This window comes from Argiope bruennichi, chromosome 9 (genome assembly GCF_947563725.1).
Source record: "Argiope bruennichi chromosome 9, qqArgBrue1.1, whole genome shotgun sequence".
Classification (NCBI taxonomy): domain Eukaryota; kingdom Metazoa; phylum Arthropoda; class Arachnida; order Araneae; family Araneidae; genus Argiope; species Argiope bruennichi.
In genome coordinates, this window is record NC_079159.1 from 87668218 (window position 1) to 87773706 (window position 105489).

The following is a 105489-nucleotide window of genomic DNA, read 5'->3' on the forward strand; positions in this document are numbered from 1 at the left end:
TAAAAAGTGAATTCATACCATTCCATTATTTATCTGTAGGAAATATTACTTTTTGTAATATGTCATTTGATAGAATTCCCTTGAAGAATAGACTCAAATGGCTTTTTTAAAGTGCTCCTATATAGATTTGATTTGTGAGCAAGTGATAGACTTATTATTACTTTTCTTTGAAATGTCTTAAAACCATCAAGAATAAGATATATATATATATATAGGAAAATGTATGCCGTACAATTAACTGGAACATAACATAGCAATAAATATTAATTTTTTTATAGAATTCTATTTTTACACTTAACCACTTTAAGGCATTTTAACAGTAGAGGAATTTATATGTTTTATTTTATTTGTATTTATAGGAATTTATATAATTTGTAGTGTGAGCAAAAGATAATTTTATTCTTTAAAATTTATTATTGTAAACTTGGCTCCTTGTATTGGTCCCTTTTATATATATATATATATAATTATGTTGCAAAATAAAATACACCTAAATATGTAAAAAATGGAAACATAACTCTTGGAAAAATAGTGAAGAATACTAGATCCTAGTAATCTTCACTTCACTAATCCTAGATGAAGATAAGTGTTTTTGTTTGTTTTTTAATGTGAGAATTGGCATGCAGCAATAATTATAATTTTAAAAAATCCTCATCTAATAATTGATTAAATTGTGTTAATTAGAAAAAAAAATGTTCATAAAGAAAAATTAGAATCTACAGCAGAATGTTGAGAGCAAAAATATCATTATTTGAAATTCGATATCATTTCGAATACTACTATATGAACTTTGAAGGTATCCAAAAGAGATTCAAGGAGAAAAATTTTTAAAAATGCTATCTCAGCTTTTCCTTTCCCAAGTCATTGCAAAATAAAATGTTATCCTTAACAGCTACCAATTTTCCTTTTCGTACACCAAACTATAACCCATGTTAAGCATTAGGACACAAGGATGAAATTATTAACAGCAAGATCAGAGCTGCTTACTGATTGGTTTACTAGGGATATATAACTCTAATGCTATCACTCATAAGACATTTTAAACATCCCACAGAAAGAGGAAAACCATTATCTTTACAGCTGACAGTAATCTAATACAATCTGTAAGCAAATGAAGCTGAATAAGTTTGGAAATCTCTAAGAAATAGAATAGAACAATAAGGGGCTTTCAGGAACAGCCATCATGGAAATATTTTTTCTGTTCCTCGGTCATATTGAATTTAACAAGTTTATCTAAATGTTAAAACTGCATTTTTTTTATTTATCTGAATTTAATTGGTCATTTAAACTGTTAACAATTTTCCACTATTATTCAAAGAATATTTTTTCATAAATATTGAAATTATTACTTATAATTACTTAACTATTTAATTTTTCTACTTAGATGAAATTTTCTGTTTTGAATATAATTTGTCTTTTTTTATTCATCTAAGATTTAAGTGTGAATATGAAATTTAATATATTCCATTTAACTTTTATATTGAATTATAAAATATAAATTAATGTTAATCAATTCATTTAAAATGCAATAATTTATTCATGTTTGACATAATGATAAGTCAAATGAATTTGTAAACAGTCAGATTCAAATTATATATGGTAGCCATATATAATTTAAGAAGACATAAGAATTTCAATAACTAAAAGATATGATAACCATATTTTTTTAGTTACTGAAAATTAATAAACAAACCTTCATTATTGGTACACTTTGATTTGATGAGTTCAGGTTAAGTCAAATAAGTTGTATATTTTCATATTTAAAGAATAGAAGAAATACAGGGTGTTTATTTAGTCCCGGACCCATTTTGATGCTTAATAACTCATAAAATAATAAAGACAGATTAAAATTAATAACATAAATGGTTAAATAGACTCAAAAAGTTTCATGACCCTTGTCAATGAACTTTCACGTGTGCCCCCTTCGTCGCACGGAGAATATCAAGTCGATAGTCAATTTCACGCCAGGTAGCGGCAAGCATGTCGGCATTAGGGATTGCAATACCGGGATACCGAATACCGGTATTTTGAGTCATTTGTACAATTTCGTAATACCGGTATTCACAAGTTTAAATACCGGTTTTTCGGTATTTACTAGAAATTTTTAAAATTGTCTGCACTGTATGTTCAGGGATCACGAACATAGCAAAATAGTATACGTTTTTGCTTTTATGTCTCCATAACGGACTAAATTAATTAGCTAATGAATGGCTTAATTAATTGCTTAAATCTAAATTAGCGAAACATGGATTATCCCCGAAAGAAGATATTGTACCCATAACAACTGATGGAGCAACAATTATGAAAAAAGTTGGAAAGTTGATTGGTGCAAATCAGCAGTTGTGCTATGCACATAGAATTCAATTAGGAGTATTATACCAAAAAAAAAAAAGGACAGAACAATCCAAATACTGTGGATATAGAAATTTCGGATTCCAACTTTGAAAAGAGTAAGAGTGAGAGTGATATTGACAATGAAGATAATGACAATGTAATTGTTGAAGAAGATATTGCTAATGAGGATGAAATATTAACCTATCAAGAAGTGCTTCCTATAATTTATAAAGTTCGAAAAACTGTTAAGATATTTAAACGTTCCCCTATAAAAAGGATATATTACTAAAATATATACTAACTGAAAATGAAACAGAATATATGTTAATATTAGATTCTAAAACACGTTGGAACAGTTTACTCCTAATGATGGAACGATTTTTGAAACTGGGAAATCCAATAAAAAAAGCAATAATCGACTTAAACCTGTAAATTTTTTCAGATAGTGAATTCGGCTTAATATCCAGAGCTATGTCAGCTCTACTTCCAAGAAAACTGACTATTGAGGCATTATGTCGGAGAGATTTTAATTTATTAACAGCTAAGGCTTAATGCAACAATAAATTTCATGTTGCAGTCACTGAAAGAACAGCACACATCACTATCTGAAGAATTATATATTACATTGAAAAATCTCACAGAAGAAAGGCTTACCGAAATAGAAAATGTCTTATGGTATTTACATAATTCTAATGATTTTAAAAATGAAAATGAAGAAAAGAAAATAACCAATTCAAATCTGATTAAGTTTAGAGTAAATTTTCTTAAAATTTTTTTATCCACAAACCTATCCACATTCAGAAGAATTCGGTTCAATTATCGAAGATTATGATGTCACTACTGTCGATAGTGAAAAGGATTGTCTCTTGAACAAAAATTAGAATTAGCGATAAATAAAATTTCAACGAACCAAAAATACAATACAGAAATCAGTTACATCCAAAACCATCCAACGGGAAATCGCTTTATTTGAAGATGAGGGATTTAGAGGTAAATACTTGGAAAAAGTATATCGAGCATTGCTAACAGTACCACCAACAACCGTAGATGCCGAAAGAGCGTTTTCAACAGCTGGTAATTTTTACACAAAATTACTTTTCAGGCTTAATGACAGTACAATTGATGCATTATGTTTTTTAAGATCACGTTTCAAAAAATTGTAATAGTACCACAGACTGAATAGTGATGTTTATACTTTTTTTGTGATTTAAATAAATAAGATGTTTCTTTACTTTTTTGTGATTATATACTGTTATAATTTATAAGTTACAAATTATTTTTGTGATACTTACACTCTCTAACAAAACTGGCAAATAAAACAAAGAAACACCTGTGTTTTCTTTCTTTTTCTAAAATTTCTAATACCGGTATTAAATACCGGTATTAAAACCGGTATCCCGGTATTAAGATTTAAAAAATACCGAATACCGGTATTGAAATTTTGGTCCGGTATTGCAATCCCTAGTCGGCATCCACAGAGCCTATTGCGGTTGTAATTCTGGCTTTTAGGTCATCAATGTCCGACACTCTCCTCCTGAAAACATTGGAGGATCTTTTTGGTAAATTCTGAAATTTCTCTGTGTTTGCACTATCGATTTCGTTTCTATGAACCACCATAAAATCTGTGCTTTCTCTTGTGGTGTATGCATTTTCATTAATATCCGCTCGAATAAAACATCACATACAAAAGTACTGCATAGAACAAACACATCAAAAGTAAACATAACATAGCAATAGTTGCCAAAAACAAAAGAGAGAAAAATGCAATTAATAAGCAGACGATATTTAGGAAAGTACAGATATTTAGACTGGAAAATGAAATTATCTGAAATTAACCACACGCGCAGACGATATTTACAAAAGTAAAAATATTCAAACCTGAAAAGGAAAATATATGAGTTATTCCATCGATAAATGCCATAAGTTTGTTTATATCTTCATTATTTTATGAGTTATTAAACATCAAAATGGGTACGAGACTTTATAAACACCCTGTACAATATTTAATTATGTAGAGTAGGTATACATTTAATTTGACAGAATTGTTTGCCATTGATGATCTAAAAATTAATTTATTTTAAGTGGAAATATGTTTCTTTAAATGTTTAGAGATGGTTTTAAACCCTTCATATGATATGTAAAGTAAATTGGAGACAGGTATTTTAGAGTTGCACAACATATATGCTCATCAGCAAACAAATCATAGGAAAAGCTTGATGGCAATGGGCCCATGATTTCTATCGACTTGGAAAGAGACCTACCTTCTCTTTCTAACATCTGTATATATTATGGATCTAGGAAAGTAATTTTATCCCCCGTAATAAAAGTGCAGACATAAAATTTTGAAAAGACTGGGATGAAGCCATATATAGATATCTATTATTATTAGGTGATAAATTGCCTATCTATTCATATTGTAACTGTGGCATAATAGTTTTTCACATGTTTATCAAATACCTGTACTTTAATGCTCAGTGTCTGTATCACTTCAAAACTATAAGAATGACTTCTAATGTTGCTTGGTTAAGACCTACATGCTAACCTTTTCCTTTTCTGTGGGATTTGATACTTTAATCTGAACAAACTTTGTTGGACTTCTTTTATTGTGCCTACTTGTTTTTCATTACCATTTTACTAATAATTACTTTGTATCATTTTATGTGAAACTGTTTTTCCCCCTTTCTTCCTCCATTCAGCTTTGGATTAGAAGTTGGGGGAGGGGGGGGGCTTGTTGCAGTATAACCGTGCAGTCAAGCCATCTTGTAAAATTGCCTCATCAAATCCAATATATTTTTTGCTTTTGTAAATCTTATAAAAAATATTTTCCTTGGGCATAAACTTAAAAGCAGATCTTTGCTTTTAATTGATACATACTGTTTAATAAGCACACTCCAATATTATACATCTTAACGCTACTTTTTAAAACTGTAAATTTCGTGCATTGTTTTACTTCAATAGTGAATTTTATTCCTCATTTTAATGTATAATTTGGACGCATTCCTTTTAGTATACTGAACATTTTTTCCATGATTTACGTTTTCAGATCGACATAATTGAGATCTAAGATTATTTTATTTCATAAGATTTATTGATTTTCGTTTCATTGCTGAATTATTTTTTAATACTTGTTCCAGTCTTAATATGATCTCCATTTAACAAAATTTTCTGTTTAAGGAAATTTTTTAATAGAATCTTGATTTTGAACGACTTTTAAATTCTCCATATTACGAAAAATAATTTCTATGCAACAAAAGTTTTCCCGCCATTTTATGCAACCATTTGTATCTTTTTTATTTCACGGAATTCGAACAAAATAATCGGCTGCTGTGAAAAATGACACCATTTTAAAGACATGGGAGCAATAAAAGAAAGTAAAAACGCTTCTCTCTCTCTCTCTCCCCCCCCCCTTTTTTTTTACGTTTAAGAAGAAATTGTAATTGTTGTTGAATATCCTAGTAGTCGACAGATTCGCTACGAAATATGACACTTCAGTGAGTGATTGATGATGATGATATTGAAAAGATTATTATAAAACAACAAAAGACATGCTAATAGTACTTGATAGGAAATGAAGGGAATTATAGTTTTAAAAAAATGTTATACAAAAATGTGCAAAGTAATATTATAGATTTTTTTTTTGCAATTTAAGATATCCGCTATAGTTGACGAAATGGATTAGTAAATTTCTGTCTTTCTTTGAAACCGTAATTATAAATTTCTATTCAACAGAATTTCTTTATAGTTAAAGTTCTAAAGTAATATGATAGGAAACATCGTTCAACACAAGACTCAAACTACCTTACTAAATGTGTCAACGGACTCTTATTTTCAATATAATAAATTGAAAAATATATATTTTTTTTAGTATTCTTTATCTATTGCAGGTGAAGCCACAATGAAATCTGATATACTCTAAATTAAAGTAGGATATATATATATATATATATTCATCTCGTATCTTATTGGAATTAAATTTTTAAAAAACCCGAAAAAATAAAGTTTTAAATTTTGCAGACGACTTTTATAAAATGAAACCAAGAAAAATCTAGAGGATGACTAATTTATATTTACAACTAGGTTACACAATTAAATCACTTTTTTTTTTATATGCTATAACTTGGGTTCATCGAATGGAGACTAGGATGCCTTTTTTGAATAATAACTTTTCAATTAAGCCACTAACATCTATTGAAAAATATTACTTAGCAAATTTTAAAGCAACCTAAAATTACAATTATCCCCCTTTATTTTATTTTATTTATTAATTTTGGTTGTGCGGGGTTTTAGTGTTCTCTTTTTCCAGTTTGGTTAGCAAAAAGGTTTGTTTTCAAATCCTTTTTATTTTATCATTCGTCTTGATCATCATGTTTGTAAAAATGGAAAAATAACTACAAATTCAGAAATAACTTATGCTTACATATCTTTGAGCTGCAAGTTTTTCAAATATTTTATTAAATAAAGTGTAAATAAGTCTTCATTTCCCTCCCTTCAAAAATATAGAAAAACCAAATAAAATAAAAGCATTTTTGCCATCATTATGAAAAAAATACCACGAATGAGTATTCAAGGTGGGCGGCTAACAGCGTGAAGCTCGTTTACTGAGTCAATTTTGCAATCGACTTCATTTCTCGAAGAACATTTTTTCCTGTTTATGTCGAATGCTTTGCCTTTGCTACACTCGAAAACAGTCGGTTTTCCATCCTCGCATTTAATGAATTTTTCGCATTCATCTGGATGTGCGTAAACCCCGTTACGTTCTTCACATACGGATGCTATAAAAAAATGAGAAAATATTTAGAAAATATATATGGCATTAGTGGAGAGATTTTTTGTTAAAATAACTGCTAAGAAATGAGGAAAGGGAAGTATTTGAATATAATTTTGTTTTTTAAGGAAAATATTTGGATCTAGTTAGAATAAATAAAATTTGTGTATACTGGAAATATTTTCAAGGAAAAGCATTATATAGATAAGTCGATTTAAGCACAATAAGTGTGTAATTTGCTTGAATAATTTCTGATTATTCTCTGAAAGGTAGCTGTTGTTTAACGGCAATCAATAATCCTTTTTTAAAAGAGGATTTTTTTATTTTATTTATTTATTTTTGCATAAAGTATACAAAAAAGTATTGTATTCACCAAAAAAAAAATTGGATTTTAAGATTTTGACGAGTACTATCATTTTTAGATCATCTTCAGTCATTTTTTTAAATTATTTTTTATTTCTAATTTTTTTTTTTCTTTTACAAAAAAAGTATTGTATTCGACAAAAAAAATTGGGTTTCAAGATTTTGAGGAATGCTGTCATTTTTAGATAACCCTGAGTCAATTTTTAATTGTTTTTTTTTATTCGTAATGTAAACAAAAAAAGTATTGTATTCGACAAAAAAAAAAAAAAAAATGGATTTCAAGATTTTGACGAATGCTGTCATTTTAAATCACCCCGATTCAGATTTTTTTTTTTTTTCTTCTTCTTCTTTTCTCCTTTTTTTGTAAAGTATACAAAAAGAGTATTGTATTCGAGAAAAAAAGAAAAAAAAACCCTTCCAAGAATTTTACGATTGCTCTTATTTTAGATCATCCTGAGTCATTTTTTTAATTATTATATTTTTATATAGATAATACAAAAACACAGCAAACAAAGTGGATAAAAATTGATACACTATTGATCTCGTATGTTTAAATGTAATTAATTCATTTGGATAAAACTCAAATTCAAGCACCAACAATCCGTATTCAGTTTAATGAAACCGTGTATTTAAACTGAAAGTTATTAAATGCCGCGGAACTTTTTCTCTACATCCAAAATAAGGAACGGAATAAAGAAAGAAAAATAGTTAGCTATCAGGCAGTATCACTTTCTTTCTCTTTCACTCCACAACTACCAAAACCAAATGTTTCTATCTCCTTACAAGGAGCTTTTAGGTAACAAATATTATGCAAATTGAAATAATAATATATTTCCGTTTAGATATCATCTTCCAGATAGTTAGTTTCGGTATAAATGTTATGATAACAAATATGTAGAGTCTTGAAAGAAATGGCTGTCATTGGAAAAAAGTCATAACTCGAGTCTACTGTGAACTTAAATGATTCATTCATTTATTCAGTGAGTGGATGATTCATTCATTCTCAACCCTGAACTTGAGTGATTAAAGAGGAAACTTAAATGTGGCTTTCGATATCATTGCTGGCGAGTCTTATCCGAGATCATTGGAGAGAAATGCGGCTCGGCACCACAGCTAAAAATTTGAATAAAGGGGGGGGGCGAAAAAGCAAATTTGTAGCCTTTTAACATCTCAGAGAGAGTTTCACTGGGACTGAAACCTGGTAGCTGTTTAAGACAGTTAAAGTTACCGTTATTATATCCCCAGAGGAGTGGAAATCCCTTGCAATCAACAACTTTTTTTAATGTTTGAATTTAAGTGTGTAGAAAGTAATTTTATGGAACGCAGTCAAAATAAAATATTACACACATACATATATATGTAAGCATATTTTAATAGTGCGTGGCCGTAAAGATGGAACTTTTAGAATTTTAACTTTGATTTATTTCACCATGGTAGTTGTAATTTGTACTGAGAAAAAAACGATAAGCGTTGCAGTCTACATCGCGATACAAGAGCAAAGTGACAGAAATTTTTTCCTTCATTGACTTCGCTATAAGATTATGATAGGGATTTCTTTGCCACGTGTCGATGTAGGCAAGGGAATCTTAGGTATCTTTGAAAAGTATGTGTGAATGCAAGGGATTTTTATCGGTTTGTTCCTGATGTGGGAATTAAGGAAGCAGCAGTTTTACTATGTGCGTGTTAGAATTAATTAAGTAAAAAAGTGGGAATTGGATCAGTAAATAAGAGAACATTTCAGAATAAAGTTAACATGCGCTGAATTAAGATAAAATTTAGGAAATTAATTAGTGTATATATATATTTATATATATAATTTTAATTTATTAACATTTTGAAAACAATTATTTTCTAATCACGCGAAATCAGACTTCATTTTAACTTCTGAGTTGGGCGGGCTTTTATTTAAAACGAGGAGCAAACATCGAAATTTTGAAGAAGTCCAATCGATTGGCGATTAGGATACTTCCTCTTTCTATTCTTCTCATAAGAGAAAAACTAAAAATGATAAGAAACACTTAATGAGATTATTATATGGTATCTAGTACTTCAAAATAATCGGAGACATACTTTGACATTTGTGTATATTGATAAGTGAAGTTTTCTGTCGAACTGATAAGAGATCCTGCTGTGATATTTAATCGAATTTTAGCAGAATCGTGTTTTTCACGTTTCTAGACATAACAAATCGATGCAGCAAAAATAGCATAAACAACTGATGGACTTATGAATTGGCATAATAACAATCTGGATTTCTAAAGAATAAAACATTAAATTTTTCATCACTGTTTGTGGCTTTGCGACAAAAAGAATCCATATTCTAGGCCAGTTCCCCTCTTCCAAGCTGATATGGATTATAAAAGAAACCAGCGAGGTTGGTCTCACCAAAACTTTCTCGCATATAATCTAATAAAGATGAGAACGTTTTGCATAGCACTAAAGTACAATAGTTACGAAATATTAACTTTTGACTTGAATTTAGCATTTTTCTGGAAAGTATCGTGTCATCCTTAACGATTAATCCCTAACATGCGGTTAATAGTATCTAAAAATTGAATTTTCGTTTTAGATGTCTTTTCCCAACCGATTGAAATAAAAATCTGACACAAAACTGCAAGTGTAGTCACAAACTCCCTTACCAAATTCTATACATTTAAGTCATTGCACCTTTGAGTTATCTCGTTTGTATGCTTCTGGAAGTGCAGACCGACATACGATAAACCCCTCATTGATAGATGTCTGCACTAAAGACATGAAATATGTGTACCGAATTTCATCTATTTAGCTCTCTTCGTTTTGCAGTTACAGTGCTGCTAACTTATATTCGAATAGCCGGACAGACAAACTTCCTGTGAATGGATTTTGCTCAATATTTGATCGAATCTACGAATTGGGTGCAAAACCCATACACCAAATTTCATCTGTCTAGCTCAAAACGTTTTTAAAGTTATCTTTGACAGACAGACTGATTTTTTTTAAATGTGTTTCTCGAACTGAGGGAGGTCTAAAACGGAAAAGGGGGGGGGGCTCTTGTTTTTATCGTAGAGCCAACTTGGGCCAAGAGTACGACTTGACTACTCCCGCATCACTCATTCGCTTGCACAACCCCTTTTTACAGGATGCCACATTCACACATCTCACAGATAGAACAGGAAGAACAACCATACCCAAACTGGGACTCGAACCCTGGACGCCCAGATCACGGGGAAGATGCGCTACCCCTATGCCAGGACGCTAGCATTTATTGATTCATTGCGGTCAAATAAGGGGGAGGGAATTTCTTATTATTTTCGTCTTTCAGGTCCTTTAATATTTTTAATAAAAATTATTAAGTTAACTGACTTAACCCTTTCTAGGGCCGTGGGAAGTATGCTTCCCACCAAATTTATTAATATTTGTATGAAATTGCATAAGTTGGAAATTGGCAAAAGTTGAAATTGGCATTGGAAATTGTTGGCATAAGTTCTGACAAATTTTTTTTACAAAGAAGATGCTTCAGTTCTTTATCTTACAGAAAATGATGTGTCTTGATTTGTTAATTATTAATTAACCAAATTAATGAATGAATCAAATTAAATTTATCTAATAAGCTAAATGAATCCCTTTTCTTATTCTAATTTCAAGCCTAAAAATATTTTAACATAATATGACTAGAAAAAAATGACCCTTTAAAGGGTTAAATCAGGAGTTCCCAAACTGCGGGTTTCGATCCACCAGTGGGTATCCAATCAGTATTTGGCGGGGATGACAAAAATTTTAAACTATAAATATATCTCTGCAGTTTCAAAAGTATGATGTTCCCTTAGTATCTTAAAGACGCTCATATTTTTTTTTTGAAAAGTTATAATTAATAATAAATGTCGCCCCCCTCTTTTGCTCTAAAATATCTTTAGGAAAGAATATGTGCTTTGGAACAATTCACTGCACTTAGGATGAAATAGATCCATTGGGCTACATTTCCTTTTGTTGGTGTATCGCAGAAGCTAGGAGAGGAGGATGCCAGTTCAGGCATCACCTTCTTTGTCTGATCACGTCTGTGTTGGAAACTTCTGGTTTATGTTATTCCGATAAAATTTGATTGAATAAATAATTTTCATTTTATTGTTTTTCATTTATTATTCATTAAAATCGAGATTTTGTATTTGTTTTAAAATTTTGGGCTCATGGTAAAACGAAATCTTAGTAATTCATAATTATTCAAATTAATTAATTAATAATTATTCCTACTTACCACATGTCGGCCACCCGCATTCACAAGCTATTAAAAAAGAAAAAGAGAAAAAAATGTTATTTTTTACTAATCTATAAATTTGGTTAAATTTTTTAAATCATTTTTTATTATTTCAGAAGTTTTATTAAAAGAAATAAAAATATAAATGTTGTTTAGTACCTTTTGGAAATACTCTGCTAGTCAAGATTTCTTTATCCTATTAGATACAACCAAAAAGAAATAAGAATATAAAAAAGTTCTATTTAAACGAAGAAACAGGTAGTAAAATAGGAATGCAAAGAAGCTCCAACTAAATGAAGAAACAAGTGAACAAAAAGTAGTCAAATAGGAATGCAAAGAGGCTCTAACTAAAAGAAGAAACAAGTGAACAGAAAGTAATAAAAGAGAAATGCAATTATATTCCTTATGTACCGTCACCCAATAGATTCAAGGCCACAGTAAGACCTCGTCTTGAGAACAAGAACCGCCATGTATATGGGCATGCTAGATCCATTGGGCTAAATGTCCTTTTGTTGGTGTATCGCAGAAGCTAGGAGAGGAGGATGCCGGTTCAGGCATCACCCTCTTTGTCTGATCACGTATCAAAATTGCAAACATTCAGCATTTAGAGAAGAGCCAGATTCTACCATAAATGCAAAACATGAGTAAGGGTCTTTATACGTAACAGACAATGGCTGCCGAAATAACACCGGTTGAAAAACGATATTGAGTTATAGAAATAGACAGTATGTAAGATGTTTGGAATCTAACTACTTCCATAGCAGAATACAATCGATGGTGATGATTAATATTTCAATATTCCCTTCTATTTCTAAGTGCGCCTTGTGCCAGGAATTGGATTCCATGGGATTATTCAGTGTCTTATGTCCACGATATTATTTGGTAACAGCGGGTCAAAAACAGAATAGATCCCACAGAACATTGACTTTGGACTCATCTGTGAGTCACTAATTATACGCAGTATGCTCAGATGAATCATCCTCTACTTGTACTCCATAATATCTGTTCTGATGTCAGCAGTTAGAGAGGTTATATCATCTTGATTGTACCCAAAAGCCAATGCGGCCAGGAACAAAGGAGCAGTGACCAGAAGGAAATAGGTAGAGGAGGGGCATATAGATGCCAGTCTAGGGGGTGCCGTAGAGACAAAACTTCAGCGCTTATTTGTCACTTTTGAAAGAAAAATATCTCTATGATTTGTTGGATATCTCTGTGAAAAAAAAAGAATAAAGAATAATATCATACACCGGTGCAGTTTACACTTGCAAATCCACTTCTTCTTGTGTACAGCCGACCAATCAGCCACCAATGAACGAGGCAGTAGCTTACAAAACAACTGATGGCGAGTTGGAACGAAAAAAAAAATCATATTATACTCTGGACACTTCCGCTATGCCACTGACTTGGAAATGGCTGTTTATTATTCTAGTTACGTATTTCGAGAATAGCCTATTCATCGCTGATGCAAGTAAACAATGGAAGAAAACTTTGTACAGTATTCTCATCCTGTATAGCAAAGTTGTTCTAAATGCAGATTTTCTGCGAGAAAAAGTCTTTATCAGCAAACTTGTCTAGTAAGATGACAATCGTATCGTATATTACACCAAATAGATTTAACACACAAACAGAATCTAAAGTTAAAATCCCACACATCACCTAGCCTATTTATTCAGGTTGACCTTAATGGTGCTGATAATGCAATTTAATGATTTTAATGTTGAGATAACAAAATTCTGAATTAAGCTAAGGCTTAAGGATGTCTCTTTTAAGAATGTGATAGGGAAGTTGAGAGACAATAATGGAAACAAGATATACTTTCGGCCTGTTGCCCAAAGTGGACTCAAAAATATATTATAAGAAATTTTTATCTGAACTATTCATTAACAATGGAAGTTTTTCTGTCTATTGAAAAAGTTCATTTTTTTTTCTCAAAAAGATGATGATTACCATTATGGACTTGATAAGAATACAGTTACTCACTATATCTATGAATATAGCTTGTTCAAAGATATATGAATTAAATATTTTACGACGAATTATGGTACCTTTGGAGTTATGGATCTAGTTGGATATATTATAGCAAGATAGTACTAATTATTATAGTTAAGGAACAGCAGAAATTTCACTAGAAAATAATGTCCACAGGGAGGATATTATTCTGATATTATGTAAATACATTCTAAATTTTGTATTATTATATATCTTATATCTATTTGATTTTGTAATGATTTATTGCTAGCATATAAAATTTTAGTAAGTATTAAACAGTACTGAATCACTACTTATATTAAAATAGCTGACTATGTAATTACTTATTGATAGTATATGAATTATTAATGAATATTTAACTGAATTTCAAATGAATTTATTTTATATATAAATGCTTGTGAGATTATAGATATTGTATTAGTACGGATATATTTTAGATTGTGCATATTATTTGTAATATTTTATATTTATTATATTAAAGTGCGTTGTATTATTAGCTTTCAGTTGATAATTATCTATATTTGTATTATTATTTCTATCACTTTTTTAGTATTGACAGAAACTTGTTAATAATTGTAAAATAATAGTTGTAAATTGTAAAATAATAGTTGTAAATTGTAAAATTTTATGTCTTTTGGTCACGGTGGAAATAGAGCGCTTAAAGGAATTGAGTTTTCAAAGCCTGATTTGTGGTGTTTTCCATGGTCGATTTGGCAGTCAATATGTGTATATTTGATGGACCTTTCGTGTCACAAGTGCATGGCCCAGTATTCTGTATCAATTGACGTTAGTGTATTTTTCTTCCACCCAAGCTTTGAGGGTCAGAGTTACTTTTGATGTAACTCTGATGAATGTTTAATTGGCAGGAGAATTGGTCTTAATGCATAGATAAAATTTGGGACAGTTTAGACTATGATGTTTAGAGAAGTGCTGCAAGCCGTAATCACTAGGAGAATGCACGTCCTGGAAGAATGGATAAGAAAACGTTGTTGATGTTATTTGTCTTTTTGTTGGTAGTTTAGCATGAATAATCCAAGTGGAGCTTGGGGTTTATTGAGAAGTCATATCACTGACTCTCCGACTCGCCCGAAGAACCCGGATAAAATTACTGAATGACCGGACCACCTCAACAGCAACAATGACGGGAAATGTGGTTGAGTCCTAAGGGACATCACCGACCACGGTACAACCCTTCCCTAAGGAAGTAGGCCCGTCATCGATTGGAGGAGCCAGACCCCATCCTAATCTCCGGGGTGGCGAGAACCAACCACCATGCTGGAAGCTTCTCACCCTCATTTCGAGGTCCCCCCCCCCCCTCAGGGAGGATGGGTATAATGAGAAAGATGGGCTTTGAAGTTTATTGGGGAGGATGTTTTTTTTAATTTGATGTTCATCTTTTGGATTATTTAATGTTGTGTGTGTGTGATACAATTACTTAATGGTACCGAAAATTTGGCTTGTAAACAGGCGATATTTGTTTCATGTCGTCATGTTTGTGCTGTAATGTTTCTTGCTACATTGTTTTAGTTTGTTCACCTTTTAAATATCTGTAAAATTATTATTTGTCTTTACAGAAGTATATTATTTGAAACTCATTACTTGTTAAAATCTGTTTTGTATGCTTTTTAAAGCCAAATATTTCCTCATATTGTATTATATTCGTGTTCATATCACCTATTATAGAAAACAGAATCATTCTAAAATGTTCACTTGTTTTGGCATCATTCGTCCTTCTTATTTAATTGTAATCTACATTGTACAGAAATGCAAGTGTAGGAGGCTAGAAAGCCAACAAGTTTGATAACGAATAACGATTCTTTATTCCACGAGAAAATAAGAAACATAGTCAAAGCATTCGCAACGAACTTCGTTTCGTTTTTCTTGACCTAAGTAGAAACGGATTTTTAAAAAAAGAAAAATCTTTTTTTAATATTACTTGTTATTTTTCATATTGGTACGATGAAATTTTATTTTTCAATGAATTTTCAGTTGAATATTTCCATTAATAACGAGAAACGGTGAACGTTTAATCAGGTTCATTATCTATAAACAGTGACCGAGACACTGTATGTCTCTGTAACCATTTTTAAATCTGCATTTTGCTTGTTATAACGTTGAAACAGCCGCGTCTTAGTTCCATTTTTCATTTTCTTTTACTCACCCAACTTTTGATCACATTGGGCGTCACAGGGTTTCTCGCACTGGCCTGTCTCGTTTCTGAAATGCAAACCTTCTGGGCACGGCACCACATACTTCAAGTGGTGCGAGCATTTGATGAAACTGTCACAGCTGCGAGGATTCGGAGATACGCCATCTTCGCCACATTTGAATATCGGCAGTGTGGGCTCGTCTGAGGTGGGAAGAGAGACGAAGATTTAGTACGCTGCTGGAAAATGTGGTTTTCAATCAGGTATGAGATAGATTAGAGTTATAAATCCTCCTCCCATCTGGGCACCAAATTTCCACTCTCATCTTTAGAAAAATCCAAGTGTTTTAGAGTGACACGGAAGATAACAGAGAGAATAAAGAGAATCCAAATGGGTACTGATAAAACTTAATACTCGGTTCGTACTAGAGTTACAACTTCATGCTCATTAAACAGTCAGAGAAAGTTAACTCTCTCAAGTGTGGAATTCCAACTAAACTTTCAAGAGAAACAAGATTTTCCCGAGTATAATGTTTTAAATAAAATAGGATTTTTTTTTTTTGCAAATAAATATTAAATTTAAAATAAAATGGTCTGTTTCAATTATAAAATGATATAACAGTATTCATTTCTTAAAGCATTTTTTTTATAGAAAATCGAATATGTATTGTGAAACAAAAATCTTAGATCTCATAACCACAAATGGGTTAGCAACCTCATTCTCCTAAAAAAAAAAAAATCTGAATAAAATCCTCCAAAATCAGCATAATTGACGAGGATAGATTCAATAGCAACAAAGAACTTATTTTTATTTTAGTATACTAAAAAAAATTAAAAAATTCCGTGTAGCTTAAAAAAGCATAAAAAATATATGATGTTTTTCATTATAAATAGCATCCTTTAAATATGTGGTGACGCTTTATAAGCCAGATAACAGCTACGAGACATGAGAAATTTCTTTTGTCCAGTGGTCTTGTTACTCGGCTACGAACCCAAAGGTTGCGAGTTCGATCCTCGCTTATCGCCAATAGCAACATTGGTGACCCGATGACGTGATACGCAAAAAACCTTCATACAACTGTTGTAGCGCCCTCTACCAGAAATAAATAAAATCAAAGCTGATAAATAATCAGCCAATAAAAAAAAATGAAGCTGATAAACAATCGGCCAATAAATAAATAAAACTGATAAATAATCAGCCAAAAAAAAAAAAGGATAAGACGCTACAGCCAATATATCACCACGAATAACAGCAAAAACAGGACAAAAAATCGTTCGTCTCACCTCCGACGCACTGAAGGGGGAGTAATGTGGTGACGCTTTATAAGCCAGATAACAGCTACGAGACATGAGAAATTTCTTTTGTCTAGTGGTCTTGTTACTCGGCTACGAACCCAAAGGTTGCGAGTTCGATCCTCGCCTATCGCCAATAGCAACAAATATATACTATCAGATGCAAAAATCAAGAAAAATATGTTTAAGATGTATAAGATTTCAGACAGCTTGCAATGAATCTTAGGAATGTATACTGAAATTTGGAAACCGACAAGTTCTGAGAAAATGGTAATTAATTATACGGGTTCCAGTTAATTATATTTAAAAAATCAGTTCATGAATTTTCATTTTTTTTAAACTTGTCCATGTTATACATCTTTGTAATTAGTGCAATGGCTTCTATTTCATAAAACTGTAACTGAGAAATCGATTTTTTGCAAATTTAAATCGTCCTACAGTCGATCACACCACACTATTTATTCCCCCCCCCCTCCTCCCATCGATTTAAACTGATCATTTAAGAGTATTCCATGCCAGCCAGATGAGCCTTAAAAGTACCACTGGCACCGGGCACCCGCAAGCAAGGTGCTTTTAAGATTCATTAGGCCATTCCTTATTATTTTTACATGTGTGAGAAAGTAGTGGATAGGATTTTATATATTATCTCAAAGAATGTGTGCTTTTGAGTAATGAACGTGAAAAGTGGTCTTCGGACTGGAGATGGAACTGAAAATTTTTTTGAAGTTCCAACTTACAAAGAATTCTCTCCTTCCTGATTGTTGAGAAACTGTTGATAAAAGAATTGGACAATAATTATAGGCATTATTATTTTTCTCTATCACCATATTTATTCTTTTTTTATTTTTTCAAATTTAATTTTTATTATTATCTTTTAGTATTTATTATTTAGTTATGCTATTTGGCATTCTAAATGACTTTAATGCAAATCACCTAGCTGTTGGTTCTCGGTTTTGTATTTTTCGACCTGTGGTTTTCTTTGGTTTTTCTTATCGGATGGGTTCCTTCGCGGTGGCCCGCCTTTTTCAGTTTGGCTTCAGCTTAATCCGTGTTCAGATCTTGAATCCTCAATTCACTCCAACCTTCTTAGTAAACATCTCTTCCCTCTCCACATATTACTGTGGTGGTAACTTCATAAGCCAGATAACAACCTCCGGAAAGGAATGTACACTTTTGTCTAGTGGCTTTGTTACTCGGCTATGAATCCTAATGTTGTGAGTTCGAACCTCAACCCGCACATTGGTGACCCTGGTTCTGAACAGCCGTATCCTTCGTTCAGCTGTCGTGGCTCCATCTACCGGCAGCAACCACTCACACACACTCGCCGTCGCCCGCCATAACGCTTGGGGCGAGAAGAGCGTTCGTCGCTCGCCATCACTGGCGCAATTAAACTCCACCGACTCACTGGTGGGGGAGTATTGTGGTGGTAACTTCATAAGCCATATAACAACCTCCGGAAAGGAGTGTACACTTTTGTCTAGTGGCTTTGTTACTCGGCTATGAATCCTAATGTTGCGAGTTCGAACCTCAACTTGCAGATTACTTACCTCTCCTAACCCATTCGCATTCACTCCCGATGATGATGTGATGAAAATTTGGACGAGTGGGATATCCAACTATCCACTCTATATCAAAACTGACATGTTTTTGCACTGGCGATTGATTTTAGGTACCATGCTAAGTGACTTGCCTTGGGAAATTCCTTTCCAAATATTGTGCTAGATATTAGCCAAGACTAGTTTATTCACTTTCAGTCCAGCTGACTTGATTTTTTTTTTTTTTGCGTGTGTGTGTATATATAGAATAATACACTACAAGTTAAAATATTGCCTCTGATATGTCACTTTTAGAGGTTTTAGTATTTAAATAATGTTGTTGTTGTTTCTTATGGCATTGACTATGGACAAGTCCGCTGTTATGAAGACAGCGATTTTAAGCCGGTGGGGGAGCGTCTCTTGCTTTTACAGTAGCGCCAACTAGGGCCAAGAGTACGACTTTGCTACTCACGCATCACTCATTCGCTTGCACAATCCCTTTTTACAGGAGAGCACATTCACACATCTCACAGATAGAACAATGGAAGAGCAACGGACTCAAACCCAGGACGCCCAGTTCACGGGGTAGACGCGCCACCTCTATGCCAGGACGCCGATGTGTTTAAATACTACATTCGCAATATGAAATCCCACTTTACTGCAGTGAAGAACAGTGAAATTTCTATTGATCATTTAAAAAAAAATGGCCAAAAACATTTACTACAATTTTAATACATTTTGCAAGCGACAAAATAAATTGTAATCACCAGAAGTGTTCTTTACTCAACTTTCTAGCATATATCCAAAATATGGCACATTTTGTGTTTAGCTTTATCGTATTTAATTAGTACTGTGGATCTCTCGTGTACTGATCCACTTTAAGCTACTGCATTTTTCTGAATATCACAAACACAGGAATAGACAAAGAGACAGACATCCGAAAGATTTTCATCCAAAGTTTTACACATATCAAGAGTTCTTGTTAAAACTATGTACCAAGTTTCATTCATATAGACATATCATTCCTTTTTTTTTTATTATTATTAATTTAGAGATTGTAACTTATGAACGGACAGACGTTCCGTTGATGAATTTTGTACAAAATTTGATACAGAAATACAATCTTAGCGCAAAGGCTTCAAACTAGTTTCATATTCGATATTTTATGCTTTTATTTTTCTGCTCTTATATTTATTAAAGTGTACACAAACAAAAAAATCAACATAATTTTTTTTTTTTGAAATCGTTTGTAGAGAGATCTGAAATGCGGTGATTTGTCAATATTTCAAAGTCAAATATTCTTTAGATTACAATACTTTCTCTTTGCATATTTAGTATATGAAAGAAAAAAAAAAAACATTTAACTGTAAACACCATTTAATTGTAATCTTATTTATATTCATAAATTTATTACATACATTGTTCAATCATTCTACATATTATAATTTGAAACAAAATTTCTTAAACTTCTTTCACTCCCAATAATTTTGGCAATATAAATAACAATCGACCCACCTATAAACGAAAAAAGAAAAGAAAAAAAAAAATCGCGACTCCAAAATAAAACCGGAAAAAATGACACAATAAATATTTTTTTAGTTAAATTTCAATAAAAGCTTTAAACCAATAAGGATTTTTAATTTTTTTTTTATTTATCAACTTGTACGGTGAAAGAATAATACTACTTTGAATCCAAAAAATTTACGTCCTACAGTTAAACATGATGGTGACTCCGTCATGATGTGAGGTTGCATGGCTTCATCCGAGGTAGGAAATTTAATTTTTATAGATGGCATTATAAACGATATGGTTTTCTTGAATATACTTCGCAGCAATCTAAAGGAAAGTGTTAAAAATTTGGTTTTAGATGGAAATTCCTTTTTCCAGCAGGACAACGACCCCAAACAGAATGCACGTAACATCAAAATATGATGTCTTTTTCCTTGTAAACAGCAGTCATACACACCACCACAGTACCCCGACATCAATACCATTGAATATCTGTGGACCACATTCGAATCGGTACCATGACGTTTAGGGGCCATTTTAAGAACCAAAAGACATGCAACTTAATAGTGACACTTTGTTTCTATGCGTGATATTGCAAAAATTTCAGTGGTGTATTCTCAATTTTTTGAGGCAAAATTTTACGTATGTTTATTTAAAATGCTTCTGAAACTTTTCGATTTAGAAGTTTTTCGTTGATTTTTCTTTATTTTTACTCTAAATTAAACCATTTGTTATGTGTAAAAATGAAAACATGTTTGCACTTCCCGGTAATAAGTTATTTACATTGAAAGTCGGATTTGTCAAGTAAAAGTAAGGTGTACTCTCAATTTTTTGAGCCACTGTATATAATTTCATTTTTATCATAAAATTATTTTCTAATCATTTATATTTAATAGGCGTTAATTTTAAGTTTGAATATATATAGACAGTTACAGTTAAAAATGTTTTTGTTTTTTTTTCAAAATACCTTTAATATCTTAATTGCTCTCTCTTAACTTTATATAATAAAGTTTAATACTTTAAGTGCTTTAAATTGCTTCACAGGAATTAAAAACATTTTGAATGCAAATGCCTTTTAAATTTCAAATAAAGAATTTTTTTTTTAATTTCTTTTTTAAATCCGCGTTAACTGCGCCAGACAACTCGAATTTACCTTTTATATAGTATGGCTGTCATGTGGCAATAGAGTCAACCAAATTGGTTTCACTGCCAATGCATTTAAAATTAGGAAGAGAAGTTATTACAGAATATGACATACTGAAATCATTTTCTGTATGTCTTTATTGTTAAATATTTACTTGTGACCATTTTACAAAATATGCGAATTAAATTATTCTTCCCTTCCTATTGTTCCCATGTAATAAATGGCATTAGTAATGTTTATGAAAATTTCGCTTGCATGGCATTCCATATCTAATACTTTTAATGCGAAATTCACTTTTACTGAAAATAACATATTACACAAAATCCTTTCATTATCTAAAACATTTTTTAATTAAAATGAAGATATCAATGGAACCAAACGATTTTTAAAAAACGATATTAATTTATAGGTATTTAGTTGCTTAGAAATGGAGTATCAATAATTTTTATTTCAAAATCGTCTGCATCTGTTCAAATTTTTTTATTTAAAAAAAAAAAAAATTAAAAAGTTGACAGGAAATATTAGAAGTGAAATTCGTATCAATGAAAAGGTTAAAATTTAATTTATCAGATGGTATAAAAATATTCCTTTTAGGATATGCTCGGAAGTTATTGCGAATAAATGGCAACATTTCAGTTGATTTCTAATTAGTTGAATATTTAATTGCTTTTTGCACTTTGAAAAGTTGATGCTATACTTTATCTTATCTTAAATAATGAGTATGTAAAATTTCAGTAGCTTCGCATACATCGCGAATATGATATTGTTTATACTATGTTGGAATAGTTGAATCTGTTAATCCTTCACCCAATAGAAAAAAAAAAAAAAAAAAAGCACTTACTTGGAGCATCTAACAGTGGTGTAATAGAATTATTTTCTATATGTACCTTGAATCCATTACTGAGCACCGGGACTAGAAAGGTAATTAAAATCATCATTTATATTCCGATAATATCAGAATACATTGAAGCTACGAAGCAACAGATGATTTTAGATAAGAATGATGTTTAAACCATCTACCAGACAAATCCTAATTCGCGAAAAACATGAATTCAAGATTTTAGCAAGTCATCAAAATTTGAAAATTCAATAAGTCTGCCGTATATCTGCCTGTATTTTTTTCCCTCTTTCTACTTTAATGGGCAAATTTCATATAGTTTTCCCCAATGTTTCCACTGAATTGCAAGCTAGATGAAGAATAGAGATGACTCTACGGTTTCCATTTCTCTGTTGAAGCTAAACATTAAGAATGCGATAAACCATGTCTGTATAGTTTTTCATTGGTGGGGAAAAAAATAAAAAATTATGCATATGTAGGTGCTTTTTTTTTTTTTTTTTTTTTTTCCTTTTTGCTTTAATGCAATCGTAGAACACGCATTTTGTTTACTTGTCCGAAATATGAAATGATACGGGTCCAACTTCCAGCAAAACTAAGAATAATGTTTTGATCTCTTTTCCCTCAATTAGAGACAAGGCGGCTAAAGGCAAGTATAAGTCACAAATATCACAAGTCAGCATACCAATCAATGGGAAATGATGCTTCATTAAAAATAATAATATGGTTTTATTATTTCACTTGTTTTGAGTTTCAAAACGATTATTGCCACTTGAAACTGTTTATAAATGTATCTCCTAAAAATACATAAAACAAATTTTTCTAATAATTTGAATATGATGCATACAAAGAAAAAGTATTATAATCAACAAACAAGTGATCTCAATATTTTGATTAACTTCTTATGTTTTAGACCACCCAGGTTCAAAAAACTCAGTTTTGAATTTATATCTGTATGTAAACGATTATGATAACTAACGAACAGGTGAGTTTTCGCTTCGACTTCTTATTATACTAAGACAAAAAGTCATCTTATCAGTTCTTATAAGAATCCGCGTTTTTTGGACGTATATGATCCACGGAAATTGTCGCTAGGAAATGGAAATGGCAAACTCTCAAAGGTCGTCAACAAGTGGTAGGACACTCCTCCTTCCTATGCATCTGCCATCTGGGCAACTGCCTTCAGGACTCATACTACAACATTAGAACGACTACAAAATGAGGTGGTTAGGCAAGTCAGCCTAAAGTTTGTCAGAAAAAAAAACATCCCAAAAGATCTTAGCATCGCAAACTTGCAGGATTTCCACATACCACATTGCATCGCTCTAGATAATTGTATCTGGTCTGGTGCGGTGTGGAGAGAGGGATGTCAGCTCAGGTGTCGTCCTCGTCATCTGATCACGGTTCAAAATTACGAGGTCCGTCCCAAAATAGCCCTAGTGTTGCTTTACAACGGGACGTTAATATAACTGAACTAAACAAACTAGATTATTGTATTTTTTTTTAGTTTTCGTAATTCACAGCAAAAATAAGATTTTTGGACTCAGAAATGTTTGAAACGTGAAAGTTCGTCCAAATGGGGAGGGAAGAGCCTTGATCTTTACAAAGCTCTCTTGGTGAATTCGTATATTAGAGAATAAGAGAACCAGATCAAATAGAGAAAAACAATATTTTTTTAAGAAAGTAAAAACATGAGGAATTTTAGGATGTACGACTTTCAAAGTGGTGCAAAATGCATGACAGCAGCGGATGCATTGGTATTTAAAATACTGACATTCTATTAGAATGGAAGGTAACTACATTGACATGCAGGAGTGCATTCCTCAACAACAACGTGCATGCCTTGAGCCAAAAGATAAACTTCCTAACAACAGATTTAGGATATAAACATCTATCCGATATCCGTTTTATGAATTTTTTATTTCATTTATATGTTATCTAATACTTTCGCATTACCTTATATGTTACCTTATAATGATTTATTTTTAATTTGTTTAAATATTACCTTGTGTATATATATATATATATATATATATATATATATATATATATATATATATATATATATAATTTCATTTTTATCATAAAATTATTTTCTCCTCATTTATATTGAATAGACGTTAATTTTAAGATTGAATATATATAGACAGTTACAGTTAAAAATGTATTTCTTTAAATACCTTTAATTTCTTAATTGCTCTCTCTTAACTTTATGTAGTAAAGTTTAATACTTTAAGTATCTTAAATTGCTTCCCAGGAATTAAAAACATTTTAAATGCAAATGCCGTTTAAATTTCAAATATTTCTTTTTTTTTTTTTTAAATCCGCATTAACTGCGCCAGACAACTCGAATTTACCTTTTATATAGTATGCACAGTTATGGCTGTCATGTGGCAATAGAGTCAACCAAATTGGTTTCACTGCCAATGCATTTAAAATTAGGAGGAGAAGTTATTACAGAATATGACATACTGAAATCATTTTCTGTATGTCTTTATTGTTAAATATTTAATTGTGACCATTTTACAAAATATGCGAATTTAATTATTCTTCCTTTTCTGTCCTTCCCGTGTAATAAATGGCATTAGTAATGTTTGTGAAAATTTCAATTCCATGGCATTTTTACGTTTATAGTCAGCGGTTGAAATACGTTGCAATTTTTCGAATTTATAAAGCACAACTGATTTTAACATTAAGATGTTTATAGACTGAAGCGCATTTGTAAAATACATGATGTAAAAGTAATTCAAAACGCTCTAAACAGCTGACCAATAAACAGATTTGGCACGCAGTTACTTCTTGAGTAGATGATTCTCATTAAGAAAATGGTTTTCCAAATTTTAAATAATATTTTTATTAAAAATGAATCGAAATGTTAAAAAAAAATTCGATAATTTCTCAGTATATTATCACAATTATTTTAAGACCACTTGTAAGTTCAAAAAATTAGCTGTAAATTTTTTATTGAATTTTAATAAATTGTTAAAAATATTTTATAACAATTGCATTGAAACTAAACATATTTTTTTGTCTGTGCCTGCGCGTTGTCGATGTTATTCAAATTGCAAGTTCGTATTTTTTTTTTTTTTTTTTTTTTTTCTGTTTTTAATATTTGCTGACATACCTTATGCTTACGGCTTGGACTTTCTAATTAGATGACCCTTCTTTAATATTTCTTGATTATAGTGAAGAAAAGGTAATCTGATTATATAGCAGATATAATCAGAAGTGTGAATCAAATAAGATAAGCGGCAACCAGCATGTTAATTCTTTTTTTTTTTTTTTTTTCCTTTTCCAGTTTTAGACTATTTTTAAGTGGAAATAACAGTAAAATTTAATTTTATACTTATATATCCTGCATTTCTCGGGATTAAAATACTTCCATATCTAATACTTTTAATGCGAAATTCACATAACATGATACACAAAATCCTTTCATTATCTAAAACATTTTTAAATTAAAATAAAGATATCAATGGAACCAAACGATTTTTAAAAAAACTATGTTAATTTATAGATATTTAGTTGCTTAGAAATGGAGTATCAATAATTTTTATTTCAAAATCGTCTGCATCTGTACAAATGTTTTTATTTTTAAGAAAATATAAAAAAGTTGACCGGAAATATTAGACGGAAGTGAAATTGGTATCAATGAAAAGATTAAAATTTAATTTATCAGATGGCATAAAAATATTCCTTTTAGGATATGCTCGGAAGTTATTGCGAATAAATGGCAACATTTCAGTTGATTTCTAATTAGTCGAATATTTAACTTTGCACTTTGATACTATTATACTTTCTCTTATCTTAAATAATGAGTATGTAAAATTTCAGTAGCTTAACATACATAGCTAATATGATTTTGTTTATATTATGTTGGAATAGTTGGATCTGTTAATCCTTCACCCAATAGCAAAAAAAAAAAAAAAAAAAAAAGCACACTTACTTGCAGCATCCAACAGTGGTGTAATAGAATTATTTGCTATATGTACCCTGAATCCATCACTGAGCACCGGGACTAGAAAGGTAATTAATATCATCATATATATTCCGATAATATCAGAATACATTGAAGCTACGAAACAAGAGATGTTTTTAGATAGGAATCATGTTTAACTCATCTACCAGACAAATCCTAATCCGCGAATAACCTGAATTCAAGATTTGAGCAAGTCATCAAAATTTGAAAATTCAATAAGTCTGCCGTATATCTGCCTGTATTTTTTTCCCTCTTTCTACTTTACTGGGCAAATTTCATATCGTTTTCCCCAATGTTTCCACTGAATTGCAAGCTCGATGAAGAAAAGAGATGACTCTACGGTTTCCATTTCTCTGTTGAAGCTAAACATTAAGAATGCGATAAACCACGTCTGTATAGTTTTTCATTGGTGGGAAGAAAAAAAATAAAAAATTATGCATATGTGGGTGCTTTTTTTTTTTTTTTTTTTTTCCTTCCTTTTTGCTTTAATGCAATCGTAGAACACGCATTTTGTTTACTTGTCCGAAATATAAAATGATACGGGTCCAACTTCCAGCAAAACTAAGAATAATGTTTTGATCTCTTTTCCCTCAATTAGAGAAAAGGTGGCTAAAGGCAAGTATAAATCTCAAATATCACGTCAACATTCCAATAAACGGGAAATGATGCTTCATAAAAAAAAAAAATAATAATAATAATATAGTTTTATTATTTCACTTGTTTTGAGTTTCAAAACGATTATTGCCACTTGGAAACAATTTGTAAATGTATCTTATAAAAATACATAAAACAAATTTTTCTATTTTGAATATGATGCATACAAAGAGAAAGTATTATAATCAACAAACAAGTGATCTCAATATTTTGATTAACTTCTTATGTTTTAGACCACCCAGGTTCAAAAAACTCAGCTTTGAATTTATATCTGTATGTATACGATTATGATAACTAACGAACAGGAGAGTTCTCGCTTCGACTTTTTATTATACTAAGACAAAAAGCCATCTTATCAGTTCTTATAAAAGTCCGAGTTCCTTGGACATGTGTGATCTACTGAAACTGTCGCTAGGAAATGGAAATGGCAAACTCTCAAAGGTCGTCAACAAGTGGTAGCACACTCCTCTTTCCTATGCATCTTCCATCTGGACAACTACCTTCAGGACTCATATTACAACATTAGAACGACTACAAAATGAGGTGGTTAGGCAAGTCAGCCTAAGGTTTGTCAGGTAAAAAACATCTCAAAAGATCTTAGCATCGCAAACTTACAGGATTTCCACAAGAAACTATCTGCAATTTTCTTTGAAAAAAAAAAAATAGATAACATCGCAATTAAAGAAATTGAAAATTACAACCCTTCACTACCAAAAAATGCAAAGAGACCTCGTCATCTCCTTCATGTCTAAAACGCCATCGACTTGACACTGAATCGAATTTGCCGAAATTCGTTAATGTAAAATTTATATTACCTTCATTTTTTAGTAATATGTATGCAATTAAGTAAATAATTTATTTGTCTTAGCACAACCACTTACTAAGTAATCTAACTGCCAAGTCATTACTCTATCCACCTGTTATGTCCGGAGGTTAAGAACTTGGAGTTCAAGAACTCCGTAACACTTCCCTCAAATCGGCAAATCTTCCTCCGATCTCTGCATGTAGTGACATACTATGTTTTGTCCGAAGAAAATCGAGAATGAATCCAATTTGGATATTTTCTTTCAAAACATTGGATGTAGTTTTAAAGGAAATTTACAATTCTCATCACAAAGCTATATACCTACATTCATTTATCTAAACCCTTGCATTTTTGTGTTAAGTGTTTATATGCAGAAAGGCAATTTGATTTATCTCGTAGAAGGATTTGGACCAAAATTGAATGCACATCTAAATTTCAGATAGTACAGAGAAATGCCGAATTCCCTAATAATAATACTTTCTAATAAGTTTGTCTTGCCAAAAATGCCTTACGATACAATAATTAAGATATAGTAACTTTTAGTGCTAATTTAGCATTTTTACAGCCTCAAGTTGTCATTTTTCACGAGTTATTTGGAGATTAATCCCATGCATGAGTAAATAGCACCCAAAAATCGAATTTCGGTTTTAAGCACACTTTTCTTAACCGATGGAAAGAAAAATTTGATAAAAAACAGCACTTGTAATCACAAAAATCCCACACCAAATTCGATATACTTACATCGCGTTTTTGAATTATAGCGTTTACATGTTTCGGAAAGTACAAACAGACAGACAGTCAATCCGTAGTTGGATTTCGCTCAAAATTTAATGAGTATCTATATTATAAATGTTAAATCTGTTTACTGAATCTTATCTATCCAGCTCTCATCGTTTTGTCGTTATCATGTTAATCTATATTCGAACAGCCAGACGGAAGAACTTCCTCTTAACAGATTTTATTCAAAATTTGATAGAAATCAGCAAATTTGGTGTTAAGACCGTATATCAAATTTCAACCATCTTGCTCAGAGTTTTTGAACTATCTTTGTGACAGACAGACATTTTCAAATATATATATATATATATATATATATATATATATATATATATATATATTTCGAATTTGGAGGGCTCTAAAACGTGGAAATTAATCAAAATTTCGAGTTCGAATTTTCTTTTTTGAAGACTACGTCATACTCGTACTATATTTTCTCTATATTATGTATACAAGAAAGTAAAAATGCGTTTGATGGATTTTAAAATGAGCAGATAACAAAAACTCGATCGAATTTTTTAACGATAGCAATATTTTCCTTTTGTACACTCAACATACGAGAAAGCAAAATATGACGAAATTTCGTATGCCGGATTTGCACCAAAATTATCACAATTTCATTCAAATTTGGGAAGAAGCCAAGAAGTCAACCAAAAATTTCATTGTGTTCCTGCGAACAAGTTAACTCAAAAACAAGACTAGCTACATAGCTACTAGCAATGCAGATCTTCGTCAAATTTTGGATTAAATTCGTCAAAGGATTGATTATCTAACAGTACATATATAAACAGAATAATAATAAAAAAAAAAGGAATAGAGCTAGACAACTGAAACTTGGCACTTGCAATTTTGCTTTGAAAAAAAATAAGGAAAAGTGTGTGTATATGACCTTTAATAGTCAACAGAACAGATTAGAAAGAAATACGTTTCGGATGGTGTCAACGTGCACACCAACATGATTTTTAACTTTCATAAGATTTTCTGTGATTTTAACGTTCTCTCACAAAAAGTATTAAAAATAATATTAAAACAATAATAATTTTCATTTATAATTCAATTTATAATTTAAAAAATATTTTTTTAATTTTAAAAAATTAAAACGCGCAATTTTTCCTAAAATTTGAGAAATTCCTAAATTTTAAAATCTTAAGACATACCAAGAGCATTGTTTAAAATATTGCGAGTGAAGTAATGTGGGAAAAGTGCCCAAAACAGAGAGCGAGTTAATCAAGAACGTGGTCAGTGTTTTTATACTTTCGGAACGGGAAATGCCCAATATTTTTACTAATGTTGAAGTTTAGAGGCGTACGCCATGCTGGCTGGTACAGAAATTTTATTTTAAGCAGTGGAAGTTAAATGAAGGCGACTTATAAATTAAAAAACACCTAATTCAGAATTAAAGTAAGAGGGCATTAATTTTAAGTTTCAAAAGAATTTCAGAAATATGTGATAATTTTTAGTGTTAAGTCTATGATTGTTCACCAAACTTTCATTACCCTCAAACCAACACCTACACATAGATGGCCACAACGGTATTTGTTGATATTTCCAATAGTTTTTAACCATAACATGGGTGGAAACAACACTCCAAAAGAAAATTCGATTATTAACTACACTGAAAATCAGCAGAATTATATATATATATAAATATAATGTGTTGCCCAAATACCCATGTTTATAATAAATCTGATAATCAGACAAGAATATTAGTAAAAGATACTAAATTCATATCAAATTCATGTTTTTCTTAGAATTTAATAATAAATTTAGATGCACAGTAACTTTGGATGTGTAGGTAAAAAATGATAATATCCCTTCCTTCATTATCAAGAATAAAATATTTTGATATGAGGAACCGGTTTTACATTTTTAATATATATAATTTTCCTTTATGTATAAAACCAACAAAAAGCATAAATCCCTCATTTTTTTTTTTTTTTACTAAATCTTGTAGATAAATAATTTTTATAAATTATGGAGTGAATTCAGTATTCGACTACAAATAGAGAACAACAGTAATTTATTTAATAAAACTCGTATTACTATTAATTTTGATAATCGAGACTGAAATTTTTTTTATAGTTCTTTGAACTATTATATTTTATTTTAACATTAAAGATCTAGTATAAGAATTATTCACACGCATTGATTATTGGATCCCCCCCCTCCCCAGTAATGAGAAATTTACTTTCTCGTAATTGAAATACAGATAAATTATTGAAATTGTCAAAAAAAAAAAAAAATCTTAAAACCACTTCAGCATGTACTTTTCAATATAATTTTTTAATTCATTTACCTACAAATATTTTATTACTACCAAAAATTTAAATAATCTTAACTGTAATTTTATTAAAAGCTACTCTTTCATAATCGTTTAGCTTTTTGCCCATTCATAATTTACCCAAGGCCTCTTAAACTTGAAATATGGTTGTTGATTCTTATTTAAATAATATATGAACACTTTTTAAAAGCATTTGCGATTAATTACTTAAACCATTTTTAAATGATCTTTTATTGAACTTCAAGGGGGGGGGGGGGAATGAATATGCCAAGTTCAAATTAATTGCCAATAAGGGAGCTTCAAGGTACAAACTTTTCCAGTAAGCATTTCTACCGTTCTTATAAATATCAGTGAAGAGAAATAATGAAAATCATTAAGATTTGAACATTCCAGTAAAATATTGAAATTAAATACCCTCCCCCTCTTTTTTCTAAATCTATTCTTTACTAATATTTCATGTCCTTATTGCCATACCCTATGTGTTTTATTTCAACTTTTAATGAATCTCAGCCATCCCAATAATAATTTTACATAAAACAAATCTTAGCTGGAATAATCCACTTCACTGAAGGTCAATTAACATTATTCCCATGGCACGTTTGGTTCAGTTTGTTCCTATGTAAAACAAATTCTATTCTGTTAAACAGTGTATAATATACAAGGAATCATTACAAATACCTAATCAAGAAACAGAAAACAGTCAGTAAGTTGCTTTAATTTTTATTAAAAAGAAAAGAGTTACTGTTAAGCAATTTGTCTTTTTTTTTCTTTTTTTTTTGTCTTTTTTTTTTTGCAAACAGTTTTACATAAACTATACAATTGAAAGATAAATTACAATGCACTACTTTTATGATACAGTTGCAACTAAATGAAAGGCAATATGCCCATCACTATGAGCAATTTATTATTATTATTATACAGTTTTGAGGTCAAAAGATAAATTTAAATCGTGGCAAAGATGCAATTTTTTTGTAATACTAATTTTGATTATAAATTTGGAACATTTGGTTATTTAATAATATAACAATTTTTAAGTAATAATAAATTTTGAGAAGACATTTCTTAAAATGATGCCTCAGTACCAATGACAGATTATATGTTTCTGAACATAAAACGCAAAAGAAAAAAAAATATATATAAAAAAAGAATGTTAAAAATAACACTTTTAGCATTAGAAACTATTGTTCCAATGCCAAAATTTTTGTACAAATTTAGATTTCAAAGGAAATCCTTATAATAAAGAAGTAAAGTTTTCAACAAATATAGAAAGGTGTATAAAATTATATACAGTAAATAAATTCTTTTACAAGATGGACAAACATAGAAAAATTTCTGCACAAAATGAAATATTTTGAAGATCTTCATATTAAGGCAGTCTTTGTTATAAACATAACCTTATTCAAAAATGTATCTTTAATCAAGTAATTAAAAGGCAGCACTTATCTAGACTTGTGTGCATGCATTTACAAAAAGAACTCCTGGAGACAAATCGTTCCATATAAGAGAAATCAACAATCCTTCACATAAAGAAGCTCATATATTAATACCTACAGATTCTGCATGTTTCACCCGTTCTTGCTCACTGCAGCATATAAAATCATCGTGAAAATATTTCAAGATTACAACTGCTGAAGAATAGACCCAAATATGTTAGTGAAGAGCTTCTATAATATATTTAGTTATATTCCAGGAAAGAGCAATTATTATGATGATTTCCAATACTCCTTAGAAATATCGCAATTTTTTTTTTAAAAAAATAACGACCAAGACATGCATCCTATATAACATCTATGCTATATATAAATATCAAATTGTTTTGTTAAAGATTTAGCTGTAAAATACTCATTATCATGGAAGGCTGTAAAAGTTAATACTTATTTAGAAATATGCATTGCTAACTACATGTTATTAGAAAGTTAAAATAAAATTTTATAAAGAAATGCTTAATTTACCTTTAGATAATTTTGGTCTTTCTCCTCTTCCCTTAACAGAATTATTTTCAAAAACATCTATAGCTTTGCAATACAACTCAAACTTGAGCTTTATGGCACAACTATTATCAAAGTTGTAGGTCAGAGGAGAAAGACTTTCACAAAATTTGCACAAGGTAAATTTAGCAGTTTTTAAACCTTATTCTTCACAATTCAAAAAAAGCACTAAAAAGGCCTGAATTTCAGCAAAAAAGTTTAATTCCATTTTTAAAAAAATTATTTTTATCCCACAAAATTTCCAAGTATGTATTCTAAAAATTGAAAATTTCACAACTTATACACCTGAATCATTGTTAACTGTCAAATATTATCAAAGGTTTTTAATTTTTACTATATCATAAGCCTCCCATGAACTAGATTTTTTTTTTCTTTATATGCACAAAATATTTTATGTTAGAAAATTTAAAAAGAAACTGAGTAGGTTCATTCCTTCCCAGTTAAGATATCACAGCCAGTTTCTGATGATTTGTTTCATTCAGGATCAACCCCAGAATACCTTAATTCTGTTCGTTATAATGCTGCGGCACAACGGGCATTTAGTAACCTTCTGAGCGCATTTGTCGCAAGCAACTTGGTGATGGCATGGTTCAAAAACTGTGTTGATCTCTTCATCCAAACATATTTTGCAGATTAATTTAATGTTATTCGGATTTTCAGCGGGAGCTAAAGAAAAAAGATTAAATAACTATTTATATCAAAACAATGAGTTTTATATACTGATGATCAAAATTATTCAATGAAAAGTAAAAATTTTCTCAGCCCCAGAGCTATTGAATATACTTAAAAGCAAATGAAGTCATGCAAACAGGCTGGTAAAATACATAAAACATTATGGTACATATGCATGATAGGGTGCAAGACCTACAATACAGAATGATATAAACAGAAGTTATATCAAAAGTTGAGGGGGGAGGTAAAATGAATAGATAACATCTTACCCATTTTTTTTTTTTTTTTTAGTTGCACAGCTATTGAAACATGAATAACGATGGAATTGAGACTATTGTACAAGCAACACATTCTACAACCTCTCTCCGTTTAGTAACATTTTCAGGCCCTACTACTCTGAAAGACCTTTTGAATTAATTTCCTTCTATACATTTTAGGTTTGATCTGGTGAGACAATTCTATGGTATTCTTTCCCAGATATTCAGCATCAATTACAAACATTAATCCCCAATAACACAACTTCATACTCCATCAACATCACAGATAATAGGATTACTAGATCAGCTCAAGCACTGTCCACGCATCTACATCAGGGGAAAATCAAGTACTACAACTACCACCTGGTCAACAATATCAAACAGATCATTATAATAGTAGAAGCTTGATAGTATGAATGCCAATATGCCGGAGGACTATACCAATCTTCCATTACTTTGTTATAAGGGAAGTCTCCAGGATGAAATCAAACCCAATTTTCCTTTTATACAAATATACTCAAAGCTATAACAAATTCTCCTGTTAAATTAGCCATACAGATTTCCAAATTTATAAAGTATATAAAAAAAATATAGGATGCACTTAGATAGGTAACAGTTAACTCTCCTATTAAGCAGTTGAAAACAGAATAAATTCATGTTTCAAAAGTTGCACAAATGTAAAAGGTCATTTTTGTCAATCTATAGTATAATGTTTTTTTATAGACCTTCTACTCCTGTTATCTAAAGAATCACCATGCATATGTACAATAATTATTATAAAATGTACAAACCCGATTTCATTTACTTTAATACAATAGCATAAGAGATAAATGATTCAAAAGAGAAAATTTTCATAATTTTGAACATCAAATTATCATAAATATAAAGCAATCGGATCACATGCCTCAATTTTAGCCTTTCAACAATTACTGATTGTACTGAATTTATATGAATGCTAGATATTTGGCTGCATTGTATTTATTTGAAAGATGGATATTTCAACGCATGATATACCAAAGTTCTGAAGTACACTTTGAAGGAAAAGAGGTATAAGGATATAAATATTTTTTATTCTTTCCACTTTTAAGTTTCTACACTGAAAAGTTTAAGATTGCATTGAAATATTCCTTTGGCTCTTTCATCTCTTGATTGGTACCAAGGATATTTATATCCCATATCCCTGCTCACTAAGGTTATTGATTCACTTATGTTCAATATGTACTCTTTTTGTTACGTTAAACAGATCAAATCTATGCTGTAGTTCTCGCCAAACTATTTATAGCATACGTCTGTTGATTTGACTATAATAAATACAATATAGAATTTCAAATCACTGGTAATTATTGGACATGGAAATACACCCACATGATGTTTCATGAAAAATCGCACCAAGAGTATTTTGGCCTTGAAAAGTAATAATTCCTTATTATCCGTTCATCAACAGATTCTGAGACAACCACATTTTGACGACTCCATCTCATTAAGGGACGAAACGGTGAGCACATTTCCAGTATTCACTTTGACCTTAGATTTCCTCTATTAGATACCAGTAAATGTAAACATCTTCTCCTTTCACCCCTATTTTGACTGATTAAACCCATCCTAACGCATGCACAAAAGAGGGGAGGATTTTTCAATCAGTTGCTGAACAGTACTGTCACTTAAGCAACGAATGCATGCTCAATGATTACCATTGACTTTAAAATCTGTATTACAACTATTAATGTCAGCATCCATAAATACATGCAACAGAAGATTTGGCATGAATAGCAACAAAGATTTGATCTTTGTAACAAAAACAGTGGATATTGAATATCAGTGATACTTATATTAAAAAATTAAATATGTTATATATAATAATATATATATTTCAAATAAATACATATTTCCTTATTGTAGCAGTAAAGCCTTGAAATAAAGATTTTACTATGCAATAAGCAATTCTATTTAAACTCTCTCTACATATGAAATTTTTATAGCATGATAAAATAATGGTATTAAATAAGTGTGAGTACCATATGCTATACGATCCATAATACAGGCCCATTTCATATACAGCCATTCTTGCATGAATAAATTATTTGATAAGTGCATTATAACTACATAACTGTATTTTTATTCACCATGTTTTAGAAATATGCAAATTACAAATATTAAGAACAGAATAATTAAAAAACTTATCTGAATAAAAAAATACAAATCATTAAAAAAATGCCTCTTACTGTTTCATTTTATAGGGAAATGTTTAGGATACAATTACAAGGTATAAATAAAACAAATATTTTTTATTTTGTCGAAACTTAATTTTAAATAGGCAAATCCAAGAGAAAATGGACTAACCTAAACAGTACTGGATCTGAGCATCAGAAAAAATTAAATTTTCCAAACTTTTAAAAAATAATCACATTTGTAAACTTTGTTTTAACTGTGGAAACAGCAGAAAAATTAATCAAAATTAGTCTCTTCTTATTTTTATAATAATAAGGTTTAATAAAAAAAAAAAAGCTTTTGAATAGAATTAAAAGCCTGCCAATGAAAACATAGGCAATTTTATATAATTTGAAAATCAGTTAACAAGAATTTCACAACCCTAGATAATTTTTCCCCAATCGATTATTCTTTGTTGTTCCAAAACTAAATGCTGGAAAGATAGTTACAGTTTAAATATCCCTTTTCTTATAACTGTTTCCAACTTTCTCTAATTTTATTTTTCATTATCCAATAATTTAAGTAATTGGGTACTGTTTTGGGTAGCATTTATTTTTAACATCTGGGTATTTAATAGTTCTTTTTCTCCTTAATAAATATTTAGCAGCTCTATTTATTATTTCTCCCCTTCCCTCTAAAACAATTTCCTGTAGATTTAAAATAGATTTATCTATTTAAAATTAATTCAGAATTCCCACCATTAAAGCAGAATGCATAATCAATGAGGAAAGCTTTGATTTCATTTTATTCTGCTGAAAAATCCTCAAATGGGATAAGTTGTGTCAATAACTAAAAAAATGCATTTGAGTCAGATATACTAGTAATCAAGATTGAATAAAAACAGTAAATAAATCAACAGCAATATTACAAAGAAATGAATCTATAATGGCCAGAACAAAAAAATATTATAAATAGCAACGTCTGTCAACAAAATTGTTAGAATGTGGACTTTTTCCCCAATAATAATAAAAAGGGCAAAATTGTTTTGGTAAAAATATATTTAGTGGTTTATCGTGAAATCTACATTGTCTGTACTAAAGTTTTTGGCAATCAATATGTCTCAACAATAGTTACAAGCCGGAGGAAATTCTGGAAAGACATAAATTTGAGTGCATCATGTATGAATAATACAAAGTTAAAATTGCAGCACAGTGTCTATTAAGTTTAAAAATCCACAGTGAAAAGAAGTAGTTTATTATTTGTTTCCATGCTCCATTTTTCTAGACATTGCGAAAATATCAATGATTAATAAAAGAGCATGTCAGTGTTAAAAAAAAAAAAAAAAATGAATGGGATTTTACAGCTTTGTCTGTTAATTTCCAGTAATACCACCACATAAGAAAATATCCATGAAAATAGGTTAAGGAAATAATACCATATCCTCCCTTTAAAGGCAAATGTAGATAGAAGTTGAAAACTTTTCAAATAAATGGATTGTAAATAAAGAAATTATTTCGACTCCAAAATATTCATGAAAATAATGACAAATCTGTCAATTAGAGGTTAAAGGAAAGTACATCTAAAAAGTAGAGAAAATGTACAGGCCTTCTTTCCACGCATTCAGATCAAACACCGAAATGCATAATGCATTAGTAAAAAATAAGACAAACTTACCTTTATTACTTGTTACATCTCCTGAAACTGCTTTCTTTGAGTCATTCAAAGGAGACAGTCTGAAATTGGAAAATCATAATATTAATATCACATATAATATTTCTTTTCTGGTTTCTTAGAATTCTAGTGACTTAACAATGTAAAATTAATACTCAAGAATGCCATTCAATATTGTAATTTAACTCTAGACTTAACATTTTTCAAAGCATTTATTATAAGATACCTAAATTAAAGAACTTAATAGAATGCAGGTATATACATAAAGAAAAATAACAGATTTATAATTCCACTAAAGAGAAATTCAATTTTTCTTGCAAACCATAAATCCCAAGTGTTTGTTAGGTGTCTTGAGTTATCAATATATAGTTTATAATAACAAAATACTTTTTTTTATCTATACAAATGAACTTTTCATAACTACCTACAAAAAGGTTTCATTAAGTACCTCATCAATTTTAAAGCAACACATTTAAGATTTTTTTTAAAGTTAAATAGGTCTATTATTAATAGAAAACTGGTACATTAAATCAAATTTACATTTTAATCAATGATATAATTTAAAATAAAAAGAGAAGATTCACTTACGCAGATTGTTCCTGTTCTTTATATTGTAGAATGGCCTCGCATAAGTCATGTAAAGAAGTAAAGTGTTTGTTAGTTTTTCGGAAATGCTGAATTGCAACTTCTTGCACCAAAAATTCAGGGAAAATTTCAGACGCTTGTCGAATAACTTCATTTGGTACAGAGTTTTCCAAAACAACAGATGGTCTTACAGATGCACTATTTGACTGAAAAGTTAAGTCATAACCATTATTTAAATTAAAAAGGAACAACAATCAATTAAAATATAAGAATAAACTTTACAGCACAACCCTTTTAAAAATAAAATTGTTGTACAATTCTTTCTTTAAAAAAGATGGCAGACATTAAAAATCATACATTTGTCAAACAATATTATCTTTAGAAATACTTTAATTAAAAAACTGCTTGGTTAAAAATATAACATTTTAAACAAAGGCATATAACCAATGAAAATATAACCATAGTATACCTATTAACTATCATACCATTATACATTTTATTATATAAAGTGTTGCATCATATGTAATTTGGATGAAAAATAAAAGCATAAATCATTATCAGTATTCAGGAACATTCTTGGAAGAAAGATTTCTTAAGGCGATTAGGCTAAAAAAATCTTGAAGGATTTTATTTGACTCTCATTCCTTAAATTCATGGGTTTACTATTAATGTAAATATGAAGTTAATTATTTGCTCAGACTGATAATGAAAGCTGCGACATACCTACAACTGTTCTAACACCAAACTATATTGCGTATTTAATATTCTGCTAATTTGTTTAGAAGTAATTTTGTTCAAACATTAACATAGTGATAATTAATAATACAGTACAATAATAAAAATAATTACTTTAACAAAAACATGATTCGCTGGTATAAAACTTGGGGCTGGTTTGCTACAAGTTTTGACTAGACTTAAAAATCCACAATCTGGATAGAATTTTTCATGTTCAACCCATGGATCATCATTTAGTTCCCAATTGCCAAGAGAACCTCCACAATAAAAGCATGTAACAGCATCTCCCACACCTAAAAAAAAAAAAAAAAATCATGAAATTAAAAATAAATTGACACAGGAATTTTTAATCTGTTATAGATTAATTTAAAATCAATCTTGGTATCATTCCTACAACATTAGGAATGATACCATTAGGTACTTTTTAAAATATACTATCTCTTTGATTTAAGTATTGGCAAGTATCGGAACATTCGCAACTACCATTTTTTTTTTTTTTTTTTTTTTTTAAAGTTAGCGATAGTTCCAACTTTTTGTGCTTCTTTGTTATAGGAGCACCCAGAATACTCAATTGAGATATATTATCTATAAGGTGGTGAATCCTTACCAAAATACTTACTCTTAACATAATTTTAACCTAATGTAAGCTCAGGGCCTCTATAATAAGGAATTTTTTTAATAGTGGTTAATTGTCTGACAAACTTATATTTTTATAAATACTTTTTTAGCAACAAAAGACAACTAAACTTTGTGTGATTAACACACACACAATTTCATTCAGAAAAATTTTACATAAAAAGAGATGGAGAAAAAAGAACAAGTTAAATTTAATTTTTTAGTACTAAAAAGACTAAATATTAACTGTTCTCTTACATCAGTAGAAAAAATTGCACATTATAGCATATTTTTCCCACATATGTATATCTCACTTACCTTCAGGTTCAACTTGTCAAAATAACTGTTGCCGGTAAGAAAATATACCAATTTTTCCAAGGAAAATAAATCATATGGAAATGTTCATATAATTAACAATACTGGCTGCACCATCATAAAGCTTTCTTTGTATTGAATCATAGGCACTATATTAAAAATGTCATTAAAATTCATGAAACAAAGTTTTGAGAATACATCAGAACAATGACTTAAATTTGTTTCATTTTTGGAAATATAATGCAAAAATAATTTTAATTAATCTTATAAAAGGGCACATATCTACACGATGGTTACTTCTTAAATGTAAAACTAAACAAAAACCTTCCAAACTTTTTTTTAAAATTTTGTTTGAATATCTTTAAAGATATTATACAATATACCCCAAGTTAATTTAGCAATTTTTTAAAATAAATTATACTAAATTGAATGACCCCCAAATTTTACAAGCACATATATACAACATTTAAGCATACAGTTATTTCAATATCAGTAATTTCCTGTTTTATATTAAACACATACACAACTCTAAATAATCGGATTGAACTTAATTAACAATTCATATAATTTACATCTAAAGATAATGAAAAGAAAATAACCTGTGTAAAACAGCCCACATTCTGCAAGCTGTCGAGAACTGAGCATAAGAAGAGGCCAGTCTCTGAATGATAAGAGTCTATTCTTTAGATCCGACATTCGTGGATATCTTGGCTTGTGCGGCAGAGAGTTCCTAGCTTTATCACTTGGTATGCACTTACTTACATTTTTGGCAACTGGTTTAGGTTTAGAAAATGGTACATTCCCAGCATCTGCAGTCATCAAAAATTCACACTTGGGATTCTTCATCATGTGTTTTTTCACAGGTTTATCACCAACATTCCAATCATCAATTATTACATTACAAAATGCACACTGCACCTTGTCTTCTGACTGTAAATAGAAGAATCCATTATGCGCCAAGTCTTTCGGTTTTATAAAACATAATGGCCATTTTCCTGTAAAAGAGTTCAGTCGATTAACTTCATATTTCATAACATCAAAAAGTTCTTGATTTCTTGCATTTTCATCAGAAATAGCTCTCTTTGAATAGTAGGAACTTGGTTTGTCTATTTCATCTTGTGTTTTTTTGTGAATTTCCTCAATTCTATTCTCATTCAACTGATCAGGAATGTCTTTCAGTACAGCCATGTCTGTGTTGAGATTAAACAGATTGAGGGGGGCGACATGGGTAGCCATTTTGTTATTGGTGAATTCTACCTAAAAAATAAAAAAATAAATAAAAAATTACATCAACTATACATTTACTAAATTAACTAAACATTCATTACAAATGAATTTTCTCAATGAGAAAACCTTTCACATAAATTATTTAAAAAATTCCTATAAGTGAATGAAGTATTTATCATATTTATCTTTTATTGCTAATTTTTTTTATTTATTTATCTTTTGCTAAAAATAAGAGTTAAATACATTACATTAAATTTTAAAAAATGTTTATTATTAAAATTAAAAAAGACAAAACTAAAAATCCTTTCCATGTCTGTAATAAAATAAAACAAGCTTCAATATATAGTTCAAGTTATGCAGCTTCAGAATAATTTTGATGTCAAAGACAATTACATAGTTGCAGGAAGATATTATACATAAAAATTGAAGTATAAATACTGAAAAATAATTGGTAGTATAAAAAAAACCTTTATCATAAGTAATAACAAATAAAGTTCTGTACATTCGTTCCATTCACAATTTTTAAAATAAAACAACAATGAAAAAAATCAAATAAATACAGAAAAAAAATTCAAATCAAAATCTTTTAGCAGATAACTTTTTAAAAAAAGTACAATCCTTCAAAAAATTGCAATAAGGAAACTCTCCAACCGATATTTTCTTCTAAATTAATAAAATTTCCTGGATATAAAAATAAAAATTTGTTTATTCTTTGAAATATCTAGAATTCATAATATAAAATGAAAAAATATTTAAAAACTTATTTATTTCCAACTTAAATCTCAATAATATGTACTGAAAATATTCAATTATGAAAAAAATAGCTATAAGATGTCAGAAATATGGAATTCACTAATTAGATATGAAGCAATAATGAAGGAAAGATTAATCAAATCTTGAGAATTAAAATTCAAAAACTAATCTACAGATGATGGGGCCTCCAATTTACAGATGTTAAAAAAATCAGTCATAATAATACTTTTACTTATTCTGAGATGATATTTATTGGAACATGATCTGTTGTCAATTTCCGATGCTGTGAAGAAGTACATTAAATAAGATAAAGAGCACAGACAAGCATTAATATAACTTAGTTGTTTATATTAAAAATTTCAAGAAACTTTCTAATCAGAAAAATAATATTCATTCTATAAAATATTTAATATTTCAATTCTATAATAAAATGCAAAAATTTTCAGTCTAATTTTGCAAAAAATTGATTTTTTTTTAATTCTGTAGATATATATATATATTTTCATCAGAAAAAAAAGGATAAAAATAAATTGTGTATATATGGAATCTAGACAATTTTTTAAAGCAAAAGCATTTTCTTTTAATCTGACATTGTAATACTGCAGATTCAGTTTTTTGCCAAAGCAAATTTCAAATCAAGTGAAATTTATTCATTCTTACAAGTTAGTCAAAAAAATCAAAATTAATTTAAATCAAATGAAAACTAAGAATTAAAAGCTGTGTTTAAGTTATCTCCACTTCCGTATATTTCGTGTATTTAATGGAATATTTTAAAAAAGGATGCGCATCAAATGAAATATAAACATGGAATAGTATTATTCTATTAAATTTATAAAAAGTAAGAAACTGAAATATGGTATTGCAAAAACTCACATTTCATTTCTTTAGTAACAGCATTTTTAAGTAAAACATTTTAATTACCAACAGGAGGTGTGTTCTACTAATAATGCCTGTGCATGATCAAAGAAATCCCGGAAATGTTTCTCAATCTGTTTTACTAACTTGCCTCCCACATTCTTGTAGTTATATATCAGTAAACAAGTAAAAATTCCCGAGCCTGAAACTCCTTGCATCTTGCACAATCAATGACCTTCATTTTTCGAACTCGTACATATTACGTATACAATTTAATCAACCTATGCATTGCTTACATATTTAATTTAGAACTATTATGAATTTTTAAATTATTTCAATGAATTTTAGTTCTAAAGTTAATGTTATTTACATATATGACAAATGCTTTTACGGATTTAAATAGCTAATATTAGCGTAATAAAATAAAATAATTAATAATCGACAAATACAAACCTGGGGAAATATAATATTCTAGCTTCTAACAATCAAATCGCTTCAGTAAATCAGCACTAAATTTCGTTATTTTGAAATATACTTAAAAGAAATAATCTTTTTAATATTAATTAAAAAGACAATTTCTTTTAAGAATAGAACGTCCCACTAACGTATACTTAATGCTTATTTCCTGAAACGCGACTCGTGTTTACATCTTTTCAGCCCCGTAGATCCTTTCATGTGAATGGAATTTTAAATAGCTAGTGTTTTGTTTTCTGGTTGCTGTTTGCCCAACCTCAAAATATTTTTAAAAAATATTTTACAAAAAAAAAATCTACCAACTGGTTGTATTTGGAATCAAACTTTTAAAAAATATTAATTTTTCAATCATACTAAATATATATATATATATATATATATATATATATATATATATATATGTTTCTGAGAATAGTCTCCTTAATCCAGATAAAAATTCTGTTAGTTGCGACGAAAAATATGCCCTTCCAACAATTTTGTTATTAAAAAAGGTGGTATTGTCATTTATTCATATTTATTACATTATGAAAGTTTAAAATAGTTTAAGATTCAACATACATTGCTGTTTATGAATACATATTTGATGATAATATAATATTTTAATCGTGCGTGCGAGGATCTGGCCCAAGTCGCACATTTGAAGTTTGTAAATGTGAGATTTTGAAAATAATAATTCTAATATTAAAACTTTAAAAATAATATCTGATCCCAAATTAACTAAAACAAGTATTAAGCAAATCTGAAATAAAAGGAATATTATATAAAATCGTAATATAAAAAATTTCATCATTATGTCTTTGAGCGCTTTTCTTTCATTCGTGATTTTTTTTTTCTAATAGCTTACTTGATGTGTAGACAGAAATGTAATACGAATAGAATCAATATGCGGAAAAAATAATTAAATAAAATTGCGAAATATGATCTCCGAAGAGTTAAAAAAATGTAAGAAGCATTATTTCTAATTGGAACAAAGATACAGAGCGACTTGACAGACTGGATAAATTATTTAAAATTATAGTTTTCAATAGCAACAAAAATGCAAAAACAGATTCAAATGTTTTAGTTTAGATTTTTTTTTTCATTTAGATAATATTTTATAATAGAGACAAATGAAATGATGGAGCTTTACTTCCAGATGGAAAAACAGAACAAACAAAATAAACCTTTCAAAATGACTCTTTATGGCTTAGTCCGCAATAGCATAAAATGGAATCGGTGCGATATCTTCAAGATAATTAAAACGATCAGAATATCGAACATCATGAAAAGTCATACTATACCTTGTGCTAACAAAGGATGTTGGTCTACTGCTTATTAGTTCTGTAAGCAGTCATGTTGGACTGACATAGATCCGTAAACTTATATGATATTTAACATATCTCTTCGGTTAGATTCAAAGCAGAATTTTTTTAAAGCATCTAAAACTTTAGCTGTCTTAATCTTTCCATTAGAAACTCTCATGATAGTCTAATGTACCACTTTATTTATAAAAATTCTTTTGTTTTACTGGAAATACTGCCCTCGAAAAGCATAAAACCCCTTTAAAAAAACTGAAAGCGAAATTTTTTTTAATCATCCGCAAATTTTTATACTGATTTTAAATTAGTGGAACATTAGTTGTCTAATCAACGTACACTGTTATCTTAATAATCGTATTTTGGAATAAATAAATTTAAATTACACCATTCATAAGTGTTACAAGTTGATATAAAAGCTACATGTTATCCATAAAAATCTCAAGTGCTTCTCCAAAAATCCTAGAATAAAATATATATATATAATGCTGCAATATATAGTAACAACAAATGTATTATCTTACTGTACAGTATTTAGAATATATACAAAATAGAGTAAAATAACATTATTAAAATTTTGAGCTGTATCTTTGTGATAGGACACTCATACTGAATCAACACTTCACTACTCCGGTAGCACATCCTGTTGTACAATATTATACATTATTATTCAATATTATATTGTATCATTTAATATAATACAATATTATACAATATTGCGAATATTGTTCAATATCATATAATACTGTATATAATGTGTGCTACTAGGGTAATCAAGAAATATGATCTTTACACGGTAGGAAATTCCTGTCTTTATGTCGACTGAGATGCTTGCTTGCTATTTTGATTTTGATCTATAAAGCGAATGAAATGAAAAAAAAAGGCAAAAGGAAATAGCGTGAAATAAAAAAAAACATTCAAATGAATCAATCATCGAAATCACACTTTTGAAAACGTGTAACAGCAAGATATCCAATTAACAATTGCTAAAAAAATACAAATTACGTTAGAGACGCTTTGAATATTTAAAATTACAATTTCTGACATTCTATATAAAAGAATTATTTAAAAAATTAATGGGGAAAACTTAACCTTTAATATCTGAAACCAAATAATACTACAAACATTAAAAGACTTGAGGGACGTAATCTCGAAATATAATGAAGCAATTCTTGGAACTGGCTGCCTTAAATATTACTGGAGAAAATATTTAGCATTATAAAAACATTAAATGTAAAGAAGATATTTAAATTAAAAATAATTAATTTTTTGCAATTTACGAGAATGATTTAAATAACTCAGAAAAGATCCAGAATAGAGGTCCGTAAGAAATATCTTCTTATGGATAACTTAAAAGTAAGTTAATTTTGGCACCATAGAAAATTTTTCCATATTTGAATTCAAATGCAAACGATTTATTTTTACTTATTTATCCAGAAGTGAAGCAGCAATTTTCATTTTTAATAAATTGGTAATTTCTAAAATTGTATGAAAATTCAACCAAAAGGGCTTAATTAACAAATTATATGAAATGCAATAACAGATTTCAAAACAATTTAAATATATATTACAGTTTGGTGAATAATTTTCTAGAATATTGATCACAATATTAAAGATTTTGGATTTTAGAAACAGATAGTATGAGCTAGATATAAAAAAAAAAAAAAAAAAAATGTATAAGGGAAAAGAAGACCTGCCTTCATCAAAGTATTGAAGTTTCATAAAATACTTTGGAAATATGTCTATTATGAGTTACGGGATCAATTGTTTTCTGTTGAATCGAAGATAAACTGAAGTTGTTTCAATAGAACTATTGTTCTCAGAACAAAATTGGATTAAATGACACATTTTTTAAAAAATCCAATAAATATTTTAAAATTTAAAACCAGTGCAAGTGATTACATGGGATTATATGAATTCAGTTATTTGGAGAAATAACAATATAATATGGTTGGTATGAAAAAAATGTGTGAATTTGTGCATTATAGAACAAAATAATAATTGCCTGCTAGAATAATTTTTTTAATTTAAAATGAAAATGGTTCCAAAGATATTGTACGCATTTTCAATGCATTTTTGTATTATACAAAAAGAAAGGATATAGTGGTTTCCATCGCATAATTGTTACAAACTATCGAATAAATGAAATTTACTCAATCCTTAGCCACTGAAAACTACAAATTATACATTTTCGATATACTTGAATTTTTTTTATTTCTTTATTTGTAAATGGAGTTAAGATTTAAGATATTGTTATCCTATGTATGGTGTTTGAAGAAACGATGGCGGAATTCAAAAAGATGATTCTTGATAGTCGATAATTAACAATCTCTACAATTACCACCTTTGGTAATTGTAGAAATTGTTAATTCGATGTATTTCTGCAATAAAATCTACTGTGAGCTCAAAAAATAGGAGCAAAGAAATGTAGAAGTTAACTCCCCAAGAACTATGGAACAAAATCGCTTTAGAATTATGAAATATTATTTTATAAGTTTATTAGAATGCCTAAGAAAATTTACAAACGTTTCAAGTGATGCCACTTACTATGAAAATAAAAATACAAATTATTAATTGTAATTTTTTGTACCTGCTATTTCTACCACACGAATCCATTTTTGGTATAAGTTTTCAGCAATTACGTTCTTGGTTTTAAATAAAATCTCAATAATGAGATTTTTAATTTTTTTAATTTTTAATTTTTAATTTTTCCTTTTTAATTTTCGAGTTTTATCCATGCAAAGATATTCTATGAAGATGTACAATTAAAGTATTATAATTTATTTCCAGATATAGAAATTTGTCAGTGAAAACTGTTTCAGTTCATGGAATATAACCTTTTATTATCTGTTAATAAATATACTGATACTAGAATATAACATTCTTAAAACATTTCCAAGAATAAATATTAGTTTTGAATTTTGGAAACGAGAAAAAACTATTTGATTGTGCAAAAGACGAAATATCTTAAACTATTTGTAGAATAGAATTTTTTCCCCAGAGGAAACATCTTTCAGAGTCTTGTAAAAAAACCTATCTTTTTACTTATCCTCCTCTTTATCGAAATACAAAATTGGAATCAGAATATCGTTTTGTGTAAAGTAGCAATGATTTTTTAACAATATTTTCATTTCATCATAATATATTTAGGATTTTGTTTCATTCAGAATATATTCCTTATTGAAATTTCTTGTACGAATTCTACTCGTGCATATTTCATTTTAAATCCAAAGTGCGAAAAAAAACTTATTTTGTTCAGTTACATCACAGATATTCATTTATGCATGGATAAGGCAAAGAGTTCTCTAGTTGTATCAAAAAGGATTTATTAACTAATAATAAGCATCGAAATAATGTACTAATGAGTGCCTTGACTGTTTCTACAAAGTAAATGAAATAAAAATAATACCTTATGATTTTTTGATAAAAATGATACCTTAGATAAAGATTTTTCTATCACCACCTATCTGCATAACTTAAAAAATGCATAATGCAAGTTTATTTCCCACGGTTGCAGAAAAATCGTTTGAAGTCTTTCTGAATTTTTATTCATTTATTCTAGTTTAACATTGGAAAAAAAATGTGTCTAATTATTTATGTAAAAGATTGAAAAAGGTCTGAAATCAGAAACTGAAATTAAAGAAAAATATTTTCAGAAACAGAACAAAAAAAAAATCATTACATTTAAATAATGCAATGATAGCTCATAGCAAAAAAGTCATATAATTCTTACATTATACTTCGTTCGTAACTTTTCCTTTATTTTTTTTATAACATCATGGCAATTATTACAGCTCACTTCTTTATAATTCGTCGGCAATATTTTCTTTATAATTTTAACATCATCATAGCAACTGTCACAGCTGACTTCCTCATTTCTTTTGTGATTACACGGAGCCATTTTGAAAATTTACCTAAAAATAAAAACAAAAGAATACACATCAATAAAATAAATACACATTTTTAAAGAATAATGCAAATTCATTAATATCATGTAAAGTCAAGTCAAGAAGCTGTTTTAAACTCTGAGTCAAGCGTATACTATAAAATTGTAATTAATCGTAGTAATATGTTTATGAAGGCCATTCTTTTCCAAGCTCCTGTAGACCATAATAAAAGACAAGATTAGAAAGAAAAAAAATATTATCAGAATTTATATTTACTCACGGTTTCTTTTCAACAAAATTACCATGAAGTTTCTGAATTTGTCAAATCGGCGGATCAGCTTTTTCACTTCTCTTCAAAAATTATTGCCACCAATCATGAAAGAAGGACCTTAAAATTCCTTTAAAGCCCTTCATTAGTCTGAATTATTATTCTGCGATCTTAGCCAATTTTTCAATTCAAAGACAAAGTGAAAATTACTTGGCTTTAAACCGCATTCTCCATAAAATGAAACAAAGAGGCAAGAATGTCACATCATTTGATCTCTTCCAAAGAACTGATTAACTCGACCGATTCGTTGAACAAGATAAACTTGACCATTGTGTTAAAACGAAGGATTGTAGAATCCCAGGCAACGAATCCCCAGATGCCAAAATTGCGACTTCGAAGAGTGAATGTTTAGATATTTCTACTATATATTTTTTTCCTTAAAAAGAAAATTCAACGAACTTCAGTATTAATGAGGAGTTTTAAAAAAATATTATAACCCATTTCCTTTTGACGGCAATATTTTTCCATGAGCTGGCCAGAAACATCGTCCACCGATATGACAACTGCATATGGCAATTATGTCAAAAATTTATTATGTTTCTACATAACTTTTGGCAATTAATTTATTTTGTTCTCTGCGATTCTGTATTTAATTTGTTCTCTGCGTGATCCGATGGTGATTGAAAAATAAATGGTCGTCGTGCTTAGAAATCTCCGATACACTAGAGATTGATTTAATGACTCGTGCATCTATTTTCCTCTACTTACTATAGTTTTGTTAAAGCGAAATATTTTTAAAAATATTCATAGTAATGTGTAAAGTAAAATGTAAAAATTAAATCAGTGATTTAATTTTTTCAAACCAACTTCTTTTTCTAGATAAACCAGTTCTGAGAATATAAAATATATTTTTTTTTTCTTCAAAGAGGAAGAATGACTGCACATGTCGAAAATTATCTGCGATAATGGTAACTGAATGTCTGTTACAAAGATTGACTAGAAGCGATTCATCGTACGCGTCGCAACGTCAAATTTTAAATGGCCATTTAATTTCATTAATTCTTACATTAAAAAAATCGTCTGCGGCCAAAAGATAATTTATTCTTCTTCAACTTAAAGATATTTTTTAAAAATAATTTTATTTCAACGAAAAGTACAAACATATAGACAAAATTAATGCAACTTAATTTTTGAAAAATTATTTATATTTTTAATGTATTTAAAATTATTTAATTTTCTATGTTTCTTATTAACGAATTCCTATACATTAAAATCTGCAAAAACTGCAATGAATTGTTTCGTCATTCTTCAGAAACCAAGCATTCTATCCCTAGCAAATTTAAGAGCTATCTTTTTATAGTTATTTTTATAATATTACATATTTAAAAATAGTTTTCAGCTTTTATTATTTTTTTCAAGAAATGATACAAAATATTTGAAGCAAAGCAGCTAAATCTCTATTATTAAGTTTGATATATCCATAGAAAACGTCATGGAATGAAAAAGAAAAAAAAAAGTAAGGCTTCAAATAAGTTAGTGATCTGATTGATTAATTTCATTAAAATAAAAAAAATAATAATTCGAGCATTTTATCTGGTTTGGATAAAGAAGGGGAAAAAAAAATAGAATGCGAAAATTTGCAGTTTCTGTTTAAGCAAAAACACGTGCTTTGCATGTGAATTCTCGCTCGGTTTCATTTGTTGATGATTTAGCGGCTTATCTTATTATGATGATGCTTAGCGGCATTGCAACAGTAGTTGAAACTGAAACAGCAAAACTTTTATTTATTTAGATTTTAGATATCACGAATACATAGTTCGTTTCTATAAACACATTTCATTTTGAATCGATGGAAAAGCAATCGAATTCAAATGAAGTATTTGAAGTAAATATTTTGTTGAAGAAACAAAATTGAAAACAATTATAATAAAATGCATTCTTTTTATAAAAATAGAGAAAAAAAAGTAGATAGTAAAAATTAATCATTTAAAGAAGGCATGAAAAAAATGAAATAAAGTAAAACTGATTTCTTTGCATGTAAGTGTATGTTTTTTATTTAATCTTATGACATTAAATGTTTCAATTTAATTATATGCGAAAAATAGTTTTTAGAGTAAATATTAATCAATCATTTTTCGAATGCAGAGAGTTTTTAAAAGGAGAAAAATCTTTATATTTTCATAATTAAAATTTATTAAAATTCCCAATTTTTCAAAAATTAAAGGACCTTTTGGAAAATAAATTTTTACTGAGATTCTATAAGATGTAATAAGATCAGAATGAAAAGTATTAAAAGTAAAGAAAAAAAATCTATCATAAATAATGAAATATACAATTAAAATTTTATCAATTTCCAATCTAATCAGCATTGAAATTTTTTTTATAATCAGATCAAACTAATCAAACTTAGTTTTCATAATAAAATAGTTGAGACCATGAAATCAACTTAGTTTCCGAATTAAATGTAGACAAAATTTATCGCTTTTTTCTATCGTAAATAAAAAGTTTATGGATAAAGTTATATATACGAATAGTTCTTTGATGTTGTCTATAAATCAACAAATCACTGTAAAAAACAAACCCATTAGCACTGTATTCAATATAATGCATTATTCGAAAGAATTGCTATATAAATTATGAATTGTTTTATTAAATTTCTTACAAAAGATTGAAATATTATGTGCTCCTTAATAAAAGTAGTAAAATATTATAAAGTTTTGCTTTTTATTTTAAAGTTTGTTCTAAAATATCATTTTTAACAACATTCATAATCGAGGAGAGTTATAATTTATATTTAATTAAAAATATATGATTAGATAATGCAAAAGTTTTCTTCTTCTACGTTCGACGAGTTTCTTTTCACATCAAGAATTTTAAGTAACCAGTAAGTGAGATATCGCCAATGTGCTTTTCCTCTCTTAAAATATCGCCAAAGTGTAATTTTCCAATGATACTTGAAATTAATCTTATTTGAAATTATTTTTTTCAATAGAATAAATGCTTTAGAATTTGAATATTTTTAATGAGAGTTGGCAGATCGTTTGCTCTTTAATTAATCAAGAGGACATATTTTATAATAAAAATAAGTAATAAATTTGCCTTTGTTAAATAAGGATTTAAAAATCATATGACTTATTTTTAGCGACACTTCTCCAATTTCACAAAGCTTGAAACTAAATCTAAGTTACATTTTTTAAGACTGACCAAAAATTTGACGACAAATTGTATTTAAAACCGTAATGTTTTTAAATGAAAGAAAATTGTTGGCTGTTATTTTAATTAAACAATAAAATATTTTTTTAACCAAGCAATATCATTAATATTTCTTAGTTATACTACAAATTTGATATTTCCAAGAAGCTAAGAATTCCTCTGTTTCATTAATGGTTTGGGTAGCTACATTTTAATTATATCAGTGTACAGAATTTCCGCTAAATTTTTCCTTTAGCATAGCAAAAATCCTTTTTGCTGAAATAATTTTCACGTTTAAAATGTTTGAATTGGAAATTAAAGTAATATTGTTCATTATTAATATTAACATTTTTTAAAGCGTTAGAAATATTGAAAATTGGCAGCATTGGTAACCACAGCCATACACATTTCTTATGTGATTTTAAACTTCATAGAGATAAAAACACTTATTACTTTTTTGATAATGTTTTTCTTTTTTTTTTCTGATCTGTTTCGCTTTAGGATTTAGAGAAGAATTTATCAAAGAAGATACTTCAAAAGGGGTCGAGGACAGACAAGAATTTTGTTTAAGCTTAACGGCGATAGCGATAAAAAAACTTGCTTTTATTGCTTAAGAATGAGCCACGTAGTCATAAAACCATCTGCTTCACCGATAAACATCTTGCGAAAATTCACTGAATCATGAACAATCTGGTCAAGTTTAAATTTTAAAACATTTTGCAATACAGATGTATCACTTTGAATCCTCTTGTGAAATATTGTAAAAGACCAAGCTCTTTTATAATAACAAAAGCGGGAGAATGCTTTATATTTACATTTTTCTGAATTAATTAGCGGCCGTATAGCTTTAAAAAAGTATTAATTTAGCATAATACAAGTGAAATTCATTCGTTTTTTTTATTTTACCTTTAAGATTTTATTTTCGAATTCACCTTGATAGGGAATTAAAGGATATCTGTTTTAGTTTTTTTTTTTTTTTTTTTTTTTTTTTAGAAAATAAAGATTTTTTTTTCAGTAAAAAAATGCTGGCAAATGCAGAGTTTTATCTTTTAAACACCAAATAAATTTATACCAAACGCCCTGATGTCAACATTTAAAAAATAATTGAAACTGCAAATTTCTAGTACTTAGAGAAGTTTTTGTATGAATTATATAATTAGATCATCATTAATATAGTAATAATTCACCCTTTAAAATTTTTGATTATTTTTCAATTTTGATTATATTTCCACTTTTATATTCTATGTTTTAAAGATAAATATTGTTCTTTTTTAAAAATTCACCTCCATTATTGACAAAATAATTTTGGATAGCATCAAAAGGAATATTTTCGAAAAACCTTCGCCTGTGTCAAAACTTCGGATCTTTAATTTTTTATATTATTTAAAAATTAATGCACTGATATCTGAGTATTACAAATATTATCAGTCATAAAATAGTAGTATGCGCACATAGCTATAGAATTTTCGATGGTAATAATGTAAATATTCAAATTAAAGAAAAATCTAACGTATTTACAAAACTATATGAAAAATGAGAAACAAAGCTGAATGACTCTAAGCTGACATTAATGCACAAGAAATGAATTAAAAAAGGGGTTTTTACATCCTCTTGTAATATTTATGTTTTTGAAATTCGTATTTCACATTAAAATATTCTAAAATAAAGCATTTTTAAATATTCTAAAATAAAGCAATATCATCTCACATATATAGAATGGACAGGGCAATTGCTGAAATTTTTAATACATCGTAACATTGGCATATTTAAAAACAACATTTAATAATTTTTTACTGGGGAGAGTTATAAAGAAAAAAGAATCAAAAAGTTTAAGTTTATTATAGCTTCATTTAAAGGATTCAACATTAAGACAAACAAATTTTTGAAACAAAAAGTTAAGCACAGAAGCAAGCTTTCGTTAATTGAATAAGCAGAATTTAATGCAGTTTTAAATTGCCTTGTTTAATCTATATGAAGACTAAATTTGATTTTTTCTTACCTCAAGATTTTTTAGATTCAGAAAGAAGGCGCTACAAGAACAAGCAAAGGAAGACAAGGAAAGCAATAAACAATCAGAAACTGGGAAGGAATACACGAAATTCACATAGAAAGGCCTTTCGAAGATGCGCTCATGATTCAAGGGGTCGACTTAGGTCGAAAGCCCTTTGAAATCTGAAATAAACGAATATATTAACTAAACAAATTACAAACAAGAGGATTTTGGTATATTTAAGAAATAAACACTTTTGGGAGGGAATGCATTTTCAACATACATCTATTAAAAGTCATCAACTGTGGCATATATAGCGTATCTCAGATTCAGCCATTTGTTTCTCAGAGAACTGACAGTTTTGTTTATTAATGATTAAATTAGACTTGAAACGTTGCAATAAATGCCAGTAAAATTGATTGCGTCACATACTTTCTTAAAGCTCTTCGAGGTTTTCACAAAATTTGACCCGAATCCAGCCATCACTGATTCTTAAAAAGAAATTTAACCAACATAAAAGAACTTTCTAGATATTCAGATATTTTCAAGCTCGGATGCTATAGAATATAGACTAAAAGTGCCTGGTATTCCATTGCGATAAATTTGCATAGTATAACAATTAAATAAAAGCAAAAGCGTAAATTAAAATGAAATAAAAACATATTGAATAAATTAAATAACAATGCTACTTGCTTAAATTGATTACCTGTTTTAAAGTATTAGATGGCGAGACCAACCAAGAAAAATAAAAAATTCTAGATGTCATGTTTTTTTAGAGAAAGCTGGCTGTTTTACTTTTCGATGCTTTCAAAACTGATGAAATATGGAAAGAGCCTATAAATATCGCAGAAGAAAAATCAAAGTATTCTCATCTGTAATAAAATTCATTACTTGATAGTAATACTTCATTCACAAATTGTTCATTTAGTTCAGCATGAAGAACACTTATCTGGAATTTCTCAGAAATGGTTAAATATTAACTTCTGAATAATGATTCCAACTATAAATTAGTCTATGACAAAATATATTAAATATGACATGACATGAGTCTATTTTAAAAAATGCTTCTTCAAATCATATCTTATCGATTGTTCCATGATCTATCAACGTCCTTTCCTAAATAATAATTCAAGCATTCATCAAGCTTCGTTATAGAATCTTTACGGAATATAAACCCTTTACGCCCTTCATTTTATTACTCATATCAGTCGAGTACTTATCAAAGAGACGAATTTTGTAAATAATCAAACAATTAAATGCTCAAGGTAATAATATTGTATTTTGCTGCGCATTTCATTGACTAGCACTTTAAAGAATTTCCTGGTGTATGATAAAAGACGAGATATTTTAATTATCAAACAGTAAATTAATAATTTACCTCGTCCTTTTTGGCAATCTGCGAATAATATTTGATATCGTCTGTCTTAACAATTTATGCCAGCATTTTATAAATAACTCATTAAAAACGATTTTTTTATCAATCAATTTTATTGGAACGAAGAAAATAAAATTTAAATTTTAATAAATGATAATAAAAAAAATGTGTTCCAATAATCTAATATGAATATAACTTCTTTTAAGGACAATAGCAATTTTTTATGATTCTTTTCGGGTTAAAAACAAATTAATATTATTCTGACAAGACATTGTTATGAGTTTGTTAAAGTAGAAAAATCAACCGAATAAAAATTCGGAAATTAACATTTTTAATATTAAATTTCGAGGTTTATTCAATAAAAATCTAAAATTTGTGAGTAGGTGCCATTTTGATCCAAAAACTTTCTTGAATATGATTTGTAAACATTTTCAATTATCTTGATCAGATATTGTTGATTTTCATTAACTATTGAGGAGTTAGTTAATTTTAACTGGTAATTACGTTTTCAATTCAATAAATACTACAAAGAATAACACAGAGCTTTAACTAATTTCGTTTTTTAATAACTACATTTTCAATTTTTCTGATCAGTTTTTTTCTCTTTAATATAAAGCATCAGATTTTTTTTTTAGAATTAAATGTTAAATTTAACTGTAGAATTTCTTTTTAAAAATATTTTAATAGAATATAATTTATTAGCTTTTTGATTTAAAAAAGGATTAACAGATGGATTGATAGAGAAGAATTGACAACACTAGGAATGTTCCCCTATTCCTTGGGGAAATTCCCTTTCTACTTTTCCCTTTGTTAAATTTCCGTTGTAAGTTCCTCCTAAACTGCGATGGGCGTTGCCGAAACTGATGTGTCTTTGAATTCAGTAATTGTACATTAAAGAAATGAAAAAATAATTCTTAAATGAAATATATTTTTCCCAAAATTCAACTTTGTCGTTTTCAGCTATTCCTTTATTCAAAAAAACATCTGCAATTTCGATTAAATGATTTCCTTCTGTTTTTAATATGAGAAAACTATATTAGTTTTAATTAAATGAAACGAAATTATAAATAGCTTTATGATCAGAATAATGCCAAAATTAGATAAAATAAATTAAATATAAACTAAATTTGTAAAATATTCATTGGTTCCAAAAAATATGACACCGCACGTCTGATTCGAAATATTCATTTAAAAATTGCTTCAAGTAAATGTTTCTAAAATTCTAGCAAAATTTAGAAATAATCAAGATAATTAATTATGTATTTGTTACTCATAATTTAATAATCATTATCCTGTGATTGATGAAATAAATAAATGTAAATAACAATAAATTTTTCTTATATATAACTGAGTCGAAATACTCATTAAAAGATTTTTCCTAAGCAAGACATTTTTAACAATTCTTGAAAATTTTAGGAACAATGAAAATAATTTTTTATAAATATTACTAAAATATATTCAGATAATTAAAGCTGTCGAATGAAATTTACACAAGTCAAAATTCCAAATAATTTGCCTTTTTAGTCACATAGTTACATTAATTAAACGTATAAGGTTAACGTAACGTTAAACGTAACAAAGAATTAGAAATCTTTAATTATTTTTTCATAAATAAGTTATTTATGTTGCTCGACACATTTTATTTCACGCAGAATTTCAAAACAATTTAATTTTGTAAAAATTGAGCAAAATTAGTTTTGAAATTTAATTAAATCTGATTTAATTGAGAGGATTTAATAATTTTGGTCACATTTTTATTTAATTGAAAAAAGTTTATCAATAAAGTACTTCTAAGGAATTCATCGAATTTTAATTTGGAAGCTTTAAATTAAAAAAAACTTTAAATTACTATGAGCATTAAATAAAAATAAACCCAAGTTGCAAAATTTGTTAGTAATATTTGAAATCGTTATTTCCCAAAATTATTAAGTGAATTTACTGAATCCTTTATTTCAATAGAAATTATTTAGCTAAAAATTGAGTCAAGATTCAAAATCGTTTTAAAAGTCCGTGTTCATCGTTATAAAAAAAATTAAATTGTATATTACTACCACTCGCAAGATTAACGTTTTTTTTTTTAAAATGTGTATACTGAAAAATTAAATTACAAGACCTCTAATTAATTATTTTGCAAATCAAACTGATATTTGTTTATTTGTCTAAAAAAGAATAATGTTTTCAATTGCATTTATTATTAAATAAAGAATTGTTACCTTTAGCGAAAATATTCCATGGATTATAAAAAAAATCTTGCTTTTTAAAACCCTTTGGTTGGTTCTTTGGTTCAATGCCTTATCACCCAAATCCTTATATAGATATTAGTTTCAGTTATCAGTTTCATGACAAACTGAAAAAGAATAAAGGGTTGATAAAAAGTAGATGCGAAACTGTGTGTTCGTTTGTGATAAACCCTTTTACAGAAAAAAAAAAATGAGAATTTTTCATTATCTCATGTAATCAGTTAATAAAATCATAAAAATGAACAAAAACGATACTCTAATTTTAAACAAAAATGTAATGCTTTGTATTTTTTCTATCAATATATCTTTTATCTAATAATTAGATATATACAGATTACTACAATCAGATGGTGAATTCCCTATTTTTTTTATTAGAGCGCAAATAGTTTTTAAAGTACTAAGTTCCCAGATATTTAGGGAGTTTTTTGCAAAGTAGATTTACAGTACTGGATCATATAATTATTGTACAACCAAAGGTATTGTAAAGTGATTATCAAAAGTTGGCAATTCTTATACAGCGTTGTCAGTGCATAATTCTTGGAATGTTAATTCTATTTTGCTTCTTTCCCAAATCAGAATTTGAAAGACATGCGATATGCTAAACCAGTAATAGTCCATAAAAGAAGGAATATCCACTATACCAAGTTTTCTACCTCATATCTACGAATAAAAACCTAGAAAAATAATTAGTTGAAACCAATAATTAAAAGGAATTTAGGTCATTTTTATTTTCAATTAAGATGAAATGTTTCATTTTTTAAAAAGAAATTCAGAAATGTTTCTCAAAAAATTTGATAAAGATACAGAAACTAGGTTATCGGAAGCAGGAATTTTCGTTTACAACTTTTATAGTTTTTCGGGAAGATTAATAGTAATTTTGAAACTTCCCCCAATTCAGTAAATTTCATTAGAAGTTTAAAAATTTCATCAAAACATCAATTGTGTGTGTGTTTTCTATGTTGCAATAGCCCCCCCCCCCTGCGATCATTAAATAATAAATGCAAGGAAGCACTCAAAATAAAATAAAAAAAGTATAAAAATTTTCTACATAAAATTTTAATCCTCTGTTTTTTAAGAACATTGAATCCTTATTAATATTATCAGTACAATACGGTTTTAATGGCGGCCAAAAAGCGCCAAGAAAAAATTTCGCTAAATTATAAAAATATACTCAAGTGCATCATTATTTATTATGGAAAATTTTGAACGTGCGCATCACATGCTATACAGTTTGACGATTGAAACCGATAATTGGCGAAATTTTTTCTTGGCGCTTTTTAGTCGCCGTTAAAATCGACGAGTACCATATAATTTATGTGTCTTCTGCATAAATCTCGCCATTTATATAAGTCTGCTTACGCCAATGGCGATGATGAAAATATCTGAGCATCAAAGGGTATCTTTCAACATTTTTAAATGACAGAGTGATGGAAAAAAAAAAACGTATAATTGACTTTATGATAGGTAATGGACATCTAAATAGATGTAAAAAGGTGCATTTCAGCGACCAATAAAGTTTTTAACCAATTAAGTTTTGTTCTGTTTAACACTTGTTACAATATCGCTTATATGAAAATTTTATTATATATGAAGATTAGCTGAAAAATTGCAATTAAAAACCATTATTATGTTAAGAGAAGCTTTTCAAAGTATTTACGCATACGTAGAAAATTATTCTCAGAAATGTACAGACATTAAATGCTTCAAATTCCAATCTTTTGAACGATTTGCTTCAAGTTGGAATTCAGTTTAATTTGTAATAGAATTTTTTTTTTTTTCGAGGTCTATTAATTTCAACACATAATAAATATATGCTAGAAAAATAACAAATTAAATATTTTTCCACTATTTATTTTCACATTCATTTATATCCATATGTTATGAATAACAAAAAAATTTCATATCAAAATCTCCTCTGCAAATTAGAAATGTTCTTAATATGATAATTTTCAGATACTAATCAAAACTTTTAAATAATTTTATTATTAAAAATCAATCTTTATATAATTAACATATTTAAAATATTTTATACTTATTTTTGCATTTAATGGTATTTATTAATGTTTCAAAAAATTATTTATTAATTAATTTTTTTATTTTTTATTCTTTATTAATTTTTTATATAAAACCAGCTGAATTTTTAAAATGAGCTTTAAGCAGAAGCAGAACAGTAGAAAAAACAGGTAATTTAATTTGTGATTTTTTTTAAATTTACATCAGTGTGTGTTTAATATTTCTTAACCTATATTGCTATAAATCCAAGATTTCACATATTTGTTGTACATATTTAAAATATTATATATGTTTAGAATTTTATTTTTCTTGAAATTTTTTTCATTATTTTAATTGGAAGTATTTCGTGACTGCAATGAAACATCAGAGTATATAAATATATATATTTTTTAATTTTTTTTATCTGATATCTTTGTGTAGTTTTGATTTGGAAATAGTTTTAAGTAAAGATATCATTTTTTTCTCTTGTTAAATTTTGATTCTGCTGAAATTTCTAAAAAATACCGTTTATCTGTGCCAATATCGAGTTCAAAATATCATATGATTAAAAGATAAGAATTTTGTTATTTTGTTTGCCCTTTTTAAAATTCATTTTTTTAAAAATCCCTGAGGGGAAAATATTATTTTTTATCATCTTAAAAAAATTTAACAGGGATTATCAGGACAGAACAATAAACTCTGATTAATACTTATGAAAAATACCATGCATCTTTCTAAACGACCATCATGCCATCAAGATTTAAAAATCTTACTGTTTCTTTTACAAATGGGCTGATATCCCACCATCGTACTTAAAATGGCATCCTTAATAACAGTATAGACTAAAACGAATCAGCTTTTATTGCAATTATGTAATCAATTTATTTTTTAAGCATTTAAAGAAAGAGAACTTTCTTACTAAATAACTTATTTTGGTAAAAAGTGTATGAATTAAAAGGAATAAATTTTAGAAAAATATATTTGCATGATTATAAAAGTTGAATTTAAGTTCAATAAAATTTTGAATAAAAATGTACAGCTAATATAATTTCTAATTCTTTTGAAACAATTCATATTTTTAAAATTATGCACAATATAATTATTCAATATTCTAATTTTCCACAATCTATAATAAAAATGGGATATTATTTGGATAAAAAAAATGTTTCATCCCAGGTGTTATTTTTAACGTCATTTTTTACAAATTTATTGAAAAAAAATTATGTCAATGTTTTTTGTGCAAAATAAAATCAAAATTATTTTATATATTATTAAAAATAATTTTCAATTTCACCAAGTTCAAAAATCGGACAAAAAATTTTTTTTTCTCTGTAAAAATAAAATATCGTTCGAGTTTTGGCTGTCTTGAGCAAAAGATTTATCTTATCGAAAAAATAATATCTCCCCCGCGTTTCATAATCAATTGCACCCATTTTGACATCACGGATGCAAGAGACATTTGGATGACATCTTAACGCGGAAATTTAAAAATTATGAAACATGAAGCAATGGATTATTTTTTGAAGAAAGATAAGAATTTGTAGATTTACGTCAATTCATTGTCAAATATTGTCCCACGAGGTTTAAGAATAAAATAGCTTCGTTCTTTTAGGAAAAAAAACAGGCTTGTTTATAAATTTTCAAAGAATGTAAAGATAAGAGGTGATTATGGTTTCTTAAATACGAACAATTTACAAATCTAAAAGATTTTCATTCATAAGAACCTATTTAAAAGTGAACAATGACTTTGAATCTTTTTCTCTGAATGAATAGTTTTTAATGGTTTTTTTACATTTAATGTTGAACCATTTTATGTTTTATTTCTTTCTTTTAATGCATATGTTCTAATATTATATTCTGCTTCTAATGATAAAACTTTAATGCAAAATATCAAATTAATTCTAATTTAATGGCAATTTTGAAAAATATTTTTAAAATAATCAAAATTCAGAAAAAAAATGTACGATTATTAAATGAATGTCATTAAGAAGATAATTTTTTAAATTTTCAAACTGCTTAGAAAATTCATTTTTGTGTAGTAATATTTTCAGAAGTAATCACTGAAAAATGCCGAAATTAAGCTTCATTTTTAATTAAATAAAATTTTAATAAAATTTTTTTAAAAAATCACTTTTAGGTACTACTTACTTACTAAATATTTATGTGCCCAATTTGGCAGTTGTGTATCAAATGGACTGGCCTCTTGAGTGCTAAAACACGCACACACGCACGCACACACACACACACGCACGCACGCACACACACACACACACACAACCACACACACACACACACACACACACACACACACACACACACACACACACACACACACACACACATTCATCTTTAATAATATAGGTGAATACTTTAGTGAGCGGCATTTTGTAAGTTTTGATGTAAGTAGAAAAAAAAAGAAGAAGAAGAAGCACCATTTTCATTTTAAAGTATTTTAATTCAAAATCTTATTCTGGTAAATGATGAGATAACAGATTAAACTGGAACTTGATTTTCTTTTCCTTTAGCTGTTTGTGATATTCATAAAGTTGATTCATTTCTTCAATTGTTTCAATTCGTGTGAAGAAAAATATCAGGAAAATATTTTTCAGTTCTATAAGAAAAGCAAAAAAATTATTCCCTATAATACAAACTCCTACTCCCGTCTAAATTTTAAATATAATGAAATTTTCAAATCATATGACATTGCAAATTGCTTTAAATGGAACAGTAAGATAATGAAAAACAATTCGTAGAAATATTTGCTTCTATCTCAAGTTTAAGTAAACTCATCTTTTTTTTTCCAGGTTTTCTAACTGATGTATTTTTATGATTTTTTTTTTTGAAAATTGATTATATAGTTAATTATCTAGTCGATGGCTTATCTAATTAATTGTCTAATTGAGATAAATTTTATGGTAAAAAATTATTTGCAATTATGAAAAAGTTCACAATTTCTTTTTTTTTTAAATTGATATTCTTCCTAAAGGATTTATATCAGTCTGTAAAATTGCAAAGTTAACATAATTCCCACTGAGTTTGTAATACGTGATTACTCTACGATTAACAAATTCTCCTAGACTGCCAGTCATAATGATATGGTTAAATCTTGTTTTCAAGATTACAGGGTCACATGTTCCAGGTGGTATCACACACGGAACTTTAAATCAAAGATCCGTTTGTACGTGAGTGTTGTGCTTGCTGATTATCTCTGTTCATATTTCTCTGACTCTTTTCATTAATTATAAAAGAGAAGATGCTTTGTATCAAAGCCGTCTTGGAATTCTGACAACAATTTAAAAATCGTCATTTGCCATATTGCTTTAATGTAGTTTCAAAAGATGACAGTAACGAATCATTTTGAAATAAAATAACGGCAGATACAACCTTTTTGCCCCAATTTTAAAATTTTGAAAATAAACCGGAATTCACATTTTCTGAAATTTTACATTTGAAGTAAATGTAAAACAGTAAATAATATTTTTTTAAAAATAATTTTCTAATATTAACTTTAACACTTTACTGACAAAGATAACTTTTCATAATGAATTATTTGATTTTGGAAAAGAAAAAAAAATAGAATTAAGGGCCTCTATCTTATCGAATCAGTTCGATAATCTCTTTAAATGCAAGGTTATAGATGTCTTAACACTTAACACTGCACCATACCACCGTTTCTAGAGCTCATGTGGGCCCTTACCGGTTTGGTATAGATGTAGGTGGACATGTTGTATATGTCAGAATATCAATAAAAATTTTTTGTAGAAATTCATTAAATAAAATGGTGAAGCTGAAATCTATTATAATGTTTCTCTTTAATTTCTCGCTAATTGGATAAATCAAGTAAGAAAGTGGAATAGTTCTTCTGGCAACTCAATGCATATTGTTATTTACCTTGTCAGTCATTTTGACTTTGGAGATTTGGTATTTTCGGCATCCTTAGCTATATGAAGGGCTCTTTTCCGACCCACCCGAAGGCACAAGAGAAAATATGGATGACCAGACCACTGCGACAGCAATATTGGTGAGAACTATGGCTGAGTTTTAAGAGCAATCACCGCCCCCGGCACAAACCTTCCCATGGGAAGTACATCTCGTCATCGATAGGGGAAAGCCGACTCCCACCATTTCTGTGCCCAACAGGGTGACGAGAACCAACCACCATACTGGAAACTCCTCATCCTCATTTCTGAGGTGCCCCCCTCCGCCCTTGGAAGTATATGAAGGCTTATTTTAAAATAGGTTTCAAGCAATTCTGCGTTTTCTAGCTTAGCAAGAATAAGAATTATTAAATTTGGTGTACATATGTGAGCGTACAATCTGCCAAATACCTAGAATCTACTTATGAATTAATAATTTTCGTTATTAATAATATTATTTCGTATGTAAGTTTAATGATTTGAGTTTTTCTTATTCTGAACAATCATACCCGATCCTTCTTGAAGCGCTATTTCACACATCCTGACAGCAAGCTGCGATCGCATGACTCCAGAAAGATAAACACTCTCGATCCATTTGCAGGCTTTAATCAAGTCCAAAATAGCATTGCCTAAATTAGGTATAGTAACAAAGCCGAATTCCAATGTTATTGAACCTAAAATTTTGAAAAATATTTTTTTATAAATCATAAGTTTTAAAGAAACAGAATATAAAATAAAAGTAGCAATTTAGACAAGAATTTAATTTTTTTTCCCGAAATTATCTTGTCTTTTTATAGATGGTAGATCAAGTAAAAACTAAGATACATGACAGTAAAGGATTAAAGAGACTATATTAGGCCCTATGTCTAGCTTAGATGACAGGCAAATGATTATAGAGATTCAGAATCGACTGGTCCATTAGGCCTCCTGACTTACAACATCTTAAAAAATTATTTAAAGTTTGATTACTTTCCCATATTAAGAGCTCGGTGAATAAATTAAATGTAAACTAAATAAATAGATAAAAATAAAAACAAAGAGAAAAACTTAAAATAAAAAAAATCGTCAGGCAATAGGTAGTTTAGAACTACGGGAATTCCTATTCCAGAAAGCGTAAAAATTCGTTTACTAAGCAATAATTGTTCCATGACTCATGGCGAAAATGACAATTGTATAATAATAGCCTGACATACTTTGACAATATACCAAGTTTGGCAGACAGCAGACCAATTATCCATGCTTTTTTTAATTCCCAAATAAAGACCACCTTAACTGTTTTTAATTTTCTCGTAAACTATTAGGTAGTTCTAATTTGGCTTTTATATTATTTCAGGTAAAATTCATCTGATTTTCTTTAATATAAATTAGAAGATAATAAGAAGACATTCATCAGAAAAAAGATGCAATTGCTGATTCTCTGAAATATAATAAAAAAATGGAAGAATTTCGAAGTAATGCTGTTTTTTAAGAACTGCTTTTTAATTGCTTGCCATTGGGATATATTTTATGCAGGAATGCTCGTTTCTGAACAGACGCAAAAGCTGAGCGCGAAGCCCAAAATCAAGTATATTTTGCACCAAAAATATCTTTGAAAATGTTGACCTCATGTATACCAGAAATATCTTCTAACATAGAGAACACATTTTTTTATATCAGAATTAGCTTTGAAAAAACTTTTATACCAGAAATATACATGGACTATAATTTATTTTCTGGCCTAAATGCATTGTCATAAATTTCTGGCACATAAATACTTATTGCCATAACTTCTTTCTTAACTTACAAGCATTGAAAGAAATCCGTCTCATAATCTTATAGTAAAAATCAATGAAGGGACAAATTTTTGTCCCTTTTTCGCTCGTGTCACGATGTAAACTGACTCATTATCTTATCGCTTCCCCCTTGTACATAATATTCTTTTAATCGCTGTCTTATTTAATCTCTAAATTGCAGCATTTGTATTTCACAAGATTATGAATACTTCCTGTGCTAAATTTAACGAAAAATTTAAACTTTGCCCTAAAGATTGTAAAACATTTGATATTGGTAAGAAAATTTGGAAAACTCAACTATTCACACAGGAAAAAAAAAAAAGAAAGAAAAGAAACAAAAATATTTGTTTCTAAATGGAAAGAATAATTATTATGTCTAGCAGATTGGAAATAGTCTGTCAACAAGCAAACGAAAATTTAAATTCTTCTTTCATGATGCAAAATTTTATCTTATAAGAATAAGTTATTCTTAGTTATTTTATTATGTTTTCTTTTATATAGAAAACTTATTTTCTATTGAATTAAAAAAGTCGTCTGCGAGTTAACGCTTTTTTACTGTTATTTTGCATTTTGTTTGTGTGGCAACTGACTATACAACTGGGCAATAATTAGAGATTTTAAATCGCTTTCAATATAAATAACTTTAAATTTAATAGCTATATGATTTTTCTTTCAAGTCTTTAGAACTGTTGATTGTTATCGAAGTTTGAATGTTATTTTGTTTCGTATGTATAAAATTTTGTATTTTTGTATAAAAATGATTTAGCCTTCCCATTATTTTTTTATATCGAACTTCTATTATTATTTAGGTATAAATTAAATATTTATTTTATACTTTTCTATTGATTATATAAAAATTAAAATATAATAATGACATTTTTAATTTCATTCAAATATTTTACTTCTTACAATTTTTCCTTAAACCGAATTTTCACACATCTATTTAGATTAAACAGCTATAACCCTGTAGATTTTAATCATAAAATAACAGGAGTCTTTTTTTATCTTACATTTTAGAGACTTCAACAATTTTTTACTAATTGTTATTGACAGGAACGAGGGACTGTATAAAAAGTTAAAATTCGTAACTTTTTTAGAAATACATTTATTAGCACAAATTATCTAAAATACTAATTTTTTTTAATATCCTTATTTAATTTAATACTTTATTATCCTTATAAATAATAATTATTTTTTGCAACTTCCATATTTCGTCGCTAGGGGCGCTGTAACCTGTCTCAATAAATTAAGACTATACGAGATTCTGTTTCGAATTTAAAAGCTTTAAATAACTTTATAGAACACCCTCTATATTCGAATATGTAATGAGTGGAGAGAAACTAATAGAAACAATATTTCGCTTAAGCCTTCCTTTTATTACTTATTAAATATTGTCATACTGACGGGTTTAAATCAACGGAAAGTATAACTCAACCGTTTTCGATAAGAGAAACGAAAGAGGAAACGTACGCAGGAAACAAGCAAAAGTCTGTTCTATATATTGAAGTATGAATAGGGCGTGTGTTCTCAGATTCTGTTCCGACTGCAAACTCAAACCACATCTGTAACTGAGGTCGCATATTTCTGTGGTTTGCGGTAGAAGGTTAAGAAACTGGTCTTGAGTCACAACTTCAACTGTATTGGAGAAAAAATAAACTTGAGTAATTCATTATTTCATAACATAGAATTACAAAAGTGAAAGCAAATTTAAAAATCTTAATTATCATCCTCAGTCTTTTTATTATTTTTTCACTAAATTGTGGTTAATTTTAATTCCGTCATACTTCTAAAGAATTCTGAAATTAAACATGATTTTAAAATTAAGTTTATCACCTCTCTTATACATTTTTCATACTGTCATCGTTGCATCCATCAAAAATTTTAAATAAATGTGTCTCACTTTAGAATCAAGCTGGAGCAAAACGAAACAATTGAATACTTACATTTGATCCCTTTATATGAGGCATTCATAATTCATTGTATAAAAAGATAAATAAATCATCCTCTACTTAGGAATGAAATTATAAATTCAAATATTAGCTCTCCTTATTTCAGAAATACATTAAGCTACAATTATATTTTCAGAATAAATTACCGTCAAAAACTTACTTCTTATAGTTATCTATTAATAGCCATACAAATGAACTATTCTATTATATCTGCTATTAATAAAAGAGAAAGTTTATGTGCTGATGTCTTGGATAATGATTTTTACAGTCTTTTGACTTAGAGCTATACAATTTGTAGCAGATATATTTCGAAAATCTATATCTCGGAGCAATTTTTTTTTTTTTTTTGAAATTTTGATTTAAACAAAATCAAGCAAGATTTAATCATTTGCAAACAATAACACCTTGAATTAACTTTGCACAAAACTGATAGCTGCAACATTTTATAATGTTAAAAATCCCCCTTTTTAATAACGTCAAATTATTTATCAAGCAATTTTATTCTGAATTTTGGTAATTTTTAAAAATTATTTTCATGCAATTGATTGCATTGTTACATAATTTAAGTACAAATAGCTTCTATTGTTCCGACCAGTATCTAATCATGTGATTTTCATTTTCGCATTCATATTCCGCAATATGTTTAAACTTCAAGATAGAAATATTTCAAAGATTGCAAATATTTTCATCATGATTTTCTGCCTCTGCTATACAAGCAAAATTTGATTTTCTACAGGAGAAAATCAAACCAAAAAGGGAAATTTTAAAATTTTGATTAATTTATTAAAAATTAATTTAATAGACATTTCTTCAGAATAGATATTTCTTCGTACATGGATGATGTAGTTCAAAAGGGTAGAAAATGATGGAAGGTAGAAAATTGTTTGAAAAAACAGAGAACTGAAACAGAACTGTCTTTCCTCACCTACACGGAAGCTTATTTTTATATTCGGGTATTTCCGACGCAGCTTTGACCAGCTGTCTGGCTGTATCCTGTGTCGTAAACCTTCGCTGGAATCGCAAGTGGCAACCAGATGTTGCAACGCGGAGCCTCGATTCATGCAAAGAATCCCCAAGATGTCATCCGAAATGCATTGGTAGCTGAGTTTTACTTCCTTTAAGTTTTGAAACTTCTGTATGCAGTTTTGAAAACTTGAGTTGCTAGAACAGGGGAAAAAAATTAACTCATGCTCTATTTTAATTAATTGATCGTTACAGAGATATGATAATTTATTCTTATTATTTTATGTATCATGATTGAGTAAATGAAAACGATAAAAAAAACGATGTTTTGCATTTTTTATTTTAACTAAAAAAAGACGGACTTTTTCATCTGATTATTTGAACATTGCCTAATGTGATGCGATTTGAAATTTTTAGTTAAATTTTGATTTCATACGCGTGGCGTCACCTACAGCTGAGTTTCAGAAAAAAATGAGTTTGAGAATATACATTACATGTAATGATGAATAATGAATTCGTAATTAAAATGTAGAAAATAATTGAAATAAAAAAATACTACTTTTTAATATATTATTTAAAATGCGCATCTTGTTTTTAACCGTTTTAATTAATTGTATCTTTATTTTGTATCAGAACTAGTCGCATCTGACGATCAGTTGGTTCGCCAGGAATATTGGTTATATTTAATTTCTGATGAATCCTTTAGATATTACTTCATATACATGATGCCGCCAAATTTCTGACATTAAAGCTGTGGTATCTTAATTGACTTACTTAAATTCTGTTTATTGTGGACCTTTCTAATGGAGAGACTCCCATAACATCTAGTGCCATTAAAAATGTAAATGTGCGGTTTCTAAATTGGGCAATATTATTGTTTCATTTTTTGTCTGTCTTATAAACTACACAGATATTAAATTAAATCCTTCTTCTTCCGATTCAATAATGGAAGAAAATCTCGCGATTTAATAATATTTTATGAAACAATGAAAATAGTTTGAGTTTTTAGGCAACAACGTAGTTTATTGTAGAAAATTACCCAAAAAATATTTTTGCCAAATTCAGCAAAAAAAAAAAAAAAAAAAAAAATTCTCAAGATTTTTAAATTGCTATCATTAATAAGACATTTTTTTTTTTTTTTTAATCTTGAAATGGTGTAAAATTAATTTTTGTGCAGTATATTTTCGGCAGTTATCGTGGGAAAATGCCAAAATTCCGTTTAACTTTTACTTGGTTAAAATTCTAATTAAATTCTAAAAAATCACTCTGACGTGCACATTACCATCCTCCAAAATACATAAAGTATAAAATTCAAAAAGTCTAGCTCAAACAGTCTGGCCAACACACTCACACTTACACTCAAACACAAACATTCATTGAATTTAATTTTTAGAACATTAATTGAAATTTTTAGCTTGGAAAAATATTTTTAATAGCATTTAGCACTATACTAATCGCTCAGAAATATCATTTTCACAAGATTATTTTAAAATTAATAAATCAACAAGAATATAACTATAAATAATAGTTAGTTAAACAATTTATCATTTGATTTAAAAAACGGAGCACCAATTTGTCATTGTTTTTATATAGCGCTCGTTCCAAAATTTAAATTTTTATCAGTCAAATTTTTTTTCGTCGTAAATAAATAAAGGGATAAGTTTTTATTTATGATCTGATAAAGTGTGTTCATCTTTCAGTTGGAAAACAGCGATAGACAATTTATCACTTTTTTTAACAAACAACAACATAAAAAAAAATTGGTTCAAAGCAAAACTTAAAAATTAATGTGTTTTTATGTATATATTTCTATTTATAGAAAACTGGAATCATATCTTTGTGTACATGCATTTGTGTATGTTTATTCTAGCGTCGCTTTCAAACGGCCGAAGTAATTTTGAAAAAATTTGGGTCACACATTTCTACACGCGAAACTTTTTTGAATACAAATCGCTTAACTTTTCTTTAATAGTTTACAGGCTTGAAGCATTCTATTGAATAGGACTTTATCACTAACCTTTTGAAAGCTGCTGAATCAATAAACTTTATTGCATATCGGGGACTCCCCTTCTTTGCTTGTTTACTTTTATCAAACATCTGCTTATTCGGGAGTTCCCCTCCTCGGTGGAAAGATGTAAAAATGAGCTGATGGTTAATAAATTATTTTTTTCAAGTTGTCTTCACATTTTGAATTTATATGAATAAAATGAAATTTTTTCGCGCTTTATCAACCCATGTTATTTCTGTGTTTTTTTTTTTTTTCTGTCATATTTTTTTACTTGGGATTTTAACAATTTTCCCTCTCGGATCAGGGTTTCAAAAATGTTAATTCTAGAGATTATTTTATATTTGTTTTATATTAGCATTATATATGTAAACATATTATTTTTCCCTTCAATGATTTTAATATGAGATTTTGATTAGGATTTCTTTGACACGAGTTGATTTAGGTATTTGGTATTTGGTATTTTGAGATTTAATGGCGCAAGAGCCAAATATGGCTATACTGCGCCAAACAAATGGTTTTAGAAATGTCACGTATAATTCAATCAGTTTAAATTTATAATTTCTCGTGATAAAAAGAAATACATCCAATAATGAATAGTATCAGCGTTTATAAATATGCCAATTACATCCCGTAAAGAAATTTTTTCTAAAAATGTTAAAAGATTAAAATATCGATGAAATTTAAAAGAAGGTGAAAATGCATCTTCCATAAGATAAAAAAAGGTACAATAAATTACAAAACGAAGTGAAAAGAAAAAATCATTGCAATCTTTTGATTCGGTGTTTTTTCAAGTATTTGCTATGTATAGGTGTACTTGAAGTTTCACTGTAAAAATTTTTAAGATTAATCCATTTAACTTGACATTCTTGGGGTCTTTGTTTAAAAACAGTTTTATCAACTGTGGTGGAATCGGTAGAATGTTCCGCAGCAAGTGGTGTTTCGTCAATTGTTTCATGAGGGTTGTATTCTATTGCATTATCCGATTCTATTTCGCTGTCAGTGTTTGGTTTGGGTTTATTTGTGGTCATGTATTCAAGCTCAGGCTTGGCTTCATCCATTTTATCTGCTGATTTAGAATCAATCGAAGAGCTCAAACTTGAGACTGGCATAGGTTGGGGGACTTGTCGAGGTGAAGTCTTCCAGAATTTAGAATATGATATATTTTCAGAATTTTGCTTGTGATCTTTTTTATATTTTTTCTTATAAGTGACAGTTTTAAATTTATTGAAGTCCTGTGACATTTCATTAGATGGAACATGAAGCGTTTCATGTTCATGACCAGTTGGCTGGTTAACATTTTTACTATTGAGATCTACTGGCGATGACGTTACAATAGCGGACTCGGGACTATTATCAGTAAGTATATTGTTTCTTTTGTTTTGAATACGATCAGTTGCAGGTGGTTTTTTCATCATAGATGAGTAGCTGGCTCCAGATACAGGAGTTTGTGATTTTACAAGTTTACGAGCTTCGGAGTAAGAAATTTGTTTTTTAATTTTTGTACTAATTATTTCCTTTTCTAACTGCCATGCTGGACAGTTTCGAGAAAAGGAAGTATGTGTACCTTGACAATTAAAGCATTTCTCCCTAGATGTGCATTCCGAACTATCGTGACCTACTTCTGCACAGCGGGCGCAAGTTAATGTCCCTCGGCAAGAAGTTCTTGAATGTCCGAACCGTTGGCACTTAAAACAACGAAGCGGATTCGGTATATATGGTCGAACCAGCAGGCGCATGTACCCCGCCTTGATGTACTCGGGTAATTTGTTGAAACTAAAAGTAAGAACCAGATGTTTGGTATTTAGGAGCTGGCCATCTCTCCGTATAGCTATACGCCGTACATGGCTAACCCCTTGTCCTTTCAACTCTTTAGTTATTGCATCTATCGGTTCATTGAATAGCTCCCCACAGGAAATGACACCTTTGGAGGAATTCAGTGAAGAATGTGGAGAAACAACGACTGGTATATTTTCGAATGATTTTAATTTCATAATTTGTACAGATTGTTTTCGAGATTGTACTTCGACCAGCAAATCGCCAGATCGAAGTTTTTTAGTACTTTTAACCTCACCAATATTGCCAGTTATACATCTTTCAACAAGAAACGGAGAGACAGAATGAAATGTATCATTAGTAGCAGATGATCTTTTGATAATGAAAAAGGTTGGAAAATTAGGTACTGTTGGAAAGGTAGAAACATTTTGTTGCCCACTGAAGGGAGCAGCTTTGCGTTTGCCCATACGACATTGGTACAAATTCAGGCCTGACGGCACCGCCCACCACGGAGCCCAACAAGGGAAGGCAGCCACCGGCTCTGACCATTCCCAGCCTCGGCGCTTACCTTGGTGCTAGCCGGTACCTATACGCTGGGAGTTACCCCCGGGGACAGTGACCACCCTTAACGCCAAGCCCAAGGAGTAACCCCTTCGCTTGATTCCTAGCAGACTAGCCACTCAGGTGACTAGCTACCAGCCGATTGATGCACAGGGGACCACAGTACACCACCCGTCTGTCAAATGGGTTGCCACGCACGGCCAACACGTGGGACTTTGGCTGTCCATGAGAAGCAAGAAGCAAACAGAGCGGCGACAGCTTTTCATGGAGAGCCCCCTCGCTTGCCGTCGAGGGAAGGAAAAACACAGCAGAAAGCAGAAGACGTAGGGGAGTAGAAACATAAAGGGAGTATAGATCCCTGGGTACCTCGGGATTGGGACACCCGTACTCACCTATAGTAGGTGAGCCCCTGAGGGGACGAGTTGATTTAGGAAAGGGAATCTTAAGTATCTTTGTCAGAATGTTGTAAGCATAAAGAACTTTTATCCCTTCACTCGGAGCGTAAGAAAACGTTCAGACAAGCTGTTTCATACAGCGCGTGTAGAATTAATTAATTAAAAAAGTTAGTATTAGATCAAGAAATAAGAAATCATTTTATAATGTACTTAATAAGGGCTAATTTAAGATAAAAATTTGGAAATTAATAAGGATTTAAATTAGATTAAGCGATATCATCACATATACATACAAACAAACATCAATTTCTAGAGGAAAATGCACAGCATCTACACTACAGTGCTTATTCTACTGAATAAAGATAAATATTTGGATAATATTTATTAACAATAAAAAAGAACGAGTATGTGTCTGTGCCTGTGTGTGTGCGTTCTTGCTGGGCTCTGCAGGCCAAGCTGTTTGATACAGAATTACCAAACTTGGCATATATAGACTATGGAAAATAAAAATGTACATATTACTTTTTAATAATTTTGATCATACTTTTAATGAATTAAAAATAGTCGAATTTTTTGATATTTGTAAACATAATTCTTATAATTATTATAACACAAAAATAATTTTTTTATGATCTTAAAATTCAAAAAATTATCATTTTAATTATATCAATTATTTATAGCTTAATTTTCTCTGATTTTAATCAATAATTTAAAAGAAATTCTATCCTTATTTTACAATACAAGATTTCATTGCTATAATGGATCTAAAATCGTTTTCATTATTGATTCATCCTGTATTTTTCCATGATTGGTGAATGATTAAAACTTGAAAATTAATTTATTTTTCCATATTGAATAATTTTCCGAATAAGACACACTTTCAGTAAAATTTTTGGAATCTTGTTGTATTTAGAAGTAATGTTTAGTTAGCCAGTGGTAAATTTTTTTTTAAACTGAGCTCATTTTTTAAATATTGTTTATTTTTTCTGCAATATATATATATATAGATGTATAAAGACATAAAAACATGAAACTAAAAAAAAAATGCATATTTTAAAACAGTTTGAATAATAGAAGTTTTTAAAATGGTATCAGTTTACATCAATCGAAATTTAAAATACAACAGTATTTTGCCGAAAGCATTACGACATATGTAACTATATAGATTATTTAACGGAAATTTTTAACAATCATTGATCCAGGTAAATCAACTGTTTGCCAAAAAACTTCTTATAATAAATGAATTTTATTTTAATAACAATAGAATTCTTTGTATCAAAATAAATTTATCCGTTTTTCAGAGTTACCATTGTTATTTTCTAATTTGGGTCACAGAAGTTTGGATTAATTTTAGAAACAGACGGTTAATAATTTGCTATTCTTTTAGATAGTCAAAAAAGTTAAAAAATTAACTCAGCGCTCTCATTCTCTGAATTAAATCATGCTCTGATAAACTCTTACTCAGCTGGTCTTTTACTTTGAAAGATTGCTGAAATTTCAGAGTAATTAGGTTATTGCAACACGTTTGAGTTTGTTATAAGGTGAGAAGTCTATTTCTGTTTTCATGCGTTTTGGTTAGATGAAATACTGAAAACGTCCTGTTTTCAGAAACAGGAAACAATGAAATAGATAAATTTGTCAATAGTTTTCAAAATCATCGAATCTAGATCATGTATTTTAGTTTATAGTGAAATGAAGTCTTCTTTCATATATAAAACACAGTTTTTTGAAAAAAGTGTCTTTGTTAAGAGTTTGGTAATTTCCTCACAAGATTATAATAAAATTTTTGTAACATTTAAATTGCCTTACAATAACAATAAAAGTAAACTAGAGGAAGTAGTCTTCTCAAAACTTTCTAGTATAGGCTATATTAAAGATATTATGTCAGTGAACGCCCAGTATAGCATTGGCGCGCAATAATTACGAAATATTAATTTTTTGGCATGAATTTAGCGTTTTTGTTGAATCTATCGTCTGATCCTTGGCGAAATAATTGGCGGTTAATTCCGAGGAGACGTCTAAAAGAATCTGAAAATTGAATTTGGGCTTTAAATACGTTCTTCCCAACTGATTGAAATAAAAATTTGACATAAAATTACATAAAAAGTCGAAAATCAAGTACCAAATTTGATATAGTTAAATCATTACGTTTTTGAGCTATCGCATTTACATATTTCTGAAAGTACAGAACGTCATACGGTGAAATCCTTATGGTCAAAATTTGGTAACGTCTATACTAAAGATGTTAACTATCCAACTCTGTAGTTATTGTGCTAACCTATATTTGAACAGCCGGACAGACAGATTTCCTCTGAGCGAAGTTTGCTTACGAATTGATAGAAATCTAAAATTTTAATTTTAAGCCTGTTTACCAAATTTCATCCGTCTAGTTCACAACGTTTTTGAGTTATCTTTGTCACAGATAGACAGACAGACGGAAATTTTCTAGTTTTTCGAATTCAGCAAGATCTAAAATGTGGGGATACGTCAAACTCTCAACTTTCAAATTTTTGACGATTATTATGCTTTCTCTATATTGCGCATACGAGAAAGTAAAAATTTATAACAATGAAGAAATCAAAGTTAAGAAATGAAACACTAATTATAAATACGAATTTTAAAAGAAAAAGTTATGAAATATATATTAATAGGATGTTATAAATCAAAAATGTTTTCTTTGTTATTTGTTGCTTGCTGTAAAAGCATTAATTGTCAAAACATTCTTCATATAAATGTTATTTAAAAACAGATTCCATTGTTTAAGAAGCTTTGCTTGAAGATGATATGAAAATAATTCATAGAGTTTCTTGCAATTAAAATATATAAAATGCGACGCATTTGATGAGAAATAAAAAAAAAATGCCATGATTGTTTTGCAATAATATGAAACTGAGTTTTCGAAAAATGTATTTAAAAATCCGCATTTTCAGAATTTTGCACGTTGAAAATCTATTTTATTAAACAGAAGTTTATTTCAACATCCTTTCTTAGAAAAAGGAAATGGCACAAAAAAAAAGACAGAAGTTTCATCAAAGCAAATATGAATAGGTTGAAAACGGGAAGTCCCAGAAATATAATGAACTTAGCTGATTCAACGTTTCTAGTAATACCACGAGAAAGTCTGACTCAACGGAGTTATTCATAGTTAAAAGAATTAAAGAAAAGCAAAATGAGACGCATTACATTTAGAAATGTAAATTATCAAAAAAGAAAGGTTATATATTATTTTATTCTCTAAATTTCACATTACATGCGAATGATTTAGATTAATCTACGTTGATGGTTTCAAAATTAAAGATATATCTCAAACAATTGGCGATTCTAACAAACATTTTTGTGACTAACCAGCGGGAATTTTCTCAAAATTTTCTTCCATAAACTGTATTAAACAAACTTGTCAAGCCAGAGAACATCTTAAATGACGTTGGAGTACAACAGTAACGAAATATTAACCTTTGGCGTGCATTTACCGAATCTATGATGCTTGGCGAGCTGTTTGGAGATTAATCCTGGCATGCGGTTTATAATATCCGAAAATCGAATTTGAGTTTTATATACGTTTTCTCCAACCGATCGAAATTAAAATTTGTCACAGAACTTCTATTATAGTCACAAAATCATATATCTAATTTTATATATTGAAATCATTGCGCTTTTTGAGATCGTATTTATATATTTCTGAAAGTTCAGACAGGTAGATGATCAGTTTTTACTTGGATTTGGCGCACAATTTGGCAGATGTTGACACTATAGATGTTGATTCTCTGTGCCGAATTCGATCCATCTAGCTCTCATTGTTTTGTAATTATTGTGTTAACTTATATCCGGACAGCCAGATAGACTGACTTCCCCTGAAATGATTTTAGTCAAAATTTGATGGAAATCTGCAAATTTGGTGTAAAGACTATACACCAAATTTGAGTCATCTTTCTCAAAGATATTTGAGTTACGTTTGCCACAGAAGGATATTTTCTAAAAACGTCCTTTTCGAACTCTGTGAGGTCTGAAACCTGGTGATTCGTCAAAATCTCGAATTCGAATTCTTTTGACAATTAATATACTTTCTCTGTACAACGTATAAGTCAGCCATCTAACTCTCCGACCCGCCACGCAGGCACACGGATTTAAAACATAAAAACTGAATGACCGGACCGCCGCAACAGCAACATTGGAGGAAACTGTGGTTGAGTCCTAAGGGCCGTCACCGGCCACGGTACAACCCTCCCCGAAGGAAGTACGTCCCGTCATCGATGGGAGGAGTCAGATCCCCCACCTATTAGTGTACCCTCCAGGGTGGTGAGATCCAACCACCATGCCGGAAACATCTCATCCTCATTTCGAGGTGTCCCCCAGGGGGTTTGTACAACGTATAAGAGAAAGTAAAAAGGACTTTAATATTAGTTGAAGCTAAATGAATGACAGATATACAATCATTTGATAGTTTTTGTCCAATGTCTTCTCAATTGTATACCTGATATTTCTCTAGTATAATATGTTTCATTTATAGATAAACATAAATATTAATATTTGGGAATTTTTCCAAAAAATTAATTAAATGACACTGAACGTGGAGTATGTATTAAAATTATGTGATTTCCAGAAGCATAGAAATATTATTGTATATTCTACATGCACAAAATTATTTGACTTTGTTTCAATTCGATTGATATTTCTGATTTATGGATTGGATCTTAGTGTTAAAGATAATGAAAAATTTAGAGAAGATCTGAAACTGTAACATGTAATCCCCATAGTATAAAATATTTTGAATTTCATTCGTATGTCTTCAATTTATATTTAAAATTCACATTTCATTTTATAGCAAATATAACTTGCACGCAAATAATACATTTAATATCATTGCAACGCACTTGAATATAAACGCTATATTTAAAACAATGAAAAATGTTGTTATTAAATGTGCTTTAATTCTAGTTTTAAAAAATATTAAAATTAGAAAAAATTAATACAAAATTGGTATAACCGAAAAATCTGTTTCGTTTTTTTTTTTTAAAAAATTTCAAGTGAAGAAAAATATTTTTTGTGACATAATGTACATCAAAGTTATTGAGAAAAGTGAAATTTTGATTAATTTTCAATTAAATATCTGGTTAAAATTTTTAGTAAAAAATATTACTTTTTTTAGTAATAATTTGGAAACTCTAGATACAATAATTTGCCTGTAAAACGCTTTACATGATTTTTTATCATGCACGTTGCATGTCACAATTGCAAATAATACGTCAGCTTACAAATGTTCTATTAAATATTTCCTCTCTTACAAACGGTTACACAACAGTTGCAGATTGTTTATTAATAGTGGGACTTTATATAACTGCTGAGTTATGCAGTTTGGTAAAAAAAACAATTCAATTGATGAATCCAGACATCTTAAAAAAAAAAGAGTTACAGTTGCAATGAAATTACGAAAAGTTTTCATTTTAGTTAAAATATTTTTTTAATCGAAGAAAGATTATGTTAATAGCTTTAGAAGATGTTTTAAATATTCAAAATTATGACCGTTGGAGAAATATTGAGTACAAAAAAACACGCATTATCAATAAGTAAAAAAAAAAAAAAAAAAAAAAAGGAAGTTAAATATGATGCACCGACTTTTACACTTTGAAAATGGGGAAGTCCCGAATTTGAATGGGAACGGAGAAGAATTACTAGTTCAGCTGCTTTAATAAAAAAAAAGGGAAATAAAAGTTCGCGGTACTCATAAGTTAGAAGCAGGAGTGATTTCATCTTTTAAAAAAACATGAAGAAAAAAAAAATAACGCTTGCATATTATTGAGCTTACATAGTTTTGTCTTTTAAAAAATATTTTTGAATAAATCAATTCTTATTTTATAAAATAATTAATAATATACTTTTAATTTGAAGTGGATTAATTTTAAATTAATTAATTTTATTACATATTTAGGTTAAAAATTAATTTTTAATTAGTTCTGTCGTATTTTTTTTCATTTATAAAAAAATATTAGAAGACTTGATACTTTTGAACATGAAAATGTTGCGAGAATTTAGAAAATGAGCGATTAAATCTAAATCAAATTTTAAATTTAATTTAATGCCTTTAAAAAAATCTTGAAAACTGATATACAAAATGAACTAAATAAGCCTCTAACAAATAAGAAAAAAATCAATAATATTATTAATACAAATAATTTTTTGTAATATGCTTTTATTTTAGTGGATTAAGAAATTGTATTTTTTTTTCACTAGCCGCTTTTGAGACTAATTTGTCTGCCTATAATATTGAATGCATTTGATTTTAATGAAATCTCTTATGCCTTTGTTGCGTACTCATGATTCCATCACAAAGTATTTTAAACATCAAACTGTGACAGTTGAAATCGGGTTATTTTAATAGCCTTATTTATTGCTTAACTTAATCTTGCTCATAGCGTCAAGTCCCATGACGTCACAACGCTATTCAAAATTCCCTATAATCTATCATCTAATTGCATATTTTCTTTTACAGTACTATAATACCATTTTTTTTTTCACAAATAATGCCGCTGTGTAGATAATAAACTGGAACTTTTTTCATTAGTTTTCAACAATGGAAGCAAATTACTCAATTAAATCTCTTTCTCTCGTTTGAATTAGAGCTACTAAATTTGGCACATATATACTTTGGATAATGTGAATGTGCATTTCGAAATGATTATCTTTTGAACTTTTAATAAGAATTTTAATTGATTCAATTGGAAATAGGTTTTCCCTGATATAACTTCCGAAAATGTATTAAAAAAATTAACATTTTAATTATACCATTTTAATAACTTCTTCAACAGATCTTTAAAAACAGTCTAACTTCCAACAACAGATAATATTTTCTCCTGAAATTTAAACGGTCTTCATCTAATATTTTAATTGCATGATTTCATTCCATAGTTGCAAACAGAAAAAGAAGGATTCTGTTTCACATCTGTGTAATTTACAAAACGATTTATAATTTTAATGGTGGCATGATTCGATGAGACTGCCTCCATTAGAAAGGTTCATATAAACAATAAATAGCACTTAAATGCTATACATTAAAATAACATAGCGGTAATGTCAGAGAATTTAGTCGAATCGTGAACATGAATTTATATGCAATTGATTTATTGGAAGTCAAACGTAACTGATAACCAGTTGGTCCTCAAGACAACTGGTATATAATATAATAGTTTAATTACAGCACCGAACTGTCTATTGTAAATTATCTTAAATTAATTTTTTTTAAAAATGTGTTAACATTTTCTGGAAAAAAATTAACAGCAAAAAAGTAACATCTTTGAAACGGCAATTTTCAAATTTTGAAGTGATATACAATTTATTTTTGTATAAGGTTATTTTTCGGATGTTAATGTCTTAAAGTCTCTGGCTATAATCTCGCATTTCATGAAATCACAAGAAAATCCAGAGATATAGAAAATAAAAGTTAATACAGCTACGTAAATATTGAGCCTACTATAGAAGAAAACAGAGATACAATAAAAACCTTAAACGAAAGGAAACAAAATTGCATCCTAAAAGAAATTTCAAAATCGTCCTTAAAGGCCCTTTAGAGTTTGTACTGAAGAAATCAAAGACGAATTTCACAAAAAAACTCCCAAATTCTATATATCAGTCTCTTGGAAAAATTACAGAATGAAGACCTTCTTCATTCAATGTCTAATAGAACCCACAAAATAATCAATTCCGGAAAAAAAAGTGACATTGATTATTTTTATTTCCTGAAAGCAAGGACTGAATCTTACAAGAATAGAAATACTGAAACTATAGGCTTCAACCGCTCTACACGGGACCTCCATTCTGCAAGAAACTGTTATATAGGTACGGGCAAAAGCCAACACTATAGCTAGAGACTGTGCAATTAAAAAAAAAAAAAAAAAAAAAACGGATAAAGTGAAGAATAGTGTGCCCCCGAGTTTGTCGCTGATATGGCAACCCATCGGAACGCTCTTCTAGCAACCCTAATACTGTTTTGTTTACTGCTTTTTGCAATGGTTGAGCTGTACAGGAACTACTACTAGATTATGAAAAATGTTGAATTAAAAAAATATCGATTAAAGATTTTAATTTTGTTCTTTATTATAATTAAAAGTTTATTAAATAAAGAAAGTTAAGCTTATAATTAAAAGTTATTTTCTTCTTCCTTTTTTTTTAGTGTGAATGCGAACAGAAAATGTTTATTCTTTTCCAATTTTTAATTCTCAGTATGCGCTTTAAAAAATCGTCTGCATTATCACTTTAAAAGACAGCTGCAATAGAATTCTTCGCAGTTCTCGTAATTCTTTTGGTGTTCTAACGGTTGGTTCCCTTCATAATTTGTTATGTCGGCAGTATTTCGAACCTGTAGAATGGATGAAGGGTGAGTTAAATATGTATATATATATTTTTTTTTTTCGAGTTGATGAAGTTAGGAAAGGTTGCTTGTTTGAAATTTTGTATTGAGAATGGTTTGATATCGAACCGGCAGAATGGATGAAGGGTGAGTGGAATATATTTTTTACGAGTTGATGAAGTTGGGAAAAGGATGTTTGTTTGAAATTTTGTATGGAGAACGTTCCGATTGCTTCTTTATCCTTTCTTTCTTTTCTTTTGGTTATGTACTATTTCTGTTATCCACTCAGTCCTTATGTTCAATGTGCTAGCGAAGCTACTAGGTTCCCACTCCCGCTGCTAGCGAAGCCGTAGGATGTTTTTTTTTTTTTTTTTTTTTTTTTTTTTAAGTTAAAAAATTCTGCCCAGTTTGAAAAAAAAACAATACTTATAAAAAAAAAGTCCTAATTATATAGTGGGAAATAGTAACCGTAATTGTTCCGAGGAACTATATGTTTATTTTGTCCGCCATCTTTATTGACGACTTGGCAATGTTGGCGCAGCAAGGGGACACTAACATTCACTTTTACCAAAAAAACGCCATTTACATCAATTTCAAACTACTTAGCCGCTTTGCAACTTGGAGAGGAAGTCGTGCACAATACTGAGGATTAAATTCTAATCAATTTGAAATCTTTGAAGACATCCCATAAATAATATACAGCTCTACCCTTGGACAGAATTCTTGAATACTTTCACACTTTGTCTTCTAATTAAAGATTCCATAATTCGAAAATCTCCCATAAGACAAAATACAAATATCATTGCAATCCTGATTTGACATCCTACAAGTAATATGAAACTCTCCAATTAGAAAGAACAGATATTATTACAACCCTTCCCCTGATTGTATATCTATCCTACTTCCATCTGTCCATTCCCCCGATTTTGATAAAGAAATCTATAAGCCATCCCACCAAATAAAGTCTGCCATTTCATTGGCCATCACAACAGCTCTCGCTATCTCTTTCTCGATTGGTTAGTAATTTTTAGTTCGATTCCACCATATTCTGTTGAACAAAAGTTTGTGGCATTTTGTGCCGCCGTAATCATTAACAAATATACATTCTCTTTTACTATTAGTAGAGTTATAATAAATTTTTTAATGCGCACATTGCTGCGGATTAAATTCAAATAAATTCGAACTTTTTAAAGACATCCCACAAGCAATATACAGATCTCCCATTGGACAGAGCAGATACCCTCACAATCGTTCTCCTGATTTGACATTCAACAATATGAAACTCTCCCATTAGATAGTGTAGGTATTTTGACAATCCATTTTCTGATTGTACATCTTTCCTACTTCAATTCTTAACCTCGATTTCGATAAATAAATCTAAAAGCCAGCCCACCAAATCAAGGCTGCCCTGTCATTGGCCATCACAGCAGCTATCGCTATCTCTTTCTCGATTGGTTAGTAACTTTTAGTTCGACCCCAGCGTATTCTTTTGACAAAAGTTTGTGGCATTTTGTGCCGCCGAAACCACTAATAAATACACATTTACCTGAATATTAGAAAAGACAAATCTACAAAATGCAGCTGAAAGACACTGTTATTTAGGGTTCAAATAAATGTAAATGTAGAGATGTTCTTGTCGTATTTATTTAGGAAAATTTTTTTTATATATAACTTAAATAAAAATTTATTAGCATTTTTAAAAAAATATTTAAAGATAAAGTTAATTCCTTACTTATTATTAGCGAAAAGATTGAAATATTTTTTTAACGGTTGTATTGCTATGATATTCTATTTTAAAAAATTTTATCCGAGAAAATAGTTGAAAATGGATATCACCAATACTGAGTTTTAGTGAAACATGCAAAATATTACATATTTTTAAATAATATTTTTTGGTTCAGATTCTATCAAACGATTTTTTTGTGATTATGTGATATTTTTAAATAAAAAAATATGGAATAATGTTGATTGAGAATGTTATGATGATATTACTCAAGAAAAGTTTTCTTTGCTATTGCTTCATCCTAAACAAAAATATTTTGAGCAAAGGGCGGCAATCATTAAATGGATTTAAGAATACTAATAGGATGACTGAACGTTCCACGGTGTCTTTCGTTTTTTTCTTTCTTCAATACTTTCTTTCGCCACAAAATATCCCCGAACTTGGAATCTCTAGGATTCCCTGTCGGTTCAAAGGATATATGTGGGAGTATTTATTAAGATAAAAAATACACATAAAAAGACATAAAATATCAACAATACACATAAAAAGACATAAAATATCAACAATACACATAAAAAGTAACTATATAGAATATTATAATGGTGAAGGAGGTGTTCGGTGGGGAGTATGAGTAGAAGACTTTCTTCAATACTTGTAAATAAATTTAAAAAAATACACTCAAATATAGCAATTAATGAAGCTATTTTAAATTGCTCCTATTTATCATTACTTTACCTCCCAATTGTTTAAAAAATATTTTAAAATTTTGATTCTGCGAAAAAAATTACAATCAAAAAACGTCTTTACAAACTATGACATCTCTCACTCACAATCATCTTTACGACATCTATGACTCACAACTCTTATTTCAATCAATTCTGAATCAAAAAAAAATCTCTAAAGAAAAAATCTTGGGAAAAAAAAAGAACATCAATTTTTTAAATATATCTCAACATGGGATTAAAAATCGAGTGGTGCTCTGGTTTAGTCTCTCTCCGAAAGGAATTTTCCCTTTCCATACCCTTTGTTCCACCCCAAATTATGTTGAAATGAAAATGCTTCAAAAAAGTGTTTGATAGTTAATGGATTTAAATATTATAAGTTAAATAATTAAACTTATATACTGTAAAGTTTTAGAGCCATGAGATTCCACTCGAGGAACTTCTGTTTATACTTGAGCTAATCATCAAAAGCACGAGGCCATATCCACGTTTTAATTTAAAGTAAACAAGGTCTGTTCGAGGTCAATGTTTAAAAAGTAGAAGAGAGGAAAAAAATATGAGATTTAAATCAACCAATAAGCTTACATGCAGGAAAAAAATTAACCAATGAAAGGTGTTTCGCAAAAAGACGATTATCTTTTAAATTTTATTATTGTTATCTTTTCAATAGCAACCTAAACGGCTTTTTCTGTTATTATCATAAGTTGTATGATAACATTTTCAAAGATGATTTTTTTCTTTATTCTTTTTTTACAATCTGCTGTGTGCGGCCATATTTTTTCCTTACAGTCTAGATTGGTTTTATCTGTAGTTCTAGTTTGTTCTGGGCAGAGCCTCAGATGATATCAAATAACGTTCTATCTAATAACAAATACATAAAAGTGCGTTCTATTTTTACTTGAAATAAAGAAACTATAAATTCTGAAAAAAAAAAGGGTGAACGGATTTTATTTTTTATATATTAAAGAAAAAGAACGGGAACCAAGAAATCAGAAGAAACCTAAAAAAGCAGCAATAACAACAACAGCAAAAGGCAAGTTGCATTCTAGGCACACTCCATCGACAGTCATTATGGAATCGCAAACGATTATCGACACTCTTATCGAACGAGTATTCAGCAATAACAAGTTTAATTTAAAAATTTAGAACATGAACTTTTATTAGTGTACTAAAAAATAGACTTCCTTTTTATTTTAATGACTTTTTTTACTCCTTAATCGCGGGATGTATTTTTTATACTACTAATAGGTGGTACCAGTAACATTAAATCACATTTTAATTTAATCAATTATTATATGATACGTAAGCTCTAAGATTATTAAAATAATGTATTACATCCAAGAATATGCAAGTGTAAAAAATTTCAAATTTCTGTCATAAAATAGTGCATGAAAATTGGATATATTTACATTTTTACGAATGTGAAACAAATCAAGTTAAATAAAAGTACTTAAAAAATCAATGCATTAATATAATCAATAATTATTATCATTCACAATGCCTTCATTTAATATTCAAATAGTAATAGTTACATTAATAAAAATACGTTTTAAAGCACATTTTCATTTGTGCTTTCCAATTTAATTATTTTCTACATTTTAGTTTTAATTTGCAATTCTTTGTCGCAAATATTAAAATTTTTAAATAATTTTTTCGTGAAGTTTAAAGCTATGTAGTATTTTTCGAATGATCTAATTTTAATTAAAATAATGCATTAACTGGCAGTTAAATTCTGAAAATATTGTAATAGCATATTTTTATTAAGAGACATAAGAGTACAAAATTCCAGAACTCTGATGCATCAGAAAAGTGAAAAATTGACTACAAAATTTCATATTTTACAAACATGGAGCACTAAATTTATATAAACTTTATGAAGAGATTTATAAAAACATTCAATTCCTTGTAACAACACCAGAAAATGGTGTTTCTGAACTACTTAAGAGTTCACAATAAATAAAATATAGATATCCTAATTTCGAAGAATCGACTCCATTTTTTTCACGAATTAATAGATGTTTTTCTTCTGTTCCTGTTCAATTAATAAACAAACACTCTAAACAAACAGTTCTTATCTTCGATCATCTTTCGTTAGTGCTATTCAGATGTTGGCGTTGAAAAGTGCCCAGAGGATAGTTTCTATTTATTTAAGCAAACATCCTCTGAACAGATTTTGTAAAATTTAGCAGAAATCTACATATTGGTGTAAAGACCGTATACCAAATTTCAACCGTCTTGATTAAGCGTTTTTGAGTTATCTTTATCACAAACAGACAGACAGACGGACTGAATTTTTTGATGATTTCAATACTTTCTCCATATTACACATACGAGAAAGTAAAAAAAAGCAGGATTTGTCTCATATTAAATTGTGTTATGAAATTTTATATATAAAATTAATTATTTATACATGAGTTATTCGAAATGTACATGCATTTTTAGAAATACTGTATAATCTTTATAAGCTTGTGAGAAGTAATTTTGTTAAAAGCTAGACAAAACTACAAAAAAAAAAAAAAAAAAAAAAAAAAAAATCTATGCTTGGATAAATTTTTTTTATCATTATTTAACTCGATAAATCCCATAATTTATGTTTTTAAAAAGACTGGTGCTGCCATCTGATGTTCATAATATATATATAAATATATATATTTATCATGAGAGTCAAATGTAAACAATTCATTGAACGATTTTACGGCTGCACTCAATGATTCGTTGCTTACTAAAACGGAAAGATATTATTAGAAATATTCTGGAAAAGACTCACCAAAAACGTATTTATTTAAAGGAAAGAATGTGTAAAAGCAATAACAAGAAATAGGAGTCAAAAGAATTTAATCTGGCGCGAAAATAGGTTTTATAATTGTTATGACTTCCCTATGGGTATTGATGACCATATTTTCCAAAACTATTATCTTACAAAAATGATTTTTATATTCTTAAAACTCCCAAAATTAACTTATTAATAATTTGAATTTTATTTTTGCAGAATATTTTATTTATTTTCAGTGATTTTATTTTAATGTAACACATAACTGCAGCATTTTTCAGTGTCATAAAATGCATCAAAACATTAATTTGCGTGACTTTGCCAGCGTTAAAAATAAGATTTAAGAAAGCTTTCTTTGGATAAATATTCCAAAGTAGGATTTTCACTTTGGTAAAAATTAATCGGAATTATTTCGGTATATACATTCTAATCTGCATGTGTTTCAATTTGTTTTTACGTATTCAATTAATTCATATTTTTTTGGTCTTATTAAATGGCAAGGTTAATTTTTATAAAATATGCATTCCACAATATTTAACACGCAAAAAAACAAAAGAAAAGCAAAGAAAAATCAAAGATATTAGCGAACAAGCTGGTCGCCAAAGGTGGCTAGCATATTAGAAATAACACAATTCATGGTATTAAGTAGATCAATTAGTATTCAGCTGACCAGTTAATTAAAATCCTAAAACCTTCGATACTACAACTTTTCAATAAATCAGAAGTATCATTAGTAATTTTGTGCGTTATTTTGCTTACTGTTTTTAACCCTCTTCACAATATTTTTTTTTATATAAAATTTTTATACAATATTCTAGAAAACAAATATTTTCAAAATCATATGGCACATTAAACGATGCAAAATTTTCCGAGTCTTGATATTATCTTCACTTATAAAAATCCTTTAAAAAGATGAGATTTAAATGGTTTGCTAAGAGTGCGAAGTTAAGGAGGTAACTCCTCAACAATGTTCTTTTTTTAACTGCCGAGAGTATGACGTGATATGCTCTCATGGGGATCTTGGAAAGTTTAAAAATATACATATATGCAAGTGAACTAATTTTATACTTATGTAAGAAATCTTGGTGGTTTAGCTAAAATATATAGTGATTATAAATACTGAATATTGAAATAGATAAAATAAAAATATATTATCTAACGGAATTACTAATATATCTTTGGAAATTAAAAATCATTCTTTCTTTTGGTTTTTGAGCGAAAAGATGAATAAACGTCATTCTTATGTGTAAAACCAAAAATAAAGTTACTACTGATCCCAAGTATTTTTTAAAATCTATTTTAATTATTCATTGCATTCTTTTTCAAATTGAAAAACAACATTCATTTCTAATGTCTTCATCATAGAAGCGTAAACTCATTAAGTGTTGAAGAAAAATCTTTTGAATAATGTGTTCATAAATAATTATCCCAACTTCGCAGAGCTATTAAAAGAAAACAAAACAAAGTACAGCCTTGTTGTTCACAGGAAATAAATAAATCAATTGAGTGGTCTCCCCAAAACTTTCTCGCATACTCTCTAATAAAGGTGTTATACCATAGAACGCCTTGTTTGGCACTGGTGTACAGTAGTTATAAAATATTAACCTTTGGCGTGAATCTAGCATTTTAACTTAATCTACAATATCATTCTTGGCGAGTTTTTTGGCGATTAATCCTGGCGTGCGGTTAATAAAATCCGAAAATCGAATTTGAGATTTAGATGCGTTTTTTCCAACCGAATGAAACCAAAATTTGACAAAACAATTACACTTGTAATAAAAAAAAAAATTCCATACGAATTTTAATATATTTAACTCATTGCATTTTTTAATTATCGCGTTTATAAGTTTCTGGAACTGCAGATCGGTAGACGGTCAACCCCTCATTGGATTTGGTTCAAAATTCGATGGGTGTCTGTCTCTGCGTACCGAATCTTATCTATCTAGTTTTCGAGGGGTCACGGTGGCCTGGTGGTAAGGTCTCGGCTTCGGAACCGGAGGGTTTCAGGTTCGTGACCCGATTCCAACGAAGAACCGGGGTGTAAGGGGATCTGTTGCACGTTAAATACGTCATGACCAAACATCCTTCCATTGGTGTGGAGAGGGGGTGCCAGCTCAGCTGTCGTCCTCGTCATCTGACTGCAGTTCAAAATGACGAGGTCCGTCCCAAAATAGCCCTACTGTTGCTTTAAAACGGGACGTTAATATAACTAAACCAAACCAAACTATCGAGTTTTCGTTCTGTAGTTATCTTGTTAAATTACATTCAAACAGTAGGACAGACTGACTTCTTCTGAACGGATTTCGATCAAAAGTTGTAAAAATCTACAAATTTTGTCTTAAGATCACGTACCAACTTCCATCATCTAGCTTTGAGCGTCTAAAAGTCTAAAACGTGGAGATTCGTCAAAGTCTCGAGTTCAGATTTTTTGTCAATTTCAATATTTTCTCTGTACTACTCATACATTTATAAATGTTCAGTGGGAACCCTTTTAAAAACACGAAGGAATGTCGAGGTGCTGCAATAACTCATTCCATACTTTTTTAAGCATGGCTGATGTGGAGTTTTGATAGGCTGCAGATACGCGTGTATGGCGATTATTTTACTGGGTTACATCAAACAGGAGATATTTGTTTACTGCTATCAATTGACGTTGATGAATTTAAGACATGTACAGACGCAGACTTTCAAAGCGTCAAAACAGACTTGCAGGAAAAAAGGGTGGGATTAGTTACTGTATCGCTTCGATAACCTTTGGGTTTCTGGAGAGGTTCAATTTGAATACGCAGAATTGTGTAGAATTAAACCTCCAAAAGTTTTTTTTTTTTCGATGAACAACAAGATTGTATTTTGTTTTCTTTTCTTTTAATAGCCCTGCAAAGTTGGGATATTTATTTTTGTACATCCTATGCTATAATATTTCTGAATAATTCTTTTTTTTTTTAATATACAACATGGTTTAATTTCTTTATCTACTGTTTTCAAAGTGATAAATAATATAAATCTTAATATTAATTATCCCTCAAATTCACTAATAATTGAAAACTCGTATATGAAATAGAAATTTAATTTAAATTAAATGATTTATGGATTTTAAATTAAATGATATATATTGGAATAGGTTTCTTTATAAAACCACTATAATTTTGTTTCTATATTTGATTTTGGAAAGTTAATTGATTTTTATGTTTGCATTTACATACTATTTTACGTAATGCTATTTTAGATCTTTAGATCTATTTTCTCAAATTTTAATCTTTGATATAATTTCTTACGGAAAACATCATAAATTAAAATCTAATGCATATTTATCCTTCAAATTTGGTATAATGATTTCTCAATATGTTCTGCGCTCCCGGAACTAGAGAATAATTAATTTATATGTTACCGTTAAAGTATGAAATCCGTTATTTTATAAAATATCTTGTTATTCCATGAAATAACTGATCCGTTAAAGTGTAAAACTCTCTTGTATTTCATGGTTTAACTAGTTATTTCATAGAATAACGATCTGCAGCCCGTTAAAGTGTAAAATAATCTATATCATATATCTCGCACGACAAATACATTCACCTTTTCTGAAGCCTCTTTGGTGTTTACCGTCCGTATCCCAGTGCCTGAAGTTGACAGAGGAAAAGGTGATGCCAAATCTATTTTAGCTATCATCATAAAAATAACCGAAGAAGGATTTTTCCACTTGGGCACAAGAAACGGCCGCATAAAACAATTATATTCCCGATCCCAGCTCAGTGTCTGCGAACAAAAATCAATTAAAATCGAAGAAGTACCGGATGTAGAAATATCGCTTCGGTCGGTTGCTACAGCTCAAAGTTTAGGTACTGGTCAGGGATTTAAAAAATGTTCGTGTAAAGCCCAGTTTGTCAACAAAAAAGGTTTTTGTTTTAGAAATAATGTTCTTTGTAATTCCAAGTGTCATTTTAGTAATCCTTGTTGTAACAAATGATTTTATGGTACGTTTCCATAAATACCATTCATACGCTGAATAAATGAGATAAATTGCTTCTTTTTCATTTTAATTGTCTATCATTAGTTTAATTTCATTTTAGATAAATTGTTTATTTTACACTTTAACTGTCTCTCATTTGTGAATTTATAGAATACCTAGTTATTTCATAGAATAACTAGTTAAAGTGTCAAATTAATAACATATTACACACTTTAACGGGCATGACCAGTTATTTATAACTAGGTATTCTATGAAATAACTGCATTAACTTTAGCGGTAACATATACATTTAGAAATATTTTATAGTTGTTTTTGTGCTCCACAAGGAGAAAAAAAAATTTAAAAATCGTGCTATTTATCAGTCGAATTCCAATATTAACAGAATATATAGAAATGCAGTTTATTTTTTAGTTCAGAAATTAGATAATACATTTGTAATTCTCTACAAATAATACTCATTCTTTCTGGTGAACACCATTTTATTTTCGGACACGTTTTTTGTGCCACTTCATGTAGACTATTACAGATTAGGACACCTCTCACAATCGGGTGCCACGTCTAGGTGCTAGCATCGTTCTTACACACACTACGTTCTGATACAAAAAAGAATTAACAGGAACTTTGTACTCGACAGATACGCCATCTATCGGCGTGAATCTGTAACAACATTCATTAAGCTATCTGCAAATTTTTTGGCAAATCATTTGATAAACCTCTAAACTAGAAAGTTTTTGCTTTATATCTATTTTTTAGCCAATTGAGCACTTTTATTCCATTTTTTTAATAAAACTTTAGTCAACTGATATATTTCGGTTTCATAGATGTTTTTTCAATCTTCATTATGCAAATATTCAAAAATATAACTTTTTTCGAACGTTTTTGAAAAAAATTCATTCCGAACGTTGAACCTTAAGTTGTAGGAGTATTAAAATACAGTATTGTCAATGGAATAATAAATCTGTACAAAATTTCAAAACTCTTCCAAATCAGAAGGGAAATGAAAAAATTGATTTAATAATTCTATTATACAAACGTGAAACATATCAAATTACATTGAAACATATAAAAATACTAAAATAAATTTCTTAAAAGCACAATATAATTGCAAGTTTACAATCAATTTAATATTTTAAATGATTCTTAACGATGTTCCTCTAATTATATAAAATTTATCAGGATTTTATTATTCCCGTTTAGTTTTGCTAAATCAAAAATTTCTTTCAAGAGAAAATTTTTCTTTTAAAAATATCTTGTTGAGAGTTTAGATATACAGTTTTCTTATCTAGTTCTAGAAGTTATCAATCCGAAAAAATAAAAGCGAGTGCATGCTCCTAACACGTGGTGGTGGTTTACATTATATTCCAAACATCACTTATCCATCATCACGTAAGCATCTGTGCGCTAAAAAGATTTTCTTCTTTTGGTATTTTGTTTCATACTAGAGAGTTTTGATATATATTGCTTTTTAGTACATTAATTCAAAGTTTTTTAAATACACTATTGAAGCGGTTTCCATTTTTTTTAAATACACTAAGTAGGTAATAATAATTTTTTAAAAATATTTTTATTGTTTTTAATTCATAATTTATTTTTATAAAATTCTGAAAACTTGAAAAAAAAAAGAGATTTTTTCCTTAAATTCTCTACCAATTCATGCCATTTGTATAAAATAATATTCTACCGACTGACTGATAATTATAAAAAAAAACTATTATAATAACCAGTCGTCATCAAGAGCACACGAGTTTACAAAATTTCATAACCATTATCCAGCAGAAAAGGATTTAAAAATTGATAACAAATTATTTTTTTATAAACATGAGGAAAGTTAAGTTAAATTAAAACAACTCTTAAAAACATACTTATTTTAATTAACAAAAAGTATAATTTTTTGAAAAACAGAATTTACAACAAAATTCTCAACAAAAAATTTTGCAGCTCAAAGCTGGCTTTTGGCCAATTTTTCTCTTACATGCAAAGCTAAATCCCTTATCCTTATTTTCCTGACTCTCTCTTCTTCGTTCACTACTATTATAAAGTTTCGAATTTGTTTTTATATTTCGCCTGCAGAATCACACTTGATTTAACACTTTTTCAAATTAAATTAAAGAAATAACAATGTTTTCATTGCAGTAATCAAATAAAAGGGAAAGTCAGCTAACACTCCGAAGGCACACGGATTTAAACCATAAAAACTGAATGACCGGACCGCCACAACAGCAACATTGGCGGGAACTGTGGTTGAGTCCTAAGGGCCGTCACCGGCCACGGTACAACCCTCCCCGAAGAACGTACGTCCCGTCATCGATGGGAGGAGTCAGATCTCCCACCTATTAGTGTACCCTCCAGGGTGGCGAGATCCAACCATCGTGCCGGAAGCATCTCATCCTCATTTCGAGGTGCCCCCCCCCGAGGGATCAAATAAAGGGGAAAGTCAACCTTCTAACTCTCCGACCCGCCCTAAGGCACACGGATTTAAACCATAGAACTGAATGACCGGACCGCCGCAACAGCAATTGGCGGGAACTGTGGTTGAGTCTTAAGGGCCGTCACCGGCCACGGTACAACCCTCCATGAAGGACGTACGTCCCGTCATCGATGGGAGGAGTCAGATCCCCCATCTATTAGTGTACCCTCCAGGGTGGCGAGATCCAACCATCGTGCCGGAAGCATCTCATCCTCATTTCGAGGTGCCCCCCGGGGGTTCAAATAAAGGGGAAAGTCAACCATCTAACTCTCCGACCCGCCCTAAGGCACACGGATTTAAACCATAAAACTGAATGACCGGACCGCCGCAACAGCAATTGGCGGGAACTGTGGTTGAGTCTTAAGGGCCGTCACCGGCCACGGTACAACCCTCCCCGAAGGAAGTACGTCCCGTCATCGATGAGAGGAGCCAGATCCCCCACCTATTAGTGTACCTTCCAGGGTATCGAGATCTAACCACCATGCCGGAAGCATCTCATCCTCATTTCGAGGTGCCCCCCCCGAGGGATCAAATAAAGGGGAAAATAAAAAAATCTCAATACATATTTTAACATATTTTCGCCTGCAAAATCAAAATTGATACTCATAAAAATAGCCAGATTTTTTTCATGCAAAACAGACCCTTGTTAAAAATAATTATACTATAGTAAAAATAAGATACTCACCTACCTCAAAAGTATTTTTATTTTTCTGAAAAATGAAATGCTTCAACGATTTATACCGCTAAATATTTTCTAAAAATATGCCACTCGTTCAATACGGCGGAAAGTAAAATGTCATATCATTTCAACAATTTCGGCAGCTGACTCTATTTTTTAAAACTTTTGTTCAAAAGAACATTATGCAATGCAACATACATACAGCCAAATATTAAAAACAAATCAATTGTAAGTGTACGATTCAATTTAAAAGTCTGGTATTAAATTTGAAATTTTGAAATTTAGAGCATTTAAAGGTTAATGCACATTCGTTTCCTTTTTTTTTTTTTTTTTTTTTTTAAAGTTCCGACTCATCGGAAGAAAATCATAGATCTGTAATTTTCTTAAAAACAGTTCGGATAATCATAATTAAAATTTTGCACTGCTCAGGAGCAAACACGTTATTTTATTGTATTCTCCGATTAGATTCTGTAGAAAAATAATTTTTTGCAGTGCTCGGCATTTCTGAACTGAGGAAATGCTATAACGTAAATGTTCGAAATGTCAAAATTTTAGTGAATAAATTATCAATTATAAAACTCTATCTTTACAAATATGGAGCAAATCATTTTAAATAAAAGCGTGTAATATAAATGCAATCTATGCATAGAAAAAAAACTGAATCTATAGTGTCATCCTTGGCGAGTAATTTGGCGATTTATCCCTGGCATGCGGTAAATAGTATCCGAAAATCGAATTTGTGTTTAAGATACATTTACTCCAACCAATTATTAATTATTTCATTCATTATTTAATAATTTAATATAATTATTTATTTCATTTAAATCATTTATGTCGCTTATGTTGCTATTATTAAAGGTTTACAAAATATAATTTTGGGCCCTGATTAGAATGGATATTTATTGATAATATAAAATGGAGTCTCCTGAAAGCGTCTGTATGTTTAAAAGAGAAAAATTCGAGAAGTACTAAACTGATATTGGCGATATTTGTACCATTTTGTAGGGCATTTATTGGAGAAGGTTTTAGTAAATTGAAGTCATATCAAAATAAAAAAGGGAGTTTTATAATTAAGATTTTAATTATTTTTCTACTACGATTCGCGCATGTGCGAAAACCTCAAACTGCGCATGCGCAAATAACAAGAGTTGTGGTATGTATATGCGATACATCTCTTTGTTTATGTCCGATTTTAAACAGCGATTCAAAACTCATTATACCCAAAAGGAAATCCAACCTTGGCCGGAGCACATTAAATGCCAAAACGCTCCGTTTGTTGCGAGATAATGAAACTGTAGAAGAAAGAAACGTTCGGTTAGCGAATATTAGAGAACGAATGTCCATACTTAGGGAAGAAGTGTCTTCTGTTGAGTGATGTAACCTTCTCTCTTTAAATCGCACTGCAAGTTAATTACAGGGGCAGAATGAATCTTATGAGAAGCGAAGTGATCGCCCAGTCAATAGTTTACAAAGAAATATTATGAAGCAAGCTGAATTTTATTTTCATATCAGATTATACAGAGTTGATAAATAAGTGTGGAACAATGAGTACAATGATTTATTTGTATATTTTTAGTGAATTATTTTGTCTATGAACATATCACATTTTTACCTTTTTAACAGTCTAAACATTTCTGAATGTATGCTATAAAAATTGTTTTGTAGTTGCTTTTGAAGATTTCTAAGTATATTTTTTTATTTGTTTGATGTTGTGTGGCATGCCCATGTCATATCGGGTGGAGGCTAGACTTAAGTTTAAAGCTAATTTTTCCTCTTGGATATTATGCCTCGGGCAACGCTGTGCGGGTACTGATAATATCAATATAATTAAAAGCAAGTAATTTAGATAAATAAAATTCAGAGTTTGAAAAAAAGAAATCATGAAAAGCAAAGTATTATTAACCATTCGTTTAACAAGAAGAGATTTACCTAACAACTCGATCAATAAAGAAATTTTAATTCATACCTGTGTGTATCCGTTGTTGGTTCGAAAAAATGCGTTAAACCCAGGGATTGTAATGACTCATTTTTATTGGCAACTTCATTCAAAATGTCCAAACCATCTGTTTCTGATAACCGAACGTTGAAAAAATCGATCTTCTTTAGTCTGTGTTGAGCTTTGACGAAAGCTTTAAAAGCATCAACGGCTGGACGTATGTCCAGGGATCGATATAAACGGCTCTGTTGGACATGGAAAAATTTTTCAAGATTAAAGTCAAGAAGTTGACAAGAATCTTCTAAATGCTCGAATAGCTGCTGTAAACTGTTGATGCCATCTTGTAGCAGTATCATATTAATCTTTCTAAACTGAATTCGTAGATGTTTCAAAGAAGAAGCATGCCTGTAAGAAAAGGAAGAAATAAACTGAAAAAAATTATCGTTCCATTCTAAGCTTCACAAAATCTAGTGGGTGCATTAATACAATAAATAATGAGGTTAAATATATTGTTACAAATTTGTAATTTTGCTATCTGGCATGAATAGTGTCATCGTAAGAAAGACCGTCGTACGATTTGTCCTGGGCATGCTGAGCCGGTGCCGTGACAACGACCTCTGAGCTTGGCGACAAACTCGGTGAGCATTTGGCGGCTTGGCGATGAATTTGGTGACTTTGGTGGCAAAATGGATCATACTGGAAAGGTCGAGAAGTTTCACGATCCATCCAGTAGGGATCAAGATACACTCAAATACGTCCTGATTGGTCTGAAGATTCTAGCCCCGTCTCCGGGAACTATAAAAGACGGGCATTCTGAAGCTGCAGAGAAGTTGTGTGGATCGCCAGAAGTTGTGTGTATCGTCACAAGTGGTGTGTGAGAGGAGTCGGAGTCGCCGACACGTAGAGAAACTGGAGGATTAGACAGCAAGAAAGCTGCTGAACTAGCAATCAAATGTGCTGCGATTAATTGACGGTATTTGTAATAGAAAAAATTTCGTAATAATATTTCACAGAACTGCTTTGTGAAATTTAGAAATATTGTTTACAATTGTTTAGGTATTAATCACCTTGTGATTCTTTTTCTTCTTCTTATATACAGCTGACCATCACCACTGAACGAAGTGGTATTGACAGGAATTTTCGTGGCCAACTGCAGTCTTTATCATAATCCATCCATATCACTGGCCAATTATACGAGCTGGCATCCTCTTCGAGGTGGTTGGTCCATCCACAAAGATGTCAATCTTTAACCATCCTCCTCATCTTTTCCTATGCCTATCATACTATTTAACAAGAAGTAAGCCAACGTTGAGAAAATCCCAAAATTCTCCATATTTCTCGAAATGTGCATCCCACAACAAAAGAAAGATAAACACTTTCTCACTTTTAAATAGTTGCAAAAAAACTTTCGATTTTTAGCATCATATATTTAAGTGTTTTAAGATTTTTCTGGCATCGTTAGTACTATACATAAGTCATTATTTTCAACTTTTAGATTATTTTTTAATACGGGGACTTATATGCATTCTTTTAAATAATGATAAACTGTTCCGATTCCTCCACAGATGCACTTATTTTCCCGCATTCTTCCAAATCTTTGGAAATATGAAGAAAATTTCCCATGTCCTGATACAATTTGGATTGTTAAAGGATATTTTCTTATTTTTATTTCTGTGTTAGGAATAAAGTTACCAGTAACTCTTTCTTTTTTTTTTTTGGACATGTAGCATCTGTCAAACCATTGTAGCCTTTATTTCTTCTCTTAATCATCTTTAAATAGTAATTACCGAATATCATGCTCATAGAAATATCTTGGCTGCTGTTAGAACTAGTAATGCCTTTTTTAAAAAAAATCTAGATTGGTGCATAGGCCAATTCCGGGAATTCATTGTCTGCTTGAAACCAGTGTCTAGCACAATGTTTCTTGAAATTAATAAAGATTTAGAAATCACATGCTGGTACAGATCTGGATTTTGAGAGGAATCTTGAGATTTCTCAATCAAACTTCGCCTCTCCATTATTATTTTGGATGAGTATGGTTTGATGTTTCATACATCAGTATGGTACTACAAGAAATTGTAACAAAAGTTTTCGATTATTTTTTTGTCTTTCTCAGATTTGTTAACGTTATCTAATATCTTTGAGCATTAACTTAGCTCTGTACTCTAGAAATTCGGTAAGAAGTGGTCACTTAAACATCGAATGAAGGCATTGCCTTGTGGACCTTAGCGGATGAATGTTTTTGATGAAGGGGGACTTTGCTCTTCAACTGAAGACTACCGTTCGGACTTGAACTTAAAAGAATGACACTAATTTTTATCATCGGAAACAACTATTGAGAAAGTTAGCCTCCCTCCCCCTCATGTCCGTAAGCTGCTATATCACTACGTCATTATTTATTGACCGTACATAATAATTTCTAAAAGTTTCTTTAAAGAAAATATCATTAATACTTTAAATTTATGTTTTTTATTTTGAGATGAAGCTCTCGTGTATGTAGTACAGAAAAAGTATAATGGTCATCAAAAATTCGAACTCGAGATATCGACGAATCTTCACATTTAAGCCTCTTTGACTTCGAAAAGTCCTCCCGCTGGTGTGGTGTGGTGTGGTGTGGTGTGGAGAGGGGGTGCCAGCTCAGGTGTCGTCCTTGTCATCTGACCGTGGTTCAAAATGACGAGGTCCGTCCCAAAATAGCCCTACTGTTGCTTCAAACGGGACGTTGATATAACTAAAACTAAAACGAAATTGACTTCGAAAAACTCAATTTAGGAAAATGTCCTTCTCTCTGTGACAAAGATAACTCAAAAACGGTTTAAGCTAGACGGCTGAAATTTATTATACGATTCTTACACCAATTTTGCTGAAAATACACCGGATTTTTGTCAAAGTTTGAACAAAATCCTCTCAGAACAAGTCTATTTGTCCGGCTGTTTGAATATAAGTTAACACGCCAACTACAAGACGAAGATAGCTAGATATATAAGATTCGGCGTGTTTACAGTGTAGACACCTGAACAACGGGCCGATTATCTGTCGGTCTGTTCTTTCAGAAACATGTATACGCAATGACTTAAATGTATCAAATTTAGTATGGGATTTTGCGACTACAACTGCAGTTTTGTGTCAAATCTTTGTTTCAATCAGCTGAAAAGAACACTTCTGAGGTACAAATTTTGTCTTCGGATACTATTTACGGCATGCCAAGGATAAATCACCAACAAAACTCGTAGAGGATTACACGATAGATTCTATAAAAATGCCGAATTCTTGCCATAAGAGTAAATTATTGCCAAAAGGCCCAGTGCAATGCATGACAAGTTTATTATAGAGCATGGCCGGCGTCCTTGCATAGGTGTAGCGCGTCTTCCCCGTGATCTGGGCATCCCGGTTTGTGCATGGTTGTTCTTCCGTTGTTTTATCTGTGAGATGTGTGAATGTGCCCTCCTGTAGAAAGGGGTTGTGCAAGCGAATGAGAGATGAGTGAGTAGCAAAGTCGTACTCTTGGCCCGAGTTGGCGCTACTATAAAAACAAGAGACGTTCCCCCTCCGGCTTAAATCGCTGTCTTCGTAACAGCGGGCTTGTCCGTGGCAAGTGCAATAATAAACAACAACAATTATAGAGTATCCGAGAAAGTTCTGGGGAGGCTGCTTCCACTGGTTAAACTTTATCAACGCAAAATTAGTGCTTGTCAATTAATATCAGATAAATTATATGTTTAATTTCATTAGTTATGTTTATTATGTTTATTTATCTCCATGATGTTCAGTATTCTGTATTCTGGACAATATTGTAAAAATATCGTACAAAGAGTTTTATGCTACCATTTTATTCTAATAGGAATACCAATGAATATAGCAACAAACCTTTTATTGAAAAAAAAGGAAGCCAAGTATGAAAGCAAAGAGATATAATTTTCTTGAATGAAACCAAGCAAATAGCAATTTACCCTTCCAGTTTATGCTAAGGATCATTTTTCACGCCTTTCTGTTAGCACGGTAGAAACGCTAATGTACCAAGATCTTATGTCAATATTTGATTAATACTTTTGGCTACTATTTATACGAAAATGCTGCTAATATTTGATCACAATTGTCGCCAATATTTTAATTTAGTGATAAGTGGCTCTTTGCTTGCTTGGCAGCATTTAAGATCTGGTTCCCATATCTTACTTCCACATGTTACCTTAGGTGTAAAACAAAAGCTGCAACAGTTTGATATGGGCATATTATCGCATCCTTCGTACTGCCCAGATCTTGCTCCATTCAATAATTACTTAATCCTGTTGATTAAAAAAATTATTTCCATGATAAGGTATCCCTAAGGATAATTTCATTCCTTAAGCGAAATAGAAACGCACCTCATGGAATATTCTTAAGTAAGCCCCATTAATTTTTGAATGAGAGAATAGTGAGGCCTACTAAGGTTCATATATAATGCAATAAATGAACCTTAAACAAAAATTATCACGCTTTCAATTCGCATCAAAATAAAGGAAAGAAACTTAAGGGATACTCTTTTACATAAGTTTCATTTCTAGCGCCTATAGGGTTATATGAGCTGTACGCTAAGCAGTAAGCTTCGTACTATTTCGATTCAAGAAAGATCAATTTCATATGATAATAATTTAGTTCATATACTTCTCCCTTTCAAACAATATAAGAGTCATCTTGGGGAAGGTCCCGAAATATTATTTTATGACACTATTTGAGACAACACAATGTACCAAACACGCATACACAATGGTTCTTCGATGAAATTGGGTTTCTAGCCTCGAACCATCTATTAATTAAAAATAAAAGTACATAAGTACTATCACAACCATATCAACTATCAGGGTAACTCACCAAATTGGCAACCCCGATTTCACACATATCTAAGGCCCCGAATTGAGAATTTTAATGCTGGATACATTGAATTTTATTCAATGTCGCCAATATGCCAATAATGTCGTCAATACGCCAATATGGTACCAAAATAAATATAAGGCATGGCTGCAACATGATCCAGATATAAGCTTGAAATTAATCGTAATGAAACACCCTCATTCGTTCCATCAATCCTCCGTTCGGTATTATAAATCAACTGTTGATTACTATACATAGTATATTTTTATAATGGTAAAAATTTTGTTTATATTTTTATAAATCAGTTGAACAGATTTAAAATGCTTATTGCTTTGATTATAAACCCTGTATTCAAGATTTTTTAAAATTTTAATTGGAAAAAGATTTTTAAAATTTAGGAATCCTTGTTCTAAGTGCAAAAACAAAGTTCATTAGGAAGAATTACTTCTTCAATTTTTTGCGATTTACCTTTCGGTCCTCAGATTAAAAATTACTGAATTGGAGAAATTTTTTCATAGCAACTGAAATATGTTACTTAATTTCCTTACTTTTTAACAAACTTCACTGCCTTTCTGGCGTCCTCTATCATATCACCTTGGAATACAAAATCGAAACTGTTCCATAAACTGCCGCATTCAAAAGCGCTATACCAATTTCGGCATACCAAAGCCGCATTGAATCTGTCATGATTTTCCAGAAACTTGAAAATCAACGCCAGGGCGACAAATGGCAAACTGTCCCATTGAGCATTTCCCTTACATGAAGCGGGACGAAACATCCTTGCTCTTGATTAAATATCTTTACATCCATTAAATTTGTGTAGGTTTCATAAGAAAAATAATACACTTTAATCTGCGAGCTGCTCTTGTGTTTACAGAAATCTAATTTTGTCGAGAAAACTGTCATTATTACTACATTATATTGTTGATAATATCATTGTTTAATCTCAAACTTTGTTACGAAAAAATTATTTCATTAAAAAATAATTATTTTTGGTTATTTTTTTATTACTCGTTGCTTTTAGCTACCAGCAGGTTCGCCGAAGATATATTTTATTTCAATTAAATTACTTAGAAGTAATTTTATGCCCAAGATTCTGTCAAATTGCAAGACATTAAAGCCGAGTTACTTGCCTTGCATATGATCTGTTTGGACCTTTCTAATGAAGACTAGTCCCATGACATCAGAGCGCTATTAGAAAGGTAATTGTGTGATTCCTTTATCTTCTAAATTTCACAATATTGTAACTGCCGTTTTTAAATTTATCTTATAAACTACACATATAGTAAACAGAATCTTTCTTTAGCTGTCAACAATTGAAGAAAAGCACGCGTTTTAAAAATTGAAGAAACATTGAAAACGATTTTGGTTTCATTCACAATAATGGGAATATTGTCCCAAAATATACTTAAAAATATGTTTAAAGGTTATTTAAATCTGAACAAATGAATTTTATCGAAACTGAATTGAACATCATTGAGACGATAATTTTTTTGGAACTTAAAACGGTCTAAAATGCATCTTTGTGAGGAAATGTTTCTGGAAGTTATCGCGAAAAATCATCAAAATCTGGTTTAATTTTTAATTAATTAAATTTCTAAATTAATATTTTTAAAATTCGTCCCGAAGTGCACATTCCCAACCTCCGAAATATATCTGTGCCAAATTTGTGAGATCTAGATCAAAAGTTCTGGCTTGTAGAGCGCTAAAACACCCATATAGACACACAAACACATTGTCTTTATCATTAGTATAGTCTAGTTGCCTTTGGTGACCAGCTCGTTCGCCAGGAGTATTGCTTACCTTTGATTTCAGATATTATGCATGTGATTCCGTCAAATTGCCAGATATTATATCCATATTATTTTGATTATTCTATATATGCTTTATTTTACTATGCACAGGAATCATTCTGATGACACCACTTCTATGATATCAGAATTCTGTAAAAACAGTAAATATCTAGTTCATTCATATTCTAACTTTGCAATATTGTAACTTTACTTATTTTAGTAGTCTTGCAAACTACATAGATAATTAACAGAATCCGGTACGACCGGAGTTTAACCCCCTGCTTGGGGCAATTTTCAAAAATCGCCAACTCGTCGACAAATGTTTTGCGTCGTGTTTTGCGAAATGTTCAAAAGCGAGGGAGCAATGTCCAATCATAGTGCATAATAAAGGCGAAAGATAATAAGTTTGCCACTCTGGAGGTTGCCAGCTTTGGCGCGTTATCGTAATTTGGCGAAGAAGGGAGTTAAACTCCGGTTCAACCCAGAATCCTTCTTCGCCAGCTTTCAACAATGGAAGAAAATCTGGTAATTCAATATTTCATGAAACAATGAAAACGGTTTGAATTTCAAAACAAGAATGTAATTTATTGTTGGAAATAAAAAAAATTTAAAAAAATCGCCAAAATGTAGCAAAAATTTGCACTATTATCAAATTAATATAATTAGAAAAAAAAAATTTTAAATATTAAGATAACATAAAAGTCCTTTTTCTGTTGTGAAATGTTCGGAAGTTATGATGGAAAGGGGCGAAACTTTCGTTTAGTTTTTAATTAATTAAAATCTTAAAATAATCCTTTCGAGGTGCATATTTCCACCATTCAAAATATGAAATTTGGGGGCTCTAGGTCAAATAGGCTAGCCTATAAAGTGCCAACAGACAGACACATGCATTTATATTTATTATTAGTAAAGATAATCTATACTAATAATATAGATGAACGTGTGTGTGTGTGTGTGTGCGTGTTGGCACTGTAGAAGCCAGACCGTTTGACCAACAGCTACCAAACTGACACACGTATAACTTGGAGGTCAAAAATATATATCTATGAGTACTTTCTTTTGAAAGTTTAATTTGGAGTTTTTCCCCGATAACATCCGAAAACATCAACGCAAGAAAGTAAAGTCTATACTGTTTCAAAATTTGGAAAATTATCTTTTTAATAATACCAATTTATTAATTATGGAATTTTTCACCGAATTTTAGAAATTAATTGTATACTAATTAAAATGTAACTATGTTTTTTATGCTTTCTAAAAATAGATTACATTGTTACTTTGAAATCTGAACCATTTTCATTTGCCATCCAATAGTTTACCTTTCATCACAAAAGATGTTATTTAATTTATTGACTACTAGCTATTACTCGCGACTTCATTCGCGTGGAAATTTTAACGTGTATGTACGTATGAGAACTAACGATCTGATCAATATGTAAAATGTTATCAAATCGTATAATTATGGCGCTTTTGAAAACAGAGTCTGATATGATATAATCAAGAAACTTATAACTCATTGAAAGATCTACCTGTAAAGTTCAAATTTTATTTTTATTCTAATACCATAATGTATACAACATTAAATGACTTATTATTTTCCTTCAGCACATGCAAGTTTTGGACGCTTGAAACATGTCAACAACTAACATATAATTGACCGTGTGAGAAACATGGTAACATGATAGTGCGAGTCCAAATTAATGCGTGCCACTTTTAAGGTTTGGTCCTGGGATTTGTTGATCGTCGTTGTAAAAGCCAATTTTAAGGAAAATTGCAATCTCTTGAAACAAAATGGCAAGATGTTTGGAATAACAGATATGCGGGGAATTGAAACGCTGTCTCCTTTAGCAGCTCCTGTAATAATGGTAGCTTTTATAATATTACTGCCAAGCTCTCTGACATGAAGCCTGGTGCCATTGCACAGTCTTTGTGCATCAAGATTTTGCATCAGCAGAGCTGGAACGCCAACTTTAAGCTCCAGCTTATGCGAAGGTACACCTGTTAACTCTGGGGAGTTGAGAAATTCAACGGGGTAGGCAATACCCCGAATTAGCCATCACAGTGTCAATGGATGTGTATAGTTTTGAATTTCCGACGATCATGTCTAAAATATTTTTTGTTTATTTTATTGACTCACTCGTTCTTTGGCAACATCACTGCCCTCTCACACAACCACTCTTCATTATTTATATTAATCTCCAAAAAAATTGGGAAAAACTTGCATGATAAGATCATCTTCTGTAGCCATTGGATAAGAAAATTCTTCTGAAAATAGACTTATCCCATTGCATACACTTCTAGATGACCCTCTCCAATTTGCAAAATCTTATTTGCAAAGACACCTGATTCACGGTCATTGTACAGTTGGACGCACATTTAAGATGGAGCTTTTCAGTCCTAGACCACAGAGGTGACTTCTTGAGACATGCGTTTATTTCATCCACCGGTGTGACCCTCTCAGTAACTGGCAATGTCTGTCTAAAATCACCTGCGAGCAAACCGACAACGCCGCCCATTACTGCCTGGTTTGCCGCGTATGTCCTATAGGCTGCGGTTTAACGCCTCTAAGGCATGCTTCTGCGACATAGTGCACTCGTCCTATACTATTAACTTGCACTGCTGCAAAAGGACTCCCCGGCCGCTGTTATTGGTGATGTTGCATGTTGGGGGTATCTTCGCTTGCAAGATTAAGCGGCAATTTGAAAACGGAAAGTGCGGTCCCGCAACCGTTAAGCAAAGTTGCAGCAATGCCCGAAGAAGCTACAGTCCAGGGTTATATTTTGGTCCTTGAGGAGTTGGGCTAGCAGAAGATTGGGCTTACCCGTACCCCCTGGTGCGTCAAGAAAGAATAATCCCTCCTCTCCACTATTTACACGGTTCAGAATCGCTTGACTCTGCTCGGAAAGTAATCATAGTGTTATTTCATTCACCTGCGCCTTTAAAACCGGGGTGTCGTAGTTTAGTTCCTTTACAACTTCGCTTGATAATTCCCCTTTTCGCTGCTGTGGGGGTAGGCCGAAATCAGCGAGACATTTTCCAGATATGGAAATCATTTTATCCTCAATCAGTACCAAAGCTCCGTTAATGATTAGGTCATTGTGAGTGCCATCCAGCCTATGCACGATATCTTCTGATAAAGCATCCTTGTATGTATCTCACAGCTGGAGAGGGTTTGATAGTTCGCAAGTGCTTACTAAAATTGCAAATAGGTCTTCGAGATAGACCAAATTGTATTATTCCTCTTCAAAATTATATTTGCGTTTTCTGGGCATTTAGAAAATCTATCAAATAATTACAAATTAAAAAAATTAAAACTAACCTAAAAAAACGATGCACTTAAAACTATAAGCATATACGAAAAATATATAACTAACATAAATATAATTTAATTACAAAAACACACAACTGACTTAAAACAATTTATTTGCATGTACCTGTAGTAAAACAAAACAGCAAATCAAGTCCGTATTTCTTTAAAATCAAGTCAAGTGTATTTTATTTATCGATAGAGAATGAGATAGCTACAACAGTATAATACTCATATTTTTTAATGAAAATGAAAATACAGTTGTCGACAATCAGAACATACTGCGCATGCGTGAATTTTCATCGCCAGTTGGCGTAACACAAATAACGCAACTTATAACGCATTTGGCGTAACACAAATGCGTGAATTTTCTACGCCAGTTGGAGTAACGCAATGCAAATTAGAAATTTTTAATTTCCTTTATTCT

The 105489-nt window shown here is 29.8% G+C and overlaps 2 protein-coding genes across 9 annotated transcripts; both read right to left on the minus strand.

The window, feature by feature from the left end:
- Positions 1–6756: 6756 nt before the first annotated feature.
- LOC129983886 (death-associated inhibitor of apoptosis 1-like) lies at positions 6757–57294 on the minus strand. Of its 8 annotated transcripts, XM_056093572.1 has the most exons (10): positions 57156–57283; positions 53577–53749; positions 47964–48144; positions 40226–40883; positions 38811–38989; positions 37965–38167; positions 37380–37438; positions 15844–16032; positions 11694–11720; positions 6757–7106 (listed from the first exon to the last, which is right to left on the minus strand). In XM_056093572.1, exons 3-10 carry the CDS (start codon positions 48129–48131, stop codon positions 6898–6900), a joined length of 1692 nt encoding a protein of 563 aa, XP_055949547.1. In that variant the 5' UTR covers positions 48132–48144; positions 53577–53749; positions 57156–57283; the 3' UTR covers positions 6757–6897. The 8 variants fall into 8 exon arrangements, with proteins under 8 accessions (XP_055949547.1, XP_055949548.1, XP_055949549.1 ...); XM_056093573.1 differs by lacking the exon at positions 53577–53749 and having other exon boundaries at positions 57156–57294; XM_056093574.1 differs by lacking the exons at positions 53577–53749; positions 57156–57283 and adding an exon at positions 54274–54401.
- Positions 57295–61639: 4345 nt separating this feature from the next.
- LOC129985009 (F-box only protein 39-like) lies at positions 61640–82151 on the minus strand. Its single transcript, XM_056094940.1, has 5 exons — positions 82038–82151; positions 67738–67973; positions 66334–66498; positions 63601–63765; positions 61640–61785 (listed from the first exon to the last, which is right to left on the minus strand). Exons 1-5 carry the CDS (start codon positions 82142–82144, stop codon positions 61640–61642), a joined length of 819 nt encoding a protein of 272 aa, XP_055950915.1. The 5' UTR covers positions 82145–82151.
- Between the last annotated feature and the right edge of the window lie 23338 nt (positions 82152–105489).

Bases quoted from the DNA above. Each gene is read 5' to 3' on its own strand.
- LOC129985009 (XM_056094940.1), bottom strand. From the start codon at position 82,144: ATGGGAGAGTTTCATATTGTTGAATGTCAAATCAGGAGAACGATTGTG. The intron at 67,974-82,037 runs GTTCGAATTTAT...CCCCTGTTCTAG, and splicing joins TTGTGGGATGTCTTTAAAAA to CAACTCAAGTTTTCAAAACT. The intron at 63,766-66,333 runs GTACGTTTCCTC...TCAAAATTTTAG, and splicing joins GACTTTTGCTTGTTTCCTGC to GTTCAATAACATTGGAATTC.
- LOC129983886 (XM_056093573.1), bottom strand. From the start codon at position 48,131: ATGGCTCCGTGTAATCACAAAAGAAATGAGGAAGTCAGCTGTGACAGT. The intron at 40,884-47,963 runs GTAAGAATTATA...TTTATTTTTTAG, and splicing joins AGTTACGAACGAAGTATAAT to GTAGAATTCACCAATAACAA. The intron at 38,990-40,225 runs GTTATTTTCTTT...TTTTTTTTTTAG, and splicing joins ATGTGGGCTGTTTTACACAG to GTGTGGGAGATGCTGTTACA.